Below are 142,500 nucleotides of genomic sequence, written 5' to 3' on the forward strand. Positions count from 1 at the left end.
ACTTGACAAAAACACATGTGGAACTGATATTTTTTTTCTTGAATGAGTTATGTAATGTCAGATCTGGTATGTTATTTCTTTTTCTTTTCTTTTTTCAGTGGTCTACTTGTACTGTAACGCGCGGGATGTAGGTGAAGTACTTGCTTAAGAATACGAGGTCAAAAATAAGTGTAGCTACTTGGCTGTGATTCTTTGTCTGTGTTGAGATGTTTATATAGAGGTGGGATATCCGGAAGGGTAGGCGTTTTGGTTTTAGAGAGAGAGAGAGAGAGAGAGAGAGAGAGAGAGAGGAACCAATATCTCCACGTTTCAATCTATACATCTGGTAAGTCATCAAGAAAAGTATTGCTCATTACCTTCTCTCTCACTGAATGTTTTGTACCACAAGAGAAAGAAACAGACCCTGGAGAAATTTCAAATCAATCTATAATTCACAACCAACATCGACTTTCAGTGAGCATTCATTCCTTGTTTTCCGGTATAATTTTCCTATACGGGGTATCAATACGTGTGTCCTTACTAGCCAGCATCACTACTCACCCGTATGACTAAGGAGGAGACTAGATAGATCCCGTCAGTACCGCTGATCACGACTCAGAGGCTCAGCACATGTCCCCACGGCACTTGTCGCGAGAGTGAGGCGGCCATTCACTGAGTCCACGAGAGAGCGACAGTAACCCTCACAACGCGACACACCAGATACTACTGCCTTGCGCACTACTCACTCAGCCAGCCAAGGACCGCCAAGCCGGGCGACTCTAGCTCCACTCCACTCCACATACCCCTCCCTTCCATACACCCGCGTCCTCCCGTGAACCCCAACAACACGCGGCTCCCGCCACCAAAACATAAGTGTGTGCCAGACGTACGAATATGTAATTGAAGGGGAAGAGTCGCGGCCTGGATTCTCTCCCGACTGCTTTTAACAGACTGGTGGAAGTTCATGAGGGTTTTTCTAAGAGTGTTCCCGTGACTCTGGTAACTGTTTAACAAGGACTCACATGAGAAAATGACTAAATGTATTATCGACTGCTTTTAACCTGTAGTGGAAATTCATATAGGTTTTTAGGGTATTTTATGTAAAGAGTGAAACTTTAACAAGAATTATACATCAGTAGAAAGGAAAATACATATGAAAATTCCCCGAATTATCTTGCTCAACTTATGAAAAATAATTACCATGAAATCACAAAACTTTGTTCAAAATTCAGGTTTTAGATTTCAGCTTCCTGTCATGCTTCTCTCGTGTCCTGTTGTCGTTTAGCAGTCTGGCGGTGTCAGGGTGGTCATTAAGAAGTGTGGCAGGACAGAGTTGCGAGGTGAATAATTAAATTGTGCTGCAAGGGATTGTAGTGATAATAGTGGAGTAATTTCTGGTCATACCTCAGTAACAGTGTGTATGTTTGTGTGTGTGTGTGTGTGATTTGAACATGTTTGCGTTCGTGATCCTTCTAGTTATGTACAAATTTCTAAATTTCTTACACTCATAATTAATGTATCTAAAGAATCCTTTTGTAATGTAAGGCTGTATGTGATCAATAAGCTGCTGCTACTACTACTACTATACTACTACTGTTGCTATGAATGTGTGTGTGTGTGTGTGTGTGTGTGTGTGTGTGTGTGTGTGTGTGTGTGTGTGTGTGTAACAAAAAATATGGTGAGGACTGTCCCATATTGATCGGTGGCACCAAGTTAAGTGAGAGAGTGCCTTTAGAGTGCGTGACCTACAGTATGCATGACTCTCTCTCTCTCTCTCTCTCTCTCTCTCTCTCTCTCTCTCTCTCTCTCTCTCTCTCTCCATATGTAGCGCTAACCGTAAGCAATATACCGTTATAATGCCCTGCGTGCCTAGTCACATTAGAGAACTGAACGAGTGTTTGAGAGAGATGAATCGTGTTTGACAGACAGATAGATAGACTCAGAGTAACAGTGAAATTCAAAGTGTTAGGATGAAAACGAGTGAGAAGCACGAAGACTTACTGTGTGTGTGTGTGTGTGTGTGTGTGTGTGTGTGTGTGTGTGTGTGTGTGTGTAGAGAGAGAGAGAGAGAGAGACAAGGGATGGCTGAAGGAAAACTGGGAAAGACTCATAAATTCATCTAACCTCTAAATGATGATGGACAGGTTGACAGACGTTTAGATAGATTGATTGCTAGATAGATATAGATAGATATATACATTGATGCAAAGGAAGAAAGACAGTAAGAAATAAGGAAAGGTTGATGTATAGATGGGTAAAAGGGAATGAGAGACAGAGAGACAAACAGACAAACAGCCACATTCTCACTCACACAAGCAAGCAAACATTGGTGGGGTGTTCACATTAAAGAGAGACAACACGGTCCTCAAGTCTCACGCGTCACGCCACACCTCTTCTCTTATTCACCTCTTCCCGGGATAGGCCACGCCCAGCTCTCTCTGTGGATTTATGCGGGTTTATGGGCTTGTCTGTAGTGGCTTGCGAAGTAGTAGTAGTAGTAGTAGTAGTAGTAGTAGTAGTAGTAGTAGTAGTAGTAGTAGTAGTAGTAGCAGCAGTAATAGTAGTGGTAGTAGTAGTAGCAGTAGTAGTAGTAAGAGGAGGAGGAGAGAAAGATAACTATGTAGAAATGATGGACAGACTTACATCGAAAACATGAATATTTTTTCTAGTGAAGGAGAGGAGGAAAACTTCCTAGGAGAACTGTAAGAACTTTGCTATTGCACGAGCGGGAATTGCCCTTGACGACGCGGCCTTGGGAAAAACACATTAGCGACTGCACAGTGCACAGAAGGCGGCGAGTTATTGCGTGGCGTCAATTGGTTTCGCCGAGGAACACATGGCAGCCGCGGAGACCCAACACATGATGCAACCGTGCGCCGCCCCAAGGCTTCTCGGACTCGCTCAGTCTTTTCATAAGCTTGCCTTTAGTGAAGCTTTTGTCTCTCGCCTACTCAGTGAAAGGAAATTATAGTAATCCTCTTTCTTCTGCATGTATAAGTATCTTGTTAAGAAAATTAACTGAGAGGTGATAGTATATATATTTTAGACGGTTTTCTCTCTCTCTCTCTCTCTCTCTCTCTCTCTCTCTCTCTCTCTCTCTCTCTCTCTCTCTCTCTTCCATTATTTTTATCCCTAGCTAAAAGATAAATAAATTATAATAAAATCAATTGTTCTTTTTTTGCTATGAAACGTATTGCCAATTCCACTAAATTCCTTGTAAGCAACGAAGAGACGCTAATAACGACAAGATAAATCAACATATAGCATTAAATCAAATCAATAAAAATCATCAACATTAAAATCAATATGAGATTATGTTTCATTTTTCCGATGAGTCATGGTATTGTTATTCGCAGAGCAGCTCTCAGCAGCGAAGGGACACGTGCCTCACACTGACTGTACGGCGCATTCCTCTGCTGGAGAGAGAGAAAAACGAGGCGGTATTGAACATTTAGGTCGTGGAGTTGAAATAGGATTATGTCGCTGAAGGGGAGGATCATATAACCATAAAACCAACTTGTGCTTCGGTCCCCCTCCCAACCAAAGTCCAGGGGTGAGTGTGCATAATAGTTCAGATCACGCTATAGCTTCACGGTGTCGGGAATTGCCTGGGCTCTCACTGGAACTCACTTCATTATTCTTTTTTTGTCCAGTTATGAGAGAGAGAGAGAGAGAGAGAGAGAAACACTCACACCTCAGAACACATAAAACTCTCATTGTTGTATTACATGAGAATGCAAATCCCGAAAATATATAAGAATTAGACAAAAAATAAGAAAACTACACATTAATAACAACAGCATTCTCCCTCGATCATACTAGCCTGCTTGGATGTCAGTCAGTTGGCGACGCGCTGTCCACCGACACAGTGTTCTGATTCACATAGTCATGCAGCAAGGTTTCCTCAGCCAGTTTGGACGGTTGAGGTGAGATGTTCGTTACAACAATCCCTTCAGGGACAAGATGACTCTAGGGAAAATTTTAAGGCAATGTGAATTAAGAAACTAGACAGATACTAAGATATTTGGATCCCTCGCCTGACTGAGTTATAAGCCAATGTATGAATAATGAGTATGTTCTACTTAAGTTAGAACTGTATAAGAGATAAAAAAGAAACTGGTTTGCAAAATAGACTGATAGGTGGCTGGAATGGATTCAGTAATGATATAGGTTCAGATATGATGGGACCTTTAAGAGATAAGACAGATTTATGGCTGTGGATGACGGATATGTAATTAGAGGTATATATGTTTCATAAACAGTCCTGGTGATTTCTTGCAGCTTCTGTCATATTGAAATGTACTTATGCACGTAAAACCCCAGCCAGAAGTTACATCACGGATTGAAATAAAAAGAAAAGTCATTGTATATGAACCAAATGCAGAGGGAAACATTACAATTATCCGAGAATCGCATAAGTACTGAAAACCATGACATCTCATCAGGCTGAGCTTTGCGTATGTAGCAGAAACGGCTGCAGCCAGGCAGCCAGGCACACCGTTAAGGTAAACACTATATACTGGATACCTTCAAGGATCCATGGCCAGGCAGGTGTGAGCGTGAACACAAGGAACGCGTGGTGAACGGAAGGTCATCAAGTCTGACCAGTTTTCCTGAACAGCTTCCCTTGTTCTCGTGTTCCCGCGTCCCGAATACTGAAACGTGGTGTGATTTTGTGTATCAGAGAGAGAGAGAGAGAGAGAGAGAGACGAGGACGAGGGCTTTGGGGAAAACGGTAGACAGACAGAAATTCAGAATACGAGTATGTAATTTCCTCAGCATCAGTGAAGACATTTAAGCCATCATAACTTTAGACTCAAGACTTGTACTCGAGTGTCTAGCGCGCCAAATATGGTACGCAGAAGTGGCGCAGCAGCATTGTGTCAAGAACATAATGGGATAAAAACGCATTGTCGCATTCAGCCTCACACCCTCCACAACCCCCTCGCTCCATCCGTTGTTAGTTCAGGGCACACAGCTTGGACCAAACAACGCCGGGAGACGAAACACTGAACAGGAATAAAGTATGAGAAAGAAAGGAATATAAAACATTTACCAACACAAAAAAACGAAAACTAGAAAGAAAGACCACAAATCCTCACAGTTAAAGATATGGGTGAAATACAAAACATCTACAGACATAAGAGAATAAGAATGCTGGAATAGAAACTACTAGGGAACTATAAGTCTTCAATGTCACGTCTGAATGCAAAATTTGAGCACGAGCAGTCACATGATGGTGCGGTATTGGAAAACTTCCCCAGACTTGCCTTTTCCACACCAGACAGTAAAGCGGATTTGTCGCACGTGTGGGGAATGTCCGAGGCTGGCAATAGGGGGAGGGGACGCCAGATATCGCATAAACCTCCCCTCTTCTTCACACGATGCAGAAAGAGAGAGAGAGAGAGAGAGAGAGAGAGAGAGAGAGATAAATGATACAAGAACACACAGATTGAGCGATAATGCAAACAGGCAAACAGATAGACAAACAAGTAGACTGTACAAAGAACACCGAAGTTGTGCATTGGTCTGCAGTTCCACGCCATTGCTCCCTCACCTTCCTCCTCACCCAAGCCCAGAAGGGAGGGATGCTGGAGCGGGAGGACAGGACGGGACAGGATGGGGCGGGGAGTGACGTGAGCAAGGCTTGAAAGGTGACTGAGGAAGAAGCAAACAAAGCAAGCAGCAATAGGAGGAGATTGGATCCAGTTCTGATTGTATTTCCCTGACATTTAGGACAGCATTCTCAACTGTTGCGATGCCTTATCTCGACTGCTACTTCTCACAGGCGCTACTGGGGAGGAAGTCGTTGGGGCTTTCAGTGGTGTGTGTGTGTGGTGGAAGTTATTTGGGTTTTCAATTATGCTACTACTCTTAACTGAAGCTAAAGAAAAGTTTTTAAGGAAGGTTTTTACGACTGCAGTGAGTCTAACAAAGGATATTGCATTATCGTAGAAAAAAAGTAAGAAAAACATGAAAACTCGATCTTTGTGGTGTTTTTAGGTAGATGTAGTAAGAGCTCATGGAGTTTCAAAATTTAGATCATTAAGTAAGACAACTACAACGTGAAGGAACTCAGCGTATTGAAAACAGTGTCGCTTCATGCACATTGTCAAAGAGTCAAAGAGGACTGTTCTTGTACTTTAAGAATTGAATGAAAAGAAATGTAGTGAATAGTTCGGGCTCTTTCTTCCACCATTGTCTTACATCATACCAGTGTCTTGATCCCTCCCTTGCCTCTACCCTTATCATAGATTGGAGTCTTGGTTTGCTCCTGTTATGTCTTAAGTGAGGATTTCAGTCTAATCTTGTCTTATCTTATATTTCTGCCTTGGTTTATCTTACATTCTACCTCAGATCCATGCTTTGGTGTACTTATGTGCTACCTCAAATCAGGGCTTTATTCTATCCGTGGCCAATCTCATATCCGTGTCTTGGTCTACCCGTGTCCTATCTCATATCCGGTCCTGATACCCCGCGGCATGATCCTTCATCGGCGACTTTACCCAGAATCCAGCCATCCTCACCTCCACTCACCACGTGTTGTCCATAGCACTGCACCGCGATGCCCCGAGGTGACTGAAAGAGGGACGTCAGTTGCACGGCAGACGGGCAGCGTGGTGGACGCACGTGTTCTCCTGTGTTCACATTGCAGCTGTTGTGGTGAGCCCGATAGCCTGTGGTTCCTGCCCTCCCCGGCTGACCTGACCCTCGCCATCTGCAACCTCAGCACTCACTCCCAGCCGCTTCATGCTAGCTAATCTCGAGTTAATTTCAACGCAGCTAGCTCAGCGTAATGCAAAACGTTTCGAGGCTTGATACTGCGAAACAGTACTCTCCTATGCCTTGGCGTCTTATCTTGGCAACCTTTAACCTTCTCTAGTGGAGGTTAATGGGTATCTTCAAGTGCTTTCCTGACTCTAGGGGTAGTTTGATAAGGATTCTGCATCGTCAGTGAGAAAGAAAAATAACTAAAAATTCGACGCACTTGTATAATCTTTGTGGTCTTTGAAAGCATTCCTTATGAGGGAATGAAGCGTTTCCTAAGAGTTGGGTCAAGGCTTGTACTATACTACATGCATAGATATGTTGAATGAGACCGGCAAGGAAATAAAAATTGTACGTCAGGAATGATGATGCTGGTAATAGTAACCTTGTCTTAGAACTTATCTTAATTTCAGTCTTTCTTATTTAAATGGATAAAAGAAAAAGTGATATTAATAGCGAAGATGCTGAGAGGAGAAGGAGAATGAAGATGTGAAGAGAAGGATACTAATGATGAGGACATTAATGATTTCAATAACATTTCATCACCATCACAACAACAACCATCACGAGTAACAAGAGAGAGAGAGAGAGAGAGAGAGAGAGAGAGAGAGAGAGAGAGAGGTGAACACACACGTAGTACTACCAAACAACCCGAGGGCGTGCAGCAAACAGGCCAGCAACAGCATCCTTGTAGCACGCGTGGCCTCTTCCCTCTTAACTGTCTGGCAGCGGGTGATGCTCATTGGAAGGCAGACCATAACAATTACTGCAAAAAAAAAAAAAAAAACCGGGCGACGTGGCTGTGATACTTCGCGTCCCTCCCTCGCCCCTGCACCCTCGCTCACCACCTGCCCGCGACCCTCATCTCTGTTCCTGCCTTTTGATTGGTCATTGGCACGAGTACGCTTGTCCCCATTGGCTGCTGGTGCCGGGTGTTCTACGACGTCACTCAAAGGATGGTCAGGGATTGGTTAGCTATCATCCTTCCTATTCTATGATGACATGTGTGTAGTTGTTTTTTTTTTTTTTTTTTCCTCCCGCTCTCAAGAAGTGTGTCATATGGCAAGCAGCTGTGTTGTTCTTCATGCTCTCATTTTTTTTTTTATTCTCTTTTTCTTAATCGGGAGTGTAATGCATTTTGCTACTGGTGATGGTGCTTGCATTGTTCTAGTCTTTGATTTTAACGAACCTGATTTTCTTCTTCCTCTTCTTTCCTTTCTTTCTTTCTTTACATTTTTCTATATTTTTTGAAGGGGAGGCGAGAATTTTTACTTTATTTTTTAAAATTCATTTTATTTATCTGTTTATTTATTTATTTCTGAGAGGGTGAGGGACGCGATGTAATGGATCCGTACGGAAGAAACAAGGAACTCCGCAATATTCTTTGATGGTTGAGTTTAATTGTGAGTGATTTACCATGATGCACTCAAACACACACACACACACACACACACACACACACACACTCTCTCTCTCTCTCTCTCTCTCTCTCTCTCTCTCTCTCTCTCTCTCTCTCTCTCTTCCAAGGTCTTTGTAATGCATTGAATATAATTTCAATCTCCATATTTCCATCTTTTATGCGCTCTCGAACACACACACACACACACACATACACACACACACACACACACACACACACACACACACACACACACACACACACACACACACACACACACACACACACACACAGGTAGATATATGAACATCTAGATAGACATATGAATAGATTGACAGATTGATAGGCACCTGAAACGAGCAGATAGATTGATTGATATATAGAACAACACAGAGTGTTGAATCATTATAAGACAAAACAACTAAAGTTATCTAAAAAGAAAAAAAAAAATCTGTAGTCCATGAAAATTTTGCTGACCTCGATCTCCTTCCTCTTTCTTCCTTCTCATTCACGAACGAGCTCGACAGAAGAACACAATTAACAAAACAATATGAAACTTGAATAAATATCAAATACATAGCAAAGAAATATATGAAAAAGAACATAGTGATTTATAATCCATCAAAACTTTACTGCTTCTCCCTTTCTCCTCTTTCCTCCTCCATCTCTCTCACGGATAAGCTAACCACAATATAGAAGGCAGAAACCATGAGAGAACCTTTCATCAAGACCAAATAAACACAAATAATTTAAAATGAACAGATTAATCTTTAGTCCATCAAAACTTCTCTTTCCTCTTCTCTCCCTCTTCCCTCCTCCCCCTCACGGATAAGCTTAATGAGTGAAGGAAGGCTGGCCAGGTGCTCCTTGACCCCGCGACCTCCGCGCACCTGGTCACTCACATTTTTCCCTTCCCGTGTCTCGTCCCTCTCCCTCCACCCACAGTAATGAACCTTCGCCCTCCGCGGTCGCTGCGTCCCTCACGTCTCGTCTTAATGAAGGTGGACTGGATAATGCAGCGGAGTGTAGGGAAAAAGTGTTGTTGTTATATAGTTTATACTGAATTGATTCACTGGCTGATTGATTGATGGAGGATGTTTATTATTTTTCTTTCTCTCTTCTTTTATTTTTTTTATTCTTAGGAATAGTAGGTAGGATGGAAAAGCATCAAGAAGGAAAGACAGAAGATATAGAAAAATAAGAAAAGAAAAAAAATTGAAAGAAAGAAAAATAGAATAAAAAAAAAAAGATACTTGGCTAAATTTCAGGGGTTATCAGTTCGCGAAAGAGAGGATAGGTATAAAGAGGAATAAAGGAAAGAAAATGACGCTGGACCATCTGTTATATGTATGAGAGGAAAGGATGATGGATCGAAGTGAAGATGTAACAGCAAACTTCCTTCTCTCTCTCTCTCTCTCTCTCTCTCTCTCTCTCTCTCTCTCTCTCTCTCTCTCTCTCTCTCTGTTGTCTCACTCGCATTGTTACTCATCCATAACTGATAAGTGAGGTCGCACACACACACACACACACACACACACACACACACACACACACACACACACACACACACACTCTCTCTCTCTCTCTCTCTCTCTCTCTTCTCTCTCAAGGTTTTCTTCACTCATCTATAACTGATTTATGAAGATTTTTCTTTCTCTATTTTTTTTTTTTTTCTATTTCCGAAATATTGAGGCGTTATGGTGAGATTTTTTTTTCAAGATAATTATTACAATGTATGTTGAGATTCTGTCAGCTTCGTTGCAGACTACTTTGCCTTTTTTTTTTTTCGAAGAGGTAAGATATTATTGGTGTGAATTTTGGTAAGCTATAATGTACGCACGTAGATATTTTGTCACCACAGGACTAAGTGAAGTTCATTATCGTCTTCAGAAACGCTTTGCTCTCTCACCACGACTATTTTTTAAGGCCACAGAAATGGCTGACGTGGTTTTCATGAGTGTTTCTCCTGTTAATAATGTAGAAATCTTGTTAATCTGCCTCTTGAACCCTAAAACATGTTAAAAAAACCGAGTGAATTTAGAGAAAGCCTTTTGAAATAATGGAGGTGAAGCACAGAAGTGTTTGAGAGTATGAGCCTTGCAGTCAAGCCACCCTGTTTTTTCTCTATTCATCAGATTTCATAATGCGATATTGTGGCAGCGGGATTGATAATTTAGAATGCTGTATATTTTCTACTACTACTACTACTACTGCTGTCACTACTACTACTACTAGTACTACTACCACTACTATTACTACTACTAGTACTACTGCTACAAAACGAGCGAGGGTGGCATGTGAAAGACTACCCAGTACCACCACCACCACAGCTGCACGCGGCCGCCACCACCACCACCACCACCACCAATTCCCAGCCTCCCAGCCTCACAGCCCTAATAACGTTGAGTGATAAGGATGAGAACACCACGCTTGGCCTTCGTTGGTTAGGTTTCTGTGCTGTTGAACATGTGTGAGCAGGTGAGCAGGTGGTGGGCGTATAGGTAGGCGGGATAGAGGGTAGGACATTGGACACCCGTGGACACCCCCAACCCTCCCTCTGGAAACCCCGCATTACCTTCCCCACACGCTTCCTTCATTTCCCTCGTAAGGTTATACATCTCTCGGCGCCGTTTTCAGGATTTCTTACTTAGGAGAGAGAGAGAGAGAGAGAGAGAGAGAGAGAGAGAGAGAGAGAGAGAGAGAGATTGGTATTGTTTATAATTTGTTTGTGTTGCTGTTTCTTCTTTTCTTCTTTATTTCTTTAGTACAGTGGGCATGGTAGAGTACTTCACCACCGGAGAGCAGCATTACCATCTTCCGCCACCCACTGGGTCACTGCTGTTGAGCCATTTTTGATCTTGATCTTGATGGTACAGGTGACGCAGAATTTCTTCTGGGTCAGGCCTTTGTATCGGCAGCTCCTGTAGGGAACATAAAGAACACCAGACAACAAAGAGGGCAATCACCATCTTTCACACCACTAGTTCCTGCATCTGGCACGCCACATTCTCTCCAGGAACTCTTTCACAGCCTCAATCATCCTTTCATTCATCTCCCCACACAGTCCCAGCAGCAACACCATCCATTCCCTTCCTGTCATCTCCACTCTGTCATGCCCCAGCTCACTCAGCACCACTTGCATCATCTCATACCTGTCTCTGGCATACTTCACACACTCCAGCACCACATGTTCCACTGTCTCATCCTCTCCCAAGTCACACATCTGGCACACTTTGCTGCGGGACTCAGACCATCTATAATTCCTTGCATTCACATCCATGCACTGTGCCCTAGCTCGGAAGAGAAGATCACCACCCAGGCTTCCCTCATACCACTTTTCATACATTGGGGCCTCTTTCTCTCTATACCATACCAAGGTACTCTTTTGCTCCATCCTATTTCTCCAGTCATCCAGTCCCACACCTTTCACTACTCTGTCTATCTCACTCTTCCACTTCCTTACATCCCATTCTCTACCTTCTCCATTTCTAACAATCATACTCCAGTCTCTCTCTAAATGTCTTCCTTCTACCTGTTGAAAAACCCAACTACTTACTAACCCACTCTTTGCTACCAGCCTGACATTCCACAGAAATACTTTTCTCACTATCCTTGCATCATTCATTCGTTCTAACCTAGCCTTATACCTTAGGGTCGCTTTCACATATCTCTCTCTAAAAGTGCTTCACTGCCTCTCTGCCTCCATCGATCCCCTTGATATCATGTTTGTCGTACAGTACAATCTAGATCGAAATGTTCCTTTATTGTCTTATATAAGTTCATATTCTTTCTTGAGCTAGTAAGGAGCTGAGAATGCTGGCAAGATCAGGAAGAGAGAGCCGTGGAAAAGAAAGAAACACTCCGGTGATGTGATGTGACTATCTGTGGGATCGTCGAAGCCCGAAAACAACAACAACAACAACAACTCTCACAGAGGTGAACAGGGTGAGTGTATTGTCCGTCCCCCTTGGTTATTTTTGTACCATTTTGTTATTTTTGTGTTTTTATAATGAAGTCTGTCAGGAAAAAGACTTGCAAGGAGTGCAACTTCACTGGCAAGGTTAATACCGAGGAGAAATGTGGGAGATGTGCAGAACAAAGTAGTGAGGTTCTGTGTGGGGTATGTAGCCAGGAGGTGGAGGACAGGGATAATGGTCTGCAATGCGACCTGTGCCAAATGTGGCTACATGCCCAATGCGAAAAGGTGGGAGATGGGTTGTATAGGGAACTACAGAAGCCTTGGGTGTACACTAAGTGCATCGCCCAGGCGAAAAATATGCGGAGACGGTGAGGAGGATGCGGGAGGAGAGAGAGACCATGGTGAAGGAACAGCACAGGCTAGACAGCGAGATTAAGGGGCTAATAGAGAGTCTTGGTGCGGTGGAGAGGGAAAATAGGTCCTTGAGGGAAGAAGTTAGGAACCTGAGGAAGAGTCAGTTAAGGGAAGGACAGAGGGTGCTGGGAAGGCCAAGGAGTATGCTAGTGTAGCTAAGGGTATGCTGCCTGCCCCAGCCAAGCCTGGGGCAGTGGCCACAGCAGACTCCATCAGGGTTAGGGATGGGGCTTCACCTACCCCTCCTGCTGGGCAAGACCCAGAGGTGGCAGTAGTGGCGGAGGCAAGGGGTGCTGAGGCCCATCCTGCTGCCAAGGAGAGGGCTGCTGTGGTGGCTCCTCCCTGAAGGGTACCCCAGGGTGGAAAGACAAAGTGGCCCATAGTGTGTGTGGGGGATAGTATGGTGAAGAGGGCCCACATGTACATGGCCATGAGGGGGGGAGAAGAGCAAGCTGGTGAGCTTGAGTGGGAAAGTGTAGAGGAGGTGGTAGAGGCAGCTAGGGAGAATATGAGAGGCCTGCAGGAAGGCATGCTCATACTCCAGGGAGGTGGCAACGGCCTCAGGCAGCTGGGGCCGGAGCAGACAGTTAGGAAGGTGATGGAGTGTGTGAGGGAGGTAAAGAGGGAGAAGAAGGTGCGAGTGGCAGTGGTTGGGGTGTTGGGTAGGCCGAAGGAGAGCGGAGGATATGAGGAATTGAGGAAGGAAACCAATAGGCTGCTGAGACAGGAGGTGCTAGACCTCAAGATAGAATGTAGCAAGAGGAAGGGACTACGGCGTCAGCTTCCTAGACTTGGACGGTGCCCTGCCACCAGGAGTGTATGACAGGGACGGTATACACCTGAATAGTGAGGGGGACAGGAGGATGTGCAGAAGGTTTCTTGAATGGGTGACTGCGACAGAGAGATTGTGTGAGATGAGGGAAAAGAGGCAGGAGTGTGAAAGGGAGTGACTGACGAGAGAGAAAGGGTGTCTGAGGATAGGATGTGTGAATGTGAGAGGATGGGATGTTGGAAAAATGGAAGACCTCAGCAGGAAATGAATGTATGGAATGTAGAGGTAGTCTGTGTAACTGAAACCCAGCTAAGAGAGAGAGTAGAACTGGAGTCAGAGAGTTTTAGAATGATAGGTAAAGGTAGGAGTAAGCAGCAGAGGAAGGGGGGAGGGGTTGGAGTAATGGTAAGATTAGATGCAGGCGTGGACATAGAGGAGATAGACGTAAGGGAGTGTGAGATGAGTGAGGATGTTATGGCAGTGAGATTAGAGTATAAGGTAGGTAGGGACAGAGAGAAAATAATATTAATTGTGTGCTACATGACCGTTGAAAGAGCAGAAGCGAGAGCTGAGAATGAAAGAAAATATAGGATTATTGAAAGGCTGGTACAAGAGAATAAGAATGAAAGAGTAATTGTGATGGGGGACATGAATGGTCATATAGGAGTATTGGGTGAGGAAGTAAATGGGAATGGACAATTGCTATTAGATTTTGTGGAGATGAATGAGCTTGAGATTTTGAATGTGACCATGGCAGAGGGTAGAGTGACATGGTGTGGAAAGGAAAGTGAATCTGTCATTGACTACATGGTGGTTAACGACAAAGCGAGGGAACGAGTGAAAGGCATGTGGGGTGGATGAGGAGAGAAAGATTGATGTAGCGAGTGACCATAATGTTATGGTATTGGAGTATGAGTGTGTGAAGGAGAAGGTGAAAGTGACTACACAGGGGAAGGGAAGGTGGAAAGTTAGAGAGGCAGACTGGGATAGTTTTAGAGAAGCAATAGAGAAGATGGAATGGAAGACTGGTGAGAATGGGCCACATACAGAGAGGAGTGTAATAGGGGTTTAGTTAGGAAACTAACCATAGCTGCAGAGGAGAGTATTGGTAGGACAGAACCAAGAGGTAAAGGGAGGGAAAGGAAAAGGAAGAGGTGGTGGAACAAAGAGATAGACAGGGCGAGGAAGGAAAGAAGGCAACTGAATAGGAAATGTAGGAGCCTTAGAAGTTACAGACAGAACAGTGAGGTAGAGAGAATAAAGTATGATAGAGTGTGGGAAGAGTATAGGAGTAAGCAGCAAGAGGTGAAGGCATTAATCAGGAGGGCCAGAGGGAATGAGGAGAGGAAAATTATTGAGGAACTTAGGAGAAAGGGTGAAGAAGGAGGTAGGGAATGGTATAAATTTTTAAGAGCAGAGGAAGGTAATAAAGTAGACCATGTAGAAGAGTTAGTAGTGAATGGAAGGAGAATTAGGGAAAGGGAGGAAATGATTAGAGAGATAGAAGAGTACTGGAAAACTATTGGAGGAGTGAATGAACCAGCTAGGAACTTAGGAAACATCACCCTAGATAGGAAAATAGAGGAAGGAATGAATGAAGAGATCAGTATGGAGGAAATTGAGAGGTATGTAAAGAAACTAAAGAGAGGTAAGGTTCTGGGTATCGATGGGATTCTGAATGAATTTTACAGAGAGGGTGGTCGAGGAGTGATTAAGGGGCTGCATGAGTTGTTTGGAAGGATTTGGAGGGATGAAAGAGTGCCTGCAACCTGGAATGAAAGTAGAGTGACACTTATTCATAAAGGAGGTAGTAAAAGTAGGAAGGAAATTAGGAACTATAGACCAATAGCAGTGTGTGATTCAGTGTGTAAGATATTCTGTGGTGTGTTGAATGAAAGACTGAGTGAAGTGATAGAAAGAAATAGGGTAATGGGTGAGGAACAGAATGGGTTTAGGAAGGATAGAAGAGGTGAGGATAACATGTATGTAGTAAATGAAGTGATAGGGAGAGCGAGAAAGGACGGTAGGAAGAAGTATTTAGCTTTTCTAGACATAGAGAAGGCTTATGATAGAGTAGATAGGAGAATGCTGTGCAAGGTATTAGAAAAGTTGGGGTGAGTGAGAAGATAGTGAGAATCATTAGGAGTATGTATGAGAATACAAGAGCGGTGTTTAGTATGGGGGATCTGGTGACTGGATGGGTGAGTAATGAGAGAGGAGTGAGACAAGGCTGTGTTCTTTCCCCTTTACTATTTGGCCTATATGTGGAGGAGATGGCAGCGAGTGAGGCGAACAGGATTAGGAGTGAAAGTGGGGAATGATGTGCTGAGCATTCTCCTGTATGCAGATGATGTGGTGGTCCTTAGTGAGCACCATGCAGAGCTGCAGGAAATGCTGAATGCTGTGAGTGAGTATGGAAGGGATTTTGACGTTAGATTCAGCAGGGAGAAGAGTAAAGTATTAGTAGTAAATGGGGATGCATTAGACAGGAACAGGACATGGATGCTGGGTGGGAGGAAATAGGAAGAACAAAGGAGTACAAGTATCTGGGTATTTGGGTGGATGAAAGAGGGTGTGAAAGGACCAAGCAGGAAAGAATAGCACGGACTAACCAATGGGTGGGGAGGCTAGGTAGTGTAGCACGGTGCAGGGCAAATAAGTATGAGGTAGTTAGAGGACTATGGAAGGGAGTAGCTATCCCCAGCATCATGTATGGTTTAGAAACAACAGTGTGGACTAGGAAAGACCTGAATAGGCTAGAGGTTCTGCAGAACATGACAGGCAGGATAGCGTTAGGTGCCAACAGGTATGTGGCAGTGGAGGCGATCAGAGGAGATATGGGATGGAGTACATTTAGGAAAGGTTAGCTAAGGCAGTGTTGAGGTATAGGGTTAGACTGCAGAGGATGGATGGGAGTAAATGGGCAAAAAAGGTGTACGAATGGAACGTGTATGGACAGTGGGCACAGGAGTCGTTTAATATAGAAATTTGGGTGGGTGAAATAGGAATGCTTGTTAGAAGAGCCATAGGACATGGAAGTGTAGATGCGAGTAAGAGAGAAATCAATAGGCGTGTGGAAGAGAAAGGAAAAGCAGAGTGGAGGAGGGGGATGAGTGAGAAGACAACGCTAGAATGGTATCGGAGAAAGGACCGGCCTAGGTGTGAAAGTTTTTATGATGGGAGCTGCAGGGGGAACTGCTGTTCAGAGCCAGGACCAAGTCCCTGGAGGTGAACAGCAGGGTGTATAGGTGGAAGAATGGAGGAAGCAAGGTGTGTGAGGTATGCGAGAGGGTGTGGATGAGACAGTAGAACATTTGATGCTGGAGTGTGAGGGGTATGGGTGTGCAAGAGACAGGATGTTAGGTGTAGTGACAGAAGAGATAGGAGTAGAAGCATGTAGTGAGATGAGAGAGAGAATGCTAGGGAATGGATGGAGTACCTGCTGGGGCTGTGTGTTGAGAGACAGGTAAATGGTCGGGTGATTGAGGTGTGAAAGATTTCTTAGAGAGTGCCTGGAGGGAACGTATGAGAATGATTGAAAGGCAGGGACCCCTCAGGGACAGGGATGGGGATGGGGAACAGGTGTGAATGTGATGAATGATGAGGGAGGGGGGAGGGAGGGAAAGCTTTAATGCTTCAGACTTCCTGCCCCGCTCTTCCATTTCCAGGTGTGTATGGGAGAACGCCGATCCAAAGGCTACACCGACAGCAAGTGCTGGGTGACTCCCAACTCAAGCTCAAGCTCAAGCCACGGCGGCGTGTGAGTGAGTATTAGAAACGCCAGCTCTTAAACATTTTTTATGTTATTGGATTGTATGGGTTGTGCGGTAGCTCCATTTAAAGTAAAAATGTTGGAGAGTAACTGTGAGAAGTACAGGAGGGAGGTAACACGTTGGTGCAGAGGAACAGCATGTGAAAGGTACCATAAGTGTGTTATGTGTGGAGCTACAGCAAGTGAAGATTCTCAAGAACAGAAACATTTCGTTGGTGTGCAGTGGGTGTTTCTCAAGGGTGAAAGAAGAATGGGAGTCCCTCACTGTGTGGAGTGAAGTGGAAGACTCCAAGACGGACGCCAGGGAGGACACCTTAGGGAGTGAGGCCAGGTCTGCCAGGAGAGGGAGGTGGGGTGCCCTTCACCAAAGTATAGGACAAGCCACAGGAACTCCCATCTTGGTTCACACATACAATGTGAGGACTGGAAGGAAGGATGAGACAGGGACCGATGAAGGTGAGCAGGACTAGCACTGTGAGGAGATGAGGAGAGGCTTGTGCCCTGTGGCCACTAGGCAGTCTGTGGGTTGTGCTTGTAGGATGCAGGAGCAGGAGGGCAGTAATGGGAAGGTCTAGAGTGGCAAGAGTCAGGATAACAGAAGGAAAGACAAGGACAGCAGTCGGAAAGAGCAGAAGGACAGTGCCAGGTTTAGGACAGGAACATGGATGTGTTTGGTTTCCTCTCTTTAGTTATTAATGATGCATATTGGTTCACTTCAAGCTATAGAAACTTGAACTTAAGGAAGGAAGTGTTTGTTCTATGATAAAAGATATATTGTATTGAGTGGAACATGATTTAGCAAAGTTAAACATGCATTTTTGTTTTGTTGTCCTCTTTCAGTGCATCTCTTACTTATGTAATAATATATATATATATATATATATATATATATATATATATATATATATATATATATATATATATATATATATATATATATATATATATATATATATATATATATATATATATATATATATATATATATATATATATATATATATATATATATATATATATATATATATATATATATATATATATATATATATATATATATATATATAAGTACTACATGTAATGGCAGATTTGGTTGACCTTTTGGCACTTAAGAAACCCATCACTAAATTATATGCATTTTCATGATTTTAATCAAAATCTCCCTGCTAGTAGAAGCTGAATGAACATGACTGGAATCTGTTAACATATCATGTACATATAACTTACGTTTATGTATGTATTTTTACCACAGACCATGGCTGGAAGGTTATGGCGAGAGGCAGCCTCACTCATGGTGGTGGGACGTGCAGCCAGTGTGAATTCTAAGGTTTGGATTTGGCTTCCTGTCTTCATATGCTTGTATATGACTTAATAATGCATACTGGCTCACTTAAAGCTATTTCAGGGCCATTGTCTTAAGAAAGGAAGAGTTTGTTCTAATATAAAAGAATGATATCATATGGAATGGAATCTGTTTTAGCAAATCCCTTAGGCAAGCTAAACCAAAAAGGGTGTTCAATGAGTTCCCAGTCTAACCTAAGAAAAAATAGAAGTAGAGCAAAGATTAACTCAGTTTTTTGTAATTTCAATGACTGTAATACTTTTCAAGTCTTGCCTTCAACTGGTGAAAAAATTTTCATATTTTGATGGTAAGTGAAGTTAGATTATACAAGGGACTTTAAAGCAAGTCCACAGAGTAGTCAGCATGAGACAACCTTGACTTTACCCTGAGCCATGACTTTCACTTCCTTGTTATAACTTCTTTAATTGATATAGGTGAATGGAGTGGAAAAGGATGTATTTTGCATTGTTCTTCTATGCTTCAATATATTTATTTGACTTGATTTGTAATAAGCAAAGGAAATTATAAGATTTAAAAATTTTTTCAGATTCCCAAGCAAGACTACAAGGTTCTCTTTTTGAAACGCAATGAAAGGAGTTCTTTCATGCCAAACTCGTATGTGTTTCCAGGTAAGTCACTGAGTCATTGCTAATTATCACTAACTCTGGCCTGAAAGGTTGTAGCTCTCTTGGAATGTTGATTTTTTTTTTTTTTCATAATGCACTCATAGTTTGTAGAATTATAGATTTTATGAATATGAACTACAAATCACATCTCTAAATTATCTTGATATTAGAAAAATGTTATTTTTAAATATTTCTTGTTACCATGTCCATTGCCTTATGAGCTATTGTAGTGTCATGCTGAACATCATCTTACCTTGTAAAATTGGAAAAAAGTTAAAGTATATTGAATAAGCATAAAAAAGAAGAAAAACATGTTAAAAATTTAGCTACCCACCATCTGAATATCGTTTTACCTAATTTGATTATAAGTTCCCAAGTCCCTTGTTCTCTGCACTTGTTCAGGAGGAGTGAGTGAACCTGCAGATTTCTCTGAGGAATGGTTTGATGTGTTCAAAAAGTGTGGATATGAACCATTCGGTCTGCTCAAAGACTTAAGGTATGTTCCATTATATTAGTTGTTTCTTTTGTGATAGGTGTCAGTATAATGAAACAGATCTGCATCCATGGAGACCACACTGTAGAGATTTTACTTCTCAAGGGAAATATTAAGCCTTCAGAAATACATTTTGTTTTTGATAGGTTAAAGGATTCATTTTTATTGTAATGGTGTGTAATGCCTCTGGTTATGTTATAGGTTAATTTGAGTTTCTAGAAAAAGCATTTTTGTGAAAAGTGAATACAGGTATTTCTCGATTGATGTGAGAGATACGTTCCTGAAGGGATCACGTAATGTTCCAAGTCTGGAGCAATGGATTCAGCTGACAATCTTATCTGCCTCTGGACACCACATGTTAAAACCATTTTCTGTGATATCACAATGTAAACAATGCTGTTAGCAGCTGGACAAGACCAACATGTCAGTCTTGTTTTGCTGGTAGCAGCTCCACCCGCTAGGCACCAAAATCTACCCAATAACTCTAGTGAGTAGCATTGCCACCTGCATATTGGCATGTGTGAACCTGCCTCAAGTTGAATGATATGAGTTGTGAATATGTAAGATATGTTTGGTGAGGCAATAAGAGAGGAAAGTAGAGAGAGATGTCAACACTATCGATGCGTGGGTAACAGTGAAACATTTGAAATATTTTTGTTATCCCATATAGATGTATATAATCATTATAAAATTTAAAGCCAAAGTTTTTGGGCACTGTGCAATGGACAGCGTGTTGGCTGGGAAACACCTGGTGACACCTCATGATGGAACTAAACCAGCCAAGCAACTTGATTTCTTTTACAATCCGTATAATTTGAAAAAATGACAAGATTTTTTACCTCGTGTTATTTCAAAATTGCATAATGTACATGCATGAATCGAAAAATACCTGTATTATGAGTTATTTCATATCAGTAGTTTCCAGGTCATTTCGTAGGATGATCATATTCATTGAAAGGGATATCCTTGTGTTTATGTTGTTGAGCTCTCAGTACTTATGCATTGCTTATTTTAACAGAACCAATGCACCATCACCTATGATATTTTCCAACAAGACATACTCCATCACACCTGAGATTGGCTTCAGGATAGGAGCCATAAGGGAGGCCTTTGAGGAATGTGGCCTTTTAATTGCACATCACTTCCCCTTCAAAAGCCTGGACAAGCCAGAACTCACAAAATGGCAGCAAATTGTGCACCAGGATGCTTCACAGGTAAGATAAGATAAATCAGTGAAAATGCTGTTGGTAAGACCTGTCTGGAATCAGTCAGCAATCATTTCAGGGCAGGGTTGGAATGATTTAAATCTAATAATTTAAATCAAGTGATTTAAATTGATTTAAATCAGAATAAAAAAATCTTGATTTAAATCAAAATACCCATACTATGTCAAATAATTAAATTTATTAACACACTATATAAAAAGTAGTGATTGCATTAAAAGGAAAATGGGATGAACCACTTATACTGGTCCTGGATCTGTACTGTTCCTGTACAAATCAGGGTACACTCAGACACCAATGAATTATTGTCATGCCTTCTCTTACAAAGCAATGTTGAAAGCATATCAAAGAGAAAATATGATCTTTATACAATTACCTGATATATATTGTTTTTCAGTTAACATTAACATCATTTTAATTAATCTATAAATACTGTTCTAGAATATGGTCCAAATGAAATTACCAAGTCTGCCAATAAATACACAAGTTGGCAACTTTTCACCAGTACTGTGTATGGGATGTCAAGTACACTATTACAAGAAATAATGAAATCCCAACTTTTGTTCTCAAACAATTAATTTATTCTCTTTATTACATTTGTCTAATAGAAACATTGGTTTCTTTCATATTTTCTCATTGAAATTCTTGTGTTTTCTGTACTTATAACAAAGTGTAAATAATTTCACATATGAATCAACTATAATTAATGGACTAATGTGGTATAATGATGCTTTTGAAGTTTTGAAATTAAAAATTCTTTTTAACTTGGGTAATGTGTAAAAGCAGCTTTAAACTATGCTTCCATAATAACATAAAGTGTTTAATACAAAATGCCATCACAGTACAAAAAAAAAATAATGTGGACATCGTGAAGCGATTCAAGTAGAAAAATCATTTAAATAAAAAAAATCTATTTGAATAAAAAAAAATCCAATTTAATATATATATATATATATATATATATATATATATATATATATATATATATATATATATATATATATATATATATTTTTTTTAAATCATGATTTTTTCCAACCCTGCTTCAGGGTCAGTGGTTTGTTGTGGATTACTTTGTGTGGCATAGAAGGAAGTCATTCTTACATCAGCTTGCAGCAATACAGGCTACCTACCTATCTACAGTTACCTGCTGGTCAGTCACCCATCTGTTTCCCTACAGAAAGAGCTCAGACCTCATAGTGACCAACCAATCTTTGGATAGGACTGAGACCACTCATACACCACACACCAGAACAACAAAGTCACAATCCCTTGGCTTGTATCCCTTACTTACTTCTTTCTAGGTGAATATTTGTATTGAGATGTGGAGTAACCTTTTTTTATTTCTCTCGTAGACTGTTACTTTTTATTTAACCTTTTAGATTGAAAAAAAGTCTACACATTTATCATTCTTAATGACTGAGTTGGGATTCCAACAACAGTAGGTGAAGTTCCTAACAGTATGTAAAGGCTGAATACTCATAATATCAGTTTCTTATTTTGAATTGTTTAAAGAAATATGCTTGTGAAATTTGTAGTTATTTCTTTGATTTTGGATCCTTATCCATACCATTATGTTCTTAATGATTTTGAACCACCAAATTTTGCTGACAGTATTTTGTTGCAGTTTGTTGTGATGTTCCAAGAGCTGGGTGGGTGTCCTGGCCTCTGGGATCTGCATGAGTGGATATCATGGCTCACACCAACACACTTTGCCAGTCGGAGATTTGACACTGCTTTCTTCATAACCTTCATGGAAAAAATACCGCAAATTTTTGCTGATGACAAAGAAGTTGTTGATATTAAGGTAGGTTTCATTACTGCTGATTTGATCTCTATAGTATAGGTAAGTACTTGCCCACATTCATTGAGGTCAACAGCAATGGTGCAGGTGGGTGTCTGTTATGCACCTGAGAGAGAGAGAGAGAGAGAGAGAGAGAGAGAGAGAGAGAGAGAGAGTTACTTTTCTCAGTGACTGCAATATTTTGTCATGATTATATGATGATGGTGGTGGTCGGTGTCTCCATGAGTGGTAGGGAGGTGGTCATGGCACGAGGTCTGGGAAGGGAATGGGGGTACAAGAGTGGGGAAGGGATGGGTGTGTATGGAGCATGTAACATGTGACTTGTGTAGCATCCTTGGCATGAAGCATTCGTGGAAGTGGAAGTGCTGGACATGACTGAATTGTTCGTGGCAAAATGTGTATCGGTAATGTACCTATACTGTCTTGGGCAAGGTTTGGTAAGGTTGCCTAACCTCTGTTCATGATTGCTAGGTTGAAGTATGTACAGTAGAAAGCACCATCTAGGTTGCATACATCAGGGGATCAAGTTTGATCAACACTGGCCTGCTACTGGCTACTCATGTTTGCTGGAAAACATATATTTTGCAGAGCTTTTTTGTTTCTTTACCAACACACAAACTGTATTTTCTTTGAGTACACAAACCCCATCCTTCACCATCTTCACTAAATGTCTTATGATTTAAACACAAAAGCAAGTCAGTAGCACTTGATAAGGACAAGATACAGAGTGAGAAGAATATAGTCTTGTAAATATCTGGGTTGGCGAGAGGAGATAGTGCAGAGACCGTCTATGCCAGTGATTCCCAAACTTTCCCTGAGCAAGTACCACTCAGAGGTCCCGTACAGTCCACTTGGTTCCAGAAAATTTCATTTCCAGCAGATATCAATTTATCCAGAAGTAAAATACACAAATATATTAACACAACTCAATTCAATGCAGGGGATGCATCTGTTTCTTCTCCACGAGCTGATCAATGTCAAATTATCTTGTGTAAGGCAATAATAATTTTTTTTTGAGAAATTAATTAATTTAGTTTAACTTAAAATCAAATATGATCCCAAAAGTGCTCATCTACCACCTGGAAGACCTTTGCATACCACAAATTGGAAAACACTAGCCTAACTTCATAGTAGTTTTTGCTAGATGAGATGTGTAGTTTCTAATTTAGATTATGAGTACAAAATAGACTGAGGATGTTCAATGTAGAAAACAGGATGTGATATAGGTTTCTCTGTTTAACTGTTAATTTACATTAAAAATTTTGCAGGTGGTGTCGCCTTTAGAAATGGTGAAACAGTGGCGCACTGGAGCTGTCCAGCTTCCACCACCTCAGGTCTATGAAGTGAGTCGTCTGCTTAGTATTGACTCTTATGAGGAGCTGGAGGAGTTTGCACGTGAGCGAGGAAAAAATGGCATGGATCATTATTTTCCTGTCAGAATTGTTGCCAAGAATGGAACAGTCCTTTGCTTGGCAGGTGAGCACTGGATACCATGGCACTACTTAGATTGTAAGAAATTTGTTGTTGATATTTTAAAGAATAACATTTCTTGGATTAATATCTTTTTTTCCAGGAGATGATCTGTATCCTGAAGAGCCAGACTATACAGGGGAGCAGGCACAGCTTGTGGTGCAGGAGACTGTGGAGGAACTGAGAGGCCTTGCTCAGAATCATCATCGAATGGAATTGAAAAAGCACAACTTGAAATTATTGGTAAATGTTGCTCCAAAATATGGACATATATCTGTCAAAAAAGCAATGGGAATGATGTCAACTTTGAAATGATGTAAATTTTCCCACATGGACAAATAGCAATATAAGATAACAAGAGATACATCATTGCATTGGTGAGAAAGAGGCTGAAGACTGTCAGTCAGGGGAGAGGAATTGATAAGATGAAAAGCTTTTGATTCCACCTTATCTAATAAAACAGTTTAACTATTCTGTAGTTTCTCATTTAGAGTGTATATAAGAAGTTCTTCAGCCTCCAGAATTGTGCATATTTTAATAAATTGTCCATATTTTAACAATCAAATATATAATATAGTATATGAAATATTTTAATAAATTAAGACTTCTTCAGTCTTGTACTTATTCACAAATAGGGAAAAAATATCTATATCTATCTATCTATCTGTCTATATATCTATATCTATCTATCTAATATATATATATATATATATATATATATATATATATATATATATATATATATATATATATATATCGTCGACTCCCACTCGTGTCCGAGTACTGGGTCCTGTCGTTAGTCAAACGTCTCCTAAAGAGAGGTGGAGGAAACGACAGAATGCCAGTCGCTGAGTATATTGTTTTGGGTGGTCGTGGCTGACGACGCCGCACACACACTTGGCCCACATCGTTTCCACTGCGGCTCAAGACAGATGAGACAGGCAGCTTCTACAATGTTGGTTGCATCTGGCTGCCGAGTACTTGATGTGTCAAGGCCTGCCTTGTCGCCTGCCCGCCAGGCGCTGCCCTCTTCCACCGGCGCTGGATAGCTTCGTCGTTGGGGTCTTGTTGGTTTGATTTTGGAGTCTTCCTTCTCCTAGCCTTTGCCTGAAGAGGCACACCCTACAAGGCAGCAGGGGGTTTGGATTTGAAGTTTTCCTTCTCCTAGCCTTTGCCTAAAAAGGCGTACCCTACAAGGCAGCAGGGGGAGGGAGTCTGAATATACCGTCAGACCACTCGGTCACTTGCATGCATTCTGTGGAAATGGGGGGGACTGCGGGAAGGTAGCATGCAAGCAGTTAGGAGGCAGAGGCTGTAAGGGGCATAAGACTAGCTTAGCCTAGATGCATGCACTCCAATCACCCCCATATATATATATATATATATATATATATATATATATATATATATATATATATATATATATATATATATATATATATATATATATATATATATATATATATATATATATATATATATATATATATATATATATATATATATATATATATATATATATATATATATATATATATATATATATACTCGTATATCAGCACTACCTATATACAAAGGAGACTGGAAGAAATCTAAAAAGATATATTGGAATTTGTACAAAATTGTACAAAGTTATATTGAAAATTCACTTCCTAGGCTCCAGAGATAAAGTGATCAGCTAATGGGAAAAAAAAAATTACAGAAAGAACAAAATAGAGAATCTTTTGACATCTTTATAGCCAACTAATAAACATCACTTGTACTGTAAGATTTCTAGTGAACCTACTTAGAAGATTCCAATTTAGATCTCAATCAATAACTGGTTTCCATTTTACTCTTCGTCGTTCACCACTAAATGTGCCTGTCCATATTCTCTCAAGACTATCGTTTTAATTTTCTGAACAACATAATGAGGTGGTTGTCCTTCACATTGCCTCTCACGCAACGAGGAGAGACCGTGTTGAAGGTGTGATGAAGTGCGTACAGGAACTGGCAGTTGTGCATGGGTGAGCGTGACTCTCTCTCTCTCTCTCTCTCTCATGTGAAAGACAAAGCAGGGATGAAGGAAATAAAAAATAGAGACAGTGAAAACTGGTGTAATATTATTGATATTACAGATAGATAAGCGACGAGACGCATACTATGATGTGTGACAAGTGGTGGTGGTAGTGGTGATTGCGGTTGCCGCCTTCCTCCCCTCCTGGCCCATAGCCGCCACTTGTCAGGCCACATGCATTGTTCTTCCCATCTTGCGCCACCCTCCCCCGGAGTAATTCTTGCCCACGTGCAGGACCACGGCGTGAGATTGGCAAGGGGCTCCATCACCGACCTCCCGGAAAGCTTGACTCCCACCTCACTCCCAGTGAGAGTGCCATTCATTCTGCCCTCAGCTTCCCCTCCCTATCCATGGGCTCTTTCCACTACGACTCAACACTTTCAACAACCCGCGGCGGCACGTGTGTCCTGCGTGAAGCCACGGGGCGCGCCAGCCGCATAGCATAAGCAAGGCCGTCACGGTAAGTAAACCTATGCGTGGCATCGTTTGCTTGTCTTGTGATTAGTGTGTGTGTGTGTGTGTGTGTGTGTGTGTGCGCGCGTGCATGCGTGCCATAAACAGTATCTTATTAAATTCAAATTCAATGTCTATTTTATTTATATTTGACTGATGTACGGCACAATAGATTTATCAAATCATGTAAAATTTCTCTCTCTCTCTCTCTCTCTCTCTCTCTCTCAAACAATAAGGAAGGAGAAATGAGGGATATTAAGCGTATAAGGATTTAGAACCGGCATGATATTGAGAGATAGTTGCTACTCCTTCAAATATATGTATATTAACGCGGCACTTGAAACAAACACTCCATGGAACTCTTACCGCGTAGCCTGTCTGTTTGCTCTCATTGCTGCTTGAGAGGCAATGTGAAAGACAACCAACCACTTCATTGCGTCGTACAGGATATAAAAACGATGGAATTTCCTTGAACTATCATTTTTATTATTTATTTATTTGTTTTCATATGGCACGTTAGTCTCCAGACCGGACGTTAAGCAAACCATGCATTGAAAGCCTTATCAACAGCACAATACATTTGCAAATACATTGTTTAGACTTTAGACGAATCACTTCCACCGTTCCACGTCATGGCTACTTAAAACCTCGTGAACCACTAAATGAAGCACTGCTGCCGCTGTGCCGCGTCCTTCTTGATGGCTTGCATGTGAACTTGACGAGGTTGTCAGTTGAATGGCTTGGGCCAGAGGGTGTTCCCTGAAGGGGGTGTGATGAAAATATAAAGGAGCCATGAAGTTGTCTGGCCCCAAAATAAATGTTCAAAAAGTACACCATGAAATTGATTCATGAGCAAGTATCCATCTGTCTTAACACTCGTTGGTGCCTGATGACAGCTACCATCTAGCACCCTCCTCGCTGAAATAGCCTTTTCAAACCATAGCATTCAAGCAATCACTTCTTTATTTCATTATCATAAAAAAAATACTGAGAGATTTTGAAATAATATGTTTGTGCTATGTCAAAATAATAATAATGATGATAATAGTAATAATAATAATAATAATAATAGTAATAATAATAATGATAATAATAATAATAATTATTATTATTATTATTATTATTATTATTATTATTATTATTATTATTATAATAGTGATAGCAATAATAACACTACTACTACTACTACTACTACTACTATTAGTAATAATAAAGATATATATATATATATATATATATATATATATATATATATATATATATATATATATATATATATATATATATATATATATATATATATATATATATATATATATATGTGCACATGATAGTCAGTTATTGTACGGTCATTTCAGTGAAATGCGTGCTTTAGAATGTCAGAATAGTACGTTACGTTTCCCTTTTATTGTTTTGATTTTTTTTCCTGTTCTTTTAAGCAAGTGTTTATCAAAACGTCTTGCGTCTACGTTATTTGTCTCATCTTTTACCTTAGATAATAATCTTTACTTTCCTAAACACTGGCAATATACAAATTGGAAAAAAAGTAAAATACAAATAAATATATACGCAATTGTGCATGCATTCCTTGTAAGGAGTGCGAGAGAGGGACAGGGCGTCTCGTTAGATGGTTTCAGACTCACCGGTTTTATTCTAAGTAAAAATACTTATAGAACGATGCTTACAACGAGTAGTTAAGTGTCTTCACAACAAGCAATGAGGAGGAGGTGGGAGGGAGAGGAGGAGGGGAAAGTGAAGTGGAAAGAAGTGAGGAAGTAAGGCTGTTAGATTCACGGAAGTCTGGTTGCAGGTAAGACGTGTCGTGTCACGGGAGTCTCGATAATGTGGTGGTTTCCCGTGCGGGTTTGGTGTAGTGCATTCTTGTGGCGTTGGGAGTGAAGGAAAGATAATTCTAGCTCGATACGATAGTTTGATATCGGTGTCCTGCCTTGTTTTAGATTTAGAGGAATGAGAGAGCTTGAGACGCATCGCTATGTTCATGGAAATTTTGTCTTACTTAGAGCACTTTCAACATCTGTGTATTCTTGTAACCTGGTATACTCTATATGCTTCATGATTAGTACGTGTTATGCGAGTGTGAAAATTGTTTTTTTTATTCTAAAGTGACGGCGCTTCTTAGCAGGGATAGTGACTACAGCTGCTCACAAGCCCCTTTTGTAAGCTTATTTACGAAGGGGGGGTTGATGTACATTTCAGAACAAGGTGTTTGTGGTGTTCTGCGTTAGTTAATCTTGGGCATTCACTTTCGGCGCGGTAGTCTACAAAGGGTTTCTTCAGTTTGGTGTGGGTTTGTGATTAACGTGAAGTAGTGATTTCCACGTGCCATAATTTTCTTTTTCTCTAGTATCTCGTATTCGGAATTGTAATTGTTGCTTGGAACTCTGCTTATACGTATCTTGACCTATAAACAATCATTGTTCAGAATTGAGTATATTTCTTTCGAGTGCTTGATATTTTTACATCTAGTACCTATTTTGTTGTAGAGCTTTCAAAACAAATACTCGTCTTGCCCTTCTGTTCTAGTACTTAATTTTACTCCTAGTGCCTGTCTTTTTGTAGAGCTTGTCTTTTTGTAGAGCTTGTCTTTTTGTAGAGCTTGTCTTTTTGTAGAGCTTGTCTTTTTGTAGAGCTTGTCTTTTTGTAGAGCTTGTCTTTTTGTAGAGCTTTCAAAACTAATAGTTGTCTTACCCTACTGTTCAGAATTAAGAATATTTTTTTTAGTGCTTGGTATTTTTACATCTGTGCATATTTTGTTGTAGCATTTTCAAAATTGATGCCTATTAGTTGTAATAAGGCTAAACTTTTATTCCATAGAACTATTGTGTGGAACAACGCACCTGTCGGGTAACGCCTAACATTACCGAGGTCGGGTAACGCTTAACATTACCGAGGCCAGAGCGGCTGGAGGACCATTTTAGCGCGTCGAGGACGGCACTGCAGTTGTGGTAACACTGATTGTTGTGAGACCTCCTTTGAAATGTCTCCAAGGTAAGTCTGGAGGTGTTCTGCGGTGGTGGTAACACTGATTGTGAGACCTTCTTTGGAATATCTCCAGTGTAAGTTTGGAGGTGTGTTCATTCAGATTGCACTACATATTTGGACGTTTTACTTCTTCTTTGGGTTCAGAGATAGTACCGTGGTCCGTGCTTCGTGGTCAGTGCTTCTTGTCAAGGTGGAGGTGAACAACGGAAATTCCGAGTAGACAACGGTGATGGGCTGTTGCAGGTGAAGTAATTTTGTAAGTTTATACTAGTGTCCTGTTCTTGATGCAATCGGCAGTAAGATTAGAATGTGAACTAGTAACGTTAAAATGAGAACCTCTTTTTTTTTTTTTACGGTTAGACCTATAGCGCCTGTAGGCACTCTTGAAGAGTGTATGGGAAGCGCTGTTCAGCTTCCGCCCAATAGTGGCGCAGGCAATTTTATTTATAATGGTACCCATATTAGGTAGGGCCCATATCACCACCCAAGCTCATCTTGAGTGTAGCCACCTAGAACCTGGGTATCATGGTGACATGTCGTAGTGCTGTCACTCGCTACAAGATAGAATTCATTAATAGGTGGATTTGCTACCAGTAGCTCAGATCGGATTTAACCTGTGTAATTCTAATGTAAATGTTATGAAACTTTGAAGCAGCGTATGTTGGAGATAGTCGGGATACTAATATCTACATTCATCGCAAAATGTTCCTACTGAAGGGATTGATTCATATTTTCAGATGTTGGGCCTGAAGCAAACTACCACTGTCCTGCCACCAGTCTTAATCCTGCAGCTGAAAACACTGTTGCACTGGGAGGTTTAGATGTTTTCTGCCTTGCGTCACCTCCAATCTCCCCCAACGCCGCCTCCGCTCGGATCGCAACACTCACGGCTCACCTGTACCACCTGAGACAATCGAATACCTCGTGCTTCACTCCCACCGCACTGCGCTGCACTGATCTCCACCTTCGGCCCCAAGCATCATAACACTCGACTTGCCCTCCTATCCTGGCAGCCTCAGGCGTCCACCATTCACCCCAATCGTCGTCGCCTGTGGCTTCCTGCTATCCTCGCAAAATCTTCTATCGGTTCTTATTAGGAGATTGGTAACTGAGTGGGCCTATTTTGTGTTCGTTCTCTTTGGCCAGTCTCGTTCTTCCAATCCATCCCTTCATTATCCTGTAAGTGTAGCTCATGCTTCTAGTGGTGTAATACATCATAATAAATAATAATTACGAAGTCCCTTTTGTTATTTATAGTTTTCCTTTATACAAGTTTCCTTTTTTTTTTTTTGTAACCTGTAGAAAGCTTAAGTGACGATCAAGTCGCAACAGCTAAATCCGACAACAGTTTTTGGCCTTCCGACGATCTTTTTTGGAGGCCTTATATATTAAGTATAGACGTAATATTCAGTTACGAATACGTTCATCGTGTCTATACAATTAGAAATACAAACTGAAAAACACATTACAAACACACATGGAAGTTCTCACTTCACCTCCAGCCAAAAAAGCAAGGCCAAACTGCAAAAATATTGAACGAAAAAAAAAATAGCGGAATAGTAAGCAAAAAATGAGAAGTACCCCAAAACTGCTGTCATAAGCGAATTTAAGCCAAAAAACAGGAGGAAAAGTAGCCCCAAAAATGCTAATAAAAACCAAAAAACAGGAAAAGTATCCCCAAAAATGCTAATAAAACTACTAAGTCATAAATACTCGGAAGAGTCTCCGGAGACGAGGAGATGATGCATAATGACACTAAAATTAAATGAAAGAGTCTCCCTTACTTTTTTATTTAACACAAAAATTACATGGTCTGTGGATACATCATACACATGGTCTGGAAAGAGTCGTAAGAAAAACCTAATATAAATTCTCACATAAAATCCTATGGGGAATTTTCGACGTCATAAAATTTACTTTACAAGAACAAAAAATAAAAAAATTACCAATTTAGTAAAAATACAATTTTCATTACAAAAACAAGAAACTCTATGGGCAACTTTCAACTTAGTAAAATTTTCATCAGTAAAATTTTCATCATTAAATTATTATATTATTTAATTTTCATCATTAAATTATTATATTATATATAAAATTTTCATCATTAAACTTAGTAAAATTTTCATCATTAAATTATTATATTTTCCTTACAAAAATGTCTATGGATAACTTTCGACGAAAAAATTAACCTATTTCTTAAAACATTTCACAATACAATCTTCAAAACAAGAGTCTATATATATATATATATATATATATATATATATATATATATATATATATATATATATATATATATATATATATATATATATATATATATATATATATATATAGTAAAATTTTCATCATTAAATATATTATATTATTTAATTTTCATCATTAAATTATTATATTATATATAAATTTTCATCATTAAACTTAGTAAAATTTTCATCATTAAATTATTATATTTTCCTATACAAAAATGTCTATGGATAACTATATCGACGAAAAATTAACCTATTTCTTAAAACATTTCACAATATATCTTCAAAACAAGAGTCTATATATATATATATATATATATATATATATATATATATATATATATATATATATATATATATATATATATATATATATATATATATATATATATATATATATATATATATATATATATATATATATATATATATATATATATATATATATATATATATATATATATATATATATATATATATATATATATATATATATATATATATATATATATATATATATATATATATATATATATATATATATATATATATATATATATATATATATATATATATATATATATATATATATATATATATATATATATATATATATATATATATATATATATATATATATATATATATATATATATATATATATATATATATATATATATATATATATATATATATATATATATATATATATATATATATATATATATATATATATATATATATATATATATATATATATATATATATATATATATATATATATATATATATATATATATATATATATATATATATATATATATATATATATATATATATATATATATATATATATATATATATATATATATATATATATATATATATATATATATATATATATATATATATATATATATATATATATATATATATATATATATATATATATATATATATATATATATATATATATATATATATATATATATATATATATATATATATATATATATATATATATATATATATATATATATATATATATATATATATATATATATATATATATATATATATATATATATATATATATATATATATATATATATATATATATATATATATATATATATATATATATATATATATATATATATATATATATATATATATATATATATATATATATATATATATATATATATATATATATATATATATATATATATATATATATATATATATATATATATATATATATATATATATATATATATATATATATATATATATATATATATATATATATATATATATATATATATATATATACAAACAGCATTGTGTTGTCCACTCTAACACTATATGGCCATCATAAATACACAAAAATACCTTCAATACATATCTTTCCTCTGGAGTCTAACACAGAACACAGTGACTGCAATGAAAATTCTGAAAAATTGAAAAGCTGGCTATACATACAATAGTCTGGCTAAATATTTTCAGTCAATTACTGTACACACATTGTTTTCCTGAATGACATTTACATAAAGGAGTAATAAAACCTATATAGAGACTTTGCTATTATGATTGTAGAGTTCCATTTAGAGGAAGTGCAAAGGTTCATGTCTGGACCATTAAGCACGAAGTGGAAGGCTTGGAACAGACTGAAGAGAACACACTGAGATATGCAGGAGTTCAACTGACATAAATAAACGACTGAAAGAGATTTGAGCAGGTTGACAAAGGCTGGCTCAACTAAATGATGTCAAGCTAAGAACTTTAAACAAATCTTCATAATGGAAGCTCTCTTACAAGACTTTAATTATACATTACAAATTTAATAAACTATGCAAGCTCAATGAATGGGTACATGAAATTTTAATTATACTTAACACACACACATGAACACACTGCCACGTCATGAGCAATTCTACGGTTGAAGCTAAATCCACTATCTACACCTTTCAGAAAAAAAATCCTTAAGCAATTACTCTGTGAACGTTGTATCATCCTCCATCCTCACTCCTCTCTGTCTTGTACATTGCTTGCCCCAGATGTCTCTGCAAGCGTGTGTGCTGCTGGTGTTGGACGTCCAAAAGCCTGCGAGAAAAAAAAGAAAAGTCAACAAATGCCTCGGAAGCAGAATGAGAACACAAGGTAAACTACAAATCGTTAATTCCCACCCTCCTCATCCATAAAATAAGTGTTCTTACGATCATTTCTCTATTACGAGTATTCCTTATCTACAAGCAAGTATTTTATTTTGTACGAAGCTAGAGCAGTTTCTCTTCATCTTGTGGCCAGGAAGCATTGTATCTAAAACCTAGCTATCAACGTCGTGACCTTAACATTGGCATGGCGTGTGAGGGTGTTCCGTGGAAACAAGCAGTCCAAGGGTCCCTTTACCTGACTCGTTCACCTCCACGAACAGTTCTATCCCCTCACCTGTACATATTCGCTTGCTTGCTTGCTTGCTTGTTTGTTTGTGTGTGTGTGTGTGTTCGTCATCATACATTTTAAACTACTAATTGGAAGTACCCAGAGCTGAGCCTGTTATGATCTTCAACTATCCATTAATGTTATAGCGCAATGGTTCTCAAATTTTTCCTGAACGAGGACCACTTGGAGGTCCCGTACAGTCCCCATATACCACCTAGCTCTTCCGATTGGACAGAGAGAGAGAGAGAGAGAGAGAGAGTGTGTGTGTGTGTGTGTTTGTATGGAGAGCTCAGCAACGCGTCAAGCCACACCAAGAAACCGCCAAGCTCCACCGAAGTGATGGATTGTGTGTTTAATGTTCGTCAATAGAGAATAACTGAAGTTGTATAGGTTTTAAGGTTGCCTTTAAGGCTCTAGTGTTTTAAGGTTGCCTTTAAGGCTCTAGTGACAAAGATTAACAAAATTTCTGCATTATTAACAGGAGAAACACTCTTGGGAACACGGCTAGTCATCTATCTGTGACCTTGGAAGACAGTTGTGGTGAGAGCAAAGCGTTTTTAAAGGTGTTTTTATGGTTCTAGTGACAGATTAACATTTCTGCATTATGAACAGGAGAAACATTCCTGAGAACAAGGCTAATCATCTCTGCTGCCTTGGAAAACAGTCGTATGAGAGAGCAGAGTGTTTTAAGAGTGTTTTCAAGGTTCTGGTGACAGATTAACAACATTTCCACACTACTAGCAGAGGAAACACTCTTGAAAACCCTGCAAGCCATCTCTGTGGCCTTGGAAAACAGTCGTGGTAGGAGAGAGCCGGTTAATCTTATGTTGAGAGGCCTGCCCCGGACAAGGAACCACGCGCGCGCGTACACACACACACACACACACACACACACACACACACACACACACACACACACACACACACACACACACACACACACACACACACACACACACACACACACACACACACACACTCACACACTCACTCACTCACTCACTCTCTCACTCACTCACTCTCTCTCACTCTCTCTCTCTCTCTCTCTCTCTCTCTCTCTCTCTCTCTCTCTCTCTCTCTCTCTCTCTCTCTCTCTCTCTCTCTCTCTCTCTCTCTCTCTCTCTCTCTCTCTCACTCACTCACACACACACACACACACACACACACACACAATAATAATAATAATAATAATAATAATAATAATAATAATAATAATAATAATAATAATAATACTTTTGCTGCTGCTGCTGCTGCTGCTACTACTGCTACTGGTACTATTACTACCCTACTACTACTACTAGTATTACTACTACACTCCTTCACACATTTCCATCCCTCATTTCTCCCTCTTATTACTACTCTATTTACATTTCAGGCAGGCAACAGCAGGAAATACCTGAAAAACACTGAGAACTGAAGGTAATGTTGACGAGTTGACACGGGGCGGGACGGATAAGAGAGGGAAGGAGGGAGGGAGGTGATTATGGTGGGCTCCCGGGGTGATTGAACGGGGATATACATAACTATTACCGTATTTAACACAGTGATTGGGTATTTATCTATTTTAGTAGTCGATTCTGCCTTTGCTGCACTCTTTGGGTCTGGAAACACAGGGGAGTGTAGGCAAACATTGGTGGATTAACCTTAGGGATAAGGCACGGCGGAGGTGACCCCTGTGGCTCGATATTTACGTAAGTAATCCATTTTAAAAATCACGAGAAGAAAAAAAGCACCCAGACAGGAATGCACTACATTTTCAGACGCAACAAATACTTTAACTAATAACCAAAATTTAATAACGTAACCGAGTGTATTGTTTATAAAACGTAGCCCAACGAACTGTGTGTATGTTTTACTAACGGAGCCACAAACACATCAAAATACTAAGAAGGAAAGCACAGCCATACTGCATTCTATTGGTTTCTGAATACGATTTTTTTTGCTTTTCAGCCAAATAAATAAAATACAGATTTCTCGCCGTTTAAAGATTTTTTATTTTTATTTATTTATTTTTTTTTGCACCGTTAGATTTTTTAAAATTTGAAAATACGAGTAATTTGACTAAATCTAATGGGACATTATTACTTGAGTCATGTTTTTCATATTGTTTAAGTGTTATATCAATCACCAAAACAATCTTAGACGTGATAATTCAAAAAAGGTTGTCTTACATAGTGACTTCAATGTTATTTTTTTCGATAAACAAGATCTTAGCTATACTCGATTCTATTGCGGCTCGAAACTTGTTTTACTGTGTTATTAACAAATCAGATATCAAAACAATGCAAACTTCGTTGATAAGAGAGAAATATTCTTACCCTTATGCCGAGATGCTTTTTTTTTCATGTTTGATGAGTGACTCCACCTCCCACGCCCTCACTCTCACACTCAACCTCTCCCTTCCACATCCCTCTCCTCCACCTCCCACACTCAGAGTCGCGGAAACACCTAGAAACACATACAAAACCCGAGAAAATATGTTTAAAGGATCGTTTCCGTAGCAGACGCAGGTGGCGGGAACGAGCAGGGCGGGGCTGGGCCGGTGAGGGACGGAGCAGGGGCAGGCTTGGATCTGGATGAAGAGGGTGCAGGACTGAACACGAACGGGGCGGAGATTGGTGGAGCTATATAGACGGAGTGGGTGCTGGGTGGGCGTGCGTGAGGGCGTGGGTGCAGAAGCAGGTGTTAGAGCGGGAAGGGAAGGGTCCGGGTGTCACGATACCGGGTGTGGTGGTCTCCTGTTGTGTTGTGTGGTAGTGGTGGTGTGTGATGATAGTGGTGGTGTGTGATGGTAGTGGTGGTGCTGGTGTTGTGTGCTGTGGTGTGGTATTTTGACTGCTACCACCTGAACTGACACTCATTCTCTCTCTCTCTCTCTCTCTCTCTCTCTCTCTCTAATCGGCAAACAATTACGATATCTTAAAACGAAGGCAGGTGGTACGCGGGATCTGTGCGGGATCTCCAAGTGGTATGCGCTCAGGAAAAGTTTAGGAACCACTACTTTAAGGTATACCTACATACATACATACATCCAATTTTGAAATTATGTACATACATCCATTTTCGAGTTGTAGCAGATGAAAAAGAAAATATATGAAATCAACGAGATCAAACGCCCTGAATCTATATTCACTAGTTTATGCACGATAATAAGTATTAGCAAAACTTCGTATACTACTGGGCAAACTATCGGATTATATTCCAGTGATTACCTCTCTCTCTCTCTCTCTCTCTCTCTCTCTCTTTGGGCAAACTATAGGATTAGAGTCCAGTGATTACCTCTCTCTCTCTCTCTCTCTCTCTCTCTCTCTCTCTCTCTCTCTCTCTCTCTCTCTCGTGTAAAAATGAAAAATTAGATTCTATCTCACGTGAAAAAGTGAAAGAGAGAGAGAGAGAGAGAGAGAGAGAGAGAGAGAGAGAGAGAATTGCAGGCGTTCGTAGTAAACTATTCATATTATGAATGAGGATGATAGGTAAAGAGAGTTTGAAGTTTTTCATACAGGGACTGATGCGAGTATATCTGATGGGTTCTTACAGCTTTCCCTTTTTTTTACCTAATGTTCTTATGCTCTATAGACCACAAGCTGGCAACACAAAGAATGACGCAAGGCTAGTCTGATATCTGCTGGCTCACATCTCCGCAAAACTCGCTTACCTTTGTTTTTTACTACAACATGAAAGTCTTCTCTGGCTATAATCAAGGTGAGGACAACGTGAAAGTTCAAGAGTATGTTAATAATAAAGAGACGGAAGTTATCTAGTTTGGTAAGCTCAACTTCCTGTAAGAGTATAACGAGAACCGAGGAATAGAACGAGTGACAAAGGTGTGAGGCACGTTAATTACACCTGTTGGTGCTTCTCTTAGGGTTTTCCAAGATCGTGTGTGTCTGTGAATGTGTTTATGTGTGTAACTTGGAGAAACCCAGTAATGTAAGACAGCACAACTGCGTAGAATATATTCATCTGTCCACCATTACTACAAATACTACAATACAAAAAAAAACTTGCTTCAATTTCCTACTTCCGACTTTTTATGAACTTATTACTCGCTTCCACACGTGCCAAAAGTGCTAACTAATCGCGAGAAAGTTAACCTTGTGAAGTGTACAGGATGCAAGGATACATAGGAGGAGGAGGGGGAGGAGGAGGTGGTGTAGTGTGGACGATGGGGAGGGAGGAGGAGCCATACGTAAGAGGATGCCGGCGGTAATTTGTTGGCTGCTTTATAACTCTGGCAGGGAAGAGCTCACCGCACAACACGCACAGCTTAGTGACGAGAACACACCAACAACTCGCATCTTTCCGTAAGTTAAGTGACGCCTGTGTGCGGAACATGTTGGCGATGCGTGTATCCAGGACTTACTGCCAGCCTCGTGTTGAAAAGAAGTACTGCGCTTCTAACATTGTTGTGCTTAAATAACCAGAAGGAAAGCATAAAGTCTTGATCTGCGTGGATAGTTGTTATAATAGCGTCCATTCATTCAAAGACTGCACTAGTGTGCTAAATGTAAATACTCGTTTAAAGATATCGTAATTAAAGGAGGAATGTATTCAAACTGTCTATCCGGCTAGATTTCAACTATGTATCTGTATCTCATGACCTCAGTAGCGAGAAGTTCATCACAATATTTGCAGAATTATCTGGTGTTGCTTGGATCAAGGAGGGCCTTCTACCAAATTTCATCACAATTACGTAATTCAACGGTACATGAAAAGCGCGCGCACACACACACACACACACACACACACACACACACACACACACACACACACACACACTCTCCAAGCTGACAATCAATGTTATTCTCTCACCACTATCAAAGATCCAAACTAGCAATTAATGAATGCTTGGCGCCACCATGGAAAAAAAATATATATATTGGAGTGGTTTGTCCCTCCCAGGATCAAGAGGATCTCTCTATACTATAGACCAGCGTTTCCCCACCTTTTCCGACCATAGCACTCCCTGTTGTCATGTCTAAGCAGCCCAGCACCCCTAACTAATATTTTGTTATTAGAAGGATAAAAGATAGTGAAGTGTGTGCATCATTTCCCAGCACCCCCTATAATTCCCTGGTTGGGAAACGCTGCTCTAGACTCTATCAGATTTTATCAGGATCACTTTATATTACAAGTTACAATTTTAAAGATTCATTTGTGTACTTTGTGTATGTATTACGGACATACTTCTCCGTGTAGGTTGTAAATCTGATAATTGACGAATTTTGAATTGTAATACTTATCTGAAAAGAACTGATAAGGAGTGGGAACTCATCCTTCAAACACCTATCTCTCTACCACTATATTTGTCTGTCTACCTCTTTGTGTACGCTCTACATAGATTAACTTGCCTAAAAATGATGAGTGTTCCTGGGCCTTGATGCTGCGAACCGGCAGCAGCGGCGGTGCAGATCACACTGACCATCCCGAAGCAGTGAACCACAGTGGTGGCGCAGGTGTCGCTCGAATCTTTAGAGTTTCATGTCATTATGTATATAAAGAAAAGATAGTATAGCTACATAAAACACCTTTATTCCTATGTTTTAGTACAGAGACTGCCATTATCAAGGGGCTGTTGACAAATAACACGCTATTTATCAACCCTTGATAATGTCAGTTTTTCGTTGTACTGTTTTTTTTTTTATTTATTTATTTTTTATTGCTACAGTAAACATTTATGAGAACTGAGTGTTACAAGAAAAGAAATATGAAGTGGGTATTTGTCATTTCTCACAATACACCGCTACTCTCTCCATCTTTCCTGTTCCTACTTCAACGCTAATTCTTTTTGATCTGATTTTGTAACTAAAGGATGTATTTTTTTCCTACATTGTACATACAAAGACTTTCTATATCTCCACTTTTCCTCCACCTGCTTGAACCTCCTTCTCCCTTGTTTAATAATGCAATTTGTTTGATTTCCTTGTTCTCTCCCATTCAGTGTCAACAGCGACAATGAAGGGCACGCTGGCTACAGTGACACTGGCGGTGGTGGTGGCGGCGTGCTCGGCGGGGAACTTTCATGGTGAGTGTGTGTAATCTAAATAATACTTAAGTTTCTTCAACGATGCATTGTTATGCTTATTTGTGATATTTGTGATTATAATTATCTTTAGCCTCTGATCTGACTTCTTTAGCCTTGTCCAACTCCGTATTTCTGATTTTCTTACAGACACTCGATGTCCCCGAAACTTCAACCTGGCCGCTGCGACCTTCCCCATTGGTCAGAGTCCTAAAGCCTGTTTCACAACCCAAGACTGCCCCTTCGGACAACTGTGCTGCCCAGCTCTCTCTTCCGCGACCGACTTATGCCTGTTTCCTAGCAGCGGTAACGGTCCTTTCCCCGGCAGCAGCCTCTCAGGCAACAGGCCCATAAACAGCCACATCCCTCACTCAAACGGCCAAAATCCTATCGTAAACGGCCACATCCCTCTTGTAAACGGCCACAACCCTCATGTCAACGGCCAATGCCCAGCTAACTTCAGACTGGCAGCAGCTACATTCCCATTCGGCCAGAGCCCTTCGCGTTGCAGAATAAACAAAGACTGCCCTCAAGGGACACTCTGCTGCCCGGTCATTGATTCAGTGTCCAACCTGTGCCTGTCTCCCGCGTCCGGTTTCCCAGGAAACCACATCTCCAACAGCAAACCTATTGTTTTTCCAGGACAAGTTGCCTCTAATATTCAAGGCAGATGCCCCTCGCAAGCTCTTAACCTCGCCGTGGTCCGCCTTCCTGCAGGTCAGCCCATTTATTGCGGAACAACAAGCGACTGTCCCAGGAGACAGCTGTGTTGCCCGGCTGTCAATCCTGCCTCCAAAGTCTGCCGGGACGTCTTTCACCACTAGGAAGTTACACCTTCCTTGATCTCACTAGCTGATATTTTAACCTTATTTAATTCTCAAGTAACTGCCTACTTTCTTCTGAAAAGAGTGGTTGTTTGGAGACTTCAATAAATTATATTATGAATTTTAGATCTTGTGAATGTTCTTGAACCTTATTGAATACTTCTTATAAGTATGTTTAGCGCTCGTGTGCAAGAAATTTAACTGACTCATTAGACTCCAGCTCTGAGTTAAATCGTACCTACTCTTGTATATTACAATATCCTGCGTTCATTTCTCGTATACGGTACGTAGTTCAATGAAGATCAGCTTAGATATGATCAATATCAAGGAATTTGAACTATGAAATCGGACTCACTAGGCGTCTTGTTCCATTTTCATTTATATGCAGGAAAGGGATAGAGGAAGTGAGGATTATTTCTTAAATAGCTATGTTCTTTTGAGAGGTGAGAGGAGTAAGATACGAGAAGAGAAATTAAACTGCATTGCGTGTTTGGACAAGGCCGTGGAACTACGTTGGTGCGGACTCATACACTTTCCTGTCGTGCCTCCTTGTATAGGATTGCTGTGGTATTGCAACAGTCCACGAAAAACCATGTAATATCCACGGTAAAATATGCAGCCGTCACTCTCGTCGTTGTGAAACTTGAAACCTTCGTGGGAAGCCTAGCGAAACTTCAGCAGCCGTGATAAAGCTGATTGACGCAAGAACGACCTGAATTCACTCGATCGTTGTTGCATATGTAGATGGGGCATGCGGTCTACAAGCTCTGGCGCCATTAGAATCATAGGAACGATGATTAGGATAATGCAACTTCCTCAGAAAAAAAAAATGAAGTATAGTCGCAAAATAAATAAATAAATAAATAAACAAATGATAAATAAAATGAATAAACAAACAAATTAAATCCATAAATAAATATAGATAAATAAATAAATAATAAAACGTATTGCAATATATCAGTATGTCCACACATCACTATTACTGCCAGTTGAGAGAGAGAGAGAGAGAGAGAGAGAGAGAGAGAGAGAGAGAGAGAGAGAGAGAGAATTACAAAGCTACTACTTGCTATCAGACATTAACAAGATTCCTTTACCTTGCTTCTATGCAAAATGTGATATGATCTATAAATTTGGGAACAAGATAATGATGAGAATAAATATCAGTATGAATTCAACTTTTCATGTTTTAGTTGAGAATTTAACAGGTTTCACAATACAACAATATATTCTTCACAAGAGAACAGTTAAACACAACAGAACACATTACGTCAACAGTTAGATAAATAATTTCTCTTCATATGTGGCTGTAGTTCAGTGTGTGTAATTCACCTCGGTAGCCTGCTGGTCACCCAGCCAGTCTTTCCCATTACCGAGCAAGCTCAGAGCTCATAGACCAGACCGTGTGTGTGTGTGTGTGTGTGTGTGTGTGTGTGTGTGTGTGTGTGTGTGTGTGTGTGTGTGTGTAATGAGGACTTGAATAACACTTCCTATCTACACATTTACCAAGTATGAAAAAGCCAAATAACCTTCATCAGGTAGCTACATGTTAAGTACAACAGTGACTGAAGGTTACATCAGGACATGGGGAGATGAACCACATGGCACACATACAATTACAAAAATATGTAAAAAAATAGATATCAAATTGATTTTCCTTGACTCTGTGATTCATTTTGACTAATTACTTTTTTAATCAATGTGCTACAGTTGCCTTAGGAAGTGAAGCCACATTGTACAAGATGTTTCATATCAGAAATCAGCATCAAACAATTGCCTCTATTCATAACATCCTCTGTTCTTCTTGGTTTCTGTGGAGTTCTCAATGTATGGCAATATATGACTCCCTCTATTAATATGCATTACATTAACAGACACAAAACATTGACCATTACAGCACTACTTAGGACAACTGTACATACTAATTTATGTGGTACACTCAGATCTGTAGTGCTTGAGGCAGCACCAAGAAGTTCCAAATCTTGTTCCACAACTTGCCAACAGGTGGCAGTATAATGAATGAACAGCAATGAACATTAAAAAAAATCTGCTGATTATGTTGTGAGCTGTGCCAGGTAAAATTTTGTGACCTTGTGCACATGCTCATCTGTGATTGCATCTTGGATTGTAAACTAGTGCAGAGGATAAACATAAAATTCTGTTAAACTCAAATCTTCAAAGGAGATCTTTTGATGTAATTCAGCATGTGTACATGATTGGAAGCATGAATTCTTCATGAATAAGGGAACATCACTGAAAGATGATGGGAGGAGAGAGTGACTTGCCATGAGTCAACCTCTACCCAAAGATGGAGACACAGCTGAAAGTGTGTCATCTTGACAATGGAGAAGCTTTGATCTGAAATGCAGAAAATGCACAACACTTTCAGACAGACTTCCAGAATGTTTCAGTAATGATAACAGTGTTGGGGCTGCTGCATCACTGTTCAAGGAATCGATCCTAACCTTAAATCAAGAAAATTTTTCGTATATATTGGCCTAAACTCAGAACTTTTTGATACTACCTTATATGTTATTGCACTCCACCAATGAATGAATGAATCAATCAATCAATGACCTGATGTCATATATCCATAACAGGATGGCCATGATAGGGTAGCTGATCTCCATTCTAAGAGAGAAATATCAAGATAACTGTGACCACAGCAAGCTTAAGTAACAATACTGAAAAATCATATCTATTTTAGCAGTATAGTGCATAATTTTATAGAACGATCAACATCCAACAGGACACAAATGAAGTGCTGTGCATCAACACATCATCATCATTCATCCTAGGTAAGATAAAAGTGACGTACAGTGACATGACACATCTACACACTCATTTCAAAACACTGATTTACTAATGCATTGCAATTCACAGAATTTTCAAAACATCGTTTGAAATTCATACCTTAATGATGTGTTTTCCAATGTGTTTGCACCGAGCTGATAGGCAACAAGAATAGATCTTCTTTCATTAATGACTAAACAATATTTAAAATTGGTCTTACTTTTTTGTCTATCTATTTTGCATGTGTGTGTGTGTGTGTGTGTGTGTGTAATTCACCTCACCTCGGTCGCCTGCTGGTCACCCAGCCAGTCTTCCCCATTATGGAGCGAGCTCAGAGCTCATAGACCGATCGTCGGATAGGACTGAGACCACATCAACACACAACACACACCGGGAAAGCGAGGCCACAACCCCTTGAGTTACATCCCGTACCTATTTACTGCTAGGTGAACAAGGGCCACACATTAAGAGGCTTGCCCATTTGCCTCGCCGCTTACCGGGACTCGAACCCAGCCTTCTCAATTGTGAGTCGAGCGTGCTAACCACTACACTACGCGGTGGTGTGTGTGTGTGTGTGTGTTTGTTTACATATACACACATGAGCATTCATTGAAAGGGAAACACAACCTACACAGGATCAGAGTTCACAAATATCAGAAGTTGTCAACATAAATGTTGACTTCAACACAGACACCTAACTGACTGATGATGACAATAATATTGAAAATCACAAATGATTCAGTTACTAATAGCATGCTGTGTTTAACACACAAACAAATATTTCCACACCTTGACTTTGCTGCAGCATAATTTCTCTCCACAAGTAATTCCCTACTGAAGGACAAATGGTCCCTTTATTTCAGTCTTTATAAGGATGAAAGTTACTATTTCTGAAGGCACAGCTGGAAAGATTCATTTATATTTCTGGCAGTCAATTTTGAGTATTACCATCCTTGCTATTCTTTTTTAATAACTAATCAGCAAAATGTTCTACCTCATCTATTAATAATCATATGAGAATATTTAATCAGCAAAATGTTCTGGCTCATCTATTACTAATCATATGATAATGTTTAAACTATCAAGCTTATTGCTAAATCCCTCAAATCAATGTACTCTTATACAAAGTCTCCAGAAAACAATTATTTATTTATTTAGTTTTTAGCTTATGAATTACACGTTACCTACAATGTCTGCAGTGCAGCCTGAATTAAACATTTATGTAGATTCAAAAGTAACCAAAACTAAGTACTCCAATTTTCATGCACATATTTCATCAATCTTACTGGCACTTGTTTGTATATTACACTCAACATTTCAAAGACAACAGTAATAAATTCTTAAGAATACACTTGCTAACATGGTTGGACACATAAAATACCAGGTTGTTGAGACATTCTATACAAAACAAGCTCCTTAAATTTTATACATAAAACATAATTAAAATTTCATTCCTTTCCCTTCTTGGCATCTTATCCTACTCAGTAAGAGTCACCACCGGGGTTGGCACGTACTTGTTGAGTCACTGCATACACTGCAGGGAATGGCACACAAACAATATCAAATGCTGTCACAACCTTGGGTCACTCACACACTGTGATGTGAATTGTACATGTTCAATAATGTTTGATTTATCAATGTAAAATATAAAGATTCTTCACTAACTTGACAGAGACAAGAAGTGAAATATAAATAGAATAAAATGACAAATAATATTTTCAGGACCATATTAGGTAAGTACAGCAACAAAAGATGAGCAGGAGCCACTAGACACTATAAAACATTAGTAATCACCTGAAAACACTGCAGAACTGCAAGGAATAAACATCAAAGTGCAGGCATAAATATTTTAGGCTTAGTATTAAATAGTGTACTGGTAGAAATATAAATAGATGAAATGGTATGTTACTTCAAGAAAAATATTCAAGTATGTTTGATATCAATATTATCATGCAGATCAGAAACCTGAATGTGATATTGAAAGGAAGGTGGAAGGAAGTGATTTACTGTGGTGATCCTTAACACGGAGAAGCTGAACAAAGAATATACCAATATATTTAAAATTCATTCACCACATAGTCTTTGAGTCCCTCTATGATCTGTTAAGGGACACAGATGGCTGACCGGCCACAGCCATTGGTGTCGTGGCTGTAAATCTCTGCATTTGCACCTCTTGAAAATCCATGTTATTCCTTAATGCTCCACTTGAGCCACACTGCAACCGCAGGTATGGGATCCAGACGACATGTGGATGAAATCATGTCACTTCATAACAGTTTAAAACTGTCATAATGTAGGAATTGTGTGCAACGCCACATCAACCACCTCCACATGTTGACCACTCAGCCATCACCTCTCCCTGTCCAAGAAAACAGTTCACAATGATAACACAAAATGAACCTACTACAGATGTATATACCATTGACTTCTTTGTGAAAATACATTCTAAATCACAGATCATGTTTGTAGAACCACTAGGAGCAAGGAACAAAGTCCTTAATTGCTCAATTATTCTTTGTTGAGATCTAAATAAGTGAATTCAATTGAATTTTGATGAAAAGTACAGTAACATCCTGTCTAACTGAAGCTCACACATCCAGAGACCTTTCTTGAACACCCTGGGTGGCAAATTTATACTCTACATAATGAACACTGGAACATTCAGATACTTTGTGATTAACTGACCTGAAAAATGAGATATTTATGTAAATCCTTGCCAGTCCGATGCTTCAGACTCCTCATCATGCTCCACTTTGTAAGATTTAATGCCATTCCGCAGCATGGGGGTGCCCTTTTGCTTGCCTGTGTAGGACAAATCATATCAAAGTTTAAATGATATTGAAAGTATCCATGCATTACCACATCATTGTATTACATAACAAATATGTTCAAGAGACCACCACAATAAAGGATTCACGATTTTTCACACACACACACACAGAGAGAGAGAGAGAGAGAGAGAGAGAGAGAGAGAGAGAGAGAGAGAGAGAGAGAGAGAGAGAGAGAGAGAGAGAGAGAGAGAGAGAGTAGAGAGAGAGAGAGTATTCATTTAGTACTACTATTGGCATATGTCTAGAACTCTGTAATACCTAAAACTCTAGCAAAAACAATAAGCTTGAGCTCCTCGCCAGACGGTCTGATAAGGGTGATTGCCTCCTTCAGCAGCTTCTCCTTATGAGCCAGCATGTTCACCAAAACCTCCAGCCTACCGTCCTCTGCTACCTGTTGGAAGAGAAGGCAACTTAGTGTTCATTTTATACTATTCATCTGCACTTTTTTTTTTTTCAAGTTATGGCCTACAGAGCCTGTAGGCATACTTTATGAGTATATGTGGGAAGCGCTGTTCAGCTTCCATCCATCAGTGGCGCAGGCAATTTATTTAAAGTGGTACCCACATTAAGGCCAATATCACCACCCAAGCTCATACTTTGCTCATGTGACTAGAATGCCCACTTAACAATCTGCAAGGCCTCAAATTTAGTCTTGGATTGTTAAAACACATCCCAACCAGCTATAGAGTATTCAAAGCATTATGATCATTAGATCATGGATAGATAGATGGCAAATTCTCTGATGATGCATCAATAGATTATGCATCATATGTGGCAAAATTCAGAAGAGTAATTAGCATGAAAATAGTAGCAGAAAATAGCAAGAGATACAACACTGAGGCAATGAGCAAAAGGCTGAAGACAGTCAGTTAGAGGAGAGGAATTGATAAGATAAAATTTTTTTTTATTCCACTCTGTCTAAAAGACCAGTAAGAGAGGAACCATTCCATACATGTGAAGCACATTCCATACACAGACAGATAAGCTGCCTGTGGAGATGGCTCAGAACATCTACCTATTAATGAAGAAGTTTTTGGTAAGTTAGAAACAGGCTTGGCATGATTAGAGGCAGAAATATCAAGTAGAACACTTACCTTTAAGCTCTCGGCTCGACAGTGCACACCTTGGTTCTCTCCAATGGTGTAGCCTTCAGCCGCGTCCTTCACGGGAACTTGGATTGTGATATGGTACCAGTGTAGGATCTGAGGGCAATGACATTTTGTGAATGATGGTTTCAGGACAATGCTAAGGATATGATTCTGTGAAAATTCCACTGAGAGAAACAGTATTGATATTTAAATAAATCTTGTAAATATGTAGTAAATATAAGAAAATACTTAGGATCATATGATTTTGCAAATGATAAATGAAGGAAAATACAAGTGATGATCTAATTTTATGGAAAAATACTAAGAACAATTAGATATTGTGAGTGATGACCATGAGAAAATGTTACTATGCCTAACATGATAACTTTTTTTTTTCTTTTTCTTTTTTTTTTTTTTTTTTACGGTAAGGCCTATAGTGCCTGTAGGCACACTTGAAGAGTGTATGGGAAGCGCTGTTCAGCTTCCGCCCATTAGTGGCGCAGGCAATTTTCTTTATAGTGGTACCCATATTAGGGCCCATATCACTACCCAAGCTCATCTTGAATGTAACCACCTAGAACCTGGGTATCATGGTGATATGTAGGTAACTTTAAACCACTCGACAAATGGCAAAGTGTTTTAAGACTGTATGTGGTGGGATTCGAACCTACGCGTGGACGTCTGCCCAATCCCACGCTCACCACCTTATCCACTATGCCACCGCCTCCCTACTTGCATGGTAGTCTTAAGAAGATAATAAAAAAAACTAATTCTGTGAATGATGACTGCAAGAACAATAATAAATAAACAAAAAAAAAAAAAAAAAATACAAACGCCTACTCTCTCTCTCTCTTTGAAAAACAATAAACAACACACTCTCCCTCTCTCTCTCTTTTATACTTTTAAAGATTGAACCAAATAAATTTCCCATACCTGCAAGAACCCAACATGAGCTTCATACTTGGTGCCTTCCTCCTTCTCCTTAACAACAATGGCTGTGTTACCCAGTTTGTCTGTGTCCTCAGAGAAATGGACATGGTGATTTGCTGTAAAAGTGGACACATGTTAGTGTTGGTTTTGTTACACTGGTCAGGAAGTTTTAAAATTTCTCCATCATGTACAGTAACTTCTTGCTAGCTTGATAACATGAGATAATGTTTAGATAATGTGTTCACCAAAACTCACATACAAGTCCTTGATATGGTCTTGGGATTGACATGCAATTAATTACACAATCTATAAGTTCAATAATGTTAAGAAAAGAAGAAGGCAGAGGACACCTTTTTCTTATTCTGGGGATTCATAAATGATATAAAGAAAAGAAGTGTGGAAGCCTGGAGGGCATGACATTCCTTACCAAAGAGTGAAAAATAAAAGCACCTTAGTGATGGTTAAATAATTAGTACACTTTTTACACAACATAACACATCACTGTAATGACAGAGAGGAGTGATGGCCTCATTCTTGTCTCAAGCAAATATAAAAGGCAAAATTTTTTGGAATTTTATGGCTGCACAAAGTTATGATAATTAGAATAAAGATCACTTAACTTTCACACAGTAATAATACAAATAACTAAAAAAATTATTCATTAATAAGATCAAAGATATACATACCAAAGTTACACAGCAATCTATCTATACACACTAGGCTGATATCCCCCAAAAAGGAGGGTGGCCAAAACAAGATGTCAAGTCTTATCTTGCTGTGGAAGTGATAACTGGGAGGAGGATGTTCTCAGTCCCTTGCTCCAACACAGGTTATGGTAACAGGAAGAATGGTGTTCCCAGTTGTGTAATTTCATCACTGTGGTTATTAGAAGGGAGTTCCCAGTATATCACTGGTTATAGTGATGGAGGAGTGAGTTCCCTATCCCCTCACTCTTTGCCTTCCTAGTCACCTTTGATGATGCGTGGAGAATACGGTGATAGTTTTCTTCCAACCCGGCCGCGGAGAATGCGGCCAGGCTGTGTCTCCCCTACCACAGGGAATAGGTTGCACAGAATAAAAATTAAAATGTTCATTCAGCTCATTGCAAAGCAGCAGCACTAAGGAGGGCATTTTAATATTTCAAATGCCAGGGTTCCATTCCTGCAGGGGGCAAGTATTTTCCAAAGGGTATACTAATTTTTCAAACAAACTCTAGATTTTTTTCTCAGAAGGTATTTGTTTCCAAGTACATACTTTAGAGATACACAATTATTTAGAAATCCCTCAGCAGGCAACATGGAAATACTGTCAGTCTAGTGTGTGGAGGAGCTCTGACAAATGTGGTGCTTACCTGGTTCATGGTTACCACAGCAGCCATGTGATTCTTGTCTATGATCCCCCATTGTTACGCTACCACTCCCTCCTCACGTTCTTGGATAACTTAGTCACACAAAGTCTGAAAGCAAAAAAAATTATGAGAATGAGTTTGAAATTTTCATAACAACACATCATACTTTTGAAATATACACAAACTCTGCCATAGCTACTGAGTGTTTTGATAGTTTAGAAATAACAATAACGCCCAACTTTTAATGTCTAGGAAGCTCACGAGATGAAGGGATGATTAGGCTCAATTAAACATCAAAATACTCTCAACAGTTTGATAAGTAGGAGATTGTTAGGTGGCCATTAAGGGACTGTGAGTGGCATTTACAGGGAGGTCATGGACTAGAATTAATGAAAGATGCCACATATCCAGGACAAAACAGCCATGGGTAGAATGAACATTATTTTCACAAGATATGACTGTCCAATAATATAAAGGCACTGAAATTTACCAAAAGAGAAATATATTCACCTTGAAATTAAAAGGATGTAGCTTTCCACCCACACAAGAAATATAAATAAATAAATTAATTAATTAACAAATAAATAAAATGTATAAGACCAATCAAGTAAAGTGCATGTTAAGATTATCTCTTTAAGAGTAGATCTGTTAGTCATTTAAACATCTTGGAACTAAGCAGATTAATTACCATAAGCTGCTCTTCAATAATACCAAGTAGTTCATTGTCTTCTACATGCTTATATATGAGAGCATTCTACCTGATGAAAGGCACTGATGCTACTGAAAGCAAGTGTTATATGGTTAAGAGATATGGCTGAACTTTATCTTAATCCCACATCCTTCAAAGATAAAACTTCCTGTGAGTAATAAAACTTATCTCAAAAGTGTGTTATGTGAGCCTTCCAGGAGGTAAATGTTTGTAGAAATGTTTAAATACCAATATTAATATGACGTTTGTGAATATGTACCTGATGAGCTTGTCCCTAGCATCATTGATCTGTAGGAGCGATTTTCTTACCTCACCATCTTCCAATAAAACAATCTCACGAACATCAGATACAATTACTCATGGGTTAGTTAGTGGCATATACAGCACAAGACAAACAAGCAGAGTAAACAACTCGTACAAAGCAGGCAGGGTTCAGGACGTGGTGACTGGTGAGCCTTGAGCGTCGAGCGAGAGTGCCTCCTGTGGTCTGGCTGGTGTCATTTCACAGTTCGTTCAGGGAAACAATAGTGGGTCGCGATTGGGAAAACAGGATATAATTTCACTGAAGATCAGAAGTACATTAACTCATAGCCCCCTTTTCTTATGTTACTGTCAACGTTTATGGCTACCTACTCTAACCTGTGGAGCCGTAAGTAAACTTCGCACCTCTAGTGATCCTAATCAACACCTCTCTGTTCGTTGATGCCACAAACTGAATCTAACCTTCGAACTTTGCCTATTGGAGTGCACCAGCGGCCACCCACGCTCGACCTTCTTCCATTCGCTGCTGCACACTAATAAAACACGAGTCCCTGCTGATAGAGAACAGAACACGGGGTTTTACATCACAGCCACACCACCGTTCTCTCCACTCAACACTGCCCGATCCGTCACTACCTATAGTTCTGTGACTAGGCCACAAAAAAAAATGGGTTCATTTTCAGCGTACGCACCTTGAAATGGTGCGGACTTTGGCGATGGCTTGACGTGTTCCCTTTCTGGAGTGTGCCTGACCCCCCGGCAAGCAACTTCCAGTCAAAGTGGCGCCACTGGCACACGCGGCAGCTTGGATCAGCTGACTGGAAGGAACGCGAGTGACGTCACGCCTCTCAATCATTAACAGCCAGCCATGTCAGATTCTCAGACATTCAGGCGTTTCATATGACTTGTCTATGTTACCTTCAGCAAAGTGGGCATTTTCTGGGAGTGTCATGGTTCTACTGATAACCTATCAAGGATTTAAGAAGAATTTCGCATTATAAATAGGAGAAACAACCTTATGACAACTTGACTTATCAATCATCGAAAATACTTCTCATGGGAGCCTTTTTCAGGACAAAATATCCATAAAAACCTGATTGATAATCTGTGGGCTTTGAATAGGAGAGAGAGAGAGAGAGAGAGAGAGAGAGAGAGAGAGAGAGAGAGAGAGAGAGAGAGAGAAGACTGGGGTGGATGAAGTGAGAGAGAGAGAGAGAGAGAGAGAGAGAGAGAGAGAGAGAGGAGGAGGAGGAGACGAGATTGAGAAGGATAAGAACAGTCCTTTAAAAGAGTACTGAGAGTCATCAGACAACCCATGTAAAACTTTTAACTGCGAATGAAATGTGCAAATCGAGTAACCTTGGCTGATTCCATTAAATCAAAAGTGAATATATACAAAAAGCACACAATTATTTAGCTTTCATCTTGTTAGGTCTAGACTCTAAAATTGCACCAGATCATCGAGTTCAGATAAGGCCCCGCGCGGAAGTTGATATTAACCTCTTCAATACAGGGACACATTTTTACCATGAGATTTGTGTACGATTAGACCATTTTATTGACATTAAGAAGGGTCTATGGAGGTCAGAAGATTAATGTCCAGAGACTTCACTATTTCAATCCCCACAAAGGTTTCTGAAGCTGTATAAACTCACTAAACAGTAAGCAGAACGAATATGGAAACGCGTCTTGGTACTCAAGGGGTTAAGCAGCTAGATATGATAAGGAAGTGTGCTACGATCGAGTACAATTTCGTTTTATTGGTAGCTGAAGGAGATCAGATTATTTTTATTACCAGTTGTATGGTTTGTGTGAACAATTAACACTTACAATACAGAGAAGAGAAAGAAAAAAAAAATAAATGTAGGTACTATTTCCTTCACACGAATGAGAAATGTTTGACCCACTGGCATTTCTTTTTCGCATTTCTTTTCCTTATCTTTTTCTCAGTTGACAAAAATGAGGTGAAAGTCTCTCTCTCTCTCTCTCTCTCTCTCTCTCTCTCTCTCTCTCTCTCTCTCTCTCTCGTGGTGTTGATTTTTCCAAATTAAAGTGAAGAACAATCTAATTTAGTGAATTTGGATACAGAATGAACAAGGAAACGTTAGTGGAGAACGAAAGCTGACGACGACGATGATGACAGAGAATGACAATGATGATGATGATGACATTCAACTTACTTAAATCTTTATTAGTCAGGAGAAATATCATTATGACACCTGGAATAAAACCGTGTATAGATTAATCAATTTATCTATTTTTTTCCACCTTAGTATGTATATTTGCTTTCGACTCGATCCCTTGACCTATATAATACAAATGTATACAGTAACTCGAATCAGTCATGGCCTTAATCTTTTCTTAACCCGTTTCTTCACCTTATTTCTATTCCTCTTGCTCGTTTACTTCCTGCTCCGATCTCTTTGTATCTCTTCTCTTACGTTTTTCTTTTCTTTTATCTCTCTCCAACCTCTCTTTTCACTATTTTATTCTTCCTTCTCTGTTTCTTCACTACTAATTTCTTTTCTTCTTGTTCCTTTTCTTTTCCTTTTCTGACCTTTTGTCTCCTTTTTGTCCCTTCTATTTTTTTCATTTCTCTTTCTTCAATTTGCTTTCCTTCTCATTAGTCTTCTTTCTATCATTTATTTTGATTATCTATCATACTTTCATTAAGTTTCTTTGTACTTCGTCTGTCGGTTATCTCTTTGTATGTCCGTCTGTGCAGTACGACATGTGACCTGACTGTACAATAGAAGCATTTGTTTAACTCTCTCTCTCTCTCTCTCTCTCTCTCTCTCTCTCTCTCTCTCTCTCTCTCTCTCTCTCTCATCTCACTCCTGATCATAATATAAACACTAACCATTTATAAAGAAATATTCAGTGCAGCATTAAACTAAATTCACTTGATGTGGGGGCCTTCCCCGCAGTACTCCAGCCCCTTGGTAACAGAATGACTCCCTCCCAGAAACCGGTTTGAACTAATATTAATAAAAGAAACATGACTAGATTGCAAAAGTCTATAGCGTAAACATGTTCTGGTTCCTCTCTTAGTTGCATAACAGTCTCCCATCTGTTCGTTTGTTTGCCTTAGGACCCTGTATGTATGTACAGTCCGAACAGCTGGTAGTATTACTGGTAATGTAATGTTTCTAGTACCCTTAGGTAATGAATCAATAACATCACGATAATTAATTTAGCACATGAACGCGTGAATTAGGTATAGACAATTAGCCTTTCTAAGTATGAGCATTATGCAATTTGCAGGCTAAAGTCCCTCGCACCCTGACACACTGGTATGATCTGAGTTGCTGCCTGATTTCAGACAACACCTCAGGCAGCTCCAGTAAACTTACCGGCACACAATTGGCTCCTAAACAGGTGCTATAGTGTTGTGTGGAAGAGTGCTCATCATTACCATGTGCTGCGCACCGCGGGGGCGACATGACAGCCGTGTTGAATTAGCAGCCAAGGTGACTACAGTGGTATTAAGTGGGTCAGACAAAGACAATATGACACACACACACACACACACACACACACACACACACACACACACCTTGTGCATCTCTGTAACATCGGAAGTTATTCTTCATTCTCTAGTGCTACAAGGTTCTAACATTCGTGCATTTCTACTTTCCCTCTTCCTGCCATGAATTTATTATGGGTCTCTCATTCATAACATAACCTGAAGGTCAAGAAACTTTCTCTTAGGAGAACTGGCGTGTCTCATTGTTTATTCCCTTGGTAATCCCCGCTTCTAAAACACCTTGAGTTATTAACTGGAAAGAAACGTCGCATTTAAGTTGAGGGTGACTGATACTCATACCTAGGCACTGTCTATCACTCTACTTTATGTTGCAGGTGCCACGAAAACCTGTTTGAATCTCAAGTCAGGCCGTGTTGTGCACACCTCAGCCTGCCTTAGTTGAATTCACTAGGACATTCTTTATCGCATGTTTAAAGACATCCACCAACACACAAAAGTGCTTAGTAAAATCTGTACAATATTTCTAAGAACACACCTCCTACAAACACACACACACACACACACACACACACACACACACACACACACACACACACACACACACACACACTATACTGGCTATTTCCCTGGCTGTTGAATAAACACCCAGAAAGAGTCAGCAGACGCAGTACCTTAGTCTGAAGTGCAGCAGCAAGTGACAGGAGTCCCGCAACACCCCTCACTGAGTACTGGGATCACAGCGGCCTCCCCACTCTACACTCACCGACACACTACCTTCTGGCTGCTGCCCCGGACCGGGCTGGCTCCTGGCTGAGATGGCAGCCTTCAGGATGAGGAGGCTCACAGCCGGCAGGCACATAAAAACTTGCCTAGCTTACTGGAAATGACCCCAAACACTTTTCTCAAGCCACGTGCACAATGATGGTCACATAGACATTGCTGGTGTCACTGAGGAAATGTGTTTAGAGACAATGTTGCTAGAATGTGTTGGAAAGTTCCAGGCAAAATATATGAGAAAAAGTATTAGGTTTCTCCCACCGGTCCTGTTATCCCTACAAAGTTCAATATAATTGTATCAAATAAGTTTTCAAGACGGACAGGAATTCGGATTTCTAGTTCATTTCAGACAAAACGCACCAATATTTATCAAGCCGACAAGTAAATATCCTTAAAACACTTTATAATCTATAAAGAAAATCTCACCTTCCTATATTGGCGGGGCAGAGTGTGGGGCAGGAGGGAGAGTCAATCAGGACAAGGAAACTCCCCTTGCTTGTGTACGTCTATTATGTATAATATCAAAGAACAACCAGTAAACCTAACCTAACAGGATGTTTGTATTAAAACTATGTATACTTCTACCGCTACAGAACTGGGTCAACAGCAGTAGTAAATTGGAAATACTTGTAATTCAAAACGTTGCAAAGATGTCATAATGGTACAGTACGTACACTAATATATAGCTAGCATATGTATATCAGTACATCTTGCTACAGGATCGTCTATCTCAGTATTATTGGTACAGCTATTACATGGTAGCACTTCATAACACCGTTGGTATAAAGAACTACAATGGAAAAATGGAAATGGAGTGCACACTTAATACTCGAGAGGCACAGTGAGACAGTGGTAAATACGTTCCTTGTTAGTACATCAAAATGTTGTTAACAGGACAAGTAGTACAGAACACGTCCTTAGTATCAAGGCAGTCCCTGCAGGTACAGTACTTCACAAAGGAGAACGGTACAGAAGGATACTCACGAGGAAGTCAGCATAGAACAAAGATAGGAACGGTAGAGAAAGATGCATATGGCCGTAATGAGGAATTAAATAGAAAGGCTGGAACGGTATCGGATACTCGTGGCCAATAACGCAGAAATGAAAAAAAGGAAAGAAAAATATATTCTTTCAATGTGAGAAGACGGTCTCGGTTCGTGTTATTCCTTTAACGTCTACAAGGAAATATGCACTCATATGTAACTTAAAAGAACTGGAATCAAGTAGAATGAATTCTTAACTGAGAATACTCTCTCTCTCTCTCTCTCTCTCTCTCTCTCTCTCTCTCTCTCTCTCTCTCTCTCTCTCTCTCTCTCTCCGAATCAAAATCTCAAGTATTCAGTAAACCAAGGCAACCACACACAGTATAAATAAGATGGTACAAAAACACGATCTGACACCAAGACTATGAAATAAATAACAGACTCAACTCTAGTTTTTCCTTCCCTTGACAGCTATGAATAGCCGCGGGAGGAGCGAGACGAGACGCAGGATAAGGCGAGAGATGGTGAGTGAAATCGTAACTCCCAAAGATAAGATCATCTGGTGTCCATCATTAAGGCAGTGTCCTTGGGCAGGTGACGCAGGAACAGAATGAGGGAGCGGCTCAAAAGGATGAAGGCGTGAAGAATGGAGGAATAGTGTCGTCTGGTTTCAAGGACGAGGCTAAGGATCGGTTACTGAAAACACAACGCTGCAACAATGAGGCCATATGGCGTACCGGTTTGGGGTTACGAAAACGCCCTACCTCTTCCACCGAGAAACTTCTGTGAGCTGGTATCAAACTCGGAACTTTAATGTCTGAACCAAGTACTGTAACGAGCTACCCTTGAAGCAGAGAGAGAGAGAGAGAGAGAAGGATGGAGAAAGATAGGCTGTAGAAGTGGTGTTAAGTGTGATAGTGAAAGAGAATGGCTCGAGGGATAACCAGGAGGATGAAAAATAGGGTGGGTGAGGGTGGCAGCTTTACAAGGCCATGGGAGGGCGGTAGGAAGGCAGATCCGAGGAAATTCAATACTCTAAGTTACAAGTTATCCTGTAAGTCACCTCTACTCTCCCTCACAATCCCAGAGGCTTTAGGGACTCGCAGGTTTTCAGTGTAGGAGAGAGCAGCAGAGTTGTCAGGCTGTGGGTGGGTGTCATGTACTCGCAGTGGGGCGGGAACTCAGTACCTCGGGTTGGAGTTATCATCTAAATCGCCTCTGTTATCCCTCACCACTAAAGGTTCTGGGGATATCGAGGATTTAGGAGGCGGCTTCTTGCTTCCTCGGCGGCAGCACATGACACGGCAGCATTCGTCCTTCTTCTCGTGGATGAGTTTCTCGTAGCCAACGCAAACCATCACCACCACCATGATGATTGTGGAGATTCCCAACACCAGAAAGATCCCCTGAAGGTTGTACAGCTTGTCCTCTGTAAAGGGTGGAGGGAAGGAGTCAACGGCGACACATCTAATGACGATACAGACCTTACAGCTCGCCAGGAATGCATATTGCAGGACAAAAAAATTGCGCTGCTTAATAATTACAGTGACAAAAAACATTACACACACACCCACACACCCACACACACACACACACACACACACACACACACACACGCGCACAAACACACACACACACACACACACACACACACACACACACACACACATACACACGCGCGCGCACAAACACACACACACACACACACACACACACACACACACACACACACACATTTTCTATAGTGATAGTCGCAAACGGCTACTTAGTTACTGGTTTTCATTAAAGCGGAACGACCTTTATGAGATTACTTCTCATTATTCAAGCAAGAAGAAATTAAAATATCGACGACCCAGGCAAAGTCGCAGCGCGCTCTGACCCACGCACTCACCGCCGTCATCTTCTCCAGTGAGGAAAGTGAAGGTAGTGCCGGCCATGCGGGTGCGGCCCCGGAACCCGTCCGCCCTCAGGTTGTAGCGCCGCAGCCGGTACAGACCCCCGAGGCGGAACTCAAAGCTGTGGAGAGAAGGCATGTGTTATTGTGTGATGCAGTGATTGTGTCCCTATCATTCTTCCTACAGCCTTCACAACATCGAAGAAGAACAAGTCTCATGATATGTCCTTACAAGTTAATCAAAGTCCTCAGAAAATGTTGGATAAATTTACGAATGATGACAGAATTAGGCAAATTTTAAGTGCTAAGAAACTGCCTTGTGTAGGTTTGCTAGCCCTTTAAAGTCACCTTACTTCCATATATTCTTAGATAAACTCTCCTACCTTGCCACCGAATCTAAATGCAACCAACCCCAACCAGTACTTAGCACGCAGCATCACTCCTTCCCACAACTCCTTTGTACCTTTATTTACATACCACAAATCCTGCACTGTAATCCTGCTACTTCTCTCGTGATGCTGCAAAAGATTCCCGGATACGTCTGTGACCTTGCTGACAGCTGTCCAACCTACCAGTGAGCGATTAACTAGTACTTATAGTAATACTAAATGTTTCGCTTCCATCCCTTAACTCCCACAGGCTCTAACCGATGTCATTTAGGTTTTCACGGATCTAATAAGGATTCTTCACTACCTACTAATGAAAAGTTAATAAATCATCTTTTCTGCCTTTGATAAACTACCCTGATGAATGAAAGACCAGAACGCTCAAGGATATGAAGCTGAATGATCATACCCGAGGCGGCCCGACGCTGGCTCATGTAGAGAGGTGGGGTCGAAGTCACCGCCGTCCGCCACTGTCTTGAGAGTGATGTAGTGGCGGCTGGAGTCTTGAGGGTCCTTGTAAATCAACGTCACCTGAGGAAGGAAGGAAACTGGTCACTGGTGGCTCAAGGGAGGAGACGAATAGGCGTGCTGAGCTAGTCTAGATGGAAAAAAGAATGATGTACAGCAAATAATACAAGACAGAAAATAGAGAGCAATAAAGAGTGTGTGAGTATATTCTGGTAAATATGAGGTTTTTAATGCTTTGGGTAATATTGCTATGTGCGGTAGAGATGCGAGAGGAAATGCTAGGAGAAGATATGGGAGAAAAAATGATGAATAGAGGATATCAGAATGCATAGTAGACATTGAAGGGGTATGAATGTAGTTAAGCAAAATATAAGGCCACATGCTGATAGAGAAAAAAGGTGGACATGCTAGGAGGAAATATGGAGAAAAGAACAAGGGAAAACAGGCTATACAGAACAGAATGAGAGAGAGAGAGAGAGAGAGAGAGAGAGAGAGAGAGAGAGAGAGAGAGAGAGAGAGAGAGAGAGAGAGAGAAATTGATAGTAAAATCGGACAAAATAAGAAGTTATATAATGATTCAGGTTATTAGGCGCTTTGATTAAACAATTCTACAAGTGACCATTGATCAAGTGCTGTTAGGAAGGTGAAACTGCCAACCAGACGACTGAACTAAATGGAGAAAGAGAGGACGGGGAATATACTTGATAACTTGTGCATTACGTATTGATGTTGGAAATTAGATGAAAGAGGTGGTGGTACTGGAAGTGTGTGTGTGTGTGTGTGTGTGTGTGTGTGTGTGTGTGTGTGTGTGTGTGTGTCGTAGCTATTTAACACACACACACACACACACACACACACACACACACACACACACACACACACACACACACACACACACACACACAGGCACGCAAGATTGACATTGTGGTTATCGTTCTGACACGCAGTAATAAGAGTAGTAAGAAAGATTCACGCGACTTACAACCAGCAGCAGCGTAGGATAACATTATGACTTACTGATGTGGCACGTTTGGCAGCAATAAGCCACCCCGTACTCCTTCCCTCCCACACAAGCACATAACAACAACACATACATTCTTAGCAAATGCCCACCACACGCTACCGCCACCAGTGTAGTAAAACATGCAAGTACTATAAGATATACACACACACACACACAATAAGAATAAAAGCAAGACATTTTTTTATTATCCAAACAGAAGAAGGCTGGAACTTACACACACACACACACACACACACTCTCTCTCTCTCTCTCTCTCTCTCTCTCTCTCTCTCTCTCCACCCACGAAAACAAAGATAATAGAAAAAAAAAGAAAAGAAAAGTTAAGTACCGCCTTGGCAACTCCCTAAGGAATGTAGCGACTTTTTATCAAGGTCAATAAATCGATCACGCACTTGGACACAGAGAGAGAGAGAGAGAGAGAGAGAGAGAGAGAGAGAGAGAGAGAGAGAGAGAGAGAGAGAGAGAGAGAGAGAGAGAGAGAACCAAGACTCGTGCAGTACCCTTTAAAAATCGAGAAAGACATAGTGAGTGGGAGGGAAGATAGAATTTCGCCTTCGTGTTTATTCTGATACTTACTGAGCAGAGAGAGAGAGAGAGAGAGAGAGAGAGAGAGAGAGAGAGAGAGAGAGAGAGAGAGAGAGAGAGAGGAGAGAAAATGCACAGAAATACAGATTGAAACAAGAACGCGAGGAAGATAAGGAGGAAGAGGAGGAGGAAGCTGGTGAAGGAGGAACAGGAAGAGAAGAAAAATAAGGATGAAGGATGAAAATGATGAGGAGGTGCAAGAGGAACAGCTGATGAAGAGGGAGAAGATGAAATGGCAGAAAAGGAGGAGGAAGAGGAGGAGGAGGAGGAGGAGGAGGAGGAGGAGGAGGAGGAGGAAGAGCATTATGTGAATGAGCGGCAAGTGAATGTGAGAGAGGAGTAAGAAATCAGAGAGAGAGAGAGAGAGAGAGAGAGAGAGAGAGAGAGAGAGAGAGAGAGAGAGAGGGGGTTGACATGGAAACGAAACTTATATGTGTCTTTGAGAGAGAGAGAGAGAGAGAGAGAGAGAGAGAGAGAGAGAGAGAGAGAGAGAGAGAGAGAGAGAGAGAGAGAGAGAGAGAGCGGGGAGAGAGAGGGAGGGAGGAAGAAGGAGGGAGGAAGGAAAGGAGGGGGAGGGGGAGGGAGAGGCTAGGAAGGAGAGAGACAAGAAAAAAGGAAGGTCAGAAGTGAAGCAAAGGCAAGTTAAGCTAAGTTGTCGAGACAATGCCAATTAACCTCGAGAACTCCTCGCAGAATATCTACACTCTAGTTACTATCTAGCGATTTAATACAGCTTCAGAAATTTGGGTTGGGATCAAAATAGTAAAGACTTTAGCCATTAATTAATCTTTTGACCTCCATAGACCGTTCCCGGTACAAATAAAATAGTCTAGTCATGCCCAAAAAATCATGGTAAAAATGCTTCTCAGTATGGAAGGGATTAAAATCTACGTAAAATTATTATTATAGAAACAAGATGTTAAAAAGAAAAAGGGGTGGAAAAAGAAAGGAGTGCAGAGTGGGATAATAACAAGGAAGAAGAGGTACAGTAAGGATGAAAGACAGACCCACAGACTTGATAGAGATATTATATGTGCAAAGAAAAGAGCAGACCAATGGACCTAATGAACGAGAGAGAGCGGTGAGTAATAGGATTGGAGGCATGACGGAAAGGACAAAAGGCGAAGCATGAAGGGCGTAACAGAGGGTAGTGATGAAAAATACACCGGTGGACAAAAGAATAAATAGATAATGAAAAATAATGAATAAGAAGGAAATAGGAAAAAAAATATGTAGTTTGTAGATTAATAAGAATATAGAAGACAGCAAAAGAAAATATAAGTAAGCAAAATAATTAGTGAAAAACAATAGAAATAAAGAATCTTACCAGTAATAATAAAAAAAACAATGAAAATATTGAATAAAAAAATATAAGTAAAAAGAATAGAAATAGTTGATAGATGTATAGGAAAAATAAGACTTCTTTAAAGAACAAAGGCAATAAAATGCTAATAAGAATAATAATAAGAAAATAACAGTAATAATAATGAAGAAAGAGCTTGCGGCCTGCGGTAGTGGCGGAGAGGGCGTGGGGGTTGGAAGAGAGTAGCACTGGGCTGGGCTGGATTGGGCAGGTAGGTACTTTATAACAACACTACGCGGTGAAACTATCGATTCCCGTGACCTTGAGGTAATGAGGTACTGTACCATTACTTATCTTCCTTGTCGCCTGCCCTGAACCATAACGTAGATCCACTACTCGTATATCCATAATAGTCTATCCACATTCGTGCTCTACTTCTATTTTATCCATACTCATTCCAGCATGATTACCTTGCTATCCACATTTCTGCTCTACCTTATCCAAATCCTTTCCATTGTGATCTACTCTCCTTTGCTTGCCACTTGTCCTGAGTTCTATAGCTAATGTCTAGGACTATCTATCCACACCAATGCTATAACTTATTCATATACATTCCAGTCTTCTTTTGCCCTATCGGACGCTTTTCATTTATGCAAGAGGGCCTCTGGTCAAGGCCTATAAAACGGCAGTCAGAAAGATTCACTGAAGGTGCCACTCCCTAAAAAGGACTTCAGGTCATAAGTAAGAGGGAATAAAGAAGCAGGCAAGGGGTTCCAGAGTTAACATGATCTCCTTTCTCCTGCTGTTACACAATTCCGTTCTATCAAACCACCAAGTATTGTTGTAGCTAAACCGCACCTACCAAAAAACCTACCTTCTCCTATCCTTTTGCACGCCTAAATATGTAACCCCGTTCCTGTTTTATCTCATATCATTATCATCATCATCTTTAGTCACCTCATCTGTTTACTTTGGTATTCCAGACCTCAACAGAACTTCTAATATCATGCTCTCACCTGTTCCTTGACTGTCTATCTATCCTTTTATCTCTGCTGTCTGTTTGCTGATTCCAGATATTAGCAAAACTTTTTAAATTTCATGTCTTCATCTAATTCCTTGTCTACCTATTTTTCCCTTCACCTCTATTGTCTACTCGTGTATTCCAGACCTCAGCAGAACGTCTAACTTTATGCTCTCACCCAGTTCCTATCTATCTGTCTATCTATGTATCTTTCCTATTCATATGTAAACGTAACATGGATGACCTTCGTCCCTTAGCAGCAGAAGGCTAGATATGTAGGTCAGTGAGCCAGCCCTGAAAACAGTGTGAGAGGAGTCATTAATAGTGAATTAGGAGACAAACATATCAATTATTCTGCGTCTTCGGCACGCGGTAATCTCTTCAAGGATGCATGAGTAATGTAACCAGCGGCGGTAACTCACATGAATCCCTGCCGCTGAATCATTCCTTTTTTTTCTCTGTATCGCGTGTGTTGTGTTACTCACGCCAATTAGTTTTTTGCTTTATTTTACGTGTGTTGTGTTTAGCATTCCTTTTCTGTTTAGTATTGTGTTGCTGGTGCTTTGTTGCTTCTGTGCGTGCTTCCATAAAACAAAAAAATAAGTTCTCTAAATGAAAATTATGAGAAAAAGATCACAAGAAATCGACAAAGAAAAATATTATCTGGATATTTTCTATGCACCAGGAAAATCACTAAAGTGGGGAATAAATTTGCAAAAAAAAAAAAAAAAAAAAAAAGGTCGATTGAGTTACATCATGTATTACCTGACATGGAATGTTTCCCCCGAACACACGACCCATACTGACTTTTCTTTTTTTTTTTCAAAGGGGCAAAAGAGAAGGCAGCTAGCTAGAGGGAGAGTGGGAAGTGAAGAGACGAAAAGAGTAAGAATAAAGATAGGTTGTGGGTTGGACAATATTACCATTTTTTTTCTAAACCATGCAAACATGCACTGTCCAACTATGCGTGGAGATTGCCACCTTAGCAGGTGACGTGCGTGGACCTTCTGTGCAAGCTCAGTGGAAGGGCTAAAACAATACACAACTGCCCTTCATATATACTTCGCTCCATCCCGGTCTTATTTTGAATAGCTGGCACTTTTGGCCAATCAGCTACCTCCTCACCATGACGCATAGGCATTTCCCTTCGCCTTACACCACAGTGTTTTTTTCTTCTTTTTACATGTAGGAGAAAGAGCCAGCCAAGGGCAAAAAAATATTAAAAAAAGGAAGCCCACTTAGGTGTTGGTTCTCTAAAAGATAGTAAAGCGTTAGGCGAAATTAGGGAGCAAATGTCTTGATACCTTCCTCTTAAAAGAAGACAACTCGTAGGAAGGCGGAAATATAGAAGCAGGTAGGGAGTTTCAGAGTTTACCAGTGAAAGGTATGAATGATTGAGAATATTGGTTAACTCTTGCATTAGAGAGATGGACAGAATAGGGATGAGAGGAAGAAGAAAGCCTTGTGCAGCGAGGCCGCAGGACGAGGGGAGGCATGCAGTTAGCAAGATCAGTAGAACAGTTAGTATGAAAATAGTGATAAAAGATAGAAAAAGATGCAACATTTCGGCGGTGAGAAAGAGGCTGAAGACAGTCAGTCAGAGGAGGGGAGTTGATGAGACGAAAAGCTATTGCCAGCTTTGTCACTACAGAAGGACAGCGTTACCACCATTCACTACCTAATGCTGTTACGCCATCTTTAAGATCTCAACCTCTCCAGCGGCCCCCTTTTCGCAACACAACTCCTTCATTTTGATATTAAGACGTTACGGTAGTCTTATTCCATCTCGTCGTTCTGTTCAAGCTATTGGTTGACGCAGCCTCCGAGGGCGAACTGCTGTGGCCTGCTTTAAATCTAAATATATTTAGCATCAACAGACTCACGAGTCACGACACTTGGTAACTGATATTTAGTGGAAACAACCAACCGTCTGAGGTCTTGTTGAAGTTAAAAAAGTTAGAATGATGCTCGACTATTTATACAAAATATACCACATGTTTTTCTTATTTAGAGTCATCCTTGTAAAAGTGCAAATCTTGACGTATATGAACGTTAAGGAGTAGCTAAGAAAACTAAAGTAGGAAGATATTTTAGGAATGATTGTGTGTGTGTGTGTGTGTACAAATCTCCCCTATACTTTACGACGTCTACGCAGCTCATCAGCTAAATGAACGCAGGATTTATGTGCATGTGTGTGTAGCACGGCGGACAGGAGCGGGAAAGGCAGGGCTCAGGGACTGTCACCACCACCACCTCCACCATCTGGGTCTCGTGTCTCGTGTGGCGCAGAGATTTAGGTGGTGGTTAGTTGAGATTCAGGAAGGATTTATAAGCGTACCTCGAGGCAGGTATCTAGTAATCCTGCGCCTGCCTCTCACTGCTCTGCTCGATTCTTCTGGATTTTTTCGTGATTCTTTTTTGCTGCACTGCGACGTGGGAATAGTGTGTAAATACTGTTGTAATTTTGATACGTGTGGACCCAAAAAAGGCTATCGCTGTTTTGATATGTCGATCTTGAAATAGAAAAAAGACTATTATTGTTTTGATACGTTAGCACTCCACAAAAAGACAACCGTATCTTTGATACGTTAATGCTCCACAAAAGACTAGGGCAGTTTTGATACGTTAACGTTCCATAAAAAGACTATCACAGTTTTGATATATTAACACCAGAGTTGAAGAAAGGAATCGAAGACAACAGAATCTACAACTGGATTCTTTAGGATCTTTTATCCAGGCATATATATATATATATATATATATATATATATATATATATATATATATATATATATATATATATATATATATATATATATATATATATATATATATATATATATATATATATATATATATATATATATATATATATATATATATATATATATATATATATTGAGGCAAGACCTTGAATTCAGAACACGGTGTTTCTCTGGATTCTTTTGATCTTTTAGCTTGTTTTTTCTTGCTACCAGTGTGAAAAAATTGCATCAGCATAAACAATTCTACAGCCACACAGCGCACCACAACACACAGTATGAGATGGGAGAAGACGAACATTGAGAAACTCCTAAAATATTTTTTATCGAATTATTTTGTGGCAATGAAACTTTGCGATAGCATAAAGGAAAAAGAAAGAGTCGCAATGGTGGTAAAAGTTTTCGAAGCAACACAAGACAACACAAGACCTGAGGAGAAAGAGAAAGAAAGGAAGGAAGGAAGGAAGGAGGGCGAGTGGGTGGGCGGAGGGACTGAGGGACGCAGGAGTGTCGTGAGAGGTTCTGCAGACGAATAGCCTGGTGGTGCATCGAGCGGTCGAGGAGACGCGAAGGAAAGGGTTACGTGGCGGAATAATTAAAGGCCCCGCGACACTCCTGCACTGAGAAGAAAAGACCAACACCTTGTCGAGGAACTGAGAGGATTTGAATGTACCAGCAAGGGAAAGAAACAAAGAAATCGTTGTATTATTATTTCAAAGCACACCGCTCTTTGAATAAACCTCCTTGAGTAAAACTAAGGAATGTTCTTGATTGTAATCTTGTGGTATGTTTTGCCTCATACTGTTAAATCTAATTCATAAGAGCATACCGGAATAAGAAGTGTAACAATCTTGTCACATCTTTGAGCAAGTTTGATAATATGTTTTTCAGCGGTGTTCTCACAGTACAGTACATTCCGTCTCACATTACTTGCTTTGATTCACAGGAAGCATGCTAGAATAACAAAACTGTAATCTCTTCATATCGTTAGCATACTACGAATAATCTTTAACCAGCACACGTTTAATTAATGCCATGCCACACTCTGAGCACCGGTATCCACATGGTTAGCAAAACTGCCCATCATCATTATCATTTTTGTCTATGAAACTTATTGTTCTCATCTCTAAAGAAGGGGAAAATATCACTGACCTTAAAATAGCACTGCGAAAGCCAACTAAAGGTCCTTCATTCTTTTGACTCATTATATATCATTTTATTGGTAGCGGTAAGTCTGAATTTTTTTTTTTTATCATTTTCTTCTTTTATCGGTCTCCTTAACGCACAAAGAGGAAAGTAACATCTATTACAGTTTTAAGCACGTGCTTAACACAAGCAGTATATAACAAGATTTACAACGAATCGACGTTTCTTTCCACGTAAAAATAAAAGATTGCATTTCTTCACAACGTGGGTGGTAAAATAGCAAAACGCACTGCCGAATCTTTGTTTATTTCAAGCAATAAACAAAGTTTTCGTTTCTTTGTCACTCTCCAGCATGATACATACAGACGGACGCCCCGGTGGCATATCCTTTCAGAATGCTGGTCATTACTGTGACTACTGCATGAGGGAAGCGCGGCGAGGAGGACCAAATCTCCCGACTCATCGATTGCAGGACGCGACTCACTCACACACCACCACGCACCTTATCCTAACTATGACATGTATTCCTCAACATTTCAGTACCTTATCTAGAAAAGGACAACCCAAAAGCAGTCCAAAGTTACCTTGCGCAGTGTCTTTATTGTTGAGAAGGAAGGGAAGGGCTTAGTTTTCCTTTGCGGATATTTATTATAATGCTGGTCGCTAACGAGACATCCGCGTTTCAAAGATGCACGTTACCCGCATAACTTCAGATCCTGTCACAATTATCCGATACATTGCCGCTCTCCCACAAAAAAAAAAAAAAAAAAAAAAAAAAATCAAGGAGAAACTGATTTAGTGCTAATTTAGTACCGATGTTCCCGTTGTTTGAGTGTTAACACCTTTCACTATCCATGAACACGTTTACAACAGTCTAGACTCTAGGAATAAAAAAATCTAGTAATTCTAACTGAGGTATGTTATAAACGTTGGACCATTCGATACTTAATATTTACCTTATAAATTACCAAACATTGTCTTTCACCGTCACAAAGAACATACCATATATTCATCGTTCTTGTACGCTCGTGTAAAATAATCTTGAATTAAAGGACGAGAACAATGCGCTATTACAACTCCTACGTTCAACACATCACCGTTTTCTTGCATGAAGCACATATCACGTAGCCAGGATTCTTGTACTATTCGTGCGAGTTAAGGCTAATCGTAGTGAACAACAGAAGCAAAGTAAAACAGGTCAGCATATTGGCTAGGAAAGAATTTAGCAGCCAGCGAGTCTCATTAATGTGGTGGGAAGTAAATCACAGTAATTTATATCCATTGGCGCCATCTTGTGGCCATGAATCACCCGACGGAACAAAGTAACCGGAGAAGCGTGGTGATGGTGTGTGGGGGTGGAGAGAGAGAGAGAGAGAGAGAGAGAGAGAGAGAGAGAGAGAGAGAGTGTGTGTGTGTGTGCGTGTGTGTCTGTCACGTTGGTGCGTCAAGTGATCCCCATCGACCAGCCACTGCTACTCCTACACAATGAAAATCCAAGGAAGACCAAGCAGCAACATGCCTATTGTCCCTCACAAGGCAGCCTGTGATGAGTCCTCCCCTTGTCTGATTCTCATGTCCTTACGGTTGGCAATGCATGTTCATACTTCACAGTTACTTGATGGTTAACCCCTTCAGTACTGGGACGCTTTTTTCCCACGAGTCTTGGGTACGATTAGATGATTCTATTTATATTATAAACAGTTTATGAAGGTCAAAAATTAATGAGCGGAATCTTCACTACTTTAATCCCCACATAAGTTTCTGAAGCTGTATAAAATCGCCAGATAGTAACCAGAGTAAATATGAAAACGCGTCATGGTACTAAAGGGTTTAAACTGAAGCTGAACTGAATGTTACAAGTCTAGATTTGAAACACTAAGCCAACAATTGGGTGTTTGGAACTAAAGATGTCACAGTTAAAAAGACAAAAAAAGAAAAAAATCAGAATGGATATGGAGAAAATATGACGCGTATTAAAGAAAAAAAGAAGAAAAAAATGCGGCGTCAATATGAATGTTATAAGCATGCTGGCTTAGGTGAACTTGAAAAAAAAAAAAAAAACGGTGAATGTATGTGGATAGACAAGGAGGAAATGTATGAGTAATGGAAGAGTTAGTAAGGAAGTCTTCAAAACGTTACGTGAGGGGCGTGACATTGCGGATTCTTCCTCGAGGGGAGTCTTACAATTTCCTTATCAAGCCACTAAATCTGCAGGGTTCGCTTACACGCATGGCTACGTGTTCCTTCTGCGTCCGGGACCGTTTTCGCTATTAAGGACCAAAGGCATTATCCTATCCGGCTACTGGTTATCGTTGCGTAATTAAGAGGATAGACAAGGGCTACAACAATTAGCGAAGATCAATAAATCGCTGCAGCCTCATAAGAAAGTTTGTAGAAAGATGTGTTTCGTAGAGGGAAAACATATATATTCTATTAATATCTTTACCAGGACGCATTTTCATATTCATTCTGGTTACTATTTGGCTTCAGAAACATATATTTGGATTAGAATAAAAAAAACTCTGGCCATTAATCTTTTGACCTCCATACATCTTCCTAATGCAAATAAAACGGTTTAATCACAACCAAAAATCAAGGTAATAATGCGTCTCAGTACTGAAGGGGTTAAGTTTATCAAAGGGTGGAGAGGAAATACAAAAAGATGAATAGTATGTAGTTTTCCAGCATTTATTTTGTGTTGGATGTTCAAGAAGTTGTTATGATGCAGCGTGCCAACATAGGACTTGGTTCCTCCTACGGCCAGAACTAGCAATAGGTGGAAAGGTAATAGTAACAACACTGGAATTAAAGCCCTCAGATTAAAGACAAAAAAGAAAACGTCATAAAAATTTTCACAGAGAGCAAAACTAAAGCAACAATGACAACAGAAAAAAAAAATGTTGTCTTTGTTTCTCTCTCTAAGTTTCTTTTCTTCTTTATACATCATTCACCGGACTCTCTCTTTCACTCTCTCACTCTCTCTCTCTCTCTCTCTCTCTCTCTCTCTCTCTCTCTCTCTCTCTCTGGTAGAATGAAAGGAATGACTGCCGAAATATTTACATTGGTTTAAGACAGACTTCCTCTTAACACTTTTTTCATTCTCTTATATATTTGCTCTTATATTATCATGAGGGTTTTTGGAACTTGTGACGTGTGTGTGTGTGTGTGTGTGTGTGTGTGTGTGTGTGTGTGTGTGTGTGTGTGTGTGTGTGTGTGTGTGTCGTCAAGAAGCAGCGCGGTACATGAGGCGTGAACGGCGATCGCAAGGGATGGCGTAGTCAATGGCTATGGAATATTCATGATGATTTATATCACCGCTGTGTGTGTGTGTGTGTGTGTGTGTGTGTGTGTGTGTGTGTGTGTGTGTGTTTCTTTACATCTATTTTTTCTAAGTTTTGCTTGTCTGTTTCTTGTCTTTTCTTGTCTGTACTTTTCATCAACTTGTCTGTCTTCTTGTTTTTTCATCCTTTCTTATCAATTTTCTGTCTCTCCTGGTCTTTGTCTGTCCGTGTGTCTGTCTGTCTGTGTGTCTTCTGGACTGTCTCCTTGTCATTTTCTCTGCGTGAGTCGATCGATTGGTGAATTCTCTTTATCTCCCTTTCTCGCTTGTGTATTCGTCTCCTTATTTGCTTATCTGTCATTCTTTGGTTATTCTCTCTCTCTCTCTCTCTCTCTCTCTCTCTCTCTCTCTCTCTCTCTCTCTCTCTCTCTCTCTCTTTCTCTCTATTTCTTTATTTGTGTCTTTCTATATGTGTCTCTCCGTCTGTCTCCCTGTGCAATCGTCTTTTCTACCACAGCAGGGGTTTCCGAATGCCTGACGAGTGTCACTAGGCCATGAATGTTCTATGGTGTATCCCTTTTGTGTTGGTCTTATGTTGCTTGTGGTGTTGGTATGGTGTGTTAGCATCGAGGTACGTGGTAATCATCTTCCTGATACTCTATAGACTGTCAGGAACATAAGTATTGAAGAATTAATGGTCATAGCGCTGTTCCCGTCTTCCATATGGGACAAGTATTAATAAGATAAGAACCCCGTCCTCTTTTGGAGATAATTCGAACTAGTTTGAAGGTTGTACTGTTCGCTAGCAGTGGGTTTCTGGACGAAGTAAGAATTAGGGACTTGTTTTGTTGCTGAATATTGTACCAGGATTTATTGCTCGCTCTTTCTACGTCATCGCCATCAGACATGGAAAAATTGCACTACCTTAGTATCGACGCATCCATTTGGTTTCTTTGAAGTTTCTCGTATGCGCTATTGAGAGAAAGACCCTCCATTACGCTGCTATCGCGGTGTATTAGTGGGTGGGTCAAGGCTGATATGAAAGTCAAATTTTATGATTCCTAATTGGCGAAGCAACTCGTGCATATTCGTGATGCATCGAGACGCCACACACAAACGCACTCTGGCGTCATGCAGTGTCTAGGATTGAATAAACAAGTCCATATATCATCATCCCTGAATGACACACCAATATAGAGATTCGTGCTTTGTATCTACAAATATATACCAAGCGAGCAATAGCACACGGCCCAAACAAACACACACACACACACACACACACACGGGAAGCGGCGAGGCAAATGGGCAAGCCTCTTAATGTGTAGCCCCTGTTCACCTAGCAGTAAATAGGTACGGGATGTAACTCGAGGGGTTATGGTCCCGCTTTCCCGGTGTGTGGAGTGTGTATTGTGGTCTTACTCGTAGTTCTACCCGAAGATCGGTCTATGAGCTCTGAGCTCGCTCCGTAATGGGGAAGACTGGCTGGGTGACCAGCAGGCCACCGTGAATTGCACACACACACACACACACACACACACACACACACACACACACACACACACACACACACACACACACACACACACAGAGTATAATAAATTAGCTTGCATAGTCTCTGTATAAGGTGGATTCAGAAAAAAAAGTTACTTAGTTAATTTTGATAATAATAAAGGCCTTATTAAGAGTTTCTTATCGCAAAACCTCATCTATTATGCCATTCTCTTAATCACCTCCACTACCGCTACTCATTTCCCGATAATATCCCCACCACTACCACCATTATACTCTGTTCACGGTAGACACAAGATCTTCTCTTTCTCACGGCGGAGCTTTGCGTGACCTGAATACTGAGCCCATTGGGTGGCGGTGTCTTATAACGGTGGGTTTGTGGGAAAATAATGAAGCACTGTAAAATGTACGCTTTCCAGTAAACACGACCAACTAGTCGCAGGCCAGAGTGTTGATCCCTTCATGTGCTCCACTCATTAGGATTAGCTCGTGCCTCTAGCGTCCGTGAATAGACTATATCATTATATCTATCGCTTGAAATAAACAAAATGTTATTCTTATTAATACTTCAGCTCCCAGTACTATTATCCGTCTTCCTCTTACTATAAATCAACACTGTCAGTAACTAATACCTCCCCCACTACTACCACCACTATCACTGTCATTAGTATTACTTCTCTGAACATTCCATCTTCCCGCTTCTACAAATCAAGTTAATTGTATAAGCACTACTACCATCACTATCATTTTCTATCATCTCTACCACTACCACCATCATTCACTACCTACCTATACACGTACTACTATCACCATAAATATTTCTCCTCTCTCCTTAGTTGCTTGTGACTAGTACTATTACCACTAACTACCATCACCACAACAACTACCATCATCACAATTGTTCCCGCCTTTATCGTCACCATCTTTGTATTATATGATTTTGTTATACTGGTAACACGTCACTACCACTATCACCACCATCTCTTTAACCCCTAGCTAGTTATAAGTAGTTACCAACCACCCTTGTAAGAATCTAAAGGCCTGTTGCTGTTTTGCTATCCTTTGTAGTCTTTTGTAATTCTTTGTAATCACTGTTACTTTTGTTACAATTACATCCAGCACCACCATCATTACTACTACTACTACTACTAATACTTCAACTGCAACTCATCCTACTAATAAGACACAATTGTAGCAATGCAACAGTAAAGCAAACACAAAGCTGTCATAAAGTCAAGTACATGTACAAGTTTCATCTTTACGAAGTGGAAGTTGTATTGCCGACTGTTACCACGAAAAATCGATACCATTTCACCCACGCGCCGTCTGCTCTTCACCTTACAGCAACAGCCAAATGCTTCTAGTTACCACGGGTGATTCCTAGGCAGTGTTCTGTAGTCGGGCGAAGGCCACAACAATTGACTCAGTAGGGATCTTCATCTTCTCTTGCTTTGAAGTGAAGTTGAGAGATCTATTTCATAATTTCATAAGTCACGGTCCCTGTGCATTGATGTTAGATCTTTTATAATCTGTTGTCAAACGTATTTCTTGTGATTAAGTCAATGAAGAGAAATTTTTAGACGTATGAATGGGAATACTTTCAGTGTATAAACTAATCACTTCAAGAAGACTGTTATATTGTGCTGATAAAATTATTTTTCCTCTTTAAAGTTATAAGAAAAAGGAATGTTTAAAGGTAGGAAAAGGTGAATGAGAATAGTCCAATACTAGGGCGCATTACTTCAAGTCATCCAGCAAAGATATACAACATGGTAACTAATACAACAAGCAGAAGACAGAGCAAGGTGATGATGATTGACTGTCAGATTCAAAGACACGACACTCGTAATGGTAAGGTAAGGTACTGAATACTTGAAAACAATGTAATTTCAGTGCAATTATAGGACCCGTGGATAAGACTTTTTTTCGAAGTTATTGCAATGGATTGTAAAATAAAGTGCAGAAGAAGACATGAAAACAAAATAATTTCAATTCTCAACATTGCAATGATTTGTACATTTGTAAGACATCAGCAACCAAGCAACATCGAGTCACTGCAACTGAAATCCTGCCATGTACACGCAGCAAATTTTATGAAGGCCATCACGGAAATTACTGCCGCTTTGTAAATATACGTAATGAATAGTTGACGCGTTTGATGTATGCGACAGAAGCTTGTTCTGATTCCTGAAAGCATATGTTGTGTATGTGCTGTTTTGTGTTGTGCCACTACTACTACTACTACTACCACTACTACTACTACTACTACTACTACTACACTACTACTACTACTACTACTACTACTACTACTACTACTACTACTACTACTACTACTACTACTACTACTACTACTACTACTACTACTACTACTACTACTACTACTACTACTACTACTACTACTACTTCTACTACTACTACTACTGATAACAGACACACAAACCCTAACAGTAATCTGGCATGCAAGACAAATTAAAATAGTACAATTATACAAAAGCTCCTTTCTCTTTTTTTTCCTCGTCGCCACTTTTCCGTCGCCTTGCACGACACGCACGGCACACGCGTTACATACACTTACATATTCAAGTCCAACACTGTGTTCATCGAAAGGTACAAAAGCACGAAACCTTGACGTGAACTCTACCTCACTTCCACGAGTTTGCCGCAACACCTTCCCGGGAATCGAGCGAGGGACGGCAGGCAGCCCGCACCGCGCAATACCACCCAGAAAAAGAACAAAAATCGCCTCTAAGGTAAGGGAGAATTATAAAGCGTAAAGTATCATATAAACAATTGTTCTTTTCCATTTATAACACTTGGATTTTTGTATAAGTTTACCTCCTTCTACACTATACAGCCTGATACTTAGAATAAAGCAGTGTCATGGCATAGAAGATGTTATATAACAGAGAAAGAGCTAAATGAAATATAAAACATGACGGAAAATCGTTCTTCTCTCACATTACTCTCAAAATATGACAAAATTTCCATGTCTCCATTTACACAACAGTTCGATTCTTAGCAATGAAATACAGCACCATTATTCAAAGCGGGAGAGGATGGTAAGTAAGGGAAAAGTCTTCACTGCGCCGCTTGAAAGTGTTACGTACGAGAATATTATGTTAATCTCCCAACACAAGTAATGATTATTATAGTGAGCGGGGCCTGAGCGGCACAAGCACTGCCGCTGCCGTAGGGTTGGATGAACGCTCCTGCCCTCAGCTATTTTGGCCTTTGTGAGCCTGTTATCTACAGATCAGCGGTGCCGTGCAGAGGCCTCCCTGCCTCCCTCCCATCCCCCCCAACCACCCGCCTCCACGCTAACCCAGATCCCATGGGCATAACTGACCGCCGTCTAACGCTGGTGGTGGTGGTGTGGTGGTGCTGGTCGAGCCGCTGCAGAAGGGAATATAATATAATATAATACAGGTCACTATCTGTCGTTCCTTTATCTATCATCTACCTGTTTACCTATGTACCTATGTATGTATAGACATGTACGTATGTATGTATATGTCTATCTGTTTGTTGTCACTTTATCTATCTCTCCATTTATATGTTTGTCTATATGTAGATACGCACTCGCGCACACACACACACACACACACACACACACACACACACACACACACACACACACACGCAGCTAAAAAAAAAAACATAATAAAAAAAAACATGGAAAGTCAGAATGTAGAGTCAGGTTTAAGTAAAATTCTCAACACTTTAAGAGTTTTTCTTTTATTCTCTTCTTTCTTTTTCCTTGCAGTAAGAGATTGTGCAAATGACCTAATGCAGGTGTCGCTGGGGTGGGGGAGGTGGCACGGTGAGGACGTTGGGGTTAAGTGTAATGGGGTTAGGGGGGTGATGGGGTGACCTTTAAGAGGGAGAAAATGTCGCTCTTAATGTGTATATCTGATGGTACCCCTACTAATTGAATGAGTAAGAGAGAGAGAGAGAGAGAGAGAGAGAGAGAGAGAGAGAGAGAGAGAGAGAGAGAGAGAGAGAATCACTCACATATATACACAACAGGACAGAAAATTGACAAAGGAGGGAAAAATAAATAGATAAATAGACTGACAAACCAGAGGATAAAGCACACACACACACACACACACACACACACACTAGCTTCATGTCACTCCTCCCCTCTCTCTCTCTCTCTCTCTCTCTCTCTCTCCCCAAGTTTCCTGCTGTTGCTACATTACCACCAGACTCCTGCGTCACACACGACAAGTCTGAGAAGGCCAGAAGAGTTAATTAAGGTGTGATGCACGCCTGTCATTAGGAGATGATGAGACCGGCAATGGCGTTGGTTAAAAAAACATAATATACCCTTAAGTGAAGCCTCTTGTATTGAAGGATGGGTGATTCAGTTCGATTTACGTTCCTGAATGGCCTATATTGCACGTGGAGATAGTTGTGGGGGAGGGGAGTGAAGGTTAAGAGTAAAGGATTCAGATTTGAAGAACTCGAAGAGCGTTGAAGACTGTGTAGTAATAATAAGGGAAGCTATTCGTCTTCAGATGAAAGTATAAATAATAAAGGTGAAGTGTGTATAAGACTGATAGACGAAGGTATATGTACTCAAACTCGTAATTTCAACTAAAGATTATATAGGAATAATGCGTTGAAGTATTTATGCTCAAAACTAAACGAATCTCGAGATCTCTGGGAAGCTTCAGTGACAAATTGTGATCTTACGAGTCTTCCAGTGAGTTGACGAAAGAAGAAATACAGAAAGGATTCATATGTGCTGTAAGGTGTTATGTATGGAAGTAGGTGAAGTTAGCTTAGGCTTGATTAAGTTAGATTACGTTTGGTTAGGTTAGATTAGGTTAGGTTTGGTTAGGATACGTTAGGTTTGCAATGGGGAGAAAAGTCGTAAATGAAGCACAACACATGTCTTGAAGCAGCACATTGTAGCACATCAGGCCACTTCTCGAGGTAATTTTAGACTCGCCTTTGAACTCTATCTTTAAGAGTCCAGCACCTTTAGTGGGCTTTTCTTTTTGCCAGTTTTTGTTGCCTTTGGTCAAAGCTCTTCTTACATAAAAAAGTACACGCTGTTATAAAAATCTATGAAAGGAGAGTTAAGAATAAAGCAGAACCACTTGAAACATTTGAAACATTTGAAACATTGAGGGTAAGACGGATATTTCAACCAAGCTGCAGTAATGTCAGACTCTATATAAGTAAAAACCTCTCAACCAAAAGATAAATACACAAATGAATATATATCAAAATAAACTGAAATAAAAGTCTAATATAATATAATGATCAAAATTTAATGTTAACAAGATAATAACAGTATTTCTGATTAGAAAATATTAATAAAAAAAAACTAATGAAAAATATGGAAAAATATATAATGAAAATTAAGCAAAATGATTTCCAAGTAGCACATAACAGTACTCGATGCCACAAAAATCTTCTTAATACTTCTTATAAAACCCACATGAATTAAACTCCATCTATTTTTTAATCCATTTTAATCCTCGCTAATGACTAACCAGCGAAAACAGTTTCAGGTGATTGTAAAGTTTGATGTGACAGCGTTCAAGTTTTCATATAAAGGTGTATGAACTTTACTCGGGTTACGATCTATAATAACCTTGTGTTTCTTTGGCGAGGTGTTGCGTATCCATGAGCGCCCCGCCGTACCAGGAAGTTTGCATATGTATAGAGTGGCTAACAATGTGTATTACGAGGCGAACAATGGACGCACACACACACACACACACACACACACACACACACACACACACACACACACACACACACACACACAAGCAAAGGTTACACAATTTTCGTCCCCTCCAGGCAGACCTCACTCATTCACATTATGTACTACGTTGTCGGCGAGTCTACATTAATTTCTGGTGGGATAATTTAGGCGTCAGGAGGATAGTGTATAGTGTCTGGCGTGACCGTGGTTAGGTCCTAAAAATAGATGGCATACCACTTCACATCATGACGTCAGCTTTGCACGAGTGATAGTCAGTATAGAGATAAATGGAGCCACGCTGTTCACTCTTACTTCTGCTTGTCCGTCTAAGGTTCGTATTCTCAATCTTTCCTGTGCTTCACCTCTGCTATTTTAAAGGGCTTTATTTATATTTACACGAGTTTTTAAGGTGTTTTTACGGGTCTAGAGGCAGAGTGACAAGATTTCTATATTTTAAACTGGAGAAACATTCTTGAAAACCCGGCTAATCATCTCTGTGGCCTTGGAAAATAGTCGTGGTGCGAGAGCAAAGCGTTTCTGAATATGGACTTCAGTATCCTCCCCATCCCCTCTGTCTTTCTGAGACAGACTCATATTCAACTGTGCCTTACCCTGAAGCTTAACGAAATGATCTAATACAAATTGATTGTAAAATTTTGAGTCATGTCACTGAGAACAAAGTTTAATTGGTGTATTTTTTGATTTTCTGTACTTATTTATTCATTTTGAAGAGAAAGAACGGCATTATAAATTTTTCCCTTTTTTTTTTCCAAGTCTATTTTTTCTTCTTAACTGCACTTCTTAATACATAAAAAATGTGATCCATTAGCTGATCTACATTAGTCCAGGCACTTTACCTTTGTGGACTGAAATAAAAGCATATCATACAGTGATTTGCAGTCAGAGAGTAAGTGCCACTGCCTCCCTCCTTTTAAGCTTTCGTGTATCATTAACTCCTCCCAACTGTGATAGACTGTGCTTTGTACTGATGGATAGACCTGATACCAATTTCATGCGAACGAGTAGGAAGGACCTCTCTCAGACAGGTAGACATGCAAGTAGACAGAAAGACACAGACTCGTAGCTGAACAAGAGAGAGAAAAAAATGTCCAAAAATATCAACTAACAAGACAAACAGATATACACACACAGATTCCACGCAACCATTCGCGACAGAACAGGAGAAAAGGTAAAAAAATAGATAGAAAAAATATATATATCCTGCAAAATCAACCTCGCGAACACAAACCAGTGAAAGAGGAACCGAGGAACATTCCCAGAAGAATAACAGCAAGCAATACGTGACACGGGCGATGAAACATAAAAACACAATACAATATGCTACGTATACACTCGTCCCTCTCCACCACCACACCCCACCTCACCGCCTCGCTGCCTTTACGAGGGTTCACGCACGGAGGGAGCAGGTGACGTAACGCATTGTACAGAAAATTAAGTAGGTATATGACAGGAGCGTGCTTGTGCCTTGGTGTTTATCCAGAGGAGACGTGAAGTGACGCTATGTAGAAATGTGTGTGTGTGTGTGTGTGTGTGTGTGTGTGTGTGTGTGTGTGTGGGAGGGACATGCGAAGAGGAGAGAGAGTGTGTGTGGAAGGGAGAGAATGAGAAAGAGTAAGAGAGGAGGGAGAGAGAGAGAGAGAGAGAGAGAGAGAGAGAGAGAGAGAGAGAGAGAGAGAGAGAGAGAGAGAGAGAGAGAGAGAGAGAGAGAGAGAGAGAGAGAGAAAGGGGGGGGAGGAAAGGAGGGAGGGTGCTTGTAATTACCAGGGAGTCAATACCAAGAGAGAGAGGTAGAGCAGTGTTAGGCCAGTGGCAAGCAGGGGCTGCGGTAACCCTCACAACACTGCCAGGCCTTGGAATTGTGACTAACCAACACCTCTCAACGCATTGGCACATCATTACCTATCTTTCCCGCACACTACTATATGACTCAATGCTCCTGACAGCTCTTGATGTCTTCCTCGATCTATTGTTTTTTTTTTTTTTTTGTCACCTACTTTATGCAGTCTATCTCTTTCTCGCAAGCCTATATGTTTCTATGGTTATGACACCTTTTCTCTCCCAGGGTTAGTCATAAACTTGATCCTGCCTCGCTTGTCTTTGAAGTCCTTTCTTATATGCAAGTAATCTATCCACCCACCTCTGCTTTCGACCACATCTCTTCCCTTAACGCATCTGTAGTATGTGATTCGATACTTACAGATATTTCCCCTGTAACAGACTCGGTCATATACATCTTCCTCCTACTGTTGTCTTTCAGATCCTCATTTTCTGTTTTTGCCCTTCTATTCGTCTCTCGTCACACATCCACGCCCCCAAGAAATTTCAGTAGACGTGCATTCCTCGGTGAATTTGGTCTAAAATACTTCCTTACCCTGACCTAACCTAACCTTGCTTAAGCTAAGTGAGGACTAATATCTGCGGGGAGAATTCTCGTGTGAGAAATTTTATTTATGTGGATTTCCGTACGCAATCTTTAAGTTAGATAGATAGATGGGTAGATAGACAGACAGACAGACTTTTAACTACACATCTATTTAACATTAACTTGACAAATACTAAAGTTTCAAACATTTTATGCAATACAAAAAATAATTAGAACATCAGGAATTATAAACCAAAATATACGAATATAAAAAAACAACTAAGAAAGAAACATTACACACACACACACACACACACACACACACACACACACACACACATAGACACTAGTAATGGGAGCTTGTCACAGTATCCAATAACAATAATGAAGCGCATTCAACACATAATTCAAACCCTGAATCCTTTTACTCATACGTGCTTTTAGCGAAGAGTGCTCGCCTGCTCCGACCCTGACAAGACCCCACCTCCCTTACCCCGCCCGATCCCTGCCCCATTACCTCCCTTATCCCACCCCTCTCTCACCCTGCATGGCCATCACACACAACCAGACACGAGAGGAAGGCCTGGGCGAGGAGGGAGGAATAGTGGCAGTGCAGAGGGTTGGTTTTGGGTAAAAAGGAACAGTGAAGGTTAATAGAGAAAGGGAGAGTGTGCGAAAAAGCCTGGCAGTGGGAAGGAAGCGTGTGGAATGAGTGGAGTAAATGGACAAAAGGGATTGGATAGAGTGGAGTGGCATAGCGTGGAGGAAGACACTGACTTGCCTGGGGGACTGGGGCGAGGGTGAAGAGGGGCAGAGGGAATGAGTCAGGCAAGGTGAACACGGACAGGTGAAGTATACAATTAGGTCTCTTTTTCTTTTGCAGGTGATGACGCAATGCACTCATGTAAGGTGAGGGAAGGCTAGCTGGGTAGTTTCCGTCTGTACTTTGCTGTCCCGTGGTGGTGTGGTGAAGTGCGAGTTACGCAGTGTACCTCAATGACGCCTCGTGTACCGCTCAGCTCAGGTTATACACTCAGGAGGGAGCTTAGGTAACAGTGATATTCTGACGGTGGCTCTAACCTTCGTACATGTATATTGTGCGCTATAAAGGTATAAAAACAACCATTCTTTTCTTTTCTTTCTTATTCTTCCATTCACGCACTCCTCCGTCTCTCTCACTCATAAAGACATAAACTCATGAAATAATCTTTATGGACTACATACTTTATACGACTCCACGTTGAGATTATATCATATGCCCACGTAAATGTACATCCTATGCCATAAAGTTATGTAAGCACGGGTTCTTTTCCTTCTATTCTTACTTACCCCTTTCCACTCTTTCCTTTATATGTCATCCTCTTTCTCACCCACAGAAACTTACAGTACTAGTTAAACAACCTCTACAAAACGCATACTCTATGTGATTTAAGTTTAAGAACACATATAACACTCAAATGAAGTTAGTGACTAAAAAATCAATAAAATAATGTAGTATCCTCTCATTCAATTCTTCATTTGATATTACTGACATATATCAAAGAAAAAAAATAATGATTGATAACAAGATATACGAGTTTGTGAAGAAAAATGCGATAAAGAAAAGTGAAAAGAACATACAAATATACGTACAATGGCTTTCATGGATAATTGCGGGGTCAGATATGCTAGATCACTTGATGACTTTGGTGATAAATATAGGTGGTGAAATACGATGTTGAAATAGGCGTTAATTGAAGCGAGAGTGTGTATTGGGAGGTGGTGGATATTACTACTGGGAACGCATACCTTTCCTAACCACTACGCTACTGCAGTCTCTCTCTCTCTCTCTCTCTCTCTCTCTCTCTCTCTCTCTCTCTCTCTCTCTCTGACCCACCGCCTTGCATATAGGAACTAGATATATATAAAAAAATAGCCAAGAAAAAAGTGAACAGAAAAAAATATCATGCAAGGTAGTCATGCAAGCACACACACACACACACACACACACACGAACACACACACACACACACACACACACACACACACACACAGCACCCACGTAAACGTACTCAGTATATTCACGCACATAAAATAAAGAAAATATATAAAATAAAACTAAAAAAAGAAACAGAAATAAAATAAAGAAGGGAAATTATCCAACGCAATATTTTAGAGATTCTGGTAAAAAGATGACGCATCCTGCACACGCACGCACGCACAGGCACGCACGCGCGCGCACACACACACACACACACACACACACACACACACACACACACACACACACACATACAACTTTAACACGCAAACACTCATGCAATTCACCTACACACACACACACACACACACACACACACACACAAGCATTTTTATGACCTATCATCTGACATGAAGTGACAATGAAAAATAGAGGAAAAGTAATAAACTCAAGAATCTCCCCCATCTCTCTCTCTCTCTCTCTCTCTCTCTCTCTCTCTCTCTCTATTTACTACCAAAGAATAGATTAATCATTTTTCATGTCAAGCCTCCTACGAATTAATAGTTTTAATGGTCACGATTCATTAATAACGATTCATTATGAGATTAGACGCGGGTTATGGAAGAAGAAAAAGATGGATATTTGTTATTTATTCTCATTATATTCCTTCCGTACTCTCTTCACATTTACACAAATGAAAGGAAAAGATATAGAGAGAGCGAGAAAGAGCTAAAATCATTGATGTAAGATAAAATCATCGTCAGAGAGAGAGAGAGAGAGAGAGACAGACATAGAGGCTATGCGTGGAAGAAGGAACATGGGTTCTATTCGTGACCCAACCTGACCTTCCTCTTCTAAATGTCAGAAGCGTAGGTCATGAAAGAATTAAGTTTTGCAAATCCCAACGAGACATTATATACTCGACCTCATGATATGATTCTTTATGGACACAATACACTGGAGAAGAAGAAAATTGTCAAGAATAGACCATTGGAGGAAACTCTACGTGTACATTGTATCTAAGAATAATCATAGTGAGGAAATTGACTGAAAGAGAAGTAAAAAAAAATATACATGAGAGAGAACCTTTCGTATATATTTAAACCAGAAATGATTGAAAGAGAACACGATTATGAAGTATAAGGAGAAACTTACACACATATTTAAACTAGTAATGAAGATAACTTAAAAGAATCAGTCACTTTTATAAGCCTTCAAATTTGTTTCAATGAGATTACAAAATGGTTCCTTAATCGAACCATAATGGTTGGGCATGTTCTCGTGACTACTTTTACTAATGGTGATGCAGAGCCTATCAAACTACGACAAGACAAGAGTTCAAACCATAATAATTCTGAAAACGTCCTTGAAAATGTTATTAACTTGAAAACCAGCGGAAATTGGACGTCAAAATGTTTTTTTTTCCTTCCTCATACATCAGAAGTCGACGAAAAGCAATAAAGGACAAATAGAAAGAAATGCTGGTTAACGTCTCTGAAATAGAAATTGGTGTAGGAGAAGCCTGTTTGGTTCCTCTGAGGTGCCTTGATATTCCTCCTTGGAAATAACTCAGGTCGTAGTCAGGAGGAAATACAAAAGCAGGAAGAGAGCTCCAGAGTTCACCAATTCGAGAATAGCGGTCGTAATGCGCCTCACCCACACACGCATTAAGGAACCATATGTGTCTCACAACAACAACTGCTGCAGCGCCATCACTCACACTCACAGTCCTCCATTACCACACTTGGCTATGCAATTACACACATTTATAACCACAAAAAACGGGATAAAACCAAGAAATATGAGTGAAGCTAATGCATGTACTTACGTATGCATTCTCGTCCTCGGTTTCTGTCTTTCTCCGTCTCTCAGTCCATCCATCTCCCCCCACACATATTATTTTTCTCGTATCACCGTTTTCTTTCATGTTCCTTCCTCGCACTGCCTTCCCCCTACTTAGCTCCTGCCACCCACCCGTCTTCTGCGTCCCTCCCTCCTGCCTCTCCTCCCTTCCTCCCTCCTTCCCTCCCTCCCTTCCTTACAGCACACCCGCACTGCGTCGCTGAGTTGGTGGCGTTATGCAATTCATTATAGAAGCTCTCGTGTCACTCAGTCAAAGCTTTCCCTCCTTCTCTCGCTGGGGTGCTGCCACTGAGAAGCTTGTTTGGTGAGAGAGAGAGAGAGAGAGAGAGAGAGAGAGAGAGAGAGAGAGAGAGAGAGAGAGAGCCTACATTACTGACAAAACAAGGAGACCTACATCTCATATTGATAAACAAACACCATAACACACACACACACACACACACACACACACACACACACACACACACACACACACACACACACTGTTGCTAGGAGTCACGCGCCGCCTTGGCTCCCCTCCGAGAACAAGGCAATTAATTATATGGACGTATATCTGAATTCAAAGTGGCGTTTAGCCGCCATTTAGACGCATTAGCATGAGTGAATCTCGCCTGGCCGTCCTCTAGGTGGGTCTCTTGGTCACAACACGCTTGCTGCCTCACTAGTGTCACTGGCGGCTTACTAAGTGACTCCTGGTGACTTGATGAAAGTTAACTGGATAATTACGATATTCATATAATATTTATTTCTATTTTCCGTTCCTTCAGTGTTCCTGTCATCTTTTGCCACAGAGGACCAACCTTCAACAATGATTCTTCGCTGATTCCTCACCTACACCCAACACAAGCATGTCTTCCTTCATTGCATCCATAATAGATCTAATTTTCATATGAAAAGGCGAAAACTTAAGAATTAAAAACACACTGAAAAACATTAATCAGAGATCAAGTATTGAGTACTGCTCTCCCTAATATAATTCAGAAGCAAAAAAAAAGTTTCATCGTGGTTGGTCATATTTCATCCTTGAAACACTACGCAATAGTCATCGCAATGTGGAAGAACAAAGACAACAAAGGAGAGTTACAGGTGTCTATCATGATATAATGCTTATTGTTCATTAATTAAAGCTAAGATGGATTTCTTTTCCACACTTACAAGATGGAAGAACAGAGAGTGGAAGAAAGTTCCTGGGAATATTATGATATCCTGAACGCTTTTTAATGATCATATAAAATTTGAATTTTTTGGGAGTATTAGGAAGTGGAAGGCGAGAGAACAGAGACTACCAGTGGATTCCAAAATATATTATAAGAATAATACTTATCGTTCATAAACTGAGTAAAAGTAGAAAAACTTTTAACAGTTCAGTTCTTCACTATTACAGCGGCACCTCCTAAATGTTCCTAGAATGTATGCTAAAGACACTGATAGCAAGGGACTTAACCATTGCAATATTCAACCTCGTTACCGAACCCCTGGCCAGCCCGCATACCGTCCCGCTGTGAATTATGCAAGTGAAACGCTAATGGTTCTTAAAAGAGGGCATTTAGCGACCCCCTCCCTCTCGAATCAGGGGAATTAGATGACCCGTGTTTGCCCCTGCATGCGATCCACAGACGTGCTTCTGCTCCACACCTCGTGCACACCCTATGACCTTGATCCTCGATATTCATTTGCATTTACGATCACTAAAAGCCAGACACACACACACACACACACACACACACACACACACACACACACACACACACACACACACACACACACATACACACACACACACACATTAGTTTTTTTAGTGTCTTTTGCAGCTCTTCACCGAGTCGTTCGTATATTTTCAAACTTCTCAGCGACTTACCTCTCATACATTTAGAAGATTCTAGTTTTTGTGGCTTTCAAGATAGCGTTTATGATTTTAATGATAGTTTTATTCACAATTTCGCATCAGCAGGGGTCAAAAACTCATGAGAACACACCCTATTATCTCTGCGGGTTTTGAAATAGTCCTTATGATGGGACAAATGCTCAACAATACGGGCTACGCCCACGCAGCAGAGTGGTGGTAACTTTCAAGTGCTATAACGCACCAATATTTCAGATCAGCCTCAATCTGTTTCCTTCCCAAAACTGCACATTTGACTTTTCTTATCTCCTTTTTTAATGTTACTTCAGTAGGCATTTGAACATAAACGCAGAGTTTTTTTTTTTAATCTCTCTTTTTTTTTAGAGGGGTTTTGGTCAAAGGTAACAAAATAACAACGAAAGAAAGGGCTTGGTGAAGATGCCAGTCCCCAAAAAACAGAATAGTCCAAAATAACATCGGAAATCACGGAGACGTGTCTTGAATTCTTCCTCTTGAAGGAGATTACCCCTTCAATATTGAGGCGCATTTCTACCTTGATTTTAGGGTATGATTAGACGATTTTATTTACACTAGAAAATGTGTATGGAGGTCAAAAGTCTTTAATATTCTAATCCCAACATATGTTTCTGAAGCTGTATAAAATCGCCAAAGAATAAGTAGAATGAATATGAAAATGCGTCTTGGTACTGAAGAGATTTAAGCAAAGAGTATTTTGATAGACAGTTGAATGAAAGAATGGATCGTTTTGAATACGAAGTGTGGTTATTGAACTTTTACCGCGAGGATCAGTATTGAATTTTTAACGTGAGGAGCTGTACATAACCAATCACTTAGAATAACGTGCAGCCATTCGTCTCTTCATGTTGTCTCTGTGTCTCGGTAAACTAAAACTATCAGTTATATATGTGCCTTTAAAAAGTAATGCGGTATTGATATGACTATCTGTAACTTCAAACGTATCACTTTCAGCAAATTTGGCTAAATATTTATAAATCTGAAGTAATGACAGCTACTACCTTCAACACATTTGACGATGTACTGTGGAGAATTTTTACAATACTGAATAATTTTTGTGAAAGGTGGAATAGTCTAACAGGATGCGTCATCTTGTAGAGGAGTATTTTACGAATTTTTTGTAATGATTCATAAAATAAATCTGCGTAAGCGAGGACTTAACACAAAGACAAAAAAGAAACATAATTGCTGACGGAAGTTTTAAAGTTGGAAGAGCTGTCAAAAAACATCGATTCCATGATATACTGGACATGTGAAAAGCCGTCTAGAGAAAGAAGAAGTTGTAATATTTCATAAGGAACGCGCCTCTTTGTGATTACATAAAGATCCACCACCACCACCACCACCACCACCACCACCACTACCACCACTACCATTACCATCATCAAACTAACTGTAACGCTGACCCCAACACACACATTACTACCCTACTTATGGATTCTAAATGGAGAAACTGTAGTTGTGCTAGTGAGAAATGTAATTAGACTAAATGAATCGCCTCTTAATTACACACAAACGCCTTATCTGGCAGCCATTAAGTGTACTGACGGGTTGAGGCCAGACAGACAACGCGCCATTAACCAACAGAGTCCTTCGGATACACCGTGGGAGTAGTGACCCAGTACCCGCCTGACCCACATAGACCACTGGGACTCCCCGTCTCTGTTTACTGGAAGGATATTAACCGCGTTTAGCCGGAAAGAGAGAAGGGGAATTGGAGAGAGAGAGAGAGAGAGAGAGAGAGAGAGAGCAAACAGTCAGACAAATAAACAGATAGACATTTAGCAAAAATAGACAGAGAAACAGACAGACAGAAAGAGAAACGGACAGACACAAACAGAGAGGTAAAGGTAATAAACCAGATTTATGCACACCTATGCATTACACCTTCACACTTTACGGCATGCTTTTTAGAAATAACAATGTGTTGTGGCTTACAGTTGTGTTCCCAGCGCGGTGTGTTGAACGTGTCAACAACAACAATAATAATAACAACTACGCTCGATGCATTAATGTTTGAATTACTCCTGCACTCCGTACATGCCTCACCTATCTTAATTTTGAAGTTCTTTGCTGATTGTTTCTAATACTATAATCATCATCATCATCAACAACAATAATAACTACTGCTACTACTGCTATTGTTGCTATTATCATTTCTACTGCGCCATCTATCAAATCCACATGATATGAATGTGTGTGTGTGTGTGTGTGTGTGTGTACTCAGCGATCGCTTCGTCCTCTACTCCTTGACAGATGTGGTCGATCCCCAGTGTGTAGTGAACCATAAACCTGATCTGCTGCTTGTATATTTCATAAAGAAGAGAAAGAAAAAAAAATGTTATGTCCCTTATGCATGTTTAAAAGGTTGGATGGATTGAGGAACAACGCTTCAAGTGTGTGGGTCAGAATGATAAATCACGGGAGCCATTGCTTTGTTCGCGGGAATCCTGTGAGTGAGTGTGTGAGCGTGTGGGTGTCTCAGTTTCTTTTTTTTTTCATGCCTGAAGAAGGTTGACCAAGGTCATCATATTGGTGAAAAAAACATGTACTGCCTTAGAAAAAAGTTAAATATTGAAAAAAATCAACGTCTGCAGCTGATAAAAGTCGAAATGTACCGATTCTCTTTTCTTTAAGCAGTTAAGTCACATCAGGCACGAAAAACTCAGCGCCAAAAAAAAAAAAAAAAAAAAAACGCAAACTAAGCAACGTCTTCAAATTAACTTCAGTTTATCTTTTCTCAATTTCTGGTTGAAAATGGTTCGGGGCATGAAATAGTAAAGAAAACTGTTACACAATGTATACAAGTTAATATCAGCTTAATTCTCTGGAATCTGTCTCAGCTGAATATAGTTTGTGGCGTAGAATAGGAAGGAACAAAAAAAAAAAATTCAGTTTGTTGCTATGATAAACTTCAGGCACTCCGTTAAAATCACTGTGAAAAAAAAAACCCTTGAAATGCCTCAAATGTGTTTCTTTCTAGTTGAGCGCAAATTCAAGCCAACTGATGCGTTTTTTAAGCTTTTACGTCGCTGTTTCTTTGATGAATGAAGGCCAGGACTATGCCTATTAGCAAAGGGTATTGGTTATCACATTTGGGAACCGTTACATGGAGCAGATTCCCTTCCTAACCTCTGACTATGTGAGGGATTCGAGCCCTGATTCGAACACTAGCGCCCTTTCACTCACACTACCACTGGAGCAACGGCAGAATTCTACAGTTATGCCTGCAAATAACATAACAGATAATGGTAGTCACTCCTCCACTCACTCTAGCTGATCGTGCTGAAGTCACTATCCAGTCACGCTATTCTGGAAGCAATGTTGGCACCGCTAATCTCATTGACGGTGATAAAGAGAGGCGGTGGCACACTTACTTTGGTGAGGTTGAATGTGGCGTTGTAGCTGAAGGTGAGATGCACGAAGGAGGCGAACACATCCTTGTACGTGACGGTAAAGTCCTCAGGGGGCGCGGGAGGCGGGGGCGTGGTGGTGGTGGGACCCGTGAAGATGTGCGCCTCTGTGGTCAGCCCCGGCGGGATGGCAGCGGCCCCCAGAACGCCCGCCGGCACTCCGCACCACGCCCACACCCACGCCCACACCAAGCTCACGGTACGACACGGTCTGTACATACTAGTAAGGCGAGTAGCGAGTCGAGTGTTCGCATAGGAGAGGCTCAAAGGTGAGGCTTCCCAGGGCTTCTCCCGCCGCACTTGGCACACGCAAGCAAGGCCGCTGCCCTCAAGGCGTCCCCCGCTCCTCCGCCTCTTTCTCTCCCCGAAGACCTCAGAGGAACATGGTTTTCCGTCTGGCTGATCACCTTTCCTTTCCAGCCTGTCTTCATGTCGCTCAGGGGCCGCGTTGAGAGGCCTGTCTGCGGGGCCTGGGACCACACAAAGCCTCAGCAGGGGGTGGCTATTCGCTGGGCCTGAGTCTCTGGCTGGATCGGCGGCCGCAGCATGATCTTGGCGGGGAAAACGTGAGCAGCGAGAAGACAGAACTGCAGACGGAGGCGTGGTTGTGGTGGAACGGTGGTGGTGTGGTGGTGGTGAGGGAGCGTGGCCTGTAGTTGTGGTGTGTGCTGTTGGTTAGCGTGCAGCGTGGGTCGTGTAATAATGCAATGGAGATTATTAGTGTTGTTGTTGATATTGTTGTTGTTGTTGTTTTGGTGGTGGTGGAAGTGGAGGAGATGGTAGTAGTGATAGTGGTGGTGGTAGAGTCGTGGCGGAAAGGAAGTGCTCGGCGACGCTCTGCCCAACACACTGACCCTCCACCTGTCCACCAACCTTTCCTCCACCCTCCCTCTTCCTCTACTCCACATCCTCCCCCTCTTCTTCCCCCACCTCCAGCCTTACCCGTCTTAATGCCTCATATCCCCTCTTCCTTGCCCCTCCACCTTCTCATCGCCTCATTGCTTTAGAAACCCCCCTTAGTCTCCTCTTTACTCCCTCACCCAGTCCTTCCTTCCCTTCCCTCCAAGTCTTCACCCTTCATCACCCTGACCTTCCTTCTTTCCCTCCCTCCTCTTCTTTCCCTTTCCGCCACGCCTCACTTACTCTTCCTTTCCCATAACTCCTCTTTTTTCACCTTTTTCTTGTTTCTTATCCTCCTTCCCTGTCTCCCTCCCACCGTCATTTATCTCCACCTAGTAATTAACTCGATCTCTCTCAATAAATTACCTGTGATCAGACTTCGATCTGCCGCGGCCTTAGGTAACGAATAGCCGCCCAGGAACGTTTATTCTCCTTCGCTAAGAGTCTTGGCGTCAGCGCAGTGCGGGAAACGTGTGCGTGCCCTAATGCACATAGAAACAGCGCCGCCAGTTGGAGGTTATGACGCGTCCCTGGTTGTGAGTGATTCTTGTGGTCGCTTGCGTGTTATGTGGGAGGACGTGCAAGGCTTTGCGTCTTGTCCACAGGTATTTACGACTTGTGAAGTACGAACATAGATATGAGACGTGAGTTACGGCGCCGCGACAAGGTGGTAAGAGTGAGTTGCGTCTCTCGTTGTAAATTGTGGTGAGCCGGTTCGAAATCGGAACATTTGCGCCGGAAAGTGAGCATCGTACCGCGTAGCCTCGTGACTCCAGGTGTGGTGAGCGAAGGATGATTGCGTGCAGCACAAACACAATAGAAGCAATCAAGGCGGCACAGAAGAGTAATGCAAAACATGTCTAACAGGTACAGAATACGTTAAATACAAATCACACTACTTGCTATTGAATCAATTAATCGATTGCGGAGCCAGTTAGTTAAAACTGCCCCATTTGTATACTAAGGAGCGACGTCGCCACTGAATGTCTCAGCATAAAATCAATAGGTAAGAATGTCAGTTGCTATAATGGAAGGTAACCAAAAAGTTGCAGCAAAATTACACAAAAAAGATAATTCATAAACACACAAAATAGTATGATAAAATAATATTGAAAATAGAATAAAACATAAAAGAATGAAGAAAAACTATGAGCATAAAAAGAAGATGACTTTAAACATAATGATAAGAAAATAAACTGATTACAAATAGGAACTAAAAAGAATGAATGTGAAACGATTACATACATTAGCATCATTTCACGTAACATACATGCCATACAAATAATCACAAAACCAATATATTGTACAGATGTCACGTAAACAGACTTAAACAAACCAAATCTAGTCTTAGCTAACCTGACTTTACTTAACCACACCGAATAATCAAAGTCTCAAACCGTGTATTGGTCTTTGCTCCTCCTTTGTATTCCTGTGTGTGAGAAGCAAACAATGGGGTTGAAACGCAAGGAAGGACAGGGAGGGTGCTTGTCTTGGGCGTTCAACAGGCGACGGGATGCGAACCGGAGTAAGTGATTATGTGCGTGTAGCAAGCCACTAGGAAGCCACTGGTGTGTGTGTGTGTGTGTGTGTGTGTGTGTGTGTGTGTGTGTGTGTGTGTGTGTGTGTGTGTGTGCATGTGCGTGTATGGCGTGGCGTGTGCGAAGGGAGCCTGATTTTCTTCATTTAGTGTTATAAGAAAGGGATGGAACACACTGGCTGGGATAGGTATCGACCTCATGTGTCCCTCCCACAACACTCTCTTCCTTCCCTCCTTCCTCCTTTCCTTCTGTCCTTCCCTCCTTCCTTCCATATCCCCTCCTCCCTTCCTTCATTCCTTTTTTACTCTCATCGTAAGGCTGTCTCTCCTGTGCCGTACCGCCACACACACACACACACACACACACACACACACACACACACACACTAAATCATGCAGGTGAAAAGACTCCATTAGTACTGGAGCAGGTATTCCAGCCAGACCATTCGCTGACTGTACCATAACGGAGAAGAAACACGCTTTGTCACGCTCAATCACGCTCATTCACGTACTCATATATTTATCCGCCAAGCTCCGTACAAAGCAACACTAAGTCAATTTCTCTCTTTCCTCGCACTTAACGCACTTAGTGACTCTGAAAACGAAAAAGTAGGTTGTGTATAATCATGTGCACGAGTGAGAAAAAAAAAAAAAAAAAGAAGTCAAGAAGTGCTCATAGTTGCTCCTGTGTAAAAGAAAGTCTCTCTCTTCTTTACACTAATCGAAGTTCATGAGTCTGAAAATGAAGAAATAGTGTTGCGGTCTTGCCAGTTTTCAATGTATATAATTACGTGCCTGAATGAGAACAATGAAATAAAAAAAGGAAAACACACCAAGGCTATTAGTTTTCCGATGTAAATCATATTCTCTATTTTTCCAAGTAAATGGTGGTAGTTGCTCTGAGAGTCAGTTTTATTCTATATAATTAAGTGCATGGATGACAGAAAAAAAAAAGCATCAAGGCTACAAGTCAAGAACTGGTGATAAATGTTCATGTGTAAATCAGTTTCCCTTTCCTTTCCAAGACAAACACAGGCATACTCAGTGTATATAATTGTTTGCATGACTGAGAACAAAAAAAAAAAAAAGAAAAAAAAAAGATCAAGGCCATTACAGCCAAAACGTGTTGCCATTTGTTTTTACTATTTTTCGCAAGTAAAAAAAATGTCTCAAATGTTTTGGAAGGTTTATTAGCGATATGAACAGTACGCCGAGAGAGTTGTTAGCCGCTGTCACCCTTCAATTTGATTCTAGCTCCCTAAGAAGAACTAATGGAATAAAACTCTTACCGTGGCACGCGAAGAAAGACTCAACAAAAATATTTCAATAAAAAGAGGTATCTCAAGAATTCGACAACTCAGTTCTATTTGTAAAGTACATTGCCACTATAATTTGAACTACTGATATTAAGTATATGTTTCGATATAAAGAGCGAAACACTTACAATGATAATGAAGGTAGATTAGACACGACTTCCTTTGCGATAATTTTCTGATGTTTGTTGGTCACTAAGAACTAATGACAAATACCACTTGCCTTCCTCGCTGCAACACAATGCCATACTCGACCAATACTCTTGAACACGTGACTGGCAAACAAAACAACAATACTGAGGGGAAATGGGTACCAAGAACTGGGTGGTCCTTTTGTCGCAGTGACCACGAAGGATGAAGCAAGTCGACAGGCTGTTGCAATGTTTGTTCATCGTGGTGTCAACTGCTGGAAATATGTAAGTTCAGCGTACCTTGCTTTCTAAGCCCGACCTTCTATCAAGCCCAAGCATTGGTTTAAGATCAGAACACTGTGATTGCCTTGGCTTTTCTTTTTATCTGATAAAGATGATATGTTCTGGAAAATCTAAGAGCACAATTCTGAATTCCCACTGAATGTAAAATGATTAAATATTTTGTCTTTTAGTGTACAATTACTCGTATGAAGTCTAACAGTGAAAGTTATTCAATTTAACTCCAAAAGAAAAAAAAGTTAGAGTTTAGAACACAATCTTAAAGACCACTGACAGCAAAGGGATTTAGTATCTCAAATATTTTAAAACAAAGTTATTCATACGAGTTTGGTAGTGTAAACCTAGTTACTCAGCTTTAATGCAAACTTTATGTGGAGAAATAAAACACAATCTTATGACAGGTCACGAAAACCAAAATTATTGAATATTTCAATTTTTTTTCTTAGCGCAGTAGCTCAAGTGAATGATATATTCTGGAATGTTGAAAATATATCACTATCCTTCCACTTTGACTCTTGCTATGGTCCATATTGACTCGACCCACTGGCGTGTAAGGCTGAGCTGCTTTGTTTACTGTAACGATTGTCTGGCGAGACTGTCGCATAAGTGTAATGTATGCCTGAATAAACGCCCACATCCTGTCACAAACTTGACATGTCGGTTCGTTATGCTGCCAGAGAACGTCACAATGCCAGTCTTTGCAACCCTTGTTACATGCATGCGCCATTCTGAAGGCCACTTTGTGCCGCACACGTCATAACTGGCTGCGTGATTTCAAATCAAAGTGAAAAACGTGTAGTAGTTAGGCTGAGAAAATGGAAAATGTGCAAATCTTAACTATATTTACAAGTGTACTTTTGAGTGTGTCTTTGAGCCCATCACTCGCACCAGCGTCGTGCAATAAAGACATCGCCCCTCGCTGGCATCGATCCGGTGGCCACTTTACTGTCCATGTGTGGCAAGCGTGGCACCGGAGTGACCTCGGGCTGGTGGAGGAGCTTCAGGGACCCGGCTTGACTATTATGTACGCGTCATACATCACGCACCAGACAGCCACAGCCTGCACCACTAGGCGGTCCTACTCTAACAACTTTCCTCTGAGCTACGGCCTCGTAAATATCGATGTTTTGCGAATACATGGCGAAATACTCAGAGTGACTGTGTACGGTGACGCTGCCAACCAGAATAATGCATCGTTAGCCAGCCCTACTCTATCAGCTCCCCTCTGAGCTACGGCTTCGTAAATAAAGACCATTTGTAAATTTAAGACGAAATATACAGAAACAATGACATTACGGTTACGCTACCTACGAGAATGATGATAGACTTCTAAATTATCTCTGCTTCCTAGAATCTGCTCTTACTCCCCTGCTTTACCTCACAAACGTTAATTCCAAATTCAGTATATAGAATAACACAATTGTTGATAGGAACCTTACTGAATAATCAGTGACAGGTGACGGTCAGGCTTCTGTAGTGTGGGCAGCACAACACCAGTGTCACTTCGCAACCTTTGCCACTTTGCTCATGGTCACATCACTGGCAGCGATGGTCTGAGGAGAGACGGAATTAGTAGGATAATGAATGCTGCAATCATAAAAGTAACGATTTTAACAAGGATGAGATTGATAAGATTTGAAGAATCAGGTGATGTTTGTTCGCCGAGAAGATATATTACTACATAAAGAAGTCTTCCGAATAGGATAAACTGCTGGACTTGTAGAGAAATTTGCAACATATCACCAAGCATCACTAAAACAGATGGAGGTGTAGGCTTTAGCGATGACAGGCAATGAAACTGTAGTGTTGATAGTAAAGACATATATTTCCAGTGTGATATATCGAAGTAATATAGAAGGAACATGAAAAAAAAAAAATTAAAATAGTAAGCCATACGTTAGCATATCATAACATTCTGTTTCTGTAGATATTCTTTATTATACAACAGAGAAGCTTCCAAAGTTTACCTCGAAAGCTGGCGACAAGGGAGGGTTTTCTGATAACAAATAATAGGTGTAACATAGAAGGCAGGAATACCACCTACTTTATTAAGAATTCTTCAGCGGAGACTTACTTAATTTCCCGCAGCAGGTCAGAATGGCAGTCACTAAATAATAAGAAATTCATTAAGGTGAGCAGGTATAAACAGTGAAACGAAGAGTACACTACTTGCTATGCATACTAAGATGGATACACGTAAGAATTGAAGAGTCTAAGAAAATAAGGAAAGTTGCAAGCTGCCAGGGATACGCTCAACAGTCTCTGTATCGCGTTACTAATTGAACGAAAGACTAATATGATACACAAGTGAATGCAAAACTTATCACTTGCATTACTTATGCAGATAACAAGCAGTATATGTATTTATAATCATGAATACTTATGTACTATGCATCCACACACACACACACACACACACACACACACACACACACACACACACACACATTCTTATTCTTTACGTGCAGACACTTCACAATATAAGTTCGTTCGACACGTTTAAGAAAGATGTTAGACAAGAGATCACGAGCGATACAATGTGATGCTGAATAAATTAACATCGAGAACACGCAATATAGGTGTCAACAAAACAGTAAACAAGCACAGATAAAGTATCTTGAACAGTGTAGTACCCAATTCACCAATGCATCAAGTTGTAATACTGAACTGCATGAATATGATAGGAAGAAAATGAACAGAGGAGACAAAACAACTACTACAGAAAATTAAAAGGAAAAAATAGTTATAGTATGGCAGAAGAAAAAAATAGACTTTCTTAATCAAGCTTGTGACAGTTTTCTACACCAATAAAGCTAAACAGGAAACAAAACCATAAATGTAAAGTGTGTCTGTATACGTGTGTGTGTGTGTGTGTGTGTGTGTGTGTGTGTGTGTGTGTGTGTGTGTGTGTGTGTGTGTGAGTTTGTCTGTGTGTAGTGGTGAGCCTCATGAGACAGGCAGGGCACCATCCGGCACCACCACACCCACATCCACCATGGTCACTGCACGCAGTGGTCTGTACTCCAGGATGGCTGTTATGGTGGGCCAGCCGTCCACCACCTCGCCGAAGGGACAAGCGAAGTGCCTGCTTGGATTCTCGATGGTACAGATATCAAAACAAGCGTCCCTGTCCGGCCTGCCGCTGCCTGCACCCACTACCAATCCCTTCCTCTGAATCCCCTTGAACTCCCCATCCCACTCCAGCGCGTCCATAACTCGATGGGCACTCAGTTCTCCAGATGGGGTTGGGTAAGGCCCCGCGTGCAGACACTCTCCCTTCAAGCCTCTGGAGAAAACCTCATCGAATTTAGCGCCGCGGTAGGAGGGCCCGTGAGTACCCATGCATAGAGCGAGGAAGTTGTGGGCGCGCCGCAAGTGTCCCCATAGCTTGATATATATGCGGCCCAGGTGTCGCTCCCCCACCGCCACCTCCAAGAACACCTCAGGGCTGTCTTGTGGGATGACGCTCTGGATCACCGGCAGCTGGAAAGTAGTGGTAGTTCTCACTTAGAAAGCTCAGACACTCAGATATTCGTATATACTTAGTCATGTACAGAGAAATCCAGACACTCCTTTTCTATCAGATGTGATAATGAGGCAATCTGTAACACAAAACCTGATGTTCCTTTTGGGATTTGTGCGTATGTCTGCCTATATATAAACTGCAAATTAAATACATTACTAATATTAATGATCACTTTATCATGAAACAACTCTTGATATAAGTATTTTGTGTCCTTTATATGTATTTGTGATCATTATATGTCATTCTATCTTTCAATCTATTTATCTATTTATTTCCTTATCTGTCTGTCTGTGTGTTCCCTCACCTTGATCATGAAGTGCGCCTCCTCCTCGTCCTCAGTGAGTGCGCTCATGTGCAGCCTGCCACCTTGCCGTGACAGCCTCCCTCGTCTGCCATTCTCTGTGTACACGCAGCACGTCAGCGGCCACAGCGACGCGTCCCCCAGAGACAGCAGCGGCCCCTGGCTCAGCACCTCGGCAGGAACAACGCCCTGCATTCCTGCCGCCGCTGGCTGCTGCTGGCCAATTCTGCTGGGGAAAGAGACACAGTAGTTACACTTATTTTCAAACACTTAATTTTCATTCTATTTTCTTTTATTTTGGCGTAAGAGTGGTTCCAGCAAACAACAATAAAAAGTGAAAACCGATCCCACTTTCAGTCGAACTGAAATAAAAAAATGTACCATGAAATATATTCAAACTCCTTTGTTGGTTCTTTATAATCAATTATTAAACTCTCCTTACTGCGGTATATAACTGAGACTTGATATATCTACAATACACTAACTATAAGACTGACACATCATAAACTGATAAGAATAAAATGTTACGAAATTCAAAATGCTGCATCCTCACCTCATCTCCTTCGTCTTGTTCACATTCGTGCTCCCAATAACATCCCTTTCTTGCTTCTTGTTCTCGGCGTGGGTCAAAGTTCCCTTCTTTTCAGGAGAGTTGGCGTCTTCGTTCGTGTCGGCTTCACCATCCTGCTGAGTCTGGCGTCGCTCTCTTCGTCGTCTGAGCTTCGGCGTCATGTCTTCATCAGATTCTGAGTCGCTGCTTGCCTTCCTGAAAACACCCAAGATGCTCTTCATGCGCTCGAGGCTCGTGAAGACAAAGCTGAGGTCTGCCGTCTGTCTAGTGTCGCTCAGCATCTCCTTCACGCCCTTGGAGGAGCCTTCCACTGCGGCGCTCTCCTCGCACGCCTGCAAAGACGCGAGAAAGATTACTTTCAACACACACACACACACACACACACACACACACACACACACACACACACACACACACACACAAACACGATTAGTACAATGTATTACCAAAGGATTTGGTTCGTACATTCGTAGATTTTATTGAAGAAATAAAGTGATAGTCTGATTTTAATGACGGAACCTTACCAGTTTGGCTTAATCCTTAAGAAAAGATAATTGTTATAGATAGATATTAATTAGCAAATAAATTAGTTCTTTCTACTCTCCTCTCTTTCCCACGTCCCCTTATTATGTCTCTCCTCTGCTGCTCACCTTGAGAAGCTGTAGAGAGCAAGACCTCACGGTTTGATGATCTTCTTCCTCTCCTCCAGCACGCTGTCAAGAATTGTCTTCCCGCTCTCCTTCATCTCCTGCCGCTTCTCCTGCAATACCACTCTCGTTCTCACAACTTCGTGGCCGTTCATGACGCGGCAGGAGGAGCAAAGTGGTTCCTGGCAGTCGTAGCACCAGTACACCAAGAGATTCTGGTGAGTCTGGCACCTCCCTGCCTGTGGAGAGGGTCAAAGGCAATATTTCAGGGTACTCCTCTTTTGATCACTTAGTCTAAGTTTTCTATTACCTGATACAACCAATGAACCATTCTAAGTCTCACAAAGTAGTTCTGAACCTGTCAAGTCGAGGCAGAGGTTAAACAATGTTCCAGAGTATTAATGATTAGCTATTGCATGGATGTCAACTTTTCTCTCCTTCAGCGCTACGCTTGAAAGTTTCTAGGTCTCTCAAGGAACTTGTGACTGGTGGAAAGGCTAAGTTCAGAGGGAGTAAGTGTGACAGGCTGCTTGACTTCTCACCACGATAATGATGAGTGCTAGCGTATATATATCTATAACAAAGCCTTCAACATTTCTAAGGCAAACCGACGCATCTAATAAGTAATGGTTTCATTCTACTTTCAGATGATTAAGTTAAAATGTTTCTAGCTATGCTAATATATATTTAGATAATTAATTAATTAATCCATCCAATCAGCTATGCTTGATCTCCGACGAGCACTTACCATCTCATGTTAGGATAGCGGTAAACTGCAAAGGCTATCTATTCTCCAGCCACGTTCATTAAAGCTACAGGTATGCAACTACACAGCTTAAGTCTATACACCTTGACTACATTGAGCTATAAACACGACTCACCCTCACATTGCTTCCCTGACTCAAAGCTTTAGAGAAGAAGGAGAACTGAAAGTAAGGGAAAGGCACTGAAAATAAACAGAAGTTACACATGATGGAAGCTTTTCAAACAAGTACAGTGGGCACTGGTCAAGAAGTAGATTCATCTAACAGTAACACTAAAATTAATGAACTTGCCAAGTGGCAAAACTGAAGTGCCATGGCTGGTTGTAAACTAAAGGCATTCTACTGGAAGGACAGTAAGAGATGTTCATGGAAACGAGTACTTTCACGTCTCTGAATGCAGTGAGTACTTGTGATACGCTGGATAAGATGTTGTCATATATTTCCCATTCCAGAGTGTTAACCAGATTAGAGAAGAGTAAAGCAGTAGAGAATGTAAACAACTTATTAGCTGCAATAAAAAATACAATCTGTCCAAAATAGAAGAATCAAAACCATATTAAAACAGTATTAGAGCAGCGTGAAGACAGTATCAATTGAAAGAAGTCATGAACTATACTGGCAAACATTTTGGTAAACAATGAGTAACATTTACACGTGAAACATGCTTAAAAAAATTCATTGCCACTTATGATTGATAACAGAAGCAAACCATATCCTCTTCCAGCTATAATTTCCACATTTCAAAATAAAAAGGCGTGGCAAGAATCATAGGAAACAATAAAGCATAAAGAACAGACTACCTCAATGATATAACCTGACTGCTTAACTTTCACCTGGCTTACCTTTTCCTCCCTGTAGGCGTTGGCTTTGTTGAGGACTTCGTTGTGAACAGGAAGGTCCTCTATGGCCGGCTTGAGGTGACGCTTCCGGCAGGTGGGGCAGGGGAAGTGACCCTTTCCCTTGATGGTGGTGAGGCAAGGGCGGCAGAAGGTGTGGCCGCAGCGGGGTAGAAGGACGGGCTGGTATTCCTCCTCGTCGTAGAGCTCAGAGCACATTGGACATATGATCTCCTCGGTCTCATCTTCTTCAGGCAGGTCTTCAATGGAACTTGGATCTTTTCGGGTCTTCTCGTCACTGGCTTGCTTTTTTGATGGTTCACTCTTCTGCTCCGGTTCTTTCTCAGGTTCCTTCTTCCGCTTCCAAAGTGGTTCTGGCTTTTTCACCGGTTCTTGTTTGTTTTTTGGTTCTATCTTGTCATCTACTACAATTTTTCTCTTCCATATTGGTTCTACTTTACCAGGGGGCTTTGGTTCTTGTTTCGTTAACGGTTCCGGTTTAGTTTTCAGTTCTGTTTTGTCGTCTACTACAATTTTTCTCTTCCATGTCGGTTCTAGTTTTGCGGGGATTTTAGGTTCTAGTTTTTTTGCTGGTTCTTGTTTGGTTTCTGGTTCTTTCTTTTCTTGTGGTTCGATTTTTCTCTTCCAGATCGGTTCTATTTTCTTGGCAGGGACTTCCTTTACTTCGGGTTCAGGTTTGCTTACAGGTTCAAATTTTCTTTTCCATAGTGGTTCCAATTTCCTTACTGGTTCTATTTTCTTAACCTCTCCTGTCTTCGGGATCTCTAGTTTTTTATCGTGATGTACATTGTTCTTCATTTCATTGTTCTTTGTCACTTCTGGTTTTCTCTCCGGTTCTACTTTTAGTTCAAGCTTCTGTGGTTCCTGTTTCTTCTTCCACAACGGTTCTGGTCTTCTTCGTTCCATGTCGGGCTGTGTTTCATTCTGTTTCTTGGCCATCTTATTGTCTGGCTGTTCTGGTTTCCTCTCCGACTCTTGTTTCTTCTCAGCCTCTCGTATTCTCTTCCATAGCGGCTCTACCTTCCTCTCGGACTCCTCTGCTTTCTTCTCCTGCTCCTGCTTTCGCTTCCACTGAGGGACGCTCTGGACCTCAGTTTTCGGGGCCTCTTCTACTTCAATCCGGGAAATTCTGTGACTCAATCCCGCCCTCCATTTCTGCTTCAGCTCGCAATCTACCAAAAGAAGTGTGAATAATGTAAGATGATGGTGTAGTAGGGGTGGTTGTAGTAGTCATGGTGCTCTTTAGACAATCTTTGACTTAGCTCTTAACCCCTTTAGTACCGAGACCCAATTTTACCTTATTTTTGTGTACGATTAGACGGTTTTACTTGGTTTAGGAAGGGTTTATGGAGGTCAAAAAGTGAAGGCTAGAGTCTTTACTAGTTCAACGCCCACATATGTTTTTAAAGCTGTATAAAATCGCCAAATTAGTAACCAGAATAAATATGGAAACGCGGCATGATACTGAAGGGGTTAAAAGAAAAAAATAATATCTTAATGTCTTATTTAGTATATTGAAACCTGAGTATTAAAAAGAGAAAACCAAAGCAGTGATAATGTTGAGAAGATTTTGTTGTAAGAGTTTAGCATACAGTAGAGTTTGTTATAGTTTACGAGTTGTTTGAGAGTTATCTGTTGGCTGAACGATTTCAAGAGTCGTCATGTATTATCTTTCCGTCACTCCTTGAGCTTGCGAGGCTTGGCATGTGTACAGGAGACACTTTTAGCTGGCTTGCCGCGGCCTTGCCCACCTCGAGGACACCTGTACTCGTAAACAAGCAGGAAAGTACGAGTATGCAGTGGTAATTCGTTACATCTAACTATGATATATGAACGTTATTAAGAGTAGATTCATCTTTAATTAGGCAGCAAATAGAATGATCTGAAATTTACTTAGCAATAAATTTCACTAGGGTATTTTAAGGTCTTACCTAACGATTTTTTTTCTCTCTTTTAATTAATGTGGCGCACCAGCAGGAGTGTCTGGCCAGGATGAGGGACAGCGGTGGTCCTCCTGGCGTCTGGCGTCTGGCGGCCGTTCACCTTACTCCACAGGCATAAACTTATCAAGGCCAATTTCCGACAAAGGTGAAATGTGGGAGGAAAACTGTGTTCGTTCATATTATCGTGTTTAAATCAAGAGGTGACGTTAAATTCTGCATTGCAAAGGTTTCCACACTGAGATATTCAAGGAGAGCTGCTAAAATGCTAAGTGTGGCCAGTGGTACATTGTCACGAATGCATGTAATACTAAGTCATGTAACCCTAATGATAACATTAGATTCGCCTTCACCGATACTACATACAGTATAGTGTCCCCGTGACCTAATGTGTAGTTAACGCAATATGTGTAACTGTGACTAGAATTATACCAGTGTGATTGATCAAGGGAATGGTACTCGTAGATGTATGATAACCACTTTTCCTCTTGCTCTTCCTGAAATTCAATGTATTCCAGCACATTACAACACTTCCGAACACTCCCTCACCACAGTATATTGACACTACTATACCACACCAAATCCTACATCTCAATGTTGTATGCTATCATAGAACTGGTGGATGTTTTATGATGATTTACTTGACACATAGTTTACAGTGTGGAAGAAATGCTTCGGTGCACTTATTATGTAGTTCTCTTTTAGCTACTGTATTGCTTTGAACACAGAATGCGATGAATTTATAAAAACGATAACCCTTCAATAATTCAAATATTACAATATAAAGCGATGTACCCCTGGCGTCAGCGGGTCCCGTTACTTGTCAGCGTACACGAGCTGCCCTGCTGATCACCCATACAGTCCTTGTTCCCCACAACATCCAGGATATCATATGGTCATGACGCACAATAAGAGATATTTGATTATCACAATGATCACAAGATAAAAACCAAGGGAAGCGAAAGCGAAATGTCTTTAATACAAATTATGTTGAGAATCTTATCTTTATAAAATAAAACCGTTATTTATTAAGGTTTGGAAACTCGAAGACATAAAGACTTATATAATTTGAACCTCTTCAAAGCACGGGAGCAGCCAATCACGCAGCATTCAAGCACCGACACAATAAACACCTACATAACTCAGCTCTATATTTAGCCGCGTCCGTCCACGCCCGAGCGGTGACGCTGCCTCTTATGAGCGTCACAGCATTGCCTGTCCGCCACCTGGCCACGGGTGCCTAGCGTCACTTGCCGTAATGAAAAGAAAATAATACTACACTGGCTTGGCAGACGCTTCACTCTCGCCGATACAAATATAGAGCGTGATAGGAGAAACATATGGAGAAACACCTGCAGTGTTTTCCTGAGGCGGCTTGTCCATTCGTTTGCCGGGAAGATAGTCGCCAATATAAGGAGACTTGCACATGACACCAGCAACAATAGCCGCGAAAAGAAGAAGAAGAGGAGGAGGAGGACGAAGAAGAAGACGCTATCACTGTCACTTTCACCGTCTCATAAATACACCTTATATCACTGAGATGTTATAGATCAAACGAACCGCGATGGTCAAGCTACGGAACGCTAGAGCACATAAGCAAGGAAGGAATCACCCAGTCTTCCCGAGGGGTCCTTTGAGACACACTGCCATGAACTGGTTGCATGGCTGGCACCTGGACTGGACTGGTTCTGGGAAATGATAGGGAACTTAGCACTCCTTTGTTGGCAATCGTGCTCCTCCTTAGATCCAGTGAAAAGGAATAAATAGGTGAGGTATTCAGATTGGACCGTTAATGGAGTTATTGTTACTGTTGTTGGTAATTATTATTATTACTATTATTATTATTATTATTATTATTATTATTATTATTATTATTGTTATTATTATTATCATTATCATTATTATTATTATTATTATTATTATTATTATTATTATTATTATCATTATCACCATCATTCTTGTTATTATTATTATCATCATCATTATCATTATTATTTTTACTTCTGCTATCATTGTTATTATCATGAACATCACCATCATTATTATTAATAGCATTTCCGTTACCATAAGCGTTGGCTATTACTTATAAAGATAAAGTATTTTTGTTGCATATCAATATGTTACGTTTGATTATTGGTTAAATTAAGTGCAGCTCCGTATAAGACGTACGCACTAACACAAGTTAGCGCAGGTGAGTGGCTTCAGGGATTCACTTTAGTAGTCTAACCATTAGCAACTCACTTGTTTGTGGTGGTGGCGGTGTTGGTGGTTGTTGAATGGGCAGTCGACCTGCGCGACGCCATGCTGGGCCGCTCCCTGTCGCCCGGAGTGAGAAATATAGTACATAGCTACAGTTGACTCTCTACTTGAAGCAGAGATCACTCCTATGCTTATAAATAAAGTGACATCTATCATCCTTTCCCAGGACAGCTGCCATTGGTTAGAACTGCTTCTCACATGTATCTTAGGTCGCCCTCTTCCTTTCCACTTATCAACATCTTCCTTGTCGTCCCTCTTCCCTAAACCAATGCTTCCCATTCTTCCTTCATCGTGCCTGCCTCTCTCTCTCTCTCTCTCTCTCTCTCTCTCTCTCTCTCTCTCTCCACATTCAGGATAGTATAACAGAGAGAGGATGTGGGGAGCGGGGCTTCTATGGAGGTGATAGAGGGTGGTTTGAGAAATGTAGAAACAAGTGGAGATGGGAGAGGCGGACATGGAGTGGGGTTGAGAAAGGAAGTTTGTCTTAATCTGTCATGACTTCATGATATTTACCTATCAAAATCTCTCAGTTGACATGTCACTGTAACTAAAAAAAATCAAGGGTAGGAAGACTTATATCAAATAGGGAGTAGTCTGTACATTCCAGTCCACATCCTTATCCCTCATGCCACGTTCCCACACCACCGTCAACCACCCGACACACGAAAGCCGGCGGATATGACCACTAATGTGTAGATATGTTTTTTATTAAACATACAATATCACTATGAATTTCTCCCTATCGAACACTGAACCACTCATCCCTGTCCCTCACGCTGCGTCCTACACCACCACACCGTCACCCAACACACACACACACACACACACACACACACATGGCCATTAACTAGACAAGCTGCGAAAGGAAGTGACAGAGCGTAACAAAAATAACAAATGACAGACAGACAGACTGAGATAGAGGAGTGTATGGATGATTATGTTACATGAGTTTGCGTGGGGCTGTATTTCAAACTCCTTCAGTAACACAGCGTTAGTATTCTTTATATTACGTTTATCATATTATCTGTTAAAAAAATTACATCTACTTAGTCATCTATTATATTTATATCTTTATTCATTCTCTTCTAATTAGCAGTGGATGATCTACATTGTATTTGTAAGTCGTCTGAAGCTGAGTGAAATAAACGCAATGTCTCGTTAGCATCACTATCGTAAGCATAGTAGATAAGGTGGTGAGCATGGGATCGGGCAGACGTCCACGTGTAGGTTCGAATCCCACCACATACAGCCTTAAAACACTTTGCCATTTGTCGAGTGGTTTAAAGTTACCTACATATCACCATAATACCCAGGTTCTAGGTGGTTACACTCAAGATGAGCTTGGGCGGTGATATGGGGCCTAATATGGGTACCACTATAAATAAAATTGCCTGCGCCACTAATGGGCGGAAGCCGAACAGCGCTTCCCATACACTCTTCAAGTGTGCCTACAGGCGCTATAGGCCTTACCGTAAAAAAAAAAAAAAAAAAAGTGCTATAAGGGTGATCAGTTGTGTTATTTTGAGCATTTTATTCTCTCTTGACATGTAACCACTACTCATCAACACTACAATCATGAAAATCCGCATAGAAATTCTCCAAAAAACTTTCACTACACTCATTTTTTTCACTGGAATCCTCCTTAACTTTTCACTAGAATCATTAAAAAAAGGTTGAATATTCTACTGAAGCGTCTTACTAAATATATATGTAAATGAACCCTCCGCCAACTTTTAGGAAGACTGTCCTGCCGATTGAAGCTGGTGATGTAACACTGGCTCGCTATCGAATAATAATTAAGCTAGCCACCTCTTTTGAGTGAACTTTTCTTGCCTCTTTTATGGAGTGGCATGTTTTTCGGGCAATCCTTCTTACTAAACTCTTCCGCCCACATCTTATCTCTTTGAAGGGTAAGATTTTCCATGAATTGAGTGGAGTGGTAATGTGCCTTGTAATCGGCCTTGGAAAATAAAGAAAGTTTGAGAAGACTGTATTAATTAACCTTTTCTCTTATCTCCCTCTTAGTAACGTTGGCATTTTCTCTGGCTGCGTCCCGGCCCTCCCATCCTGTGCACGTGGCGGATGGACCTAAATTGTACGATAGTAGTGGTGGTGTTGGTGGTGATGGTGGTTGTGTTGGTGGTGAAAAATGAGGATGACGACAGCGACGAAGATAATAATGATGACGGTCATTTACTGGAGAGAGAGAGAGAGAGAGAGAGAGAGAGAGAGAGAGAGAGAGAGAGAGAGAGAGAGAGAGAGAGAGAGAGAGAGAGAGAGAGAGAGAGAGAGAGAGAATAACCAAACAAAAATTATGACATAAGCAAACAGATAAGGAGACCAATACACAAGTGAGAAAAAGGGATAAAGGGAATTCACGTATAGATCGACTGACTTGAGATAGATAGATAGATAGATAGATAGAGAGAGAGAGAGAGAGAGAGAGAGAGAGAGAGAGAGAGAGAGAGAGAGAGAGAGAGAGAGAGAGAGAGAGAGAGAGAGAGAGACGCATAAATACACAAATCATATATCACATATCAGCCTACAATTATTGCTACATCTAAGTGGAATTGTAGTGGTGATGAAACACAGGATATAGAAGGAGAACTTTTGTTTCTCTAACGTTTCGACAGTTACTCTCGTCCTGAAAGTGTACTCTATCCTCTCACTTATCGAAAAGTTAGAGAAATTAAGTTCTCCTGTTTTATGCATCATTTGTTTCACCACCACAACACTCCCACCCGCTTGTCCAAGTCTATACAAACGACCCTTAGTACACCTTCTAATTCTCTTACCCACATCAATCTGAGAGGAGAGAAATAAGCCCTAATTTGTTCGTATCTTACGCAATCTATAAATAATGACACCCTCCATCTTGACCGTGACTTTCATTATTATCACGTCAGGCGAGGGATGAGAAACACGCAGCCAGCCGTATCATTATTGCCGAGGGAATGATGGAGTGTACAAACAGATACGTTGGCCCAGAAAGGCTATGCGTCACTCACTGCACTACACAGTAACCTGGCGACTCACTCACGGCAAGGGAGGGTAGTGTGACCTATAGGCTGCCAGTAGGCCTGTGTTCAGAAACGTTTTGCTCTCTCACTGCCTGCACTATGACTTGTAAAAATCAGTTCAGATGGGACACTTTAGGGTCTGAGAGGCTTCGTTTCTCACCAGGACCATTTCACAAGGGCTGTTAGTTAGATTCTCACGACTGTTTCTTTTATAAATAATGTTGAAATCTTATTAATCAGTCGATAGAATAACAGAAACATCAACTGCAATCCATGTAATCTCAACTGGAGCCTTTGCAAAGTAGTGGAAGTGGGGCGTAGAAATGTTTCAGTAGGTGGTACTAAAACCTTTACACAAAAATACGAACCGGAGACACAACCCAACATGTCTCATCTGGTGAGCAGCCGCGCCGATCACTGACACTGACTGCTTCTCAGACACCGCAAATCACCGCCACGGGTTGACTTATCCTGACTCACCACCCGATATTAGACCCGAGGCTGCTGATACCATTCCCGAATCACTGATGCCCATCACGGTGAGGCAAGTCATCACCCCTCCCCCTCTCTTCTCTTCCTCCTCTTCCTTCTCCTCCTCCTGTCATCATTCTTCCCTTCTCCCCCCTTCCGTCTCTGTCATCACTTTCTCCTTCTCCTGCTTTTCCTTTTCCTCCTTCCACTATCGCTCTGTCAACCACAGGTGCGAGGAAAAGGCAAGGACACACACACACACACACACACACACACACACACACACACACACACACACACACACACATTCATTCACGATAAGTGGAATATACAACCGGAAGGAAGCTCTCTCTCTCTCTCTCTCTCTCTCTCTCTCTCTCTCTCTCTCTCTCTCTCTCTCTTTCCTTGGTCATCTTTCCTTAGGAGTGATCATTGCCAAGTTACATGGATTTTTTTTTTCCCCATGTTCGGAGCGACAGTCAAGGTGCCTTTTCCCCTCGCCACGCCTGCCTCCCTCCCTCTCTTCCCTCCTTCCATTCCTCTCCTCCTTTCGTCCGTGGCTGATAATGTTTTCCTACACTCTCTTCACACTTCATCCACATGTTTGCCACACTCATCACACCTCCTGCTCCAACTGTGAAGGTTCTTTTTTTTTCTCTCTCTCTCTCTCTTTTTATATGTTGCCACGGTGATGTTTGGTTCCATCTGTCACCTTGGGATTATAACAACACATGCGACAGAGACGGTTCATTTGAGAGGATTTGGTTCAGTTCCCTTAGTTTGATATTCTTATCGAACGTTTACTGCTTATGGTAAAAATATCTGATGTTTGTTTGCTTACCCTTTGTGGCCTAAACTATAATAGCGATGTTACATGTTAACTAAACCCCGTAATCAGAAACGCTTTGCTCTCACAAAACGACTATTTTCTGGGGCTACAGAGATGATTAGCGGGGTTTTTAACAGTGTTTCTTTAATTAGTAATATAGAGATCTTGTCAGTCTGCTTTTAGAACCATAGAAACACCTAAAAAACTTGTGTAAATTTAATTAAAGAAAGCCTTTTGAAACAGAGGGGGTGAAGCACAGAAGTGTTTGAGAATACGAGCTTGATACACTCCTCACATTTATTTGGTTTGTGTCGCCATGATGCACACAGCGTCTATAATAAAAAAGTTCGCAATGCCTAGACTGCTATTTGTTGTAAGCCACCTATGTGCCAATTAATATACACTACAGTAAATCTATCTCATCACATTTCATTTACTCGATGTCGCTCAAGCACACACAGCGTTTCTAGTAAAAATATATGTGCTATAAACCATACAGTACACTTCTCACATTCTATTCAGTTTGTTTCACCAATTTCTACACCTTTCCCAAGAAGAAGCTCACCGTATACCCACATCTTTCACGACACGCAACACATCCCTTACAGATTAACTTTTTTTTGTCTTATTTAAACGAGGAGAGTATGAATCTCCACGCCAGCTGCGCCGCGGTGAGATGTATGGGAGGAGGCGATGGTGGTGGTAGTGGTGATGGCGGTGGTTGGGGTGGTAGGGTCAGGAGGGGAGGAGCTTGGCCCGCCGTAGCTCCGGGAATATTATTATCCCTTGTACAAAGTGTGCCGGAATGTGACCATGTTTGGGACACCGACTCTACTTTGTAAGGTGCGGCATCTGTTGTTGTGGTGGCGGTGGTGTGTGTGTGTGTGTGTGTGTGTGTGTGTGTGTGTGTGCCATCTGCCTACGTACGTATGAGTTAACGATGAAACACTTGCCTTGAAAATGTCTCAGGAATGCAAGGGTGTCACAAAAACAATCCTAAAATACCACCACAGATCATCATCATCGGCGTGTGGGAACCCTAACCGGTGTGTACAGGCGGCCACGAGGAGCCCTGATGAATTAACCACCATTGGGAGCGGCGCACGGACGTCACGCATATCAATGTGGCCATTAAATGTAAAGAGGAACAGCACGAGGCGGAGTGAGACCCCTCTGCCACTACTGAAGGTGTCCCGCGTACTCATACTTCCCTAGCTTGGAGCGGTGCCAAGGCCTACCATCCCTCTCCTCTTCTCTTTTGCCACTCCGCTGCCTCAAACCACTCATTCTTTTAAATTTCATTAGCTAGAAACACGAGTTATTAATAATTAGTTCCCTATAGGATGATGAGCTGTGTTACAAAACTTTCCATATTTTTCAGATTATAAACTTGTGTAATGTCGTCTACTAGAATATGCAAGTGGTATTTATAAAACACTTCAAGGTTATGGCCACTGGTGGAAGTTGGTTGGCTCCACTTTATTGTCCTATTGTGTCTCCCTCTTCAATATTTGTCTGTAGGTAGACGTTAACTATAAATCAAAACTCACCAGATGAATCAACTATAATACATCGGAACTAAATTAGTCTTAGGTTTGGAACCCTTTTCTTTTATTCTGAGGCGAAAACATGCAGGATTTTTTTTCATCTTCTTTCTTTTCATTTCACTTATCTTTCATTTTGTTTCTTCGTTCGATTTCCTTCACGCACAGAAGAGATAAGGCAACTCGTGACTGAAGAGTCCCTCTGATCTCGAAAGATGAAAAGATACAAGGAGAGAAATCAATGTTTGGTGAGTGCTTACCCGCACTTTCAGTTTTATTTCATGTACCATCATAACAAAGTTATTAACAAGATGCTAATTCCTATAGGGTGTCTAAACCCATCACCAGTTACTCATCCACTATTACTATACCTCTATTTCCTCTTTCCTGGTAAATTACTGGTGATTCTATGAACGCTGAGAGCAGTTAAGCCCACCCAGGATGTGACCACGTCAGTCAGTATCCGCGCCTCTCGTTCTGCTGACCATTAAATGTTATTTATATGTTTATCTTACGTCTTCTCGTATGCTTCTTTTATGAGTGGCGCTAGATGTGCGGGGAGGCTCTGCCCTTTTTCGCTTCAGGTTATTTTTTTCCTGTTCTTGATTTAACAACATGCTTTTCTCAGAACAATACTAGCGGTCGTTCAATAAGCGTTCACACACACACACACACACACACACACACACACACACACACACACACACGCACACCGTGTAGTGTAGTGGTTAGCACGCTCGACTCGCAATCGAGAGGCCCGGATTCGAATCCCGGAAAGCGGTGAGGCAAATGGGCAAGCCTCTTAATGTGTGGCCCCTGTTCACCTAGCAGTAAATAGGTACGGGATATAACTCGAGGGGTTGTGGCCTCGTTTTCCCGGTGTGTGTTGTGTGTGATGTGGTCTCAGTCCTACCCGAAGATCGGTCTATGAGCTCTGAGCTCGCTCCGTAATGGGGAAGACTGGCTGGATGACCAGCAGACGACCGAGGTGAATTACACTAAACTAATTTTCTCTCAGGCCTTTCAAAATATTTTTTCATGAGATAACAAAATATAAGGGTTCTAGTTACGAGACTGAAGCAAATGAGAAGACTAACTTTACAAAGCTAAGATGCAGATATATTACCGTGCAGTGTTTACTGCAGCCAGAGCATGAAAATGAATAATGGACACGTACTGGAGGATACTGTCCTATGAGGCTGAAAAAAACTGAAGATGAGTGCCTGTTATATTCTCAAGCAAGGCTGCTGTTGATAAATAAAAAACTGAGATGAATTTCATGTCTACAAATCAAGTATGAATTTTTATATGGAATAATGAACTGCTTTGATATGAAGTGCACCTCAAAAACCAAGAACTTAGGAGGCAATAAAAGGAAGTAAATGTCACTGATTGTTTTTCTTCCATATGAAGCATTTTGCCCTCCCTGATGTGCTACGCACTATGGATGCAGTAGAAGAAGACAAACTTGTAATGGAAGTGAGTGAGTAAAGCGCAGAAGATAGGGCATGTTGTGGCTGGCGACATCTGCCGCGGACACCCAATAGAAGAAGCCAAGTGCACATCTCAAAGATCTCCATTTCACTTAACGCCCATCTACATCACGTAATGATCAAGTAAAAGGGTCGACAAGAAGAAAGACGAAAACATATGAAAAAGTTAACCTCCAGATGCATTCTTTAAACTCAACTCCTTCCCTCAACGTGTATAATGTAAGTCCGTCAACATCTCTATTTTTGCCGCCAAAGACATTGTAAGTTCACGAGTTTCCCGGGTACGCTCTGTGACAGGCCGCCTCGCTTTCTGTCTGACACTTCACGACCCGGGAATGCTACGTCGCTGCCAGAGGATCCTGCCTCAGAGTTGTGACAAAGGACACACAGCCGAGGCGAGCTGCTTCACCGGAAGGCCTCAGTGTTTACAGGAACTTGATACTTGAGATGATTTACATGTTGACGGGAAATGCCAGGACGAGTATGGCGTGACTACGTGACTAGGATTATATATTGGATTTCTCCTAACTGAAGGATGTGTCTTATGACTGTCACTACAGGATACTTTAGATAGACACTACTGCTACTAATACTACTACCATTACTACTACTATTACTACTGCTACTACTACTACTACTACTACTACTACTACTACTACTACTACTACTACTACTATTACTACCATTACTACTACTATTACTTCTGCTAGTACTACTGCTACTGCTACTGCTACTACTACTACTACTACTACTACTACTACTACTACTACTACTACTACTGCTACTACAACACTCCATTACCACTGCTATGCTGCTACTGCTGCTGCTGCTGCTGCTACTGCTACTACTACTACTACTACTACTACTACTACTACTACTACTACTACTGCTACTACTACTACTACTACTACTACTACTACTACTACTACTACTACTACTACTACTACTACTACTACTACTACTACTAATACTAATACTAATACTACACACACACACACACACACACACACACACACACACACACACACACACACACACACACACACATATGCACACACGTCATTCAAAACTTACTTAGCTGACAGTATGGAAGGAAGTCTCAATCCATTCTCACGTTTGGAGAAAACACACATTTATATCGCTGATTATCTATGATTGGTTTTACTTTATAGTTACTTACTAAGCTAATATGACAGTCATGTTTGTAGCACTCTCCCTTTCATGAAATAATGGATGAAGAAGTAAATAACAGAAAGAAGGTCAGTGCAAAATGTATCCATTGACATCATATACTAAGTCACTTTTTAGCATGATAATAAATGTTTTTCATAATCTAAAGAACCGCTGTAAAAAGTGTAGATGAACATAGATCATATTCATGCATTCTGAAGAAATATCAGCCACAGCCTACCCACCGGCGGTCTGCTGCAGAAGTCCTCCTGCCGGCTGGGAGAGGAGGTTGAGTCGCCCCACCGGCCTGGGAGTAGTGGGCACCGCCACAGCTGCCCCGCCACGGAACATCCTGCCCGCACACCACCCACCACACCACTGTTGCTCTGCCCCGCCGCGCCGCCCACCTGGCACCGCCAACACCACCTACTTACTGGCGAAAAATATGGTCTGCATAATTGAAATATGCGGCTAAGGAGAAACAGTGATAGCTTGTTGCCATGTTGCATCCGCCATGAGATGAAGCATGGCAATGTAATCACCTACGTAACTTTGTTCGTACGTACCTATAGAACTACCAGGCGGAGACTCACTGGTGCACAGTACTAATCTTGTAGTCAGGCTCAGGATATTGTCGTTGTCCACGTGCGTCATTTAGGTATTTCTTGTCTCACTGAAAAAAAAAAAATTATTAAGAAAGATAAATTACAGATAAATTACAAAGTTAACATAATTTAGAAGCCACAGCAGCGGATCCTCAGCGAGGGGAGACAGGAAAACCCCGAGGGTTGAACGCTCCGGCATTTCCCGGCGTGGAGAAACTTGGGGCCAAGGTGAACCCACTTCTGTGCTGGTGAAAGCTTAATTCTTTTCACTGATATGATGTCAGAATGTCCACTTCACTGTTTTTGTTACATTCAAGGAACTACTCCAAGCAACCAAAAGGATAAGGAAAGTAGAGATGTTATGAGGACAAATACTTTTTTATATTTCATAATTATAAACGACTTCTGCTTCATTAGCCTTTGTACTCCATTTCATCCATGCAGTCTACAACATTCTGAAAACTCTCTATGAATTGTTATTTGATTGGCAGTCACTGCTCTCTCACACTCCTCATCTGTTAAAGATAGTTATAGTTCTTATATTCTCGTCTGTCATTGGGAGTTGAGTCTACACAAGAGAATGATCATTATCACAGTTGTCAATCAGTCCACAGACAAGCCTCCACTCACCATGGTCTGACATAGCGCTCTTCAAACTTCATACTTCACATGTCTGTGTCTGACCTTTGCTTTCACTTTTTCACTAGCCTTTTTCTTCCCTTTGTGACGTTCACAGGTACGTCATCATACCTTGAACGCTGGCACACTTGCAAGCACCAACGTGTCAACCTTTTGTCTGTTACTTACAATTATCATTACGTGTACTCCGTGGTTAACACCAAGAAAAACAGCATGCAGTTAGTAGGTGATTAGTTATAGTATAATGTGTTAAAATTGTTAACAAGCATATGTAGGTAAGGTAGACTTTTTAACTACTAACGTATTAATGAATACTGTGTTTCATACACTGATGCTACAGGCAAACAAGATGTCCCATTTCTTAACACAAAGTATACCTATAAATAATTCAATATCATATTGTACTCTTAACTTCATGTAGTAAAAGGACACTGGTCTCAGGCAACAAAAGGGCTGAAAAAAAAAGGCAGATATGTGCAATGTGCATGGTACACTCAGGTTTCCGCAGCATGTACAGTGGGATGTTCTGTTAATTTTCCATTGGTTCAATATACAGTGTACTCAAGGCTGACTGTCACTGCCGCCCCTCGCACGTGACAGGCGAGGCAGAACGAGGCCACAGTCGATGATCTTGACGCTGCGCGATGGAAGGAGAGCCACAGCGGCGTGCACCGCTTCCATGCCCGAGCTCACCTCCCCGAAGGCACAAGCGAACTTGCGACCAGGATCATCTCGCGTACAGATGTGAAACAAGGCGTCCTGTTCCGGAGTGCCCGCCCTGGCGGCTACAACCAGCCCGGCCATCTTTTCACGCATGTACTGGCCCTCCCACTCCAGCCCCTCCATCAGGCTCTGCACGCTGACGCCTCCGTTATCTGTGAGGTACCTGCCCCCGGCCAGTGTCTCACCCATGCTGCCCTTCTTGGCGACCCCGTGGAAATTGCTGCCGCGGTAAGAAGGTCCGTAAGTGCCCATGCAAAGGCTAAGGAAGAGGTGGGCGCGGCGCAGGTGCCTCCACAGCTTGATGTACACGCGGCCCAAGAGACGCTCATCCGTACCCACGTCCAGAAATACCTCAGGCTGAGTGTCGAGTCTCAGGGACCTCAAAAACGGTAGCTGTGAAGAGACAAAGGCCAAGTGACGGCAAGAGAAAAGAACGTATTGCTAGTATACTGCATGTGTATATTGGCGTGAAGAATAACTAACTTCATTGTTACTTTAATATAGCAGATGTATCTGAGATTGAAAGAAGATAAGAATCAAGTAGGAACAAACAAAATATATCAACCACGGTAATGCACAGAAGCTGTACCTGCAAGTGGAGGTGGCTGGGCGCGTCCTCACTGGTCAGGGCGTAGGCATGCACGCGGCCATTCTCCCAACTCAGCCTGCCATTCCGTCCGTCGCACACCGTCACCCTGAACTGCACAGGCCACGTCCACTCCCTGCATGTCACTGGCAGCTCCTCTAGTATCTCCCCTTCACTGTCCTCGCCAGACAGGCCGTGGTACCCATCCTCGCTGAACCCGCTCTCTGATGCAACTTCTTCTTGAAGAAGGGAAATGTTTCTCTCGGTCAGCACGATCTCCTCGCCACCTACGGCTGCCGGAACATTGGCAACTCCGGAATCCTCCTGATAGGCCTGTGTTTTCGCTGCTGCCTCCTCACATTCTGACTCGGAAACACATTTTTGTCGAAAGTCCGCAGCCGGAGAGGATTTGGTGGCCTCGGTACAGGATCTACATCTGAGAAGCATTTGTTTTGTTGGGGAGGCTTCTTTTGACAGCGTGGCTCTCACCTCAGACTCCAGGCTTCCCATCAGCGTGGCGGCCAGCAGTATTCCCTCAATGGTGGCGGTCTGGGCAGCCTCCTCCTGTATCCTGGCTAGTCTGTTGCCAAGGTCGTGTAAGACTTGAGAGTGGTGGGCGATACAGACTAGACGCGTCACCAGGCCAGCCACTTCCCTGAGCAGTTTCCGCTGTTTTTGGTCCATCTCCCACTTCAGCCTTGCTCCCGTCATTTGTACGTAACGTCGCTGATTGCTTACAAAGTCTTGCATCGCCTGCACGTCATGCCCCTCCTTCACGTGGCCCTCCAACAGGCAGTGTCCACACAGCACCACGCGGCACTCAGAGCACCAAAACTCCACTGCGGAACCATGGGACTCACACTTCCTCTCGTCCTCTGTCTGAGGCAAATATTTTTTATGAAACGTCAGATTTGCATAAAATATCATAATTTTAGTCATTCAGGTAACATTTGCATCACTTTGTTGTTTACGTTGAATCATTGACAAAACTGAGTAAAATGCTACATTCACTACTAGTACTGTTTAGTGTTTTCCTTAGTTTCAAGTCCTTTTATCTATGGATATGAATCCAGCTATAGTAAGGAAGACAGACAAACAAAAAGTGCACAGGAAGAAACAAACAGATGCATAGTGAAATCAAAAGAAAACAAAAATACAGTGACAGACAAGACATACAAACATAGAGAGAGAGAGAGAGAGAGAGAGAGAGAGAGAGAGAGAGAGAGAGAGAGAGAGAGAGAGAGAGAGAGAGAGAGAAATCATTTCCCATCTGACTATCTTGAGAATCCTTTTTAAGCTACCAGAGAGAATCCTGAGACCGCTCCTCACGTCTCACCTGAGTTTGGGCCTTCCCGCAGCTCTCTGCCAAGTGAAGAAGAGCAAATATTGGAGGGAGAGAGTTCACAGGCGGGTACTCGTGAGGCGTTCTGCAGGTGGGACACGAAAACCAGCTCATCAATTCAGCACTGTCCTTTTCTAGTTTGGCCAAACAGTTCCGGCAGAATGCGTGGCCACACGAGGGCAGCACCACTGGCTCCCTATTCCCCGCCTTGTATCCTTCACGACACACGCCACACAGTAGTTCCTCCTCCATTGTCCTGGTCTGGATACATGAGGTAGAAATGCGTGAATGTACTCTTTGTTAAGAGGGACCTGTGAAGATATAGTGAAGATGGATTCATGCACTATATTTTTCTAAGAGGAAACTATAGATATGACAGAAATGAGAGGGAGTACTATTTTTTCTTGAGAAACTCCAAAAATATGATAGGTTTATTATTATCATTACCAATATTTTTTTTCTTTTCTAACGAAAGATAGACTCAAGATCGACTCAAATTCAAGATATGAAGATGAAAAGACTCGCTAGTTATTTTTTATTATCACAAAACATTGCACAAAATATCGCTGCGATGGCTGTATACTGATTAATTTCTTTTATTTACTTTACTTTGCTTTACATCAATAGTGTTTCCATAAAATATCATATCAGCTACGGCGTTTCATATATGAATATGTCTTAATTTCCTAGTGACTAATGATTGAAATAATAAAAAGGCAGATTCACTTCATCGCGTCTCTTTGTTAGTAAGGACGTAATTTCCCGAGCACCTGTTTCAGTAACACCATCAAACCACACCCTGGGCCACTTTTCTGAAACGCTGCTTTCGCTCATAAAGAATATATTTCAAAAGCCACAGAGGTTATTAGTCAATTTCTCATGGATGTTTCTCCTATTGTTAGTGTAGAATTCTTGTTAGCTCTTCGTTAGTATCGTTAAAACACCCTTAGGAACCATGATAATTACCACTAGAATATGATGAAAGTAGTCGCGGAGCGCTGACACGTTTGAAAGCATGTGTTACTGTAAAAGTGTTGTGGCATAGTTATATTATCCTATATTCAATTTTCTTAGCTTTCAAGTAAGAGCACTTTAATTTTCTTCTTTTTCATCAATCGGTATAAAACATGTTTCTTTTTTCGCATAGATATAACTATTGTTTTATTTTAGTATTTTCTGACATTTCTTTAAAATTTTTAGAGTATCATTCCTTCTCTTCATTATCTTTTTATATAACCTTATCTATTTTCTTCGTCAACAAGATCTCATATATACATCTTTTTGCCACATTTAATTCTTTCACACCTACAACAACAGCGTTTACTTCTAATTCGATTCCTTATTCTTCCAATAAAAAAAAGAAAAAAAATTCAACACAGACGCTATACTTTACCTTTTATAGTCACCGGGAAAGAAAGAGAGAAAGAGAGAGGATTTCGCTTAGTACAAGCTAGCTGTCTGGGGCAAGGGAAAAGCTCTGGGCGAGGCACTCAGGTCCATAAAGCAGTCGTGTCTCCTCTGCACTGGTCCTCATGAGTTGTAGTATGTGTTGGGCAGGATGTGGATTCTCCGGATGACGCATGAGTTGGAAAGAGGGAGGGAGGGAGGGAGGGAGGGAACTGATAGAGTTTGTTATTGTAAAGTAAAGATGTCAAGACTGGCTTTTCTAGTGAATGATAATAAGTAGTACATTATAAAATCAATATGATGGAACTAAGGACATAGGTGATGTTAGAAATCATAGTGACATTACTGGGTGAATGGAACTCAAGCTCAAATACATATAGAGCTGTAATGGAAAGAACGAAAAAAAAAAAAAAACTTGAAGAATAACATGAATGACATAAAATGAAAGCAAGAAAGGAAGAAAGAATATACATCAAAGGAAGAAATTAGAAAGAAAGAAACGGGCACGTGAAACAAGGAGGAAATATTTAGTGACGATATGGATGAAGAAACAATTATGATTTTACAAGAAAATCATAAATCAGGTAAATAGCTGGCGACTAGCGCGTGCTGTATAGGGTTAGCCGTTAATCACGGTCCAGATCAGCCATGTACACCACCTCCACTCCCACAAATGCTTCATACCAAGGAAACTACACAAGTCACATGTTCCATGCTCCATACATAAGCATCCCTTCCCACTCCTGCACCGCCATTCCTTTCCCAGACCCCGTGCCATGACCACCTCCCCACCACTGATGTAGACACCAACCACCACCACCATCACCCACCATCATCATATAACCATGAGGAAATATTGCAGTCACTAAGAAAAGTATCTCTCTCTCTCTCTCTCTCTCTCTGTGTGTGTGTGTGTGTGTGTGTGTGCCACATAAGTGTTTCAGAAATGGGACTTAATAGTGGTTCGTATTTTCAAACACTTTTATGCTTCACTTCCATAATTTCAAAAGGGTTTATTAGATTTATATATTAAAATTTTTTTCTTAAGGAGTTTACTTTTTTAGAGGCAAAGTGACAAGATTTCTACACTGGTAAGTGGAAAAACATTCTTGAAAACCCCTCTAATTATCTCTGTGGCCTTGGAAAGTAGCTGTAGTGAGAAAGCAAAACGTTTCAGAAATGGGACCTAACAATGACTGACTGATCTTTCCGTCCTCTTCTACCTAGGTACGGTAATCTCCAATGATATTTCACCTTCCCAATGGCTAATAATACTAATATTATATGTTAGCTTCTCTTATTCTCGTATCTCTCACATTCCACTATCAGATGTTGAATAGTCTCCTTTCACCCCCGTACTAAGTGACGCAATACAAGATAAAAAGGTGAACATTGAGTCCCCGTACAAAACACATGGATTGTTTACAGTTACATCACGACCCAAAACACAGGAGCTTCTGGCCTTCTGCTACTGCTACCCTCTCAGCCAGCGTTGGCCGAAATGGGACTCAGTTAGGTCGGTAAGATAGTTAACAGTTCACTTAATATAATGCAACAGTGGTATTTAAAGTGAGTGGTATAATGAATGAGGTGGAGGGTGTCGAGAAAGTGAATCTATACGGTGTACCCTCCCGTGGCGGTGAGGCAGCGATGACGCAACGCTGGGGAGTAATAGCTGCGAGTGTGAAGGTGTTACGTGTGTGACTAAAGTAATATAAGCGCCCTAGGGGGAAATTGAAGTTACCAATCTTATTAATACCGACGCTACAGAACAAGCAAGCTAGAGTACCGGGCGAGATAGCAGTGTTATAGGGTAAGGGGAGACCAAACAAGCCGAATTTGGTATACCTCAGAAATCCAAGGGAAAGTTACCGCTTTTGGGGAAATCGTAGTCAACAAACATTGGATATTTTTCCTCCGCGTTCATGATCCCTGCTATACTATCCTTTTTTCTATGTAAGAAAGGAAAGCTGGCCAAGGTCAACAAAATAAAAGGCCCACTTAGTTGCTAGTCTCTTCTCAGGTCCGAAAGAGTTAAGCCAAAGAAAGGGATAGATTTCTTGAGACCTCTTCTATATATGAAGTCAGGTTATAGGGCAAATGCAGAAGCAGGGAGGGAGCTCCAAAGTTTACCTGAGAAGAGTATGAATGATTAAGACTTCTGGTTAACCTATCCCAGGTCACTAACCTTACTAGTTAGTGTCTGTGCTCTCTGTATCTCCCGCTATGCTATCCTAACCAGTAACATTGCATTGTAACACAATACAACTTACCTTCTTCTCTATCCCCAACAAACCCTGTGGGAAACTAAGTAAGATTTTAGGGTGGGGGAAACAAAAGGACATTCTAGTAAAATCTTAAAATTGGGCACTATATTTTGAAAACAGAAACTTTCTTGCCCAACCTAATTTAACCTAACCTCTCTGGAAATTAGTAAACAAATGTTTATTCCCTACCACTGGTGTTGTCTTTTTTGTGATTGTTAAGAGTGAATAGTTTAGGGATGGCATTGCAGATATACTCAGCAAGAGTACTTAACATCAAAGAATATTCAAGATGCACAAGATCACGGATAAGTGCCACCATATAAGCTCTTATTCTCATCATAAGAATGATTGATAAGTTATAATGATGTAGATATACAATTAAAAGTTATGTAAGGCCAGTCTCATAGTTTGGTCTGAATGAGTTCATGGTTGTCAGTGAAAGTAAGTGTTCTGTATTTTCTCATTGTTCAGGTACTATAACAACCTTTAACTAGATCTCCTTTTGAATTCTAGGGTTAAACATTTTTATTACTAGCTACTTATTTTCATTACATATTTACTAAATAACTTTCTCTCCGCTCAGTGAAAATGGCTCGTCATAGTAAGATTCAGCTGGAAGTGCTTCGCCTATACAAGCAGTGTCTCCGAGCAGCTGAAAAGAAACCTGGGTTCTATAATAATGTTCAGTATGAGTTTAGAAAAAATGCCACCATTCCAAAGACTGAAATCCTGCGTGTGGAGCACCTGCTGAGACAGGGATGGCGCAAGCTTAAGATGATGCAGGACCCTTTTGTCAGTAGCATGGGCCGCTTCCAGAAGTGAACAATGTGAATCTTTGATGGAAAAAAAACATTGTATACAGTGGCAGTGTTAAGATATTTTCAAATTGATTAAAACTAAAGAAATTTGGTTATCAGATCAGTCTTAGATACTTCCTGCCTCACGAACATGGGAAGTAAGGTTATTTATTTGCACAAACTGGGACGCATGCCATACTTGGCTGCCTGGGAGCTCCAGAAGAGGACGGCATTGGAGGTGATGAAAAATGTGAGGTGTGGAAGGGAGCCCGGCCACCGGCTACTGCTGGTGGAGCATGACCCAGGTGAGGGTGGATGTGAGGCCTCTGTAATGCCTCATGCTCTCAGACATTAGGCTTTTTCTCTAAAGAATGAACATGATAGGGAGAAGCTAGGGACCAAACCCTGGATGGCACAGTGTACACAACTGACTCATTGCTGGGTAGGCTAACATGATCTCTGAGTGTTGGGTCCAAGTCAGTCTTGACTTTCCTGCCATTCAAAGTGGAACTGGAAATTGAAACAACCTGTATTTAAGGAGCTTTTGTTTTTCTATGATTAATTTTTTGGAAAATTTATATCTCATATGGTAGGCTTAATATTCTGAGATCTAGTATTCATCAGATGCTTTTCAAATTGTAACTTAGACTAACAGAACCTTGTGACTTCTGGCATCTAGCTAAACACATCCACAATAATTTTGGTTCTTCATCTTTCCTTCCTGTATTTCAGCCTCATAGTACCACTGCCATATAATCTATTTCTAAAGCTGAAAAACTCTACCTTAGATGATTCAAGCTTCTTCCGTCTTCCTTCTGATTACTTCATGCTACCAATTAATGCTTACAGACTTGATGGGTTCCTATTGTTCTCCAAAACTGTGTCTTCCTACTTGCACCTTGCAAAGTCAAACATTTTCAACTCTGTCTGCCAATATCTGCCTTTTCTTCTTACTGGAAGTTTGCCTCTTTAATCCTTCAAACTACTATTCCATTGCTTTTATTTCCTGCCTATCTATAGTTTTTAATCTATTGTCAACAGAAAAGTGGAACTATATGCCCCAAATATGGATAAATATTCAAAGAAAATGATGGTGAGGCATGTTGAGTGTAGACAGCAGAATATGGTTGAAACTCTGCAGCTTGCCGAGATGCTTAAATTTGTTCTATTTTCTTCATATTTGTTTGAATTCAAAATGTACTTCTAATGAATATTTCTTGTGTTTTGCCAAATTAAATTTCATTGCCTTGCCAAGTTATATCAAACTCTTATGATACACAACCTCTCTGTTATCATTTTACACACTAATATAGAATGTATTTTCTTAGTGTATACAACAGGACTCCGTAAAGATGATTATACACCAGAGATAGAGGCAGAACTGCGACAGATAGGAGCAGACTTCTACCGAACTAACCGAGGTGGCCTCATTACCTTCCATGGGCCAGGACAGCTGACAGCCTACCCCATCCTCCACCTCAGATCCTTCAGCCCTGGCATCAAGTGGTACAAATGTGGATTTCCTTTTTTAAATTTAAATAAATTGTTAAAAAATGAAAAAAATATCGACTTGCAATTCAGTAGACAAAAATATAGATGTCTTCTTTGCTTGGCTGCTTTGTTGACATTTCACACATATATGTAAAGAAAGATCTTGGTAAAAGAAAAGCAGCATATTGTAGTATTTTCCTTTCATTGTTGTGAGCAGAGAAGCTAAGAGAGTGAGTGGTATGAGTGAATGTTATTGTGAAAGTTGTGTGCTTTGTCTTCTCTACACCCTTTTTGTATGTTGTTGTTGTTGTTGTTGTTTTGTGTATATAAGTGGAATTCATATGAAGTTCATTGCTCCCAGGTATGTGTGTGCCCTGGAGCGCACAGTGATACGCACCCTGAGGGCGCTGGGCATCACCGCACAGACCTCTCCCCACACTGGCGTGTGGGTGGGAGACAACAAGATATGCGCATTAGGTGTGTCCAGGCTTACAAGTTCCACTACTGTATGGTGAAAGAAATCTTGACTGTTTGGATGATGTGTTTGTGTTGTGTTAGTTTCATTTTCATTGATTTGTTACCTGTATTGGTGCTTGTATTTTATAAGCTTATTACTTTAAAACAAGTAATAAATTACTTTCACACCTTTGTCACCAGGTCTGCAAGGTCGCCATGTCACGACTCATGGGTTGGGCCTCAACTGCAACACAGACTTGCAGTGGTTTGACCACATTGTGCCGTGCGGCATCCCAGACAAGGGTGTCACAAGTGTCACCCGGGAGCTGGGAAGGGAGGTCACCATACGGGAAGTGGAGCCATATTTTCTAGAGGCATTTTCAGAGATATTTAATTGCAAAATTGTGATGAGCCAGCCTGACTTTGAAGATAAAGACATACCATCCCATCATATATAGCATTAAAGAAATCCATTTTAATTTTGAGCTTTTTGTGTGATTGTTCTAAGGTACAAGTCAAACTATGAGATGATAAAGTATAATTTTTATGTGAAATCTGCAAATATGTAAATATATTCTGTGAATATCTTATCCATTCTTCTTATACTTATTTACGACTGAGAGTGTTAAGTGGACAAGAGTGACTGCTTGTGAAATGTAAGGACAGAGTAGATAGCAAGAGTGTGAGAGAAAGGATAAGAGGAAAATAGGATACATACAAGGTTGACAAAAACAAAAATCAAAGATTGGACATGCTCTCCTGTCATGTCATGCCTTGGAGCACCACTGGCCATGATACCCAACACATGGACTGACATGCATAACTGATTAAAAACCAAGTTGCAGTAAAGAAGGAATATTCAAGTTTGAACATCAATTTACAGTATATCAAAATAATAGCTAACTCATTTCTAGAGATGTTAATGACAATATTTATATCCATCCATATAAACATTTAATTAAATTATATTGCCAATTATCCATAAAGTTCTGTAGATGGTGAATTATATAGTTAGGGATGCAGTGGCATAGTGGATAAGGTGGTGAGTGTGGGACCAGGCAGACATCCATGTGTAGGTTCAAATCCCACCATGTAACTCCTTGAAACTATGCCATTTATTGAGTTGTTTAAAGTTACCTACATGTCACCATGATCCCAGGTTCTGGGTAGTTACACCAAAGATGCACTTACATGGTGATATGGACCCTAATATGGGTACCACTATAAATAAAATTGTCTGTGCCACTAATGGGTGGAAGCTGAACAGCATTTCCTATACATACTCTTCAAGTATACCTACAGGCACTATAGGCCATAGCGTAAAAAAAGAAAAAAAAATATGAATACCTGTTATACAGATGGTGAGTTACATAACTGGTGACGTTTCCTTATGCTCTACTTGAGTAACCCTGGAGACTCTCCCATCCTCACCATGTCTGAATCCACGTAAGGGCAGTCAGTACACATCTCATCCTTCCTTCTGGTTGGTCAACAAATGGATACCCGAGAAAATCTGGAACTGGTGATGGGTTGGTGTCCTGGGATAAGGAATGGCATCCAACACAGGTTTAAAGGTCAATGGGACACATGAATGCTGAGGTCACACTACAACACCATATGCTCCAGATTTTATATTACTTTAACCCTTTCAGTACCATGATGCATTTTGATATTCATTCTGCTTATTTGGTGATTTTATAAAGGTTTGAAACTTACGTGAGGGATTAAAATGTGAAGACTGGCCATTAATCTTCTGACCTCCATAAATATCTCCTAATGTCAATAAAATAGTCCAGTCATACACAAATTTCAATGTAAAAATGTGTCCCAGTATTGAAAAGGTTAACTTTAGTCCCCAGCCAAATGTGAAACAGTGGCAGGAGCTTTATGGTGCATTGTAATAAGGATATACTGAAAAATATGATTTTGGAATGTTTTTCTTAGAATGATGTGAACAGAAACATGATTAAAATGTAACTTATATAACAATAGTATACATAACAACAGTCATGGAATATTTCAATACAGATCAAATAATAAATTTCTTCAGATCATGTCCTGGAAATTGAAGACACACTTGGATCATTTACTGGGTAGCCTTTGCATCCAGCTTATCATTGACACACGTCCAAGAAGTCAGATCATTATAATCTAATTTTATATATTATACACACACATATATATATATATATATATATATATATATATATATATATATATATATATATATATATATATATATATATATATATATATATATATATATATATATATATATATATATATATATATATATATATATATATATATATATATATATATATATATATATATATATATATATATATATATATATATATATATATATATATATATATATATATATATATATAACATAGGATGGTCCAGTGGAGAGGACAGTCTCATGGAGTACCCTGATGCACTCCAGGAGCTTAGGCATAGCATAGCACATTGTCACTGAGCAAAATGATGGTGATGATGATCTCAGCCCTTGGACATCTGTTGATGTTAGGCTGGGTGTGACAGTAAGCCTGAAAGTAAGTAATCTCAGAACAAAGAAATATGTTGTTGGTGGTGGGTGAGGCACCGGTGAGCTCATGTCCGCACTTGGAAGCGACCAGCCTTGGTGACGTACTTAACACCCTTAAATGGGTTATACTTCTCCCCATAGATGTCCAAACGGTTCACCTTGAGGCCAGAGAGAGCCCGCTGTGTGACAACAAACTGCACCTGTGAAACAATATCTTGCTGTAAATACTCTAGTAAAAGTTTATGATGTGCTATAAAGGAGGTTGTGGAAGTGATAGTAGTGAATTAACTTCCAGATAATGAAAGATATAAGACTAAACATATAAAATACAATTTTAAATTTATATATTATCAAGCATCTCACATTTATTATTGGGTTGCTCTCTGGGGGAGGAGATCCACTTTGTACACTGATCTGAAAATAAAAAGAAATCCTTGTAACCAAATCAAAAGACACACACACAACTTTGAATTCCTGTATAAGTTGATCTGCACATATGGGAAAGTCACGTCTGTTACAGGGCGCCAAAAGAAGCACACAGCACTCACATTGCCGCGCATGTTTGGTAGCTTGGTGGGGTCAATGCGGCCAATGTTCCAGTTGAGGAGCTTGGACACTGGGTCAAAGGTGTACTTTCCTTGTGTCACGGTGAGGTTACAATTCAGAACACACTTTGGCATAGGTATCTCCAACACAACACCCTCCACCTGAAACATGATGCATTTATTTCAATTGATCCGTCTACTTTCAAATACATAGTTTTTTTTCAGAAATAATACAATCATTAATCATTTAACTTCACATTATTGACAAAAGCTTTTTATCCATTGGGAATCTATTTATATCTTCCAGTTAACATGCAAACTACCTTGTTTCTCTAGTCTTTTCTTTAAGCCTTGCCTCTTACTCCAGCTCAGGCACTAATGATATTAATATCAGCCTCATTGTCTATCAACTAAATTTCTATCTTGCTCTACATTCACATTCTCCTCTTAATTTTGCACAATATATCTTAAACCTCTGTTTGTTTCTTGATTAATGAAATGTGTCGTGTCTTGACATCATGTACTGATAAATTTATTAACAGCAAAGCAATACTGACAACAACTCACCACTCGACCCATAGTCTGCTTGGGACCCACAGTAATGTCCAGCCTGCCACCACCCACATCTCTGAAGGAAATGTTGTGTCGGATGTACACGGGGATGGCCACCACTGACTGGGGGCCTATGTGGTAGGAAAGCAGGCGAGAGTTTCCATCTGGTGGGATGAAGGACAACACCCTCTCGGACTGTACAGGAAGCAAAGTAGGAAAGAGTTAAAATACTTTCTATTCAAATAAAAGAATACTACGACACATTTACCAACAAAAAGCACAGAAATTTTTAAAATATAACAACACTCATTCACTGAGATAAAAGGTATCATTTATTAAACCATAATGCTGAACTCAGCAGTGAAATATACACCACCAGACAAATCACTGGTGTTTACTTTCAGTATATTTAGACACACAATGCCATGCCTTCAAACATCATGGAAAAAATGAGAAATTCACCTGAAAGATAGATAAAATGGCTGTGAGAGGCTTTGAATGGGAATGAAAGCTTTGCCAGCACACTCAGGAACACAACACTCTAACGCCTAACTGATCAAGCCAAAATAATTAACGAAACACAAATTATTTTGTCAGCTTTGAACATCCTGGCACTATAAACACAATATAACATTCCATTCTTTGCAGTTCTTACACAATTCCATCCCTGCATCTCACATATCCAATGCACAGCAACATTTCATGATTGAATAATGAGATCCTGGCTTAGTTGGAATGGGAAATTTAAGTTCGTGTTGGCTTACCTCCCAGCGCTTGAGTCTGACACATGGGTGGAAGGATATGTCATCAAAGAGTCGAGAGTTCATGAAGGTAAGGGTGAGGTCTGGCATCCCTGATAATTTCACACAGCAGTCAATCTGAACAGGTGACAAAATGATACTGTTAATTTGTGGATACTGCAACACTACCATAGAACTTCTACAACAGACCAGAACTTGCTATTGAGTTGAAAAGGTTTCCAAGTAAAAATTGTCAAGTTTGTGCACCAAAAGCTGAATTTATATTTGGTCTTTCATAGTACAAAAATATGTTGAGAGAGAGAGAGAGAGAGAGAGAGAGAGAGAGAGAGAGAGAGAGAGAGAGAGAGAGAGAGAGAGAGAGAGAGAGAGAGAGAATTAGTATGATATATTATGTGAAATAAGTAAGTTGAAATCTAAAACCTCAAATTAAACAAGAAGTAAAATAAAATATAGGTATGCACCAACTCAGCTACTTGAAAAAAAAAAAAAAAAAAAAAAAAAAAGATGACCACTACGCATGAACCAAAATGACAGGCAAGCTGCAGGAAGTCACTCAACTCACATAGCCTTGAATTTCAGCTGTGACCGTGCCACCAGCCTTGTCAATGATGGCGTCCACCTCCTCAGTCACATCAAAGTAGGCTTCATTGTTGGTGTACTTGACTCCTGACCGCCGCCAAGGCACATTGCTCAGCTGGCCGGTGGGCAGTGTGGCACTCACACTGTGGAGGAGGAGCAGGAATGCACACCTCAAGTTAGCTGGCTGCACCTCCACATAGGCCATAAGCCTATGTTAGGGTACTGTTTCTTCACATAAAAGATTTCATGGTCGCCTTATTTGTTGCATACACTATTTACACTTCTGCTCCTTGTCTTCTGGGTACTAAATAGTAAGTGCATATATAGGTTTGCTAATGAGAAATGAACAATTAGATGATTACTTCAATAGAATACAGTTAGGTATTGTACAATTAATGTGGATATGTACTATATAAAAACACAACTAAGGTAATGAAAAAAATATAAATCTCTTTATAAAAATTCAGTTGTGAAACAAAAATTCTAAAGGTTTGAGAAGTGTACACAAGAAAAGGGTAAACTTGCTGTAAAGTATTAATATAGAAAATATAGAAATCAGTGATATACTCAGTGATGTGGTAATTGTAAGAAATATCAAGGAACAAACAGAAATGGGGGGGAGGTCAGCAGTGTTAGGTCACCATCCAGGACTAATCTTGGGTGGCACAGTGCTCTGTCCATAACAGTTTGCTTAACAGCTAATGTTAATAACAGGCCAAGAGGCTAAAATGTGACGGAATGCGTGTCAACATCAATATGGACATAAATATTTGTTTGTAGATGCCTAGTTTCTGTCATCCATGTAAGGAGATTTTAGTCTTGTAGAGATAACCTATTCTTTTCCTGACAATCCACATTTGGGCTCCTTTCAACTTAAATATCTCTCTCTCTCTCTCTCTCTTAATGGATTTATCACTCATTTCATGGCTACTAAAACAAATCAACACTCCATTAGTTACTCTTCTCTCCAGCTGTTTACATTCCTAAGTCATGAATCTCCGTTTCCTTTGCCACAAAATAAAGTTTCCATTAGCCCAGTGCAACAGCCTTTCATTAGCCAAATATCAACTGTCAGATTTCTTAACTTCAGCTGTTTAAGCTTTAAGAGTGGACCTTTAACTAGATCATCTTAGCTATTCCATTTCGACATAGCTTAATGCCTTCCTATTACAATGCCAGGAGGTTATCTACTTGCTAAGAATCCTACTCTGTTTACACCATTATCTAGCTGATGGCTTCTCACTCCTCCATCTCTCTCACGCACACACACACACACACATGCACACGCACACACACACACACACACACACACACACACACACACACACACACACACACATGCACACACGCACACGCACACACACACACACACACACACAAAGAAGGTGAGAAAAAATTTGTACCAATAAGACAACATAGAGAAGTTGGAAAGCAGGACTGGTTTAACGATAGATGTGAAAAGGCTAGAACAAGAAAAGAGGATGCATGGAAGAGGTGGAGAAGGAAAAGACGGATTAAGCAGTGGGAAAGTTACAAAAGAGCAAGAAATGAATATGTGTTGATTAGAAGAGAAGAAAGAAAGAAACAAGAAAAGGATATAATTGATAAATGTAAAGACCAACCAAGGCTTTTTACAGACATGTGAACAACAACATCAAAAATAGAAAGTATTGAAAGTTTAGAAGTAAATGGAGTATGCAGTGAAGATCCCAGGAAATGGCAGAGGCTATGAATGGATGCTTTCGGAAGGTATTCACAAAGGAGACTGCTTTTGACAAACCACTGGTAATGGAACAGAAAGGGATTATGAAGGAGTTTCAAGTAACTGTGGAGGAGATCAAGAACATGATGGGGAGTTTAGAAGTGAGAAAAGCTGTGGGACCTGATGGGGTATCAGGATGGATTTTAAGAGAATGCAGGGAGCAATTGGCAGAAAAAGTTTGTGAAGTAATTGATGCCTCATTAAGGGAAGGTGTAGTGCCCCAAGACTGGAAAAGAGCTAACATTGTCCCAATCTATAAATCAGGTAACAAGAGAGACCCATTGAACTATAGACCAGTGTCACTTACAAGTGTGGTAGCTAAGATGTGTGAGAGGGTGGTGAAGAATAGATGGACAGACTTCTTGGAGAAAAATGACATACTTTGTGAGTGTCAATTTGGTTTTAGAAAAGGGCGTTCATGCACGACAAACCTGATATGTTACTATTCGAGGGTGATAGATGTAATACAGGAAAGAGATGGTTGGGCTGATGGAATATATCTGGATTTAAAAAAGGCCTTTGATAAGGTACCACACCAGAGACTGATCTGGAAACTTGAAATGGTAGGAGGAGTGCATGGCAGTTTACTAAAATGGATGGAAGACTTTTGGTAGGAAGAGAAATGAGAACAATAATTAAGGACAGACCATCAGAATGGGGATTGGTGGAGAGTGGAGTTCCACAGGGATCAGTGTTGGCACCAGTAATGTTCGCGGTCTACATAAATGACATGGTGGATGGGGTGTCCAGTTATGTGAGCCTATTTGCAGACGATGCAAAATTGTTAAGAAAAGTGAGATGTGACAAAGATTGCGAACTACTCCAGGAAGACTTGGACAGAATATGGAAATGGAGCTGTACATGGCAAATGGAGTTCAACACGACAAAATGCAAGAAAATAGAGTTTGGCAAGAGTGAAAGAAGAATCAGGAGTATGTACAAGATAGGAAATGAAGACATAAAACCAGTCATGAAGAAAAAGACCTTGGGGTGACAATTACCAATGACCTATCGCCAGAGAGACATATAAACAAAATAATTGGAGAAGTATTGAACTTATTGAGGAACATAAGAGTGGCGTTCGTATATTTAGATGAAGAAATGATGAAGAAAATAATTACTGCAATGATAAGACCGAGGCTTGAATATGCAACAATACAGTGGGCTCGAACTTAAAGAAACACATAAGGAAACTAGAGAAAGTACAGAGGGCTGCAACAAAATGGTGCCTGACTTAAGAGATTTGACTTATGAAGACAGACTGAAAAGAATGCAACTTCCAACCCTGGAAAACAGAAGAGAAAGGGGAGACCTGATAGCAATATACAGAGTGATGATTGGCATGGAAAAATGGATAGGGAAGATCTGTGTATGTGGAATGGAAGAATGTCGAGAGGGCATGGGAAAAAACTAAAATGGCCACTTATAGGAGAGATGTGAAAAAATATAGCTTCCCTCATAGAAGGGTGGAAGCATGGAATAGTTTAGACGTGGAAGTGGTCAACGCAAGGAATATTCATGATTTTAAGAAAAAGCTGGACATTAATAGATATGGAGACGGGACAACACGAGCATAGCTCTTTTCCCGTATGTTACAATTAGGTAAATACAATTAGGTAAAATACACACACACACACACACACACACACACACACACATCATGACTCAGTGGCTACAATAAGTCAGGTAATCCTAACACACTAAGATGGAAGGTGATCCATTCTATCCTCCAGTTGTGCATATCATGTGAGATACTTTCTAATCCATACAAGGTAAGCACAGGGTATTAGCAATAGTACACAAAATCTGTACAAACAAGACTACAATGGTTTTCTTCATATCATAATATTTGTACGTGCATAATGACTGCCATTTGCTGTTATCTCAAGCTTGACTGGTACTTGTCCTTTGTTATGAGGAAGCATGATAATATAAAGCTTCCCCCATTCTTCCTGTACAGTTGGGGATGCTTTGGTGTTCCAAGGGTCATGTTAGAACTATTGGAGCAAATACCAAGTCTACATACCAACACTGTGAGCTTACCTGTACTCTCTGTTGATTAGGGAAAATATTAGTATTAGTTACATGAATTTTGTTTTGGCAGCAATTTCAAAGACACAAAAAATTAAGTAAGAAATAAGGACATATATTCACACAACACATAAGTATCTATTTAGCACCTAAAACAAAAATGTTCACCTTGTCTCAATGCATTTGAAGTTCATAATTTTCTCTTAGGCCACCAAGAAAAAAAATTATGATTATTATCTTCAAACAGAGCACTTCAGTCCACTTACTGAAACTTGCACACACATTCCTCACATCATTTAAAAAGAAAGTCACACAAAAGCATCACAGAAGGCAATACTTCCATACTAGCACACATATTACATACTGAAACTAAAATGGTGATGATGACAAAGCACCACTCAATACTGTCTCATCTTTAATACCCTTCAACATTTTCCCATCACCAAGAGGGGGCAAGATCAAAACTGTGTAAGAATTGAAAGTTAGAGTTGAAAGTAGTTTGAAGATGATCACTGGGAAGACCCAAGAAAACCTGAAGACAGTGTGGGGAGGAAGGCAAGGCAAAGCAAAAATTAATATTAGAGAAGAACCAATGATTCCAAAAAGTGGGAGACTTGTAAGCCATCCAACACCATTAGAGAAAATAACATTGCCAAAAGAAATTAAGAGTCTAAGGGTAAAATCCAACAGAAGGTCAATCAAGTGGTGGTACGTGCTATACTCACTTGGACTTGCCAGTAACAGTGTTGGCAATGGTGCGCAGGATGTTGGGTGGTTTGATAAGCTCCTTCAGGATGTTGCTTTCAGTAGCCAATGGGAAACCATTGTCCAGCATCTCATCAAGTAGCTGAAGAAGACATCCTTGTTAACCCTTCACCACTAATGATTAAATGGGACTTGTTACATGATATGAGTAAGCCTAAACAATCTTGCTGAAAACACTGGACAATGATTCCTTTTCCTTAAACATGCTGTTCTCTTTCAAAATACACAATAAAATTACATCACATTAATTTTAGCTTTTGGATTAACTGATTGGTTCAACAAGTCAGGAATTAGATGATTAGAAGACTGATGGGAAAATCAAAAGAAAACAGATGGTGTGTGGTAGAAGATAAGAGTAAACATGGAACAAGTCACCTACAACCACAATTGTTGACACTTTGACAAAAAAAGGGGAAACAAAAAGAGGCTTCATGAGATAATAACAATAGTGATGAGTTATGGGTTAGTTCACCACCTTCAGCCACATGTTGTGTTTCGCTCACCTCGTACACCACCACATAATGTTCCTTGATAATGGATTCCGTGCACTCCCCAAAGTAGTCCTCAAATGTGTCCACTACTCGGTGCAAGAACTCAATGACAAACAAAGGAGGCACTGTGCAGGAAGAGGAACACCTGAGTTGCAAGATCTCAACTGCTTTATATCAGTATCACGTTACACAAACAATGCAATTAACAATAATATTAGATAAAAAAAAAAAAAAAAAAGGGCTCACTGAAACACCATAAAGAACAAGTTAAGGAAGGACTACCTGAAGGAAAGCAGAGAACACAGATTGAAAGATTTGTTTAAATTATATCAGTATCACATTTATACTAGTAGTGCAAGTATAGTAAAACATATAAAAGTTCATTAAAATATATCATACACAAAAAAAAGAAAAGAAAAAGTGTACAGATATATACATAATATTAACAAAAATAACAAAGATTTCATTAAAATTACATCAGAATCAAATTTATATCTTGAGTACAACTAATTGAAACAAGTCAACACAGCTCACAGGAATGTGTCAATACAAATAAGTAAACTAGCTCTGAAAAATGCATAGAACTGCATACGTTATATAATATAAATGACAATAAAATAAAAATTTCATATGAATTATATTAACACCACATGTATGTTAGTGCCACTAATTACAACAGATAAAAAAAAAAGCTCACAAAAAGATACCACAAAATGAGGAAATGAACCATATTTAAAAAGCACACAGTAATGTATTCAATAATAATACGATAAGACATAGCTGAGGTAAAAAGCTTGCCTTCAGTCATGCAGACGGCGACAAAGAAGAGGTTGCTGCGCAGGATGCTGAGGAGGTAGTGGTGGGGTGTGGTGATCACTGGGGGAATGTCCTCATTGTTGTTGGCTTTCCTCTGTGCATCAAAGAAGTAGTCACAAATGGAGCGAGGGATGACACTCTTCCAGTGCTTCTCCATGAACACATCCCTGCCAAGAACAATACCTTTTATGGAGTCTTGGCAAGTAACAATCTGAATAGGCTTTTTATGCAAATTAAAATGTTACACGTTGAGTGAGCAAGAACACTACCATGTTGAGTGTAGCCTCTATGAAGAAGCTGGATACACACAGACAGAAGAATACTAATGAGAAAACTAAATAACACATGGATAAAACATAAAGGGAAGATAAATTACAAGAAATCTGGACACAAGTGGCAAAAACTGAAGAAAGCATCCTGCACTCCCATGAACAACAAAATGAGAACAACATAAGTATCAACAAGCATAAAACTGAACTCCAATTAATCCTCGAGTTATGCAAAAATGTTACCAGAGGCTTGTGCCACAAACAGACAGCAAGAAGAAGATCCAGCTGAAATGTGCAAAAATCTGTGCTGAGCAGTGCCAGTCAGTTTTCATTACACGTTACTGAACAGAGAAAAGAACACCCAAACATGCTCTGCCTGCCAACATTTGCTGATTAAATAACTCCAAGCCTTCACAACACAGACTATACTGATACAGATATAACAACAGCAATTAAAGAAATAAAGGTAAATTCTGCGCCTGGCACTAGCAAAGCTGGAGTTCCTCCTCTCAGCTCTCAGTCGGCCTACCCTACAGTGGCACCAAACACATTCAGCCTCAGACACTAATGGCTGTTCTGTATCTGTGAATAATCCCAGACAAACCATCAGTGCCAGGATACACATAGGTACAGAGCATCTACCACCACCTTACCAGATAAAGTGGCTCTACAGCTTAGGGATGCTGGGAATTGTGCTCTAAACTACACCAAGTATCAGGCAGTAAAGGTCTGGCTGGCATATTGAACTACCATATCACTTTATCCAGAACCGTATGTCCAATTACTGTCTAGCACTCGTAACTTACCCGGAAGAGTTGATGATGAAGAGGCTGTGGATCATCTTGCCGGGTCAAATAAAGAGTAACAGAAGAAATAAAAATGTTTACGTCTACCCGTCCCTGCCCCTCCTCCTAATCCCCAACCCGCACAGACTGTATTGAGTAAGGGACATTTTTATTTTCCTAATAGTTTGGCTTGTTATAATCCTATTTCTCCACAAAAAAAACATTATATAATTATCTTCTTTATCATATTTAAGTTTTTAGGGTGTTAAGGCATAGTTTTGGAGGCTAAACTAAAAGAGACAATATTGAAGATGTGACATTTACACGGTGGTGTGTTTACATTTCAGAATGGCTCGCTGACTTGTCAACTTGTGGGCCGCCACTAAGGCAGTTAAGGCCCACGCCACTCGTTTGTGGCATACCTTTCACACACACACACACACACACATGTCAACTCATCAGTGTCGATGTAGACTGCTGGGAATAAATATCAATGTAATTACTCAAAGAAAGTTATAAAAAAAGAAAGTTCGAATATGTAACTGATTATATTATGTTAAGACCATAAAGATCAAAACACAGCCATGGCTGCAAAGTACATGATAGATTTTCCATGACTCGCTGAGTTGCTGATGTCAATGTAAGCATAATGTTGCTGCTCTAATGTCTTTCCAAATTATGAAGAGTCCAGATTCCCAGAAGTATCATCAACATTATCATGCTTAGTATTTAACTGAGTTTACCTGTCTACATACCAGCAGATCGGTGACTACGCTGGGTAGCATAAGCACCGCGCACTCATTCACAAGGGCTACACCAGTACGTGGTTCCTGAACTTATCCTGAGCGAGTACCGAAAGCCCCGTAGAGTTACCGCGCACCACCTAGCTTTGTCAGAGAGAGAGAGAGAGAGAGAGAGAGAGAGAGAGAGAGATACTTACAAGATGTATTATAAGAGGTGAACGCACTTCAGTCTTGAAATCATTGACGTAGCGCAGGAGGCTTTTGAAACCCAGAATCGTGACGTCAGCATGTCAACTAACTATAAAAATTATCTCTGTGGCCTTAGAAGTCGTGGTGAGAGAGAGAGCACATCGTTACAAGATACGGCTCTTTAATAACAACGCAGGTTTTAATGGCATTTTTTTTTTATGGTTCTAGTGACATGTTAATAAGAGAGAGAGAGAGAGAGAGAGAGAGAGAGAGAGAGAGAGAGAGAGAGAGAGATCTTCTTTCAGTGGGTTGCTTCAGACAAGGCACTACACACACACGCACGCACACACACACACACACACACACACACACACACACACACACACACACACACACACACACACACACACACACACACACACACACACACACACACACACACACACACACACACACACACACACACATACACATACTACTATCACTATTATTTCTGCTGCTGCTGTTACTGGTACTACATCTACTACTACTACAACAACACTTCCATTCCTCACTTCTCCCTCCTATCCCTACAGTTTATGCTTTTCAGGTGGATAACAGCAAGAAATGCTCGGGAAACACTGAGAATTGTACGAAATGTCGACGAGTTAACACGAGGAGGGAGGGAAAGGAGGAGGGGTCTTGGTCTGAGTCATGGTGGGCGCCGGGTGGTCAGAACGGGGATATACATAACAATTACCTTATTTAACGCAGTAATCAGCTGTCTATCTATTTTTGGTGTTTGGTTATGCCTTTGCTTCACTCTCTGGGTCTGGAAACATTGTTGGATTGACCTTGGGGGGAAGGCACGGCTGAGGTGCTCTTGTGGCACAATATTTACGTACGTCATTAATTTTGAAAATAGCGAGAAGAAAAAGGCAACCCAGACTGAAATGCACTACATTTTTAGACGCAACAAACATTTTAAATAATAACCAAAATATAATATCTTAACCGAGTGTATTGTTTACAAAACGTAGTCCAACGAACTGTGTGTATGTTTTACTATCGGTGCCAGAAACACATCAAAATGCTGAGAAGGAAAGCACAACCACACTGCATTATATTGCACTTTCTAAATACGAAAAAATTTTGCTTTTCAGCCAAATAAATAAAACACAGATTCCTCGTCGTATATAGATTTTGGTTTTCTTTTTTTGTACCGTTAGAATTTTTGAATTTGAAAATACGAATAGTTTGAATACTGAATATTTGAATATTGAATATTTTTATTTGCATCATGTTTTTCTTACCTTTTAAGTGTCATATCAAACACCAAAACAATCCTAGACGTGCTAATTAAAAAAAAAAGTTATATTTTATGTAGTGACTTTAATGTTTTTTTTTTTTTCCGATAAAGAAAAACACAGCTAGACTCGATTCTATTGCAGCGTAAAACTTGCTTTACTTTGCTAACAGCATATCAAATATCAGAACAATGCCAACTCCGTTGATAAGAGAGCCCGGACCCTCTCGATTGTGAGTCGAGCGTGCTAACCACTACACTACGCGGTGTGTGTGTGTGACTGTGTGTGTGTGTGTGTGTGTGTGTGTGTGTGTGTGTGTGTGTGTGTTTACCTTGTAATGATTTACATTGGTGAATAATCTTATTATATTCTGTGTGTGTGTGTGTGTTTACCTTGTAATGATTTACGTTGGTGAATGATTTACGTTGGTGAATAATCTTATTATATTCTGATTTTATATCTATATTCATTAGCAGGTGATGGTTTGGGGGCGGGATGGGATAATGTATGTATGGATGTTTGTGTGTGTGTGTGTGTGTGTGTGTGTGTGTGTGTGTGTGTGTGTGTGTGTGTGTGTGTTTGTGTGCGTTAGTCTGATGGGCAGCCTTCCCTCTATGGTCATATGAGAACAACTATCAATGTAATATCGAAAGTAGTAGATGTTGATTTCGGTTTATTTGCTTTATTTGTTTGAAAATAATGGAAATCACTATCACAAAGCCAATGAGTGAAATGAAAAAAAAAAAATAAATAAATAAAGCACCGCTGGCAGACGTACGGTGTAGCAAAGCAAGCTGTGTATGTGATTCCGAAAGTGATCATGTACTCTATCACCTGGAAAGCCATCGCTTACTACAGTTTGGGAACCACTGGTCTCTGGGGTCTGTAAAATGTTCTTTACTTTACGAGAAGAAACAAGACCCTTGCCACTTTCTAAAATGTTCAGTGAATCTTTCTTACCTGGAATATGATACTAAGTAAGGACTTATAACTTCTTAGTGATTCCTGGCCGGGCTGTGATGAGTGGCGAACTGAGTGATAACATTCTCTCTCTCTCTCTCTCTCTCTCTCTCTCTCTCTCTCTCTCTCTCTCTCTCTCTCTCTTAATAATAATAATGATAATAATAAAAGTAATGATAATAATAATGATAATAGTAATAATAATAATAATAATAGTAATAATAATAATAATAATAATAATAATAATAATAATAATAATAATAATAAGAAGAAGAAGAAGAAGGAGAACGAAAAAAAAGGAATATGAAAATTAAGAAACAGTAAAAAAAAAACCCCTAAAAATGTGGAAGAAGCTGAAGAAGACACACACAAATAAATATCAGGAAAAAGTGAATATTTTCCCAAGACTAAAATGACGATTTTATTGAGGACCAAGTCAAGTTAGTACAGGTACACAGAGTCATTCAGTGCTTGAAATCGCAATGTTTCTCACCAACCGTTGAGTTCACATTACAGTTACCACGACACAATTCAGTCCGTAAAGAAGTGCGTGGCGAACACAGACTAGTAGTGATCAGTACAATTGGCACACGTGGACTGGAGCACCTTAGGTAGGATCCAGTTTGAGCTTCGGTGTATTATTCAAAGAGGGCATAAGGACTTCAGCATCATGAAAGATTCCCTTCACCAGGTTGAAAAGTAAGGAAGATTGGGGAAGTAATAAGAAATAAAATAATGCATCTCAGGATGCCATAGGAGGTCGTCAGGACTGCAACGCCACGAGGGTGTGTCTCCTTTATGAAAATCATGATGAAAGAATGAAGGACAGTGGGAGAATAAGAGATAAACGAGACTGCTGCTGCTGTTCATTCTTCTCCAAGGTCATTCTTCCCTGTGTATTGTCAGAACAGTCGAGACCGATCGAAAATCACATGGGTCTTGATAATCATTCATACCCTGACTGATGATACGGAAACAGTAAGTCACCATGATATTCCTGACACGAGTTCGATCTTATCTTCTCCCGCCTCGATATAAAGACTTTGAATGCTTTTATGATCTGCAAGGCTGGGCATCACTTTGCTGGCAGTGGCTGGATGTCCCGACACTACACCCCCGTCTTGATGGAGTTGGGCTCCGTTGAGGGTTGGCAAGTGTGCGAAACGGCATCTCGTGAAGATCCACTGCTTGTGAAAGATTTACCATATCCCGGCAAGTACCATTGCCAGTACAAGGAAAGACTGTCTCTGTCTCTTGGTCTGAAAGAGATTAACAGGAAGAAAAAAATATTAAATATAGTGATAGATGGGATCTCTACTCGCTTTGATATAAAGTACATCTTTCTTGTCAAGACTCTCAATACTAAACCATATTTAGTTCTCCTCTCCTAAAGTTGAAGTTGATGTGGCTTTGCCCCCTCCCTTCCTCACATGAAGGAGTATAGACGCAGGAGCCTCCTTCGTGAACACTGCAGGCTATGAATTGCTCCGCAGGCAGGAATGATGCTGGGTCGAGTAGAGAAGATGGTCCACGAGAGTCCCTGACTATCACTGCACTGCTGCTACTGACGTCACTGCCTCCGCCTCTTCTTCCCGACATCAAACCTTAATTTAGAAAGAGGAGAAGAGTAGCCATTTCACCAACAATTTTCAAGCTTCTGTCAAATGGTAATTGAAATAATTTTGTCATCTTTTATATAAAATGCTCCTTCTTGTATTATAACTTACTATTTTCCATATGGTTTGATAAAACTTTTGATGATTTCAGGTTTATCAGCTCCAATTGGATCCCATCCGACCCTGCTTCGCTTTTCTCAGCCGTCACGATGCCACTGCAGCCTTGGCCACATGGTTCCGCAAGGTTCTCTCTTCCCCGCCTAAACCGACGCAGCCCAAGTGACAACACTACACTGATCACTGCTGTAAGGGGAAGGTCACTCAGTGAGACTCGCGAGAAAGTCAAAGGCAAGTGTGACTTTCGTGTAATTAATAAATCATACCAAGATTGTATGAACGACTCCTGTTGCTCATTTTTCTCTATAAGAACATTCATATTCCCCTATATAAGGACAGATAATTTCTTACCCAGAGACAAGATGGAGAGGACGAGCACCGCCATGATGACAGGAAGTGCCAGCGGATGGTTGTCTTGAGGTGAGGCAACCCATTGACAGTGGTCACCTAGGTAGCCTGGCTTGCACACACACAGGAATCCAGGCTGCAGGTTTTGGCAGGATCCACCGTGTAGACATGGCTGCCATAAACACTCGTTCATATCTTCACACGTGGCTCCCAACAGCTGTCTGCCTATACCACAACTGCAATATGATCGTGTCATTACTACACCAACATTGATCATCTCAAAAAAAAAAAAAAGAAAAAAAAAGAGACAAAAAAAAAAAAGACCAATCAACACGTGTAACAAGAACAAAAACATTCCTGTGGCTATAGGCACCTAACCTGCAACGTGGCTGGTCCCAGGAGGCGCTGCAGGACAGTGGCGCCACACATCTGGAGTTTGCACAGGGATCTTCTTGAGGGTGACACCCGTGGGCAAGGCTGTCTGCAGTGGTCACCTGCCCCCAGGGAGTGCCGTTCAAAGCAGGGGGCAGTGGCAGCGGCCAGTCCGACACCCGCAGGTCATCCAGACATGCTGCAGATGTGAGGCAGATGAGTTGGGATGTACTAGTCGATAGATAAAGGAATACATAAAAAAACAACCTCTCAACAAAGTTGACATGGCTTATAAGCAGACCACACCGAACAGCACAGAATACTGCAGCAGACAGGCTGAACAGTGTGTGTGTGTGTGTGTGTGTGTGTGTGTGTGTGTGTGTGTGTGTGTGTGTGTGTGTGTGTGTGTGTGTGTGTGTGTGTGTGTGTGTGTGTGTGTGTGTGTGTGTGTGTATGTGTGTGTGTTGCTGCAGTACAGGAGTAATAATTAGCTACGCTAACACTCACTGTCTTGCAAGTCGTCATGCACGGTCACCAAGTCCACAGTCGTGAACTCCGGTAAGCCGCCCACCGTCACACCATTGTGTTTGTCCACCGTCAAAGGAGGCGGCGGCCCCTCCACTCCGGGGATTGTCAGGGACGCCAGGGTTTCATTGCGCCGCCAGCCGTCGCCGTCATCCACACTCACCAGCAGATTGTGGCCGTGCCGCTCCACCGCCACGGTATGCCAGGTGCCGTCCCCAAGAGGGCGCCGCTCCACGCACACTCGTTGCGCCGCCCATCCTGCCCCTGACACTGTTGCGCACGGTACCCCCGCCTGCAACTGCGCTACAGAGAGGAAGATTAATGTTTATGGTCATACTGCATTCGAACATCAAAATTGCGGAAACACTTAAAATCTGAACAGGCAAGCGACGGGAGGACCTTCGTGAGGCGCCGCCACTGGATGCGCTGTGCCCGATGAGAGTACACACGTTACTTGACTTTTTTCTTCCTTACAATGACAGACACTGTCAGTCAATAATTGTTAAATTATTAGGATTGCATCATCACAACTCTCTGGCGAGCAAACGTATTCATCTTTGCATGGTACGATAGATAACAAATAAAAAAAATATCCTGTAACGCTCATCGTGACTCTTATATAATACACGCGTAACATAACATAACTCCTGTGAATTATCTGTTGTATGGTTTGTGCGTCGCCATGTTCAGGTTTCGAGGGCTCCGGAAAATTGAGGCGCGAATGTGTCTGTCAGCATTATTCATTGAATCACTGCAACAATGTGGTGGTCAGGGGTGAGTGTGACCCACGAGGGAACGGAGGAGAGAGGCAAGGTAGCAGAGTGAAACATTAAAGAGAAGGAAAGTAAGGGGCTGTAGGTGAAAAGAGTGTACGTAGAAGTGTGTGTTGAGTCTCACGTGGAGTGTGAGATGGGCTGCGCGGTGGCGGGCAGCCAGCTGTATCACCATACCAGAGCGGGCACCGCGCAGCCTCAGCCGAACCTGGACGCGCACAGTCCACGGATCAGGCGAGAAGGACAAGGCTACTTTCAGGTACGATGACGCTTTGAAGCGAGCAGGAACAGTGGGCGTGGAACAGCCAGACCCTGTCCAACCTGGGTCACACTCACACCGAGGGCGCTGCAGGCCGCCCACACACCGTCCTCGCAGGCCACAATATTGAGGACAAGCAGTGTCTTGGAGAGGGCAGCTTGTCACACTGTCATAACTGTTGGCCACCTCGCCCAGATCCATGACCTGCACCAATAAAATGGAATCAGTCCTAAGGCTGTGGACAGAACAGCTCTGTGACATGTGTCACAAGACAACACCAAGCAGACACATGCTGACCTGTGTGTTGATGGTGAAGCGAGAGAGGCAGCCAGTCAGGTGGTGGTGGGTGGGAGCCTCGCGCCAACCGTGGTCCTCAGGGCGTGGCGGCGCTTGAGCCAGGCCGCCCACCTGCAGCGGCGCGGATCCTACCCAGACATCGTTTCCCTTGGATGCCCTCCAGCGTGCCCGCACCAGGCAGCTAACATCATTCTGCTCTTGGTCTGTCCAGCCCTTTCCACACTGGTCCACCATCATCACCACACTCTAAGGAGGAAGACTATTTGTATCATTATCTCTCTCTCTCTCTCTCTCTCTCTCTCTCTCTCTCTCTCTCTCTCTCTCTCTCTCTCTCTCTCTCTCTCTCTCTCTCTCTCTCTCTCTCTCTCTCTCTCTCTCTCTCTCTCT

At 40.7% G+C, this 142,500-nt stretch overlaps 11 protein-coding genes across 29 annotated transcripts in view; 4 read left to right on the top strand and 7 right to left on the bottom strand.

Annotated features, from left to right (window-relative positions):
- The window catches only part of LOC123520673 (protein tincar-like), a 48,888-nt gene extending 48,097 nt beyond the window's left edge, over positions 1-791 (bottom strand). Inside the window, exon 1 of the mRNA XM_045283185.1 lies at positions 541-791. The gene's annotated coding sequence lies outside the window, so the exon portion shown is untranslated. The remainder of the gene's footprint in view (positions 1-540) is intronic.
- An 11,068-nt stretch (positions 792-11,859) lies between these two features.
- Positions 11,860-30,730, top strand: LOC123520455 (nucleoside diphosphate-linked moiety X motif 19-like). 7 transcript variants are annotated; one of them, XM_045282692.1, is made up of 11 exons: positions 11,860-12,091; positions 16,920-17,015; positions 18,276-18,350; positions 18,913-18,994; positions 19,394-19,487; positions 20,503-20,698; positions 22,335-22,514; positions 23,780-23,987; positions 24,085-24,224; positions 26,272-26,497; positions 29,326-29,464. In XM_045282692.1, the coding sequence occupies exons 3-10, from the start codon at positions 18,279-18,281 to the stop codon at positions 26,476-26,478; spliced, it is 1,179 nt and encodes a 392-aa protein (XP_045138627.1). In that variant the 5' UTR covers positions 11,860-12,091; positions 16,920-17,015; positions 18,276-18,278; the 3' UTR covers positions 26,479-26,497; positions 29,326-29,464. The 7 variants fall into 7 exon arrangements, 4 of the variants coding, with proteins under 4 accessions (XP_045138627.1, XP_045138629.1, XP_045138626.1 ...); XR_006679257.1 differs by lacking the exons at positions 11,860-12,091; positions 16,920-17,015; positions 26,272-26,497 and adding exons at positions 17,265-17,479; positions 29,638-29,749; positions 30,231-30,730 and having other exon boundaries at positions 29,326-29,499; XR_006679258.1 differs by lacking the exons at positions 11,860-12,091; positions 16,920-17,015; positions 26,272-26,497 and adding exons at positions 17,265-17,479; positions 29,638-29,736; positions 30,231-30,730 and having other exon boundaries at positions 29,326-29,499.
- A 7,695-nt stretch (positions 30,731-38,425) lies between these two features.
- On the top strand, positions 38,426-41,159 carry LOC123520456. The gene is made up of 3 exons (XM_045282696.1): positions 38,426-38,491; positions 40,129-40,212; positions 40,360-41,159. Exons 2-3 carry the CDS (start codon positions 40,143-40,145, stop codon positions 41,031-41,033), a joined length of 744 nt encoding a protein of 247 aa, XP_045138631.1. The 5' UTR covers positions 38,426-38,491; positions 40,129-40,142; the 3' UTR covers positions 41,034-41,159.
- A 3,801-nt stretch (positions 41,160-44,960) lies between these two features.
- Positions 44,961-55,303, bottom strand: LOC123520458 (UPF0687 protein C20orf27 homolog). Of its 10 annotated transcripts, none has more exons than XM_045282699.1 (9): positions 55,149-55,302; positions 51,683-51,808; positions 50,024-50,128; positions 49,643-49,720; positions 48,676-48,788; positions 47,749-47,856; positions 46,913-47,045; positions 46,509-46,625; positions 44,961-46,182 (listed from the first exon to the last, which is right to left on the bottom strand). In XM_045282699.1, the coding sequence occupies exons 3-8, from the start codon at positions 50,073-50,075 to the stop codon at positions 46,525-46,527; spliced, it is 585 nt and encodes a 194-aa protein (XP_045138634.1). In that variant the 5' UTR covers positions 50,076-50,128; positions 51,683-51,808; positions 55,149-55,302; the 3' UTR covers positions 44,961-46,182; positions 46,509-46,524. The 10 variants fall into 10 exon arrangements, with proteins under 10 accessions (XP_045138634.1, XP_045138637.1, XP_045138633.1 ...); XM_045282702.1 differs by lacking the exons at positions 51,683-51,808; positions 55,149-55,302 and adding exons at positions 51,148-51,220; positions 51,453-51,597; XM_045282698.1 differs by lacking the exon at positions 51,683-51,808 and having other exon boundaries at positions 55,149-55,303.
- Positions 55,304-55,746: 443 nt separating this feature from the next.
- Positions 55,747-89,696, bottom strand: LOC123520457. Its single transcript, XM_045282697.1, has 4 exons — positions 88,800-89,696; positions 58,927-59,048; positions 58,129-58,253; positions 55,747-57,666 (listed from the first exon to the last, which is right to left on the bottom strand). Exons 1-4 carry the CDS (start codon positions 89,052-89,054, stop codon positions 57,419-57,421), a joined length of 750 nt encoding a protein of 249 aa, XP_045138632.1. The 5' UTR covers positions 89,055-89,696; the 3' UTR covers positions 55,747-57,418.
- Positions 89,697-94,822: 5,126 nt separating this feature from the next.
- LOC123520545 lies at positions 94,823-112,838 on the bottom strand. Its single transcript, XM_045282904.1, is given in 9 exon segments — positions 94,823-96,499; positions 96,847-97,072; positions 97,397-97,746; positions 98,065-98,102; positions 98,105-98,300; positions 98,943-98,987; positions 99,668-100,854; positions 103,864-103,938; positions 112,654-112,838. Coding segments are annotated over 9 exon segments (2,760 nt in total). The 5' UTR covers positions 112,760-112,838; the 3' UTR covers positions 94,823-95,962.
- A 534-nt stretch (positions 112,839-113,372) lies between these two features.
- On the bottom strand, positions 113,373-117,853 carry LOC123520546. Of its 2 annotated transcripts, none has more exons than XM_045282905.1 (4): positions 117,697-117,853; positions 116,298-116,564; positions 114,965-115,840; positions 113,373-114,768 (listed from the first exon to the last, which is right to left on the bottom strand). In XM_045282905.1, the coding sequence occupies exons 2-4, from the start codon at positions 116,553-116,555 to the stop codon at positions 114,214-114,216; spliced, it is 1,689 nt and encodes a 562-aa protein (XP_045138840.1). In that variant the 5' UTR covers positions 116,556-116,564; positions 117,697-117,853; the 3' UTR covers positions 113,373-114,213. The 2 variants fall into 2 exon arrangements, with proteins under 2 accessions (XP_045138840.1, XP_045138841.1); XM_045282906.1 differs by having other exon boundaries at positions 116,298-116,614; positions 117,697-117,838.
- A 1,253-nt stretch (positions 117,854-119,106) lies between these two features.
- Positions 119,107-120,818, top strand: LOC123520548 (succinate dehydrogenase assembly factor 1, mitochondrial-like). The gene is made up of 2 exons (XM_045282908.1): positions 119,107-119,226; positions 120,561-120,818. The coding sequence occupies exons 1-2, from the start codon at positions 119,124-119,126 to the stop codon at positions 120,797-120,799; spliced, it is 342 nt and encodes a 113-aa protein (XP_045138843.1). The 5' UTR covers positions 119,107-119,123; the 3' UTR covers positions 120,800-120,818.
- Positions 120,561-123,309, top strand: LOC123520547 (putative lipoyltransferase 2, mitochondrial). Its single transcript, XM_045282907.1, has 4 exons — positions 120,561-121,079; positions 122,103-122,280; positions 122,627-122,742; positions 122,923-123,309. The coding sequence occupies exons 1-4, from the start codon at positions 120,926-120,928 to the stop codon at positions 123,177-123,179; spliced, it is 705 nt and encodes a 234-aa protein (XP_045138842.1). The 5' UTR covers positions 120,561-120,925; the 3' UTR covers positions 123,180-123,309.
- Positions 123,310-125,096: 1,787 nt separating this feature from the next.
- On the bottom strand, positions 125,097-134,785 carry LOC123520821 (AP-3 complex subunit mu-1-like). 2 transcript variants are annotated; one of them, XM_045283441.1, is made up of 11 exons: positions 134,650-134,785; positions 133,557-133,741; positions 132,771-132,883; positions 132,228-132,349; positions 131,515-131,523; positions 127,693-127,852; positions 127,134-127,247; positions 126,385-126,564; positions 125,821-125,979; positions 125,636-125,686; positions 125,097-125,472 (listed from the first exon to the last, which is right to left on the bottom strand). In XM_045283441.1, the coding sequence occupies exons 1-11, from the start codon at positions 134,682-134,684 to the stop codon at positions 125,338-125,340; spliced, it is 1,263 nt and encodes a 420-aa protein (XP_045139376.1). In that variant the 5' UTR covers positions 134,685-134,785; the 3' UTR covers positions 125,097-125,337. The 2 variants fall into 2 exon arrangements, with proteins under 2 accessions (XP_045139376.1, XP_045139377.1); XM_045283442.1 differs by lacking the exon at positions 131,515-131,523.
- A 3,426-nt stretch (positions 134,786-138,211) lies between these two features.
- The window catches only part of LOC123498044 (putative neural-cadherin 2), a 54,258-nt gene continuing 49,969 nt past the window's right edge, over positions 138,212-142,500 (bottom strand). The window contains exons 19-26 of one of the 2 annotated variants that reach the window (XM_045245122.1): positions 142,114-142,359; positions 141,682-142,020; positions 140,767-141,082; positions 140,266-140,458; positions 139,891-140,123; positions 139,534-139,725; positions 139,237-139,410; positions 138,212-139,065 (exon numbers count right to left, since the gene is read on the bottom strand). In XM_045245122.1, coding sequence (XP_045101057.1) covers positions 138,860-139,065; positions 139,237-139,410; positions 139,534-139,725; positions 139,891-140,123; positions 140,266-140,458; positions 140,767-141,082; positions 141,682-142,020; positions 142,114-142,359 — 1,899 coding nt within the window. In that variant the 3' untranslated portion in view covers positions 138,212-138,859. Of the gene's footprint in view, positions 139,066-139,236; positions 139,411-139,533; positions 139,726-139,890; positions 140,124-140,265; positions 140,459-140,766; positions 141,088-141,681; positions 142,021-142,113; positions 142,360-142,500 lie in introns of those variants that run through there. The other variant, XM_045245123.1, reaches the window with a different exon arrangement.

The sequence above is a fragment of the Portunus trituberculatus genome, chromosome 47 (assembly GCF_017591435.1).
Source record: "Portunus trituberculatus isolate SZX2019 chromosome 47, ASM1759143v1, whole genome shotgun sequence".
Lineage (NCBI taxonomy): Eukaryota > Metazoa > Arthropoda > Malacostraca > Decapoda > Portunidae > Portunus > Portunus trituberculatus.

Excerpts from the sequence above, each read along its gene's own strand:
- LOC123520548 (XM_045282908.1), top strand. The coding sequence starts at position 119,124 with ATGGATTGTTTACAGTTACATCACGACCCAAAACACAGGAGCTTCTGG. Across the intron at positions 119,227-120,560 it reads CCGAAATGGGACTCAGTTAG|TGAAAATGGCTCGTCATAGT; the intron begins GTCGGTAAGATA and ends CTCTCCGCTCAG.
- LOC123520821 (XM_045283441.1), bottom strand. The coding sequence starts at position 134,684 with ATGATCCACAGCCTCTTCATCATCAACTCTTCCGG. Across the intron at positions 132,884-133,556 it reads CGCCGTCTGCATGACTGAAG|TGCCTCCTTTGTTTGTCATT; the intron begins GCAAGCTTTTTA and ends CTTCCTGCACAG. Across the intron at positions 125,687-125,820 it reads TACCAAACATGCGCGGCAAT|ATCAGTGTACAAAGTGGATC; the intron begins GTGAGTGCTGTG and ends TTTTATTTTCAG.
- LOC123520457 (XM_045282697.1), bottom strand. The coding sequence starts at position 89,054 with ATGTACAGACCGTGTCGTACCGTGAGCTTGGTGTGGGCGTGGGTGTGG. Across the intron at positions 59,049-88,799 it reads CCACATTCAACCTCACCAAA|GTGACGTTGATTTACAAGGA; the intron begins GTAAGTGTGCCA and ends TTCCTTCCTCAG. Across the intron at positions 57,667-58,128 it reads CACTGGAGAAGATGACGGCG|AGGACAAGCTGTACAACCTT; the intron begins GTGAGTGCGTGG and ends CACCCTTTACAG.
- LOC123520455 (XM_045282691.1), top strand. The coding sequence starts at position 17,459 with ATGAGACAGGGACCGATGAAG. Across the intron at positions 19,488-20,502 it reads GGTCTGCTCAAAGACTTAAG|AACCAATGCACCATCACCTA; the intron begins GTATGTTCCATT and ends TTATTTTAACAG. Across the intron at positions 22,515-23,779 it reads AAGAAGTTGTTGATATTAAG|GTGGTGTCGCCTTTAGAAAT; the intron begins GTAGGTTTCATT and ends AAAATTTTGCAG.
- LOC123520546 (XM_045282905.1), bottom strand. The coding sequence starts at position 116,555 with ATGGAGGAGGAACTACTGTGTGGCGTGTGTCGTGAAGGATACAAGGCG. Across the intron at positions 115,841-116,297 it reads GCGGGAAGGCCCAAACTCAG|ACAGAGGACGAGAGGAAGTG; the intron begins GTGAGACGTGAG and ends TATTTGCCTCAG. Across the intron at positions 114,769-114,964 it reads CCAGCCACCTCCACTTGCAG|CTACCGTTTTTGAGGTCCCT; the intron begins GTACAGCTTCTG and ends GTCTCTTCACAG.
- LOC123520547 (XM_045282907.1), top strand. The coding sequence starts at position 120,926 with ATGGGAAGTAAGGTTATTTATTTGCACAAACTGGGACGCATGCCATAC. Across the intron at positions 121,080-122,102 it reads GCTGGTGGAGCATGACCCAG|TGTATACAACAGGACTCCGT; the intron begins GTGAGGGTGGAT and ends GTATTTTCTTAG. Across the intron at positions 122,743-122,922 it reads CAACAAGATATGCGCATTAG|GTCTGCAAGGTCGCCATGTC; the intron begins GTGTGTCCAGGC and ends CTTTGTCACCAG.
- LOC123520458 (XM_045282698.1), bottom strand. The coding sequence starts at position 50,075 with ATGGGGGATCATAGACAAGAATCACATGGCTGCTGTGGTAACCATGAA. Across the intron at positions 47,857-48,675 it reads CTCATGTTGGGTTCTTGCAG|ATCCTACACTGGTACCATAT; the intron begins GTATGGGAAATT and ends CATTGCCCTCAG. Across the intron at positions 47,046-47,748 it reads GTCGAGCCGAGAGCTTAAAG|GTAGCAGAGGACGGTAGGCT; the intron begins GTAAGTGTTCTA and ends CTCTTCCAACAG.
- LOC123520456 (XM_045282696.1), top strand. The coding sequence starts at position 40,143 with ATGAAGGGCACGCTGGCTACAGTGACACTGGCGGTGGTGGTGGCGGCG. Across the intron at positions 40,213-40,359 it reads CTCGGCGGGGAACTTTCATG|ACACTCGATGTCCCCGAAAC; the intron begins GTGAGTGTGTGT and ends ATTTTCTTACAG.